At 57.7% G+C, this 139,895-nt stretch overlaps 2 protein-coding genes across 2 annotated transcripts; both read left to right on the top strand.

Annotated features, from left to right (window-relative positions):
* The first annotated feature begins 20,589 nt into the window (after positions 1-20,589).
* SEMA6B (semaphorin 6B) lies at positions 20,590-113,121 on the top strand. Its single transcript, XM_077841934.1, has 17 exons — positions 20,590-21,074; positions 78,606-78,739; positions 79,517-79,646; positions 88,267-88,327; positions 88,834-88,896; positions 92,158-92,259; positions 93,866-93,956; positions 94,889-95,008; positions 95,302-95,390; positions 96,490-96,707; positions 99,302-99,433; positions 100,164-100,313; positions 103,465-103,659; positions 105,168-105,308; positions 106,539-106,616; positions 107,938-107,996; positions 108,319-113,121. Exons 2-17 carry the CDS (start codon positions 78,637-78,639, stop codon positions 109,326-109,328), a joined length of 2,742 nt encoding a protein of 913 aa, XP_077698060.1. The 5' UTR covers positions 20,590-21,074; positions 78,606-78,636; the 3' UTR covers positions 109,329-113,121.
* Positions 113,122-134,371: 21,250 nt separating this feature from the next.
* Positions 134,372-135,481, top strand: LRG1 (leucine rich alpha-2-glycoprotein 1). Its single transcript, XM_077805404.1, has one exon. The coding sequence runs from the start codon at positions 134,372-134,374 to the stop codon at positions 135,479-135,481; it is 1,110 nt and encodes a 369-aa protein (XP_077661530.1).
* The last annotated feature ends 4,414 nt before the right edge of the window (positions 135,482-139,895 follow it).

Below are 139,895 nucleotides of genomic sequence, written 5' to 3'. Positions count from 1 at the left end.
TTAAGCTACATTGGGTTTCTTTGGAAGGACGCACAGGAAAATGCCGGGCAGGCAGGAGAGGAGGGTGGGCTACCATCCAGCAGCCAGGAAGTAGAAGAAATCCGCTGATACACCGCGGGAGAGCAGTAGATCCAGAGGACTTTCTCTGTCCATCCTGACACGTACTCCTTGGTCTATTCATCCCCAGACTACCTGCAGGGACAGCTTTGTCCCGATGACGCCCTAGGGGAGGCAGAGTGGAGTTAACCCAATTAGAATGTGCCCAGGACATGAGGTGTGATGCATGGGATCCTGTCCCGTATCGCCCCCCACCTGGAACAGTTTGGACACCCACAGACCCCTCCTCCCCCCACCCCCCCAAGCTGAAACTCAGGATCTCGGCCCTCCTGTCTGGCAGGAAGTGTGATGGGATCTTTACTGACCCTGAGTCCCCCGTGGGAAAGGCGGTGGCACCGCGCCCCCCCTAGGACCACATGGGGGTTCGGTACTGGCTCAGAGGGCCCCACTTTTCCCTCCCAGGCTCGACCAGGCCCAATGCTGCTTAGCTGGGGAGCTCCTCTAGGGCCGGCCCTGACCCTCAGGCCTCATTGGAGAATGCACGTAATGACTCTGGATTCTCTGTAACTGGAGGTCTTTAAATCCTGTTTTGAGGACGGCAATAACTCAGTCAGAGGTTAGGGGTCTGTTGTGGGGGAAGGGTCTGTGGCCTGCGATGTGCAGGTCAGACTAGTGATCACGATGCTGCGTCTGGCCTTAAAAGTCTAGGAGACTACTAATCGAAGCCTGGGAGTGGGGTCTCGAGCAGAGGGCTGCTAACGGGAGCCACCACGTAGGAGTACACCGCAGTAGGGCAGGGCAGTGACCCAGCGAGGTGTGTCGGGGCAGTCCGCATGGAGGCAGAAGGGGAGGCCGCTTCCCCTATCTGCTGGAATTATCTCTGCCTAGCGCAGCTCTGGCGTCTGCTGCTCCCTGCAGGTCTGTGTCCTGGCTAGGGGCTCACTGCCCTGGGGCTGGCTGGAAGGATGGGGAAAGATGCCCTGAGTGACCCGCTGGAGCAGCGGGCCTGCCTTTGTGCCTTCTCTTTCAGGGAGAGCCTCTCTCTTTTCAGCCCAGGATGGCTGGCAGGTCGCAGGACCGCAGGGACCTTTTCCTAGGGGATCAAGCCAGTTCTTGGGCCTAATCCAGGACCAGATCCCCACTGGTGCTGCAATTCCTATGCAAGTGGGTGGGCAACCCTCCCCCAGCTTCCATGCCGGTTGGAGCTCAGTGGGAGTTGTAGGTGCTGAGCAGGTGCCTAGCACCTCGGGATTCAGCTCTGTAGGTTGCATGTCCCCCATCCGGAGATCTGGTGGTTTCCCAGTGCTGGGAGCTGTAGATGGAGCCGTCCTTAGTGCGCGAGGCTGGCACCCCCAAAGGCCCGACTTAGTTCACTAGCAGGACGGGCGCTGTATAGACACTACGAGTGGGGACCTGCCTGTGTCCTCGGAGCATCGCTCCGTGCAGAATGAACAGCAGCAAGGAGCCGAGGTGGTGAGCCGGGAGGAGTTGGGGCAGGACAGATCCAGCGGGGGCTCCTGCAGGTCAGGCTGGGATGCATTAGCAGAGTGTGTGGGGAGCCCAGGGCTGGATAGCAGGAGCTGCGAGCCAGGATTGGGGCGCACTAGGACAGGACCAAGTAAACGTAGACCATCTCTGACAGGGGTTTGTCCAGCCTGTCCTTAAAAACCTCCAGTGACGGGGATCCCAAAACCTCCCTGTTCCAGAGCTTAACTACCCTGAGAGTTTAAAAATTTGTCCTAACATCTAATCTAGATTTCCCTAAATCGGTGCCATGGTCCATCCAGTCTCGTGCACTGGAGTGCTGCAACTGTGGGTTCTATCCCAGGCTCTGTCACTGACCTGCTGGGTGACCTTGGGCAAGTCACTTCCCCTCTCTTTTCTACCCTAGGTAGATGTAGATTGTAAGCTCCTCGAGGCAGCTGAGGGGCAAACCGCCCCCAGAGAGCAATCTCCTGGCCCATGCTAGCTAGGGGGTGGTGTAAGCCCTGGAGTGGGAGAGTTTATTGCCCTGCCAATCAACAAAAACAGGCATGGCCCACCAGCCCCATTTGCTGGCTGCATTACAGCAGAGGGGAGTCCTGGGCAGGGTCCCTGTGGGAGACTCGGGGGATTGACACAAGCAGGCTCAGGGGATTGACACAAGCAATGGTACTGTAAAGGAGTCCTGTAGTGCTCCCAGGAGCCAATGGGGAGAAGAGCGGGGGGAAGGGAGTGTGCACTGCCGGTGGGAAAGGCAAAGGGATACAAGTCTGAGAACATTACCCACCTCTGAGAGACAGGGCCCCAAGGACCGAATCGCAGGGGCGGGGAGGATGCTGCATGTGTCTGGTGGAGAGACCTCAGTCGTCCTCAGCTCCTACAGGGGGAGAGGAGCAAGCAGAGAGCTTCTTCAGGGACACCGTCTACCAGGCACCTACAGCAGGCCCCTCACCACGGCGCCTGGCCTCCCCGCTGCTGGCCACCAGGACTCTTGTTTTGCATCAGTCCAAACCGTCTCCATTTCGGACATTGGTTTTCCCTGAGCAAGGAGGTCAGGGTGGAGATTGGCTACCAGCAGCTCTCCATGGGCCAAGTTCAGAGCACTGGGCCCCGTGAAATACAGGCCAGGTAGTGCGGGGAAGTCCTAGGTGTGCATCTAGCTCAGGGAGCCAGGGAGCCAGGGCCCCCTCGGGACATGCGCTGCCCCCAACAGGTGAAGCCAAGAACTGCAGACCCCGCTGTGCCAGACTAAACCTGGGTTTCCCTTCTGCCTCTGCCTGGATGGAAGGAGACCAGTAGGAGTTAAGGGAGCTCAGCACCATGCTGGGGACACCTGAAACCCTGCAGGATTGGGCCCGTAGGGGGTTAGCAGTATGATGTACAGTGCCCCACGTCGGGGGGGAGGGAGAAGCGGCTCGGGCCGGTCCCTTAGAGCCTTTGATCAGAGGAGGTGTGTGAGTGGGGAGTAGCCCAGGTAATTAGGGAAGAGAGGTAGTCTGGCTGCTTCTGCAGATCCAGCAACCTCCCCAGTAAGAGGGAGCTGGGGAAGATGAAACCCAAGCGCGGTTCACGAGGCATCACTCCGAAAGGGGGCCTGGCTTTGGCTGAAGGATGTTTTCTCTGTCAGCATCCCTAAACAGAAAAGGCCTCCTGGCCAACAGAGGAAGCCTCCTCTGCCCCAAGTAGCCAGCCAAGAGCCAATGAGGCCAGGACCCCATTGTGCTAGGCACTGTACAAACCCTGAACACAAGGATAGTCCATGCTGCAAATCTGTATCTGCTCTGTACATGTGCTTATTCCCCTCCCCGTTCTCTGGGGCAATCCTCCTTTCTCCAGGGGGAGCCCGCAAGACAAGAAACACCCTCAAGGACCTCATAGCGTCTCCATGTTGCCTGGCAACGTGCCACCAAGCGACAGTATTGGGCCCCCCTGGTGCCCCCCCAGGGTGAGAGGGTGGGGTGTCAGTTTCGGGACAAGTGACAAGGTGATGGCGTGATGACATGCAGTGATGCTGGTTGTGTCACAATGCAACGTGGTGACAATGCAGAGGGATGCAATGGCATATGGCAGCATCCCCCCAGGGCACGATATGGTGCCCTGGCAGTGTCCACTGACACTACCTATAGGACTGGAGGGGACCTGCTGGGTCACTGAGTCCAGGCTCGGCTATCGCAGGCTGGCCCATATTGGAGGGACCATGCTTCCAGTTAATACAGCAGCTTGTTACACAGGAACACCGGTGTCCAATGCTGGGAGACAGGATGGCTTTATCCAGCAGGACAAGGAGTCCAGAGAAAGGCTGGCCTTGTGAGTGAGAGACCCAAGAGATCTCAATCCACGGACTCCCTGTGTGCCATTGGGAAAGCCACGTGGTTGCACCATGCCTCAGTTTCCACACCTACAATGTTGGGGATTGGTCCCGCTTTGAGCAGGGGGTTGGACTAGACGACCTCCTGAGGTCCCTTCCAACCCTGATATTCTATGAAAACAGGGCTAATAATCCTTCCTCCCCGCACCCTTAGCCTTCCTTGGCTATTTAGGTTTGAGGCAGGGAGTGTCTTGCTCTGTGTACGTACAGCACCTAGCACAATGAAGCCCCGATCTCAGCCAGGGCCCTATAGGCACAACTATGGTACAATGAATTAATCTAACGGGGTGCCCTGGCCACCATACCTGGGTCACGGCTGGGTGCATGCTCTGTTCTTCCTCCTGCCGGGCTGGAAGACGGAAGGGATGCTGCTGTGTTTTCCAGCCAGAGTTTTGTTAACAGAGTTGGGCCAAGGCCCTGCTCCCTGGGCTTGCGGAATCCCTGCTCCCGAGCTCGCTGTCCAGATGCTGCTCCGAGTTCCAAATGCAAAGAGAGGGTCAGCCAGCGTGAAGAGATCCTGGCTGGGATCAGATCCTAATTAGCTGCAGCCTCTGCCTCCCAGCTCCCTCGGGAGGGCGCCGGATAATGGAACAACTTGTTTGGAATTATCTTGATTTTTTTCCCCAGTTTTCACTCAGGGGTTTATTTATTTCCCCTTCCCTCCCAGGCCCTCGAGCACCTCGGAGCCCTTTGCGGGAAGGCGCCAGCTCCCAGGAAAATGCATCTCCCCTGCTCACCTGGCCAACAAGCGCCATCTCCATTTCCCAGGGCAAAGCCACCTCCCGTACCAGTGGAGTGGGTGGAGGTATTGCAAGGCTCCAGCCTTGCCCAGCAGGGGGCGCTGCGGGAATGGTGGTGGGGGTGGGCTGGCTGAGCGGGAGCCCCTGACTGCGGGAGCCCTAGCCAATGCCAGCAGGGGGCGCTTGTCAGGGGCAGGGCAGGAGTGCTTGCTGCGGGAGGAGGTCCCCTGGCTACTCCAGTTCTAGCCTTCCCAAGCAGTGTGTGCTGCAGGGAACACTGGCTCTGCGGGGAGCTCTTGGCTACTCAGGTCCTAGCCTGTTGCAGCAGGGGGCACTGTAGGGAGCGGGGCAGGAGCGCTGGATGTGGGGGGCAGCTCCTGGCTACTCCAGTCCTGGCCTCTCCCAGCAGGAGGCGCTATGGGGAGCGGGGCAGGAGCAACTGCTGCAGAAAAGAGATAAAAATGCCTCCCTAGAGGAGCGACCAGCCGATGCTTAATTGGGTGCGCAGGATCCACTGGCAGACATCTGCTCCCAGGGAGGGAGCCATCAGCAGCTACTTAGGAAGGAAGCAATTAGCGGGGCCGGGGGAGCAGGAGGCTTCTCCAGCAGGGTGCACAGCTGGGGCTGAGGCAGGGGGTGGCTGCCCCATGCCCAGGAGGATGGTGAAGGTGTAGGCTTAGCAGGGGGTAAACTGATGGCTCTGCCATGGACCTGGAGGGGCCGCAAGCAAAGGCCAAAGCACTTTGCGGATCCAAATCTTCCCAATTGGATCGGGCCCTAATTCCCAGCTCCTTCTCCTGCCCCCCTGGGCTGGGCCTGCGCCTTCCTGCCTGAACAGAGCAGGACGGGAACGTAGCCCGGGGTGAAGGCTGCCTGTGATCCACCCAGCCTAAGGCGACTGTCCCATCAGGCAGCGGGAACCCAGGCTGGCCGCCCGTGCCGCAGGCTTTGCCCTCTGTGGCTCGGTGAACCCCAGGCACAGAGACGCAAGAAGCTACTTGAGCCTGTGTCCCTGGCCTGGGCTCGGTACTAGGATCCCACAGGGCCTCATAGGGCAGCTAATTGAGTGACAAGGGTGACTGGGGCTCCCACCCTGGCATGGCCTGGGGGGGACAGCCAGGCCCAGCTGGGGCTGCCCTCAGCACTCACAGGGGGCTCTCTCTGGGCAGTGCTGGAGCGGGGTCTGCCAGGCAGCCGGGCTGCATGCCTGGGTCAGGGAGGGCTCCGAAATGGAATCTGGCGTGATCTGTACCTTGGCGAGGAGGCTCCATGGAGCCAGGCAGCACTGGCTGCCCGAGGTGGGGTTTGGCAGGAGACGGGGGGTGTCCCTCTCTGCTCGGGTGGGTGGGCTGGCGGCTGCCAGGTCTGTGCAGGTTTGGGGTGCGCTGGGTGAGTGGGCAGGGCAGAGTTAGTCTAAGAAGAGAGCCGCAGGTCAGGACCGAGGGGCAGCGGCGGAGCTGTGGGGACCCCAGAAATGGAAGGGCAGAGGGGGCTGTGGGTCAGGATCGGCCGCGCTGCATGTGGAATCGATGACAGAGATGAGTTTGCTACTGAACCTCCTGGGTGCTGGGCCATCAACCTCTGTTGCCCAGGGACAGAGCACCTGAGCCCCAGATCAACACCACCAGGCCCCCCGGCAATCCCGTCTTGCGGGGAAGATAATCGGGCTGTGATGCTTCCCAGGGAAGAGATCCCTGGGGCACCGGCTGTGTTCTGAAGGAGGGCCTCGTCGGCAGGGGGCCAGGAGGAATCTCATTCTCTACTCAGACTGATGGAGAGGGTGAAAAAAATACCCATCCACACGGCGATCATTCCTTGAGGCTTCACTCCATGCAGCCACCACCCTGAGGGCTCCTGGCTCTGGATCCTCCAGCATGAGAATCACAGGAGGCTGGAAATCTGAGCTGGGAAAGACCTATAGGATCCTTTCCCCGTCCCCCAGGAGCCACCGCTGGATTGCTGTTATCATGTATGCCATGGTAGCACCAAGAGGCTCAGGTGCCATGGTGCCAGGCGCTGCACAGACACAGTGTGAGTGACGGGCCCTACCCCCAAAGACCTCCACAGTCTAAACGGAAAAGGCAGACACAGGAGGGGAAACTGAGGCACAAAGTGAGGAAGTGACTTGCCCAGGGACATCTAGGCAGTCAGCGGCAGAGCTGGGAACAGAACCCAAGGCTGAGATCCTGGCCCCATTGATGACAGTGGCAAAACTCCCTGTGATTTAAATGGGGCTAGAATTTCACTCCAGGTGCCCCGTGTCCTTGTCCAATCCCCTACCCACTGGGTCATGCTGCCGCCTCATCTGAGACAGGCCCAAGGGGTTAGGGGGCATCTCTACAGCTTTGCTCCTTACCCCCAAATTAGAACTGGAGCTTTGGAACACGCTGGCCAAGCCATGGTCCGGGTCCTGGCTGGTGCAGGAATAGCTAGGGTGAGCAGGGAGGTGTGTGTTCCTAGGGGATAGTGAGCAGTAGGTGAAAAAGAACATGGGTTTTACGTGCTTCTCCATACATGTGGGTGTATGGCCATGGCCTGTGCAGTGGGGCCTGTGTTAGAATACACTCAACATAGGTGATGTGATTGGGACTATGCGTGTGTCACGTCTGTGGGGATGTCCATATGGGCATTGCAGGTAGTAGGTGTGTGAGTTCATACATGCAGGGGTGAATCTATGCTTGTTACACGCTTTGCACACCTACATCCCCATGTAACACTTTATTGTACATGATGTATGGATATGCACACAGGAAGGGTCTTCCCCCAGGTGGCACGGGTGGGGATGTAAGTGTGCAGAGCAGGCCACCCGTGAATGTACATGTGACTTGATGCGTGTAGCGTGTGTGTAGGGACACGGGTACAGTTGCATGCGCATGCAGGACAAGGCCTGCCAATGTGATTGAGAGCTTATGAGCATCGAAAGCTGCTCCGGCTTGGTGACCCAAGAGCCATCCAGGGCCCCCAGGCAATTTCCCCAGGCCCTGCTCCCTCCCTCTCCAATTACTGCATGCAGATTGCCAATCAATGCTATCGATTCCCTTCCTCAAAACTGTATCTCGCTGCTGCCTCCTGTCCCAGCCGGGAGCAGCTGTGCAGGGCCCGCGTGCTGGCCTGAGCCACCCCACCACGCTGGGAGCTGGGGAGAACCTGACCCACTCGTTCTGCCAGGGACCGACTGGGCCAGACTGCCGTCCTGCAGCAATGCCATGGTGCTCCCGGCATCCCCGAGTCCCCTCTCACAGCACTTCCAAACCAGCTTTGCAGACCCAAGGGGCTCAGGATTCAGCTCCCCTCCCGAATTGGGGGGCAGGATTCTCTAATTTGACCCTCTGTGGCTGCAAGGGCACCGTGGCAGCTGTTCTCCCTGCTTCTAGCATCCATGCACCGTGGTCGCTCGTGGGAGCAGCCCCGGTGAGGCCGAGAAGGGCTGCCCCACCCTCTGCTGGGCATAGGTGTGCACTTGAGGGCAAGGGGCATCACAAAGGGTGATGGGGGGGAACCTCCCCTTCCCCCAAGTTTCAAGTGGCCTGTGCAAGTTGGAGGCACAGCCGACAACACAGGGCCGCCCTGCAGAGCTGGGACGCTAGGCTGGGCTTGCCTAAGGAGCAGACGGGCGTTAGGTTCCCAGGTCCCCATGGAAATCCAGTGCGAGTCGGTCCCTATGGAGATCCCAGCCCAGAGGCTGAGCAATACCTGTTACCCACAGAGAGATGCCAACAGAGCCCGTCCCTGGCCTCCACTGGTTTCTGCTAGCAGACCGGTCATCCTGCAAACCTGTTGGCCTCTTGCTCTGCTCCAAAACCTAGAGGCCAGCTGGGAGCAGCAGGTCCCCCCTGGAATCCACCCAAGCGAGGATGGGCAGGCTCTGACCGAGTTCCCCTTGGTGGGTCCCTGGGAGGGGGAAGGCGGGGGGGCATCTCATGCCACATCCCCGCACAGTTGCCTCTTGCAGGCTCCATGTCTTTGCATCCCCTCCCACGGGGGCCTGCGGGTCCCGAGGCTGAGCCAGGCAGAGAGTAGCTGCTGGGGTCCGGGTGGGAGCATGGGGCCAGCTTGTCAGCACCCAGCAGCTGCCACCAATCTCGGTGCTGGGGAGTTGGTCTCATTTACAACACGGGGTGGGGAGGGATCTTTGTTGTTCTCTGTGGGGCTGTTGTGGGCGGGGGATTCTCCACTGTTCTCAATGGGATTTGCTGGGTGTTGAACCCTTCTCTAATGGGGTCCTATATAGCCCAGTCCCGCTTTTCAGCCAGGCCTAGAGATCGGCTGAGCCGAGCAGAGGTGGATTTGGCTTTGGCGTACGTCTGCTGTTTGCACAGCTTGGATTTCATTTCATTGGCCCCGAATGGCCCAGGAGAGTGGAGTGTCTGCAGATCAGGTAATAGATGAAGAGAGTGGGGGTCAGGGACCTCTTGCAGGCTGGTTCAGGGGTTAATTGCTAGAGCCCCAGGAAGGCCAGGGTGGAAGGAACGTGGGGACGGGGCACTGTCTGGGGACAGGCCCCAGGAAATACCAGCAAGTGTCTGAACAGTCCAGCCTGGTGCTGCTCTCCCAGAGATAACTCCCCACCCTGTTTTATTCATGGGACCAATCCCTCCCTGTGAGTCACAGGCTGATCCTTTCCCGATTAGGGCTTGGGAACACTTTTCTTTTCAATCCTAGTGAATGCTCTTCAGTGGCTCTTTATTGGCAACAGGTCACCGGATATTAGACTGCAGATAAGGCCCGACCTTTGAAACGCACAGCACATCTTCACCCTGCGCTGGGGGATGCCCATCCTGCCGTCCCACCCACGGCTGAGGGGCAGAGGGGTGACACGCACGGCTGCTGTGTTATCTCTCACTCGCCAGCACTTATTTGTCTTTAACCCACCTTTCCTGCCTTGCTTTGATCTATTGATTTCCTTTTGCTTTCCATGATCCCTCCCCAGATCACTCTGTACCTGCCTTTCATCCGTGCCTCTGGCGAGAAAGAAATTCATTGGGACTGTAACAAACTATCACTGGCAAAGGGGTTAACTCACCTTTCTTCTAACACTGAGACCAAAAGTTCCCTCCCCACACCTGCTCCTGTCATCAACTCCACGTCCCTGGGTTTGCAGAGTCCAGGTCCCTGGGGCTGGTCAGTTTTGCTCTGTCACCATCTCCTCTCTCTCTCTCTCTCTCTCTCTGCTCCCTGTCTGTCTCCCCTGTAATGGGAAAGCATAGAAATGAGGTAATTTACAAGGTAATTTATGAGTCAATGGGCTCATCTGCTGCCTATAATCCTAGCTGGCAATTGTGTGTAGTTTATTTTCTCAGATGCAAGCTATTTAAAAAAAAAAGAAAAAAGAGGAAAGATGAAGACCAAGCACAGGATCTGAGCACAGCAGGCTGTTGGTGTTAATATTATGGTACCAAGGAGAGGCCCTGTTGTGCCAGGCGCTGCACAGCAAGAGACAGTCCCTGCCTCAAAGCGAATACAGGTTAAATAGACAACACAAGCCCAGGGTGGGAGGGGAGGCGACCGCCCTAAAGTCCCCCCCCAGGTCAGAACTAGGACTAGCTTCTAAGTCTGCTGAATCCCAACCCAGTGCACCATCCTCTAGCCCACCCTGCCTGAGGCTCTGCCAAGGTCTTTGCTTAGTGAATATCTCCTGTTACAGATTTGGTTCCACCTCCTTGGAGCTGTGGCGTGTAATCACTGCCCTTCATTTAAGACAGCTGTAAAAACAATTAAGCTCCTTCATAGCAACCCCCACCGAAAACAAAGGCCTGTGTGAGTCAGCCCAAGAATTAGAACTACGTGGGTAGAGGGCTGGGCTGGGCATTGGGCTGGGTAAAGGGGTTTGTGTAGGGGCTACACACCCAGGAAGAGACTCAGCAGAAGCTCTGGAGGCACGGACAGACCCTGGAGAGAAGCAGACAGAACCAGAGAAGGAAGGTGCAGACGCATCTGATGTGCTGGCTGGAAGAGGCTTTTTGGGTTGTGAGCACAGAAAACCATCTCCCGTTGTTTGGTCCCCCCGTGTTCAGGGAAACAGGACTTTGCACAGGCTTTGTAGGATAAACAGGATTGCATCAAAGGCACCTGACTCCATCCTCGATTTCTCCCAGCTGGAACCACTCACAGGACCCTGGATTTTTGTCTAGCTGCTCAGTTCAAAGGGAGTAACAATCCACATGTGTCCATAACACCATCAAACAGATGGCCCTAGGCTGCCCCGTTCACCCAACCCATCAAGAATCCCAGCGCTCCTTTCCCGAAGGGCTTTGTGAGTGTAAAACGCACCGGTCATACCCTCCTCCCAACCCGTGGTCCTCCTGTCTGCCTGGAGGGTCAGGCACCGGCATTGGCCTCGGGTGCTCTGGGTACAATTCCCGGTTCTGCCACACACCCCCTTGGGTGAACCCTGTGACTCCCAGTTGCCCTTTGCCGCCTCTCTGCTAGAAAAGTGTGGTTTCACTAGAGCCATTTGAAAATCGCTGGCGAGTTACCAGCTGGAGGAAATTGACATGAGCAAAGGGGTTAAAGTGTGTCTTAACCCTGCAGGCCGGGTACCCAATGGGGGGGTACAGCCTAGCAAAGGTGGTACCGGCCACTACCAGGCTCTGACGGGCTCCAATTCCTAATAAGTCACTTCCTGCCTTCGCGCGCCCTTTCCCTATTCTGAGCAGCTAATCAAGCCCATAGCAAAGATACGAGGCTATCTTGCCTCCATCTTTCTAAACCAACAGCTGCCCCTTTAGTGTGGGGAAGTTCACCCCAGAAGGCCAATGCTCCCATGGACTTTGAGGCCTTCTCCATGCCCCGGGCACCCCCATAATAAGAAGAGCAATGATCTGGGCACTCCCAGTTCACCGAGAGGGGATCCCCGGCCCCCACCCGACACCATGCCGGCCCTACTGCTGCTTCATGGGCCTCCGATTGAAATCATCCCTCCATCAATTTCCAGGCCAGCCGAAGGAAACTTAAGCCAGGCCGCTGAGATAGCAGCAGGGCTGAGGCGGGGGGGGTGGGATGGATTCCAGGGTGCCTGATGGATGCAGCTTATTACAGCTTTGAAATATAATTTCCATTTACACCTCTGTTTATGTTTTCCTCATAAATAACGACTGCCTCATAAAGGCAGAGAGGAGCGCGCCCCACTCCCGCGCCAGCTTTAATTGTAAACAGGGCCATCAATCCTCAGGACAGTGCCGACGGAGTTGCTGCCTGGACAAAGCCCTTTGCCCATGCAACAGGAGATACTGACCAGCGTCCTTCTGTGCAAACTCCCCCCAGCCCGGCCCATCAACATCAGTCTTTGAATCCGCTGCTATTTGAGTCTGGGGCTACCCCTGCCCCTAGCGTTCTGCCAATGCTCCTCAATCCCAGCCTGCAGCCCCACTATCCCCGTCCTGGGCTCCCCACGCATACAGCTTTTATTGGTGTTCCTCCATCCTGACCCACAGGTCCCTGGCATATCAATCCAGGGTCTTCCCGCTAGTGCCCCTCCATCCCGACCCATAGCCCTATCTGCTATTTCAGTCCAGGGCTCGCACAACTGCAAATGCCCATCCATCCCAACTCACAGCTCCCCTGCCATTTCAGTTGGGGGCTCCCCCCACCCCAGCTCTGCTGGTGCCCCTCAATTCCAACCTGCAGCTTCCTCCCTTGCACTCCAGCGTTCCACCCATTAGCCCTCACTCCCTCCTCTAAGCATCCCGCCCTTGCCTTACTCAAGCCAGCCAGCGACCAACCAACCTATGCCAAGCACTTGTCCGACAGACACGGCCAAACGTCCCCTGGATTGGAAGCAATGGCTCTTGACTGGAAAGTTTCCCTTTCAGGGCTGCACTCGGTGGCAGGGTAGGAGCTGTGAGTTCCCAGCAGTGGAATTCATGCATCAGGCCTCCAAGCAGAGCTAACACTGAGCGCTCAAGCACCGTAGGGACCAGGCCAGGCCTGCTGAGGAGGAGCTGTCACTTCCCGTGGCTCAGGTTCGGAGGGAGTTGGCGAGTCATTGGAAGAGGCTGGGAGTTCAGACCCGTTTACCCTGCCACCCAGGGAGAATTTTGAGCAAGCCAATTAGTTCCTCTCCCACAATATATATTTCCAAAAGGTCAAATAAAATCCACAGGCCATGAATAAATCTCTCTGTGCAGGCTGTGTACAATAATAGCCCTCTCGATGCTACAGTTTCCAGACTGCCAGCCAAACTCAGACTTGGGCGGATTTATATAACCATCACAATTCCACTTTGCATTTATATAACGCCTTTCGGCCAAGGCTCTCCAGGCAGGAGGCAGCTTGTAACCATCTATCTCACCCACGGCTGGAATGCAGCCACTTCTGGGGCAGAACGCAGACGCTGTTAAATGGCCACACTGCTGCATCTCAGAGGAGTCGTTCAGCCAGGAAATGCAGCCACCTCTGGGCAAGGGTGAAGCTATTGTCTGAAAGCCCCATGACAATTCAGCTTAAGGGTCGCTCACTCAGGGCAGGTCTACGCTACAAACTTGCATCGGCTGCATGCAGCTACGCCTCTGCTGCACTTCTGGTGAAGACGCTCTGAGCCAATGGGAGAGAGCTCTCCCGTCAGCTTCATTACTTCGTGAGGGGTGGTGCCTACCTCCCGCTGACATACGCAGGGGGTTACAGTCAGTATACCTGCATCGCCCAGGAGGATGGATTTCACACCCTTGAGCGATGTAGTTATACCAAAGCAAGTGTGTAGTGTAGACCTGGCCTCAGTATTGAAATGCAGCCACCTCTGGGGTGCAACGTGGCAGCTGTTTAAGAGCCACCAAGCAGTTCTGCAGAGGGCCCACTCACCTACCATTAATGCAGCCACCTCTGGGGTGCAACGTGGCAGCTGTTTAAGAGCCACCAAGCAGTTCTGCAAAGGAACCACTCACCTACCATTAATGCAGGCACCTCTGGGGTGCGAAATGGCAGCTGTCTAACAGCCGCCTAGCTGCAATGTGCTGCAGTTTTAGGATAGGGAGCAAAGAACAGTTCATTCAGTTGAAATAATGGGGAATTTAGGTCAGCGGAATGTAATTAACCGGATTGGAATTGGGCCAGGACGCCGCTCTTAACAACCCTCCCTGTGCGAAAAAGGGCAGTGGGCTCTGTAGCGCCCTCTAGCACCCCACTGTGGTATCAGTTCAGCAATGACTTCAAAGAGAAGAGCTCAGCACATGGACCAACACAGTTCCCTACTGCAGCCGGGTTTTCCTTGGCCATCTCCCATTCAAGCCCTGACCAGGCCTAGCCCTTCAACCACTGGCTGGGCCTTCCCTTGTGCTGACAGATACGCCCACGGTTTCCAAAGAGTTAATTTCTTCAGGCCTGAGAGAGGCAGTGAGGCTGGTCTCTAGCAGGCTGTTGAGACTTGCCCCAGGTGGCAGTGCTGGCCTGTGGCCTGTAGCGGGAGCTGTGTGTGTTCCAACCATCATGCCCCAGCACCTTAATCTGAATTAAGGTGGAGACTCATCCAGGTTCCCTGCTCGGGCAGAGTGTGGCAGGGAGCTGATAGCTTTCTTCCTCCTCGGCTGGAGGCCTCACTCTTCTCCCTTACGTCTGAGGGGAGATGCAGGCGGGGGCCAGGCTTGGGGAGAATAGGAACCAAACGCAGGACTGCAAAGGAAAGCAGCCAGAGCGGGAGGCAGTGGGAAACGCCTGCCTGAATCCCTTCCACAGCCCCGTCCTGCTACCAGCAAGGTCTGGATGGTGTCACCTTCCCAAATGCCTTCCCCGCACATGGGGTCCCCGATGTGAGGATTTGGGGTGGGGAGTGGGGCTGGCCCCTGGTGTGAGACAGCGCTTGCCCTGTTGGGGCCCATACAAGCCACGACCAAAGAGCTGAGCAAACCCAGCAGGGATGGGGCCATTCCAGCTGGTTTCACCCAGCCACTGAAGATGGAGAGGAAATGGCAGAAGGAAGGGGATGAGTGAACACTTCCCGCAGGGCCCTATTTTGAGCCCAGCATGCCTGGAAGCCACAGGGCGGAAATACAGCTTTGTAAAGACTGTGAGGCCCTTCCTAACCGGAGCTGGCTTTGTGCCTTGTCTGGCTGCCTGAGAGGGACCCGGCCAAGCTGTTTGCCTGGAAGGTTGGTAAGAAATGGACCCTAAAAATGGCTTCAGTGTAGCCCACAGTTTCCTTCAGAGCTCCCTGTTTAATGTGAATGCTCTGCATTTCCATCACCCCTTCCAGCCAAGGAGCGTGACGGGCTTTACCAGCATTTGTTAGCCCGGCCTCACAACAGCCCGCCTACCACACGTCTGGCACACCACTGCAATGCAGCCACCTCTGGGCCGGCGTACGACAGCTGTCCACCAGCCACACGGTGATGCTTAAGGACCAGGAAGTGCAGAACGCTCCTAGCCAGCTGTCATTGAGACAGGGATCGGGGGGGAGGCAGGATGGCATCACCTGAGTGGGAATTCAACCCAGCTGGCAGGCCAAATGAGAATCCCCTAGGACTTTTGGGGGCTGGTCCCAGCTATGGTGCTTCCAGCAGCCCAGCGCCCCCTAGCACCACGCTGGGGCATTAGCTTATTACTGACTGAGAGTGAAATCTGCCCCTGGAGCTGGGCCCTCTGCACAGGAGTGGATTTCACCCTCAGACAGATATTGCTCGGTTTCCTGCTGCTCATTTCTGAGAGGTCTCCCAGCATCGCCAGGCAAGGAAAACCCCTTGTTATTGCTAGGACATGGAAGAAGCAAGGAGGTCATCACCTGGGGCAAAGAGACACCAAAGAGAGTGTGCGTGAGCACCCCCTGCTGGGGTGCAGCTTTCCCCTGCCTTGCCTCCTCCCTGCCTGCCGACACCTGGTCGCGCTCAGGGCATAGACAGAGAAGTGAGCAGCCAGGCGCCGTGCCCGTGTTGGTGTCTCGGCTCTTACAGGTACAGGAGAGGGGGGCAGAGGAGAATCAGTGTTAGCCAGGAGGCAGGGTGGGAATATGTCTTATTTTCAGGCAGCAGAGTGGGATTTAAAAGCAGCAGAATGTGCAACAGTATCTATTTATATTGCAGTGATCACTTAGCACTTGAGCTCCTTGCTAGAGACCTGATTTATTCCATCTTCCATTCCAATGGGCTGTGCGTTGTATGAGCTTTACAGTGCTCCGCCCAGTCTCTGTGTCTGGGAAGCTCAGCCCTTAAAGGCACCCCAAGACCACAGCAGTACCACCCACTAAGATCAGGGCCCCATTGTGCACATACACATAGAGAGAGGCAGGCCCTGCCCCAAAGAGCTTGCAGTCTAAATGGACAGGCCAGACAAAGGGGATGAAGAGAAACTGAGGCAGAGCAGGGAAGTGACTTGCCCAAGGTCATCCAGCAGGTAGGTGGCAGAGCTGGGAATAGAACCTAGGTCTCCCAAGTCCCAGCACAGTGCCCTGGCCTGCAGGAGAAGAAAATGAGATGTGCTATAAACTGACAGGACCCTTTCAACATCTCCCTTCGTGGTAGGGGCGGCTGCGCTGATACAAGTGGCTCAAGGTGGCTTGGGGTGGTGGGGGAAATGAAAGGTCATTCTTGAAACAGATAATATAAACATTAATTTTCTGCCCAGTGGTTTTTAGGGGTTTGACACTGGTGGAGTCTGACAGGACTAGATCCGCTGGCCCGAATGCGGGTGATATACGACCCCTCGCGCTAAGCCATGTCGGCATGGGAGGCCTTCCAGAAATACCCTCTCCAAGTCAGTGCTGATCTGATGCCCCAAAGCACTGCCAGGGGGCGCTGTGCTGCCAGAAGTGCCGTTTTCAAAGCCAGCTGTGAAACCCAGGTCTGGCCCACAGATGGCCACTGAGAATTTCAGGGCTCTTTCCATGAGAGTCAGGGTGGGAAGCCCTGGGGATCTGAGCCAGACCCAACCATCCTGCCTCTAAGATTCCTCTGCTGTTCGCCTGTCCTGACCCTGAGCAGCACCCCCGGTAAAACGTGATGTATTTTTCACAGGAGAGAGGGCTGGAATTCATCTAGCGATTTGGCCCTGACGGACAGTCCTTGCAGAGAAATCCCACATCTAAAGATTGGACGGCCACGTGAATAAAGCTTCCCCCCTTATCTTCTACAGGGGTAAGGAGTTCAATCCATTGGCCACCAGTTGGAGACAGATTAGACTACTAGATACTAACAATATCTAGCATTGTTCGAATGCTTTATATGTTCAAAGCCCTGTACAGATATGAACTAATTAATCTACCCAACACCCTTGGGCCTTGGAAGCATTATCATCAGCTATTTGATGAGCTTCTGGACAAGACTTCGTGGGGTATAGTTGTCCTCAAATATATGGGGTCAAATCCCATTGGCTGCATGAACTGGGCCCATTGAGTAGATATTGTTCCACTCTGGTTATTCCATGCCTCCTACAGACTGTGGGGAAGCCCAGAGATCTCCGTGGAATTGGCCGTGACTCACCTACTAGTCACTGGCTGACGTCTGTACAAACTGTTTCTGAATTTGCAAATCAGCAGCGACATTTACATTTGGTCGTATGCTTTCAGCTAGCGTGAGCTCCATAGCCAGGGTCTGCAAGCAGGTGAATAAATAGATGGAATAGATCCAGGACCAAGAGGTAATATTACAGGCAGTGCAGGTAATGCCACCTATAGTTAAGGTTGCCCATCATTTGCCATGATAAGATCCTGTTTTTAGTTGCTTACAGCTTTGCTAAACTTTAACTGGTCAGGCTGAAATTTTCCATGGCCAGTGTCTGTCTTAGGCTGATGGATTGATTGATTTTTGGAACGCTTCAGCTAAAACAGGCCAGCTATTGCTAAGAAGGAGGTCAGGGGGGGAAATACCGTGTTTTCCCATTATTAAAAAAAAATTCTTCCAATTATTTCATGAGATGCTCAAGCACCTCTATGCTTTGGAGCGGGGACGGGAAATTTGGCAGGGAGCTTACCTTTTGCTATCCCCATGAAAATCCACCCAGATCTGGCCCAGTTAGAAGAGTCTCTGTTTGCACATGCTCAGAGAGTTAGAGTCAGGCAGCTAAATGCTCCGAGGAGTCCGTCTACAATGAGTGTGCTCCGTCCCCACCCAGCTCCTCCAGGTGTGCGCCATCCCTGCAGGGTGGCTGACTGTGCTCCATCCTCAGGGTGGCAGGAGCTGAGCCGGACTCTCCCTGCAATGACTTCCAGAGGCTGCCGTGGCATCGCATTCAGGCACGGACCATGGGACGCCGTCTCTCCTGTGCACTCAGTGGCCCAGCCCCACCCTGGCACATGGAACCCAGGCAGTGGTGCAGGGGAGGAGAGGAGGAATCTGCCTGACTCAAAGGCAGAGGGGTGAGGAACCGGGGGCTGGGGGAGAGATGCAGGGCAGGGGGACGGGGCAGAAGCAGGGAACAGGAGCGGAGGGGGACAGAAGACCCAAAGTGGGAATAGGCTCAAGAAGGGGCTAGGGATAGTCATGATAGGAGAAGGGCCTGAACCGAGGAGGGAACATGGGTGGGAACAGAAAGGGGAGGCAGGCAGGTGTCAGGGGAGGAATAGCAGCAGGAGGGGACAGGAGTGGGGGAAGGGGTGGATAGGAGCAGAAGGGGATTTGGAGGAAATGGGACAGAAGGGTCTGTAAGCACCAAAGCACACTCCTCTATAGAACATGGAATGAACCCAGGAATCCTGAGTGTCAACATTCCTCTGCTGTCAGCAAATAGCGGGGAAGCCCACTAGCAAAGTGTGTCTCATCTTTCTCTTCTGCACAGAATCGAGCACTCCAGAGTTAGGAAATACCAGAATTCGGGTTGTCCGTGCAACCTTAATTCAGCCCTCTTGTGCATTTACCAGGCCGTTATGATACAGTCCTTAATTACATGATTGCCAGCGATTTTTCCCACAGGCCCCCTGCCTCAGCCAGTGTATGGGCTGGACCTGCTCTGGGGATGACTCGGGGCTGTCCACCGAAGCTGCCTCTTGGAGCCCTGCATCGTTTTTGCAGAAGTTGGGAGGTGTGCAATGAATGAGGTGGGGGACTGCGGGAAGGGAAAAGGATTCCTGGCTAAGAAGGCAGTGGAATGCCATCCTGGACAACCGGGTTCCATCCCTGCCTCTGCCACAGAGTTCCTGGATGGTGCTGGGCAAGTCACTTAAAACAAACTTTTCACAGCAGCCATTTTCTGGGTACCCAACCTGAGACACCTTGGGTCTGCCTTGCAGAAGTGCTGAGTACTCACAGCTGCCACTGAGGTCAACGGGCACCGTGCTCTGAATAATGAAGAGCTACACAATGTTTTGCAAAAGATCCTACACTTGTCAAACTGGGCCTCCAACCTTCCTTGGCATTTTTGGCTCTTATGGCTCAGTTTCCCATGTGTGAAATGGGGATAATACCGCGACCTCACCACCCCAGGGTGTCACACCAATAAATTCATTCATGTCTGTAACAGACTAAGATCCTCCAATGAGAGCAGCATGGAAAAGTCCACGGGGAAATTTAATAATTCTGTATTCAGTTCAGGGCTTGGCTGCTGGGCAGTGAATAATGCCTGGGGCCATGCACTGAAGCATGAGGATAAAAAGGAATATTGAAGAGAGACCCATTCAGTGAGCACTGTCCATCCTGAGCACTGAACGAGGCAGGGGGCTGGGGGAAAATAGACAGTAGGTGTAAGTAAAGACTGGATCACAATGCATGTGCCCAAGACAGCTGAGTTAAGGATGCAAAAGCTACCTTGATCCTGGCACTTCCTAACATTTGAGTGCTTGATTTTGCAACCTTCACATCCTTTGCATGTGGTTTGCTGTATGAAATAGCCATGTGCATTCAAGAATAAAGACGGGCTGTAAGGGATCGTCTGTTCTGTGTTTGTGCAGTGCCTAGCACAGGGGTTCTCAAACTGGGGGTCGGGACCCCTGAGGGGGTTGCGAGGTTATTACATGGGGAGGTGGCGAGTTGTCAGCCTCCACCCCAAACCTTGCTTTGCCTCTAGCATTAATAATAGTGTTAAATATATAAAAAACGTGTTTTTAATTTATGGGGGGGTCACACTCAGTGGCTTGCTATGTGACAGGGGTCACCAGTACAAAAGTTTGAGAACCTCTGGGGGCCTGGGGCATGACTGGTGCTGCTCGGGGCTGCGGTAATACAAACAATATAATACCTGGATTGCCAGCCTGGGATCAGCTCCCAGCTGTGCCGGGTGAGCAGGGCTGTAGGAAGGCAGTCTGGGGCCGTGGGCATGTGGCATCCCCAGAGCCCTACCTAAAGATCATGGCCTGGCCCCAACTTAGGAGGACAGCAGGTTTGTCTGTCTTGTCTGAGATTTGGGGCAAGAAATGGCTCGTGCTGTGTGTTTGTACAGCGCCTAGCGTCACCTTGGTCAGGACCTCTTGGCGCCACTCCAGTACCAATCATAAATCAAATACTACCGTCTCATAACTAGCTCCAATATAGACACAGTGCCCCGTCTGGCTACCACAAAGACCTAGGAGGAGTACCGAGGGCTGCGATTGTGTCCCCATTGTGCATACAGAGTCGGAGGCGGCCCCTGCCCCGAAGAGCTTACAGTCCAGGGGGTGGGGATGGGCAAAGAAAGAGTGCTCCTGATGCTGCAGATGGGGGAAACTGAGGCACGGAGCGGGGCAGTGGCTTGGCCAAGGTGGGCTGGGCTGGCAAGTGGAGACCTCGCCTCTGTGGCCTCAAACCAACCCACCCCTGGGCTGGCCAGGAACGAGCCTCCCCCTGGCAACCGGCCTTCAAATCCTCCCCCCGCCCGCTCGGAGCCTCTCTGCCCCCCCACCCCCCCCACGCCAAGCGGGTCCCCCTCGCGATCCGGCTCCTGCCGGAAGCGCCGGAATCCAGCCCTGCTCTTGCCGGGAGCCCGGCGGGCTGGGTGCAGGCTGGAGCTGCGGCGGAGGGGAGATGCAGCCTGCAATGTGCGCGCTCCTGATAACGCAGGAGACGGAGCCAGCAGATAGAGCCAGCGCCTGGAGAGAGGGGGGACGAGACCCGCTCTCCGCCCCCCGCTAGCCCTCCCCCCCCAGCAGGCTGACAAAGGCAGCAGGGAGGGGAGGGGTGGGGTGGGGGGGGAGGTAGCAGGAGCCCTCCTCCGTCCAGCGAGCTAGCCCCCCCCCCCCCCCCTCGCAGGAGCCCCTGGCTGCAGCTGTTCCCAGCCCCCCAGCGCTGTTCCCCTGCCGGGGGGGGGGGGGTGCTGGAGAAGAAGCTGCCGGGGTTTGCATGCACACAGCTGGTGGGGAGCTGCATTGCACCGGGGGGGGGATCTGTCAGGGAGGACCCCCCCGTCCCTCCCCGCCTGCCTGGTGTGTGTCTCTGCGCCCTGGCTCCCGAGCTGGGTGCGTGGCCAGGATGCCAGGCGGGTGCGAGGCAGGGACAGGTGTGAGGGGGAGAAGGAGGAGCGCCGCCCCTTAAAGGAAAGAGCCGCTCGGAGTTGCACGCTGCAGACAGCCCCAGCCTGGCTCCCGGGGAGCCGCCGGCACGGTAGGTGAGGGCGCCGGGCGCTGCCGGGGAGCGGGGGGGCATTGCCTCGGCCGGGGGGGGGCTTTTCCCCTGGGAGCCCTGCAAACTTTGCGGCTCTCGGCCGGCGATCGTCCGCTTGTGGGGGGCTGGGGGAGCAGCCCAGGGCAGGGGGCGCGTGGTGGTGGTGCGGGGGGGGGGTGTCGATTTCAGTCGTGGGGGGGGGGGGTTATCCCCTGCCAGGGCAGCAACGTGCCTTTGTGTAGTCGGTGAGCAGCCCCTGCCTTCCCCATCCGAGCCGGGGGGCGGGGGGGGGACACACAGAAGAGCCTGCAGCGAGCTTTTGTTACGGGCTCCAATGCCGAAGGGAACCTTGAAGGGTCACTGGCTCTACCCCCCCTCCCGGGGAGCTGGCATTTCCCAGCAGCTGGTGGGTACCGCCGGGGGGGGGTCTGTTACAAAGGGGGAGGGGCAGGAGCGGCGAGGACCCCCCCCCCAGCTGGAGCTGTTCTACAGGGGGCTGGATGGGGGGCAAGGTGAACGAGGTAGCCGAGTGGCTGCCTGGGTTTGTTTTATCCAGCCACAAGCCCCTTGGTAACCGCCTGGGGGGCGAGGGGGCAGGACGGGACCTGCCCTTCACCTGGGGTGCAGCCCCCACTGTCAGGCAGAACCTGTCTGGGGTGGAGCAGGGCGCAGACCCCGCCTGGGGACCGGGCACAGGGAGCTGAACCGCCCAGAATCCAGCACACGGGTGGGCTGGGGAGGGCTGCCGGGGGCCCTGGCATAGAGACGGGGTGGGGCAGAAAGGGTGACACTGACCCCTCCCCGGGGAGCCGTGCGAGGATCTGAGGTTTGCCACGGCCAGAAAGGTTGGCCCTGTCCTCGGATGAGGGGCGGAGGCTGGGGAACGGAGCCTTCCCCCCCATGTGGGTTCCCTCTGCCTCTGGGTGCTGGGTGGCCTCTGGACCCTGCAGCTGCAGGGAAGGTGTCTGCCGGGCTGTGGGTCCTGGTTTATGACATTTCTGCTTGAGGAATAAGGTTATTGGCAGGAAAGGAGAAAACCGCAGGGCACCAGGGGAGTTTAATACTTTTAAATGCGGGGGCTGGGCCCTGCGATTTCCAGGGGTGGGGGTTCAGCAGTGGGGAGCCTGGCTCGAGAGAGAGCCTTGCTAGACGTCACTCCACTAGGCACTTCATGGTTCCGTGCTGGGCATCAACCACCCTCACCCGGTCCTGTGAAACCCCTGTTCCCCTGACGCTGGTCACGCTAAAGATAGCCCACCTGTGTTCCTGCTCCTATCCGGGGGGCCCATCCTGCAGAGTGCTGGATAAGGGCTCTGAGAGACGAAGGTGCTCAGCGCAGGATCGGGCCCCCTGAGATCCTCCTGGCTGGTTTCCAGTTGGCCTGACGTCTGTGCTAATGTTGAGCCCCTCCTGTTTTCTGCTTTGGGGACAGTCACTGCCAGGGGTGGGGGACAGGGGCAGGGACCTGAGTGCCGCCTGGCATGTGGCTGAGGACAGGGCTTTGCCTGCTAAGCACCTGGGGCAGTATCCCAGCTCCCTGTGCAGAGACTGCCTGCCTCCCCCTTCCCTAAACGCGCACCCAGCCTCCCACATCATGTGGGATCTATAGAGACACAGCCATGGAATCTGGAGCCACCCCGGGCATCGGAGCGGCAGGGCCTATCAGTGCATCCACTCTCCCGTCTGGGGCTCGCACGGAGCACGGCTCTGCCTCGCAGGCTCCCAGGGAGCAGGAGCGGTTGGCTTGGGGATGGGAAAGTGGGGCGGGCCGTCCGGTGCTCCATGCCAGTGCCCTGAGCCCATCGTAGCAGCGGGAAGTGGAATCTGGCCTGGAGCAAGAAGGTGATTGCTCATCTCTGTGCAGGTTTGTTAGCACTTGGGATCTCCGGAGTGCCGTACAGCCCGGAGCGTGCCGAGAGGCAGCATGGCCCAGTGGGTCAGTGCAGCACCCTGAATGGGGAAGTGGGGGGACCTAGGTTCTGTTCCCAGCTCTGTCATTGTTCTCTCTGCATGACTGTGGCCCTGTCATGTCCCTTCTCTGCACCTCAGTCTGCTTGTCTGTAGAATGGGGCTGTTGGTATAATGAGAGCGTCTAGGGGTCTCTGCTGAGATCAGGCCCTTCTTGTGCTAGGTTCTGTACACAGTCCCTGAACCTGTGAGTGTACAGTCTAAATGGACAAGGGAAGGAGGGGAAACTGAGGCATGGGACGACTGCCCAAGGTCACAGAGCCGAGAGCCCAGGTCTCCTGAGCCATCACCCCATGGGCTGTCCACTAGCTCACACTGCCTCACTTTACCTAGCTGCTAATGATACCAAAGCCCCTTGAGATTGCTCCTCCAGAGGCCCTTTTCGTCCAGCAAAGTGTTATTAACGGATGATGAATAACAGTGCTGGGCAAGGACGCTGTCCGGGTGAAAATTCCATCAGAACAAAACTTTTCTGATCTGCGTCACTGGTAAGAGTTCTGCCGAGAGATTGGGAGAGGGCATCATACAAGCAAATACAGGCCTGGCTTTGGTGCTGGCCTGTCCCCCTTTCCAAGGTCTTCACTTAGTTTCACTTTCTGGGCCAGACCCTTCGGCTGCTGGAGATGGAGTGAAACGGGTGCTCTGCTGGCTGTTGAGAGCTCACGCTGTAGCCTGCCCCGTGAATAATAATGAATAATCTTAACCCATTGTCCATTTCACCTCTGGTTCCTGTCCTGTGGCGTTGGGAGTTGCCCATGCTGTAAGGGGAACGCAGGGCTCCAAGACTCAGTCTTCATTGGTACGATCATCGGAATAAATAGTGTTTAATGCTAATAAAATCGGTGCCGTCTAAATCTCTTTCACGCACCCCTCAGCCCCATCATCTAGTATTTTGAACCTAAATGTAGGGCATGGACTACGTAACGCTAGGGGGCAGATTTTCAACTGCGTAGCACCCAGTCGCTGCCATGATGCCGGCACTATCCGTTTAAAGGATAAGCATGGGCCCTTCACCTGCAGCTGGTGCAATTGGGGGTGGAGGGTGGGTCTTGAGAACATTGGTGTGCTTGTTTTTTCTTTTGTGCTTTTAATTTGAAATCGGGCAGGGCTGTGTTTGTGAATGAGGGGCCCAGTCCTGCCAGGTGCAGAGCACTCTCCGGCCCCGTTGAAGTCAGCGAGGGTGCTCAGCAGCTGCCCGCCGGATCGGGCCTTCCTATGGAGCGTGTACTGTGCGGGGGTGTGGTGGGGAGGCAGGCTGCCCCTTTGCTGAGTGATGCAGGGCTGTGTGGATGTAACATGGATGCAGTTGTCCTCCTTTGTGGAGGGACGCTGGCCCACAGCCTGCCCCCGAATTTCGCTCCATTCTGATGGGTGGGATGCCATCCCCCTGGAATAGCCAAACCCAGGGCTCTGCCAGTGGTCAATCGATCAAGGGGTCAGAGCCAGGGGGCTCCCAAGTTGTCTTAGCTGCCGCTCCGGATTCTTTTGCAGCGTGCAGGTGGCGAGTCATGTGCTGGAGGGCGGGAGGGCTGTGCCGTGGGGTAGCAGCACCACGGGGAAGGCTGCCTCATAAGAGAGAAGATGTGGGGGGGGGGAGGAGATTATGGAAAGGAGGAAATAGAGGGGAATATTTCGGGGGGCATCGTGAGGTAGGGGGCAGTATTTATTGGGTTGCTATGGAGAGGGGGAGAACTGGCGGTGTTTATAGGGGTTTGGGGCTGGGAAAAGATGGTGGGGGGGGGAAGGAGGGATGGACTCCCCTGCCCTGCCCTGCCCCTGCAAAGGCAGCACTTTACTGAAGGCAGCTGGGAAACTTTGCCCTGGCTCCGCGCGCCGAGGGTACCAGCTCCCAGCTGAGCAGGTGGTTTCAAGCTTGTATGCTGTGACCACAGGCACCCCAGACCCCGCCTTGGGTGGTGCCGCTGGGCTTTGTACCGTTCTGTGCCCAGGATCTCGCCCGGGTTCGGGGTCAGTGGCTTTTGGGGAGCGGGTCGTTGCAGGGTTCATAGCCTGCTGCGGTTTGGGCCGATCCTTAACGGCAATGTTTGCAGACCGGCTGCACGGGTTGTTTTATCCCTGCAGCTTTGCTGGCCGTTTGGAAAGGTCACCGTGTGTGTGTGTGTGTGTGAGGGGCAGTGGGTGGGGGGTGTCTGTCAGGGGCTGTGTGTGTGTGTGTGTGTGTGTTTTATGGCGCTTTCAGACCCATTTTTCACCCGCTCTGGCCATGAAGAAGCTGGCCGCTTTGCGGGAACCCAGCCTCGAGTGCGCCATTCCCAGCTAGACCCAACCCCGCTGGCTTATGGACGCTGCTTCTGAGCCAGACTAACCGGGGACTAACCGGGCTGAGCAGGCTGCTGACCTGGGTCGCTCTCGAACTCCGTTTCCTACTGTTGGGCAGGAGGATTGAACTCCCCTGCCGGCATCGGCAGCGCCCGGGGGTCACTAGTGATCAACACGTGCCTCCTGCTTCCGCCTTCACCCTGAGGCTGTCAGTCCTTGGGGAAGGGAGGGCTCGAGGAGAGAGCTTGTGACCTTGTCTCTGGGCAGCACAGGGCCCTTTGTTACTGACTGCAACCGGCTGCCATAAGCAAACCTCCAGTGAGACTCTGTCGCCCTCTAGAGGTGGCTTGGACAATCCAGGATCGCCCTGGGGGCCGTGGGAGTTGAGGTCACTGAAAAGGAGCAAGATCTTGCTTGGAGGGGCTGTCCCCTGCAGCTAGCATGGGGAGTATTTTATTAATGAAGTATCGAAGATCTCTGCCCACCTTCCTCTTTGGCCACTTTGTTCCTTCTGTGGCTCTGGCCTTTGTGTGAGTGGTGCGCAGAATGGGGGCCGGAGGGGTGGGGAGGGGCTCTTTAGTATGCGGTGTTGCAAGAGTTGGCAGGCTTCTCGGCCAGACAGGATCTACTTGGAAAGGGAGCTTGGGGATCTGATGCTGAGGCTTTCCTTCCAAGGGGGATGGGGGGGGGGGGGCGGGGCTGGTTTCTCAGAGAAACCCGAGAAACTTCCCAGCGTTCCGCTTGGAGGCTGTTGAATTTTGCTGCACACATCTACCCTCCTGGCACGTGCCCCTCTGGTCTGTCTCTGTTCACCCCCTCTGACTCTGTCACTCTTGCAGCCCCATACCTGCCCCTCGGTCTAATCTAGCATGTGTCTGTCTCCTATATCGATTGCCCGCTCACTCGTGGCTGGCCCTGCATGGATGAGCTGGAGGGGGGAGGCATTCAGCTACTCCAGCGACGATCACCTCTCCTTGGGAGGCAAAGGGGGTGCGTGGAGCCCCTTTGTCCCCAGGGCACCTGCTCAGGAGGTCACTGTAAATCTGGCCACACGGGCTGGGGAGCACAAAGGGGGAAGACCTGCTGATGCTGCCCCCAGCACTCGCTGGCCTGGAGAGGTCCTAGTTTTACCCCACTTTGTTTAGGGGAGTGGGTGGAGAACCCAGGGGAACTTGTTTTTGAAAGGACAACCGGATCGACTGCTCATCGTGCGCCTCCCGAGTGCCCAGGGGAGTGTTGCACAAGCTCTCTGCTTGGTTGCAGGGCCTGATCCTGCAAGCCAGGGCCTCACTGAAGCAACTGGGTCAATTTGGGGAAGGAAGGGCTGCTCCCATGAGCCAGGGGGAAGCTCTCATTTGCTCCAGGTATTTTCAAGGCCTGGCTGTTAAACCGCTTCTTGGAGTTTATTACCCTGGTGCTGCAACTCCTCTGGCTTGGGATCCGGGTGGAAGCTGCCATGGGCCCGGTTGCCTTGCCCGGAGCCCACAGGAGCTGCATCCTAGAAGCTGGAAAGAGGACTGGTCTTTTCTCCTACACCCACGCTGCCTGGAGCCTGGATCCCATGTCAGCCAGGGAGCCGCTTTTAAATACGTTTTTGTTCCGCCCTGCCGTTCAGATAAACAATGGGAAATTAATGAATTCAAACCCCGAGCAAGTAAACCAGCCCGAAGCCTCACACCTCCCGCAGGCAGGCAATTCAGAAGCAAGGCTGAATGACTCCATGCTTGTGTGCCCTGCTGTAATGCAGGGAAGGGGATGTGTGGTGCTTTTCTCTTGGGGCAGGATCTGTGAGTTACTCCTAGCAATGGCCGACAAATTCTTTCCTGGTTGGGGTCGTGGGGAAGGCTGCTCCCACTGCAATCCTGTTTAAGGTGCTGAGGGGTAATTTTATTACTAGTTGTGAATGTTTATCTGATGGGCATGACCAAATTCCCTGATTGTGCAAGGTGCCGTACAGACACAGAAGAGACAATCCCTGCACAATCTAAGGCCCCTGTTCAGGGCAGTGCTTATGCACTCCTGGAATTCCCAGGGGATTGAAATCAATGGGAGAGCATAGATTTTTTCCGGCCAAAAGGGACCATCGTGTGGATCTAGCCCAAGCCGCCTGCGTTCACACCGGCCAGAGAACATCCCCTGGCGATTCCTGCATCAGTCAAAGCCCAGAACTTCGGGCTGAGCTAGAGCTTGTCTTTTGGAAAGCCAAGCAGGGCTGGATCGAAAAGCTGCAAGCGCCGGGGAATCTGCCGCATCCCTAAAGTTATGCTCCTGCTTAAGTGCTGCCCTGAATCGGGGCCTGAAAGGAAACTCTCGAACAATGGGGCCCCGTTGAGGTTAATGGAGCTATGTCCGTTGACGCCAGCCGAGGTGCTGCCCCTCGGAGACTTGTGGGAGCTATAGTTGCAGGGGGGGCGCCAGCTTTGCCCAGACTGCCGAAGAGCGAATAAAGAATTGCTGCCTTAGTGCTAAATTCTCTGATGTTTCTTGGCTTAATGTTATCAGATGGCCTTGCGGTTTGTGTAATTAATGATACCGGTGTATATAAAATTTGATTTAGCAATCGCTGGATACGGATGCCTATATCTAGGCAGGAGATAGGGACAGAACTAGGTCAGTTAGTGCCTCCTCCACGCCAGGGCAGGATCCCCCCCCCTCCCCCCGCAGTGTATCTTCGAGTCTTTTTTTGAGTCTAGTTTAAGAGGCAAGTTTTGAAACCCACCTCTGCTGTTTGCACGGGCACTTTACGCACCCACTTATCTGCACGGACACGACACTGTGCAACCTGATGGAGCAGCTGTTCATCTGGGCTGTGCTCAGGAGATCGGGATCCGGTTCCCAGTTCAGTCGCAGGCCCCCCTGCGTGACGTCAGGCAAGTCCCTGAAGGGAATTCTGTACTCCTGGAAGGCAATGGGAATCTTACCCCTGACTTCCTTTCTCCCACCCTCTGTGTTATCTGTTCAGATTGTAAGCTCTTCAGGGCAGGGGCTGGCTCTTGCTCTGGGCACATGCAGCACCTAGCACAGAGGGGCCCTGAGCTCTGCACACGCTGCTCATAATTGCAACTCTCTGGAGTCTGGCAAGGCAAAAGTAACTCTTCTCCCGGGAGTCTCAGTTTAGTCACACTGCGTCTCCTGCCTCTTCCATAGCATACGGCGTGCATTCGTCAACATAAACACTAGTAAAGAAATGCAGGAATCAAAAAGACTACAGACGCACTGCATGGCTGAGCGAGGATGTTTAACTCGTTCATTTCCTGCCTGGAGAGGCCACCTCCCTGCTCACCCTGCTCCACTGCGTGTGTGCGTTCTGCCGCAGGGACCGATCCCAGCCCTGCCTGCGAATCTTTCCATTGACATAATTATAGTATGTAGTGTCAAGATGGCCCGGCTGAGATCCGGGCCCCAGTGTGCTAGGCTCTGTACACCCACAGCAAGAGCCAGTCCCTGCCCCAAAGTGCACACAGTGTGAGTGGGGGAAACTGAGGCACAGAGCGGGGAAATGACTTGGCCATGGTCACCCAGCAGCTCCATGGCAGAGCCAGGGATAGAATCCAGGTCTCTAGAGGGTTAGCTCTGTGCTCATTCCACTAGCCCATGCTGGTTCTGGTAATGACTTCAGTGGGCTTTGGATCAAGCCCTAACTTTACAGATGCTGCGTGTGCCAGCAGCTCAGCAAATTGTTAATGCAATTTTGATTCTCTTAGTAAAGGGAGGGGGAGAAGTAGAGTGAACTCCCAGCGGGGCTGGATTGAGCTAACAGGATTTCACTGCCTATTTAATTATAACTTTGTAAAATTAAAAAAGCAAAACAAACCCCCCCTTGTCTCCTTCTGCATGTCTCTGCCTGCCCCTGGGAGCCTGGCAGAGCCTTCGCCCGCTGCAGGGAGGTGGATGCTAACGAGGACACCCCCCCCCCATTTCTTGGAGAGCTGGTGGCAGCGGTGGGAGCTGGCAGTGGTTCCCGGTGGAGCGCAGCACCCAGGCTGCATGTCCCAGAAGCCCAAGGAGGCTGGGCAGGCTCCTTATGGGGGGGCAGGAACTTGGTCGCCGTGACGGATCAGGCGTCTCTTAAGCAGTAGACGCAGGTTGCAGCCAGGGTAGAGGTGCGATGCAGCCCTAGTAGTAGAGATGCCCACCGTACTATCCCTCCTCCAGCCGCTCCATCTCCCCGGCACGTCTCAGCCGCTCTCAGCTTTCAGGGTGTTTTCTTGGGCCTGTGAGTGCGAAGTTTTTCCCAACTGCCTCCTTCTCCCACACAGGCTCCACAGACCCGGGTCTGGCGTTTCTCTCCCCAGCGCCGGAGCTAGGATCTCCAGGCTAGTTTAGCCGCTTCTTTGGCAGAACAGCCCGAGTGCAGCTTCAGCTCTGTCCCGCTGGCTGCCTGCAGCCCGAGCAGCTCCTCGAGCCCCGCACGGCTCGGGCCTTGCTCTCAGAGGGCAGACTTGTGCCCAGGTGACCCGGGTCAGGAGGGCATGGGACCCTTCGTGGGTGGGTCACGCTCGCTCTGCAGCCTTGAGCCCTGGGCATAGACGGAGGCAGCCGGGCCGGCATTTTGATGCACCGTGGCTAATCCACGCACTGATGTGGATAATCTCTGGCCCGACGGCCCCACTGGTGACCTCAGCCGGGCCGCAGCATGGACGTTTCCTTGAGTTGCGTCCCAGGCAGGTGCCCAGGATGGGTGACGCCAGGCACAGCTGTGCGATCACGGGGGCGAAGCGGGGCTCCTAGCCGGCAGGGGGGATTGCTCGCCCTGGCAGACCAGGTGCATGGCAATCCGTGGGCTGCTGTTCTGTGGCCCAGCTCCTGAGGAGCTTGGATCTTGTCGGGCTTTGGTGTCTATTTCCCTCCTTCTATTTCCCTCGTTCCTTTGTCCTTTCACTGGGTTTATAACTCCGCTGGAAAATAATTTTTGCCTTTGGGGCGGGGTGGGGAAACTCATTTTGGGTGATGGGACTGAGGACGGGGCTGAATCCAGGCCTCCTTCCCAGGCACCTGGGAACTGAGGAAGGGGATTTACCCAGCACTGCCCAGACACGCTAGCCTGGCAGGAAACTAGAGGTGGTTTCCAAAGAATTCAGATAGGTCCTCGAAACATTGCTCCCTCTCTGCCTCTATTCAGCAGCATTTGCATCTGGGGGTTGGATAGCAGAGCCCCCATCTCCAGGGGACTTAGACTGGGATTTTACAAGGGCGTAAAGGAGTTAAGTGCCCAAATCCCACTGATTTTCCAAAGGGAATTGGGAACCTAGTGCTCGCCTTAGTACGATAAGCAGTGGCCAAACTTGACCCGGCTCAGCTGGCTGCATTTGAATGAGCTCGGCCTCTTTAGTCTGGAAACAGGGACTGAGTGGGACACAATCAGGTGTCATCAGAGCGTGTTACAAAGGCGGGCGGGTCTCATTAACCCCATGTGACAGATGGGGAAACTGAGGCACAGAGCAGCGAAGCCGCATGGCCCAAGGTCACTCAGGAGCAGAGCTGGGGATAGAACCTGGGTCTCTTGACACCCGCTCTCCTGCCCTGACCAGAAGACAATGCTGAAAATGAGGACGGGGTGGGGGTAGGGAAGGGAAATTGTTTTGGAAAGTTCCATTAAAATCTCTGTATCAGGTCTCCGCTTGCCACGACCATTTCCCATCCCTCGCGGCCTCTGGTGCTCTCCCTCCGAGTGCCGCCGAGGACGGAGTGACGTGTCCTCGGCTTATGGGCAGCAGGGGAATCCCACGCTGGGGTTGGAGGGAGGGATCCAAATGCGAGAGAGACCTTTGCCTTTGGGCAGGGAGCACCCTGCACTCAGAAGCGCCCCCTGCTGGCTCCTCTTCAGCATTGCCTAGCTCGCCAGGATGGTGAGGATGAGGTGGACACTGTCAGAGGCCAGGGAGGCAGGACATGCCCTTCAGGGGAGGGGGATTGGCAGTGTCGCCCCAGCGGCCTGGCTGCGTCAGAGGAAGCAGCAAATCCCGCTCCAGTGTCAAGCGGTGGGAACATAACTCTTTTTTTATTATCCGCCCCATTCATCATCTCTCTGCCAAGGGACATTGAGATAAAGTGCCAGTAAATTAGAAAGTGTTAAGAAGGCGATTTGGGAGGCTGTGAGCCTGGGGTGATTAGAAATCCTTCTTCTTGCAAAGCTGGCCCAGGAACAAGGATGTGGCAGGCCAGCCCATGGCCGCCAAGCCACGAAAACACTGCCCCTCCACCCTCAGGAATAGCCACTAGGTCCCCGTGCCCAGCTCCCATGCCACGGCGCTGCCCATGCCTTTGGTAGCTGCTCACAGGCCTGGCACCCTTTGTTTTTGTGGCCAGGAGGGTGTCCGCCCAGCATTGATCATAGGATTGGAAGGGACCTCGAGAGGTCATCTAGTCCCGTCCCCTGCACTCAAGGCAGGACTAAGTATTCTCTAGACCATCCCTGAGAGGTGTTCGATGTCCCATGCTGGTTTCCTTAGGGCGGAGGATGGCGGCGTGAGGCACAATGGGGAATGGGATCCTCTCCAATTCGGGGAGTAGGCGTGGCCTAACAAAGACTACATTTCCCATGATGCACCATAAAGCCTGCACACACGCATGTACCTACACCCCTGGCCTTGAGCCGCTGGCCTGGCAGAGGCCGGTTTCAATCCGTTCCCGGCCGGTAGTTCTCAGGAGCGGTTACTGTCGGGTACCCGGTGCGCTCGCTGGCTGGAGCGACCCGTGGGACAGGAGGCTAGAGGTTCTTGGGGGAGGTGTGTCAGCGACACACCAAAGCCACCTTGGCACTCACAGGCCCCATTGCAATCAGGCCAAGAGTGAGCGGGCAAACTCGCCTCTCTCTGCCGGGGCGGTCCCTGCGGGCCGCGGTTGAGGCTCATTGATGGAGAAGCCGGTTGGTTGTGAATGGGTTTGTCTCTCTTCCTGGTAGATTGGAGTGGGAGGCTGGGAGCTCGGGTCAGTGATGGAAAGGGAGAGCGAGCAGAGCTCTGCCATCTCCCTACCAGGCAGGATTCCTTCCTCCAGGACGTTCTCCGGCACTCCAATGGAGCCTGCGCCTCTCTGGTCCGGGGGCTCAAAGCACAAGGCCGAGCCTTGGGCTGCTAACGCCAGGCCCCCGGCTAGCTCTGCAGCCAATCCTGGAAAGAGCCACCCCGACTCGTGAATTCGGTCCAAGTGGTGTCATCAGATCTGGGCACCACACGCTTTGCTCCACGGGCCAAATTCAGAGCGGAGTCTTGGCAGGTGTAACTGAGTCCCTGAGACCCCCTTCCACGGGCACCCTGCCTCAAGTCCCCTCTGCGCTCAGCCCAGGGAGTCTGTTTGTTGCAAACACCTTTGCCCCAGGAACCCAGCTCTTTTGATTGTTTTTTGGTCTGGGGCCAGATCCCCAGGTGCTGCAAATCAGCCCAGCTCCACCCAGAGGCAAGGGAGATTTATACCCGGCGGGGCTAGGGCCGAAGAAGCAGCAGGTTAATCAGTGTGGTTCAGAAGGGGTGTGCTCCAACCCGGGCAGGCCGGCTGGCCCCCATCCTGCCGCATGGGAGTGCCTGCCGCAGGGCTGCGTAACATCCATCGTGTCATCTTTAAGAGGAATGCTCGGACTTGGAAGGATGAGGTCAGTGCTGCGAATAGACACGTAACCGCCCAGGGCCCTGCCGGTCCCAGCCTGCGAGGGGAGCAGCCCCCGTGTGCCCCGTCGGCACCGAACGACCCTCCCCCCCAGGCAACGGTTACCTTGGGTGTCCTCCCCTGTCAGCATCATCCTCGGGCTCCCCAGATCCCACCCCCATCCCAGAGCACACCCCCTAAATCAACCCCATCCATCCACCTGCATGTGCTTGAACGTCAAAGCCCCCAACACTGTCCACTCCCCCATGTCAAACCAGCCCCCCATCTGCCCTCTCATACGGTCTGCTCCCCACCCAGTCAAACCAGCCCCCTCCATCTGTCCATCCACTTCTCAGTCCCCCAGCACCACTACCAGCCGTCCCTAGACAGTCCCCAGCATTGCCATTCCCGAGTGTGTCAGATACTCAAAGGCCTGCCTTGCCCGGGGGTGTGTTCTCATCTCCAGGTGCTGGGAGCTGCACGTTTAATCCCTGTGCATGGAGATGAGGAGCTATCCCGGAATGCTCTGCTCCCTTGGTTCTCTCCCACCCCTCGCTTCTCGTTTGCTGTAATGGACTCGTTTTTCTGCCCAGTTTGTCCACCCATCTGCCCCCAGAGAGAGAGACACCCTCAAACTGCACACACACGCATCCCCCCCCCACACACACACAGACACAGCCATGCTCCTGCAGGCACACCCAGTACAACACCACAAACACATGGATACCACACACAGTGACGCCACGGCACGCACCACTTACCTGACTCCTGCAAACAATACAGACCCCCAACACACCCAGAGCCACGCTCGCGTACACCACACACCCATGCTGCGGACACCGCCCACACGTGTCTCACGCAGTGGCCGAGGGAATACAGCCAAAATTGGCCCCGAGCAGCCATCTGACTTTAGTAACAAGCTCCCTCTCCCCGGCCCCCGCCCCCAAAGCCCTGCGTTCGCTTTCTAGCCATTGTGGAGCGAGCGTCTTTTATTAGCAGGCAGGTCATCGTTAGCGGGTCACGAGAGGTTTGCACCTGCGTCCCAATTCAAGGCGCCTTGCTCATCCCGTCGGGGGCAGAAAGGCAAGGCCGTGCGACCTGCACGTCGGGTCAGATTGGCAAAGTCACAGCCCCGGAATGAGTGTGTGATGAATTTTGACTGACGAATAAATGCGGGCCCGCAGGGATCGGTTCGCAGGCAGAGCCGGAGGTGAAAGTCATTGAATAAAGCCTTGATTCTGAGTGACCCACCTCTCCCACACGCAGCCGTGTGCAATCCACGCAGCTCCTCGCTATAGCACACCCGGACGCTCCCCACCCCTGTAAATCACAGACGTACAAGCTACCCGGGCTCAAAGCCCCATGGCTAAGCGCGCACCCGGACACCAATCCACAGACACATGCAGGACACAGGTACCTATCCTTGCAAGCCACACAAATACACACTCTACACGCAATGGTGCGTATGCAACACACATATATTTGCGTGCACAACCTCCCAGCAGACCACACCCCCAGAAAGACTCCCGGGTATATGCATCCACACATATCCTGTACACACCCACACACCCCCCGCCCCCACGGATTGCGCACGGTCACACTGCAGACCCACAAAGACCTCTGGGGACGTGCGTACACACAGCTAATGAAGCACACGGGTGCGCACACACTGATCTCATCTCTGCGCTTTCCCAGTCCCTTTGAAATCCTCCTCAAAGGCGCACTGGCTTTGAACCGTTCCTCCCCCCCGCAAGCGTGAATTAATAATATTCTTTTGCCCTCGTTTCTGGGGCCTGGATCAACACACTTGGCCAGCCCTGTGCATCCGCTTCACGACCCCGCCCTCCACAAAGCCAGGCCAAGGTGGGGCGGCGCGGGGAGACCCCCGCTGCGGAGATAAGGAAGAGCATATTGTGGGGCAAGTGGCGAGAGAGGCAAGGCGTTGAAATTTTTTTTTTTACCTGGTAGCTTAGCATCTGTGATCTCTCTTTGCCTCTGAAGTGTTCTCGGGGAATGGTCCATGCAGCTGAAAAGGGGGGGGGGGGAAATCAGTGTGCAAAGGGAGGATGGGGTTTGTGTGTGCGGGGGTGTGGGTGTGAATCTATAACTGATTTGCAACCCCCCAGCCTGCCCCCAGCTGGGTTCCTTTGAGGTCTCTCCAGCCCTGCTGTCCCTGACCCCGTGTACTCAGAGGAGTGGGGAGCTCACAGATGTCCCACCAGTGCCCCCCCCCACTGGACCCCACTTACGATTGGACCCCAGGTAAAAGCAGAAAAAGCAGCTGGGGCAGAGGGAGAACATCCCAGTGGGCCTCTCTCTTGGAACACAATAGCACTTGGTTCCTGGGGCACTAAAGGGTTAATTCACCAGGGGCCCTTGACTGCCCTGGGGACACCCCCCCCACCTTTCACCCTCCCTAACTCCCCTCCACCCCCTCCCAAATTCATGCCCAGCCCTCTCCGCCCAGGGCCTTCATGCCCATCCCCAACCTACAGCTGCTTCAAAGCCAGCAAGGCGAGCATGATAAAGAGAGTTCAAAGGGCTAATTAAAACAGGAATTGCCCCCCACAAAAATTATGATGCACCCAGCAGAAAGGAGTGGTTAGAATCAGAGGGTGGAAGCCAGGACTCCTGGGTTCGATTATCAAACTCTGCCACTGACTCAGTGTGTGGCCTTGGGCAAGTCTCCTCTCCGCTGGGTGCATCTGCTTCCCCTTCTGCAGCAATGCCTGAGCAGGGCTGTGGTTTCTGTTCGCAGGACGCTGTACGGATGTGAAGGGATTAGCAGCTAGAGGGCTGAGCAAATGCCAGTGGATCATTTCTGGGAAAGGATTTCATAGATTGCACGGTGATCGTCTAGTCTGACCTCCTATCATTTAGCCAGTTTTTAATCCATTTAATGTGTGCCCTGTTAATTTTCTATCACTCTATCAACATGTTATGAGGTACCAAATCAAACGCCTGAGAGAAGTCTAAATATGTTATCGCAACACTATTACCTTTATTAACCAAACTAGTAATGTCATCCAAAAAAGATAACAAATTAGTTTGACAGGATCTGTTTTCCGTAAACCCATGTTGATTTGCATTAGTCACATTATCCTCCTTTAATTTGTTGTTAATCAAGTCCTGTATTAGCCACTCCATTATCTTGCCAGGTATCAATGCCAGGCTGAAAGGTTTATAATTACCCCAGTCATTCCTTTTACCCTTTTTAAAAACTGGCCCAACATTAGCTTTCTTCCAGTCTTCTGGAACTTCCCAAGTGCTCCAAGACTTATTGAAAATCAACATTAATGGTCCAGTGACCTCATCGGCCCGCTCTTTTATAACTCTTGGATGCAAGTTGTTTGGATCTGCTGATTTAAAAATATCTGAGTTTAGTGGCTTCTGTTTAACATCCCCTAGAGATACTAGTGGAATGGAAAGAGTGTTATCCTCACCGCATGATGAGACTGTATCGTGTTTTTTCTCCAAATACAGAAGAGCAATATTTATCGAACTCCTCTGCCTCTTTTGCCTTGTTGTTGATAATTCTACCATTTCCATCTTAATTTAGCCTTTCAGAGAGTGTGATTTCCCTGAGTTTTACAGTTATGCATGTATTGGACTGAGATCTCTCTTCCACACCGTGGCTTGATTGGAAATATTGGGATTGGTCAAACAAGGGATTGAGTGATGGGATTGGTTGGATGAGTCACACGGTATTAGTTTTGTTCTCTGATTGGAGGAGTAGGCAAGGGTTTCTGGGAAAACTCCAGCATGTGACTCAGTGGCACGAATACTGATGCAAAGCCGTACAGACAGGGGCTGCAGCGAATCTGCTGTGCAACGTGACCCTTGCCTGGCACTGGAGCGCCTCTCCGAGGGCAAAGCTTTGCACACTGCCCCAGCCACTACAACAGCCCCCTGTTTACTCCCCGCTGGTTGAGTTGCTCCTTTATCTTAGGGGGTCAAGGCTGGTGGCTTTTGGTGTGGAATGTCCCAGGTTTGGTCCCTGATCTCTGTGTGATGGTGGCCATCTCCGTTGCATGGTGTTCCTAATGGGAGGTCATTAATGAAAGCCACAGTTGGGGTCTGTATGAGCAGTTGGGGAATGACTGCCGTCGGTGACAGCTCAAGGCTCCTTCCAGACTGGATTCCCAGCTCCTGGCAGAGAACAACGAACTATTTCTAGGCCTGCAAGGAAACAATTCACTTTCCAGCACAGGAGCAAAGCCGTAGGCGGGAGGCAGCTTCATGCAGTTGGATTCCTAGAACAATATCCCTTTGTTCCCATGTGGCGTTAGCAGCCAGCAACCTGGCCTGTCCCGGAGCTGTCAGGGCCATCTGAGCACGTCCGCCTTCTCGCATCCGGATGGAAGTACCTAGTCGCCTGGGGCGGCAGGTTCAAGGCCCAGCAGGGTCAATATTATCCCCTGGGTCAATACATTGCATTCGAGGCAGTTCCCTGCATAGGTGATTTTCATAGAAGACTTCAAAAGCCAAGCAGGAGATTTTACAGAGCACATTCCAGTTCCTCACTCCAATTTTATTTGTTCCTTTGAAAATCTCCTTGTCCAAGCTTGTACTCTGTGCAGACATGAGGAGGCCCTGGCACGGTTAGGGGGATTGTCCCCAGTTTTTCTGTCCCTTCCTCTCGCTGTTATATGCTGTCTTCCACCCTAGAGGTGGCTGCATTGCAATGATGGGTGACGTGATTTCTGGGTGTCCTCGAACATCCACAGCTGCTTTGAGATCTTCACCATCTGTCACGCAGCCGGGATTAGACCACTTGAGCTCAAGAAGATTCTCCATATAAGGTGTATGACACACAGTGGAGCAGTTCAGATTGCACCCAGCAGAGGGCAGTGTGCTAGATCCTACTGGAGGGTGGTACAGTAGCCAGCGCATTACATTACTGTGGACAGAATTCTGTAAGCACTTCAGGATCCTTAAGATAATATTTATTAACACCAGCTGCTCTCCTGTCTAGCGGGCGCGGCACGGGACTTGCCATGGGTAAGGAGCAAGACTCTGGGGTCCATTGCCTCAGGAGATCATTTGCAGGTTCCCCATTCCCACCTTGGCTCTCGAGATTCCTTCGTCTCAGTGTCGTTCACAGTTATTACAAAGCCGGGCGTCGCGTGCCTCACTGGCTGATGTCCCCGTCTGGGGCTTTGATTTCCCTGCAGCCCCTGTCGTGAGCTCCCCCAGTCAGTAATGGAACGGGATCTGACAGCTCACGGGGCAGACGCCAAGTTCAAAGCCTTTGAAGTGGCGGCTGCGAAATATAGATCTAGATCTGTGGTGTGCCCCGGAATGGAGACCTCGGAGCGTTGGCTCCTGGGGGAGGCTGGCTTGGCCTGGCGGGGCTGCAGCGTGGGAAGGACTAGCGGTGCCTGGCGTCGCGGAGAACTCCTCGTTAATACACCCCAGCTCATCGGAATAACAACAACCATCTCCCGACCTAGTTAACAAGCCTGTCTTACATTGGCACGTACCTTTTCATCAGATAATATCAGTGTTTTGCAAGCGATGCATGCGCGGATGACGCTGCTGGAATGCAACCATCTCAGGTGTGGGGCAGGAACTGCCAGGCCGCCCACAGGGGACAGTGTTTTGGGCAAGCCTGCTGCTCTTGCCATGGGGTCTTTGTTGTTCTGGTAGCTCAGAGAGGAGCTGGGCTGATGAAGTCTGTGGTCACCTGCCAACCTGGCATTAAGCTGTCGCTTTTCCTGGTCTCACTTGCTTCCTGGTCGCCCTAACCCACTAAAGATGGGGCTGAGCTGGGGCAGCCTGGATCCAAACTGCAGCAGCATTTGGTAGCCAAGCGCTCGGCTGATTGTGCCCTGGTGCCAGGTACGTTCCAGTCTCTTGATGCCAGTTTGGGACAAAGCTGGGGAGGGGGATGGGATGGGGGAAGCCCTGGCAGGGCAATTCCAGTCGCTTGGCTTGGTTGGTGAGTTGCTTGGTTATCTGTGTTGTTTTGGGCAGGGCTGGTTTCCAGTCGGTTTAGAGCGATGGCCTTGGGGCTGGGGATGCTGCTGTGTGCCGAATGCTGCCTGCTTCATGCTAGGGACAGGTTTGCACACGCGTGTGCGTACACACACATGCAGTGCTACCCTGTTATTTTCGACACGCTGACTCGAAGCGAGCTAGCACAGGTATGTCCCCTTGAGCTAGTATTTCCGCCTCTGGCTGGCAGTGCAGGCCTGCCCTTGTCTCTCTGGGTCTCGCTTCCCCACCTGTATAATGGGTAGAATAGCCCTGTCCAGCTCCTAAAGGGGAATCCAGTGAAGACTGTGAGGCACCCAGAGGTGCAGCGATGGGGCCATAGATGGACAGTGCCCTGCCGGTGCCAGCATAAAGCCGTTTGTCTCCCTCCTTAACCCCGCGTGCCCTGATCCAGCCGCCTCGCTCGTCCCGCCAGGCAGGAGCTGCGCCGGGGGCTTTGCTGCTGTTTAATATTCTTCCAGCTGCTCGGTCGAGGTGGTGGATCAGGTGACTCGGCGGTCGGGGCCTGGCGCAGGTGACGGGAGGTCCTCTAGAACTCCTCCAGCAAAGCCGACAGCACCTTTTGTCCTCGCTCCCCTCCCATTTGGGTCTCCATCCTTTCACCCAGCCCCGGGCCGTTTTCAAGAGCTCCGGTGGATCCTTCATCTGACTTAACTACGAATAAGTTTTTTGGAAGTGTCGAATTAAAGGGGACTTTTTCCTACCCAGAGCCCAGCAGCCAGGCAGGACATGGTGCAGGGGAGACTAAAGAAGAAATAAAAACATCAGCAAAATAAATGGTAGGCTTCAGAGTAGCAGCCGTGTTAGTCTGTTGTTAAATAAATAAATGTTATTAGGGCTTCAAATAGTGAAAAGGATGAAGAGCAGCATATTGTCTCTGGTTCTGTCTCCCGGCCTGCTTCCCCCCCCCTCCTCCCACCTTTCTCATCCTTGGATTGGTTTCTTAAAGTTTCTGGTTGCTTGTTCGCTCTTGTAGAGTTTCCTGTTAGCTCTGTATTTGTGTAGGCTGGTTTGTTATTGTAGGGTTGCCACAGAGTGCTTGGGGCCGTGGGCACGGTTTTGTTATCATAGGGTCAGTTATCAGCACTGGGGCTGTCAGGCTGGTTTGTTGTTCCCGAGTGCTGGGGCTGGGTCGGCTGGTTTGTTAGTGTAGGGTTCCCTGGGAGCTGGGTTCCAGGGTGGAATTGTTTGGGAGCACAGCGTTGCTTGTTACCTTAGTGCTGCGCTCCACTGTGGGGTCCCTCGTCTCGCTCTGTTGTAGGGTTTCTCCGGGGATGACAGGAAAATAAATTGGAGGCGAGTTCTCATACGGACCCACCTTTCCCCCATCTGTGGCTTTCCCAGCCGCTCGCTCCCACTTGTCTAATGGAAAATGCAGGATCCAGAAGGAAGCGGGGTGGAAATTAAGCAAAGGGAGGGCTAATGCTGCAGGAATTTGAATGGAATTTCTTTCCACGCAGGGATATTTATTAACACATAGGCCAGACTGGCCCGAGGCGGCGAGACACGGAAATGCTTCCACAACGGAGCCGGAAGAGTACTTAAAGGAGAGAAATACTGGGGATGCAGCCCAGCCCTGGGTTCTCTCCCCGGCCTCCAGAGAAGGAGGAGCCTGTCCTGGTGGTCAGAGCAGGGGGGCTGGGAATCGGGACTCCTGGGTCCTCTTCCCAGCCTCAGCAGAGGAGCATAGCCTAGTGGTTAAAGCGGAGTGGCTAGGGAGTCCGGACTCCTGGGTTCCGCTCCCCAGCGGGAGTATGGCCTGGGGATTTGAAGCGGGGGAGAAGCTGGATGGCAGAACTCCTGGAGCAGCTCCCCACTGGGGAGGGGAGTCCTACCCCGTTACCCAGGCCCTTTCCCAGTGCACTCGCCTTCTCTGCAGCAGCCGCCTTGTTCTCCTCCCCTCCTTGGGGACCTTGTTAATTCATTGTTCAGTGGCTAGCTCCTCTCTTCAGAGCCCGGCACTCTGCTCCATGTGCCAGCTCTGGCCTTCGCCAGCCCCTTCCATCTCTTCGCCCACTCTATGGGACAGGGGGAATAAGACCCAGACCGAACCTCGGTGGATCCTCAGAACCAACCCTCCAGGAAGGAGTGGGGAGGGGAAGGGCCAGGTGCCAGGACTGCAGGCTGTGTTACAGACACTCCCCAGGAAGTGAGTCAGAACCATCCTCCTCATTTCAGGGAAAGGTAAACTGAGGCACTGAGGGGTGGAGTGATGTCACCAGGGAGTGGGCGGCTGAGCTGTGAATGACACCAGGAGTTCTAGCTGGGCAGATGTAGGTGTCAGTGCAACGCGGGTGTGCAATGCTCCCACAGCATCCCAGGAGTGTCCTGTCCCCCACGTCTGGGGGCGAGGACTCTGCGGGGTGCATGGCGGCAGGGGATCTGGGCCAGTGCTTTTACAGGGGGGAAATCTAAGGCAGGGAGAAGTGAAGCAACCTGTTCATGCCTGTAGTGAGAGAGCTGGAAATAGAACCCAGGAATCCTGGCTCCCAGTCCCCTGCTCTAACCAGTAGGCCTAGCATATAATCCCTGGGAGAAGTAGACCGCTGAGCCCATCATTACAGGTGTCTCCGTCATTCATGTGAAAGGAAGCCAGGCTGCGTTTATAAGCCATCCGCTCCCCCCGTGTGCCCACCCCTCACCTGCCCGAGCCAGTCGCTCGGGCCCCCTTCCCCCGCTCAGCCCTGTTAATTGTACGCTCGGTTTAAATGACACTTTAATTTCCTTGAAATCATTCCCTGAGCGCTGCAAGGATTTTTTTGTTCCCCCTAATTGCAACTCACCGTGGTTGGATTCTCAATCCCCCCCCACCCCCCTCCCGCCGCAAACCTGCCCAATTTCCCAACAGTGAAAGACGGTAATTAAAATTAATTAGCCACGGAGCCGGCTGCATCCAGCGAGCTGCTAGGCGGGGAGATTGAGCGGCCTCCTGAATTATTTACGGGCCCTGCCATGGAGCCGATTGAGGACCTGTTGCTGCCTGGGCTAGAACCTCAGCCTCGGGCTCATGAATTATAGACCGCCAAGCGTGGCAGCACTGGGGCTGGTGGGCGATGGACGGGCGGGGGGCCCAGGGGGGAGCAGTATATCCTGGGCTTGGGGCAGAGAGAGCGGCGTCCCCTGGAGGGGAGGGTTCTTGCGGTGGGGAAGGGAGGAGAGGTGTTCTGGGGGGAGCAGTGTGCACTGGGCGTGAGCTTTGCAGCCCAGCCCCCTCCTGTCCCTGCCCAGCAGCATGCAGAGGAGTCACTCGGGGCGTCATCGGTGTGATGAGCAGCCAGTCCTCTGGGCGAGGGGCAGCACCTGGGATATGCATCCTTCTGCTGGGTCGATAGCAAGGACCTGGTGCAGTGGGGAGCCCCCCTTTATATCCCCCTCCTCCTCAGGACCAGCTGTGGGCCAGGATCCCCTGCAGCATGGGCTGGTGGGCAGGTGGCGGTGTGGGCAGGGGACTCCACTTCCCACAGTGCTTTGTTCTGTGGGAGGGCCACCATGCGGGCAGGGCCAAGGTGCCGGGGAGCCAAACCCCACCCCCAGTAATGGCCCCGTAAAGACTCACCTGGGAACGGGCTTCTCGTACGGCTGCTTTGTGTTTATCTTCGGTGCAAGTTCATGATGCTTCCTCCATGCAAATTGATCCTTAATATGCAGATTGATGTGTATTTAAATATGCAAATTGGCATGCAGCTCTGGCAGGCCGCCAAGGCCTCCCTCCGCGCCATGCCGCAAGGACTGGGCAGCCCCTGGCATGGAGAGCGAACCTACTGCTTGCCGGCCTCCGGCTTAGTAACCAGGGGCCCTGGCCTGGGGCAGGCCCTGGCTCCTTTCTGCTGCTCTGAGGTCCTAAGGGGGCTAATCCAGCCCTAGGGGAATAACCCTGGGCCACAGGGGTCTCTGGGTAGCAGATTGGCATATCAGGGGGCCCTTCTCTGTTCATGTCCCCTGTGCCCTGGTTGCAAAGTTACTGCAGCGTGTGCGGCTGTTACAGTCTAGTACTCTAGTATTACAGTAGTGGGGGTGAAATGGTGCCGGGGGGGCTCTGTTGGAAAGGGGTGGGGCATCTTGCCCCCCTATTCCAGAGAGCATCCGGGAGCCATTTCAAACCCACTGGGCCCCTATCGAGTAATGCTAGCAACCCCTGACCTGAATCCCAAGGGTCCCCAAGGGTGATGGGTGAGAGGCGCCAGTTGGGGAGGTGGGACTGGGACCCTGGCTTTGCCTGAGTTTGGAGAGGGTGGGGATGTCCACCTACCACTGTAATGCAGCCACCTCTGGGGCAGCGCCTGGCAGAGGAGGGCACAGGGACACTTCACAACTGCCAAGCGCAGAAAGTGAGGAAAAAGGCTATATCCAATAGACACCATGGCAAAGGGTGCCTAGAAGGGAATCACCTGAGATGGACAGGACACCTGGGTTCCCCCCTTCCCCCCATCCCAGCTTCATTCTTGGTGGAGGAAGGCAGGCCACGGGATGTGATTAATGTTTTATACCATGCCTGACAAGTGTGGGGGGGGAGGGACTGCAGAGGGGTGTCCTATAAACAGCAGCGGTAAGTGGATCCTGTAATCGGATGCGTGGGTCCCTGGCTCCTGGGGCTGTCTGGCCTGGGAGCCGGGTCATTCGATCCAGCCGGGAAGTGTCAGAGGAGAACTGGCTACATGCTGTGTTTGCAGGCCCTCTGCCCGAGCCGGCCCCCTTTTGGACACAGCCCATGGTGTTAATGAGCTGCCTGGGCCATGGGCCGCCACGGGTGGGAGGCGGGAGCCCGGCAGGGCGGCTCCGGGGAGTCATGCTTCCCAGCCCCCTGCCCGAGTGGGGCGAAGCTGTTCTCTGAGTCACGGAGCAGCTAATCTAGGCTCCCCCCCCACTGTCTCCCTGCTTTTGGGGGGATGCTCCTCTGAACCACTGAGCAGCGTCACTCCAGGCCTGATCCCAGAGCCCGCTGTGATCCCTTCAGTTTAGGGAAGGGGCATCCCCAGCCTGCCTGGCATCGGGGTACTCTGCATCTGTTAGAACCCCGGCCATCCTGGGGTTCGTAGCCCTCCGTTGTAGGGGGGAGAAAGCAGTAAGGCTTGATGGGAGGGGAGGTTGTATGGCTCACCCTGCCAGCTGGTTGGGGTGACATTCCCACCCTCCCAGCATGAGAGCAGCTGCTTCCTGGCCCTGCCATCTGACCCGTCCCTTGACGGCAGGGCCGAGTCCGGGCGAAACGGAAACCTCTGAGCCCGACCCTCCCTCCCTTTGCTGCCGGGGCCTTGAACCGGGCACCTAGTTCCCGTGACAGAAGCAGCTGGGCCCCAGGCTCCCCTCAGGATTGTTAGCACCTTGTGGGGGGCTGGCAGGATTGCTGTGGTGGGGGAGGCCCCATGGCCGGCTCCCTTGTCTAAGTGGGAGGGGGGGGCTGGTTGTCCTCTCCCCACTGGAAAGCTCCCATGATAGAGTCTCCATGAGGCTCCCTTCATAGGGAATCCCCCAGGTTCTTCCCTGGGGAGATTTACCCCCTTGAGGGAAATTGGGGGCTATTAGACCCAAATCCCTCCACCCCGGCCCCGGCACCATCCCTAAACAAACCCTGATATATTGCCAGGTGGTTATAGTAACATACCACCCATTGCTCATGTGTAGTCCCCTTCATCCAAGGATCTCAAAGCACCGCATGGCCATTATTTAATTAAGCTTCAGTCCGTCATTAGCTCTGTTATGCAAATTGGGAGACCAGGAGGCTAACGGGACTTGACCAAGGTCACAGAATGAAACAGTGGCACAGCCAGGACTAGAACCCAGGTGTCCTGTCTCTCCCCCTCATTCGACCACCCGGCCACTTTCGCAACCCAGAAACGACTTAGCGGGCTACGCACACCCTGAGCTTTGCCTGGCACAGTTGTGGTGACGTTCCTGCATCTTTACATGTGCGATAAATAGTATCGGAGGCTTGCGCTGCGTAGGGCCTGTCACTCTGGAAGATCTCTGCGTGATTTACGGATGGTAGTGTGTAGAAATCCCTTCACCGCTGTGGAAATGCAGCCACGGCTGGGGTGAAATGCAGCAGCTTTTTAACAGAGCACAGCAACGCTGCAGAAGTGACGTTATTGTCAGACACCTAGCTGTACCGTGTCTCTTTCAGCTCCTGTAAGTGTGTACTTTCAGCTATTCATTATGCGAACATTTACTTTTGGTGCTTATAAGGGACTCATTTGCATACATAATTGCTGCCTCTCTGTCGTGATTTGTGCTGATTTCTTTACCAGGTAACTCATGCCAATAAAAAGAACAGGAGGACTTGTGGCCCCTTAGAGACTAACAAATTTATTTGAGCATAAGCTTTTGTGAGCTACAGCTCACTTCATCGGATGCCAACAAGCAAGTTACCCTAATCCTCAAATACAATCCGTATGAAAAGAGAAGTCCTTTAGATATTTAGATAATATGTCAGAGCCCCCGGATATGGTTTTGAATAGTGTGTCTGCCGTCGGATGGCTCCTAACTAACCAGTGTATCTTTGGCGGATGGCTTTGAAGTCTGTTCTTGGTGCGGCTGGAAGATTTCACATGATTACAGAGCACGTTGGGTTTTAAGGAACGAGATGCTCTTCAGGCCCATGCGCCTGCGTGTGTTCTCTCTCCTTTTTCTTTTTTTCATGGTTTTTCTATTTTGAGGCGGAGTGGATAAAAATGTCATCTCCCTAGAATGGATAGAAAATTAGCCAAGGCTTAGTCATCGTCATGCCCGGCTTCTAATCACGGCTGTAGATCAGGAGGGAAATAGACACATCGGCCGGTTCGCCGCCGAGTAGCAACGGTAAGTTACTGCTGGTCGCAACGCGCCTATGGCTAAAAAAGGTTACGGGTGATGAGCCGTTAGAGGCAAAGCCAAGCTTTTAAAAGCCACTCTCGGCTGCAACTTGGCCTGCAGGTCATATCGCCGTCTAAATCTCCGGCTCAGCAATGGAGCTGCTCCCATCTCCCTCCGGATCGTTTACCCTCCTGGGCTGTGGTCCCGTTTCTCCCGAGCCAGTCCCCTGGGGGCATTTTCGCTTCTAAAAGGAGCGAGAGGAGGTTGGCAGCGCACGCGTCTATAATAATATCGAGGGCTTCCTCGCTGCTGCCTGCGTTCCCCCGGCTGCCGTGCAAGCTGCCGCCACGTGGAGATGGAGAACCGGGCAGCAGCCGTCGTGGGCGCGCAGGGTTTTTACACGCGGCTGGCAGTGCCAGGGGGATAGCAGCTGTTTGAAATGGGTGGCGGGCAGGCCATTCTCTGCGAGGGCACTTCGGCCTGGTGTGGATGCTGAAGGGAGGATTTTACTGATGCAAGGGTGATAAGGGGGGGGGGCTTTAGAAGAGGGAGCATCCAAAGATCAGAACAGAACTCAGGAGTCCTGACTCTAACCACTAGACCCCACTCCCTATCCAGAGCTAGGAATAGAACCCAGGCGTCCTGACTCCCAAGCCGCCCCAGCTGTAACCACTAGGCCCTACTCTCCACCCAGAACTGAGAATAGACACCAGGAGTCCTGATTCAGAGCTCTCTGGTCTGTCCACTAGCCCAGGGATCTGGGGTCACTCCCTTAACGTTATATTTTTTTAATCAGGGAGCTCACACCAAGTGTGTGTAGGGGTGGATGTCATTTTCTTCCTGCTCCCTGCTGTCACCTGCCCCCAGGGACTATCTCTGTCTGGAGGCCCCATTAGAGCGAGGCGGCTTTCTCAATCCCCCATTGTTAGACCCTCCCAGGCCAGGGGCCTCTGTGGGACAGGGTCCGTGGTAATCCTATTCCTCAATGGAAGGCAAATTCCTCCGACGTCACCGCGGGAATAAAAATCAAACCCGTTTCTGTGCAATGCTGACAGCTGCCATTAGCGCCGGGTCCGGTTACACGGTGACATCAGCGCTACCTTGCCACCTGCTGTGGTGCGAGGGGCCCGGGCGCATCTCCTGGCTCCCTTTCCAGCTGGAACCGAGTGACAGCTGATCAGCTGGGGCCTCCCCCAGGGGTCTCCCCCCGCCCACCCCCAGGCAGCCCACGCCTGCCTCTCTGGGCATGCAAACAGCTTGGCCTTTTGTGGGAAAGAGCTGCCTCCTATGAGCGCTTGGGAGGGGAATCAGTAGGGGGGGGAGGCCATACTAGGAGGCAGGAGGGCACCTCACCTGATTACTTCGCCCCCTCCTGCTCTAACCAATAGACATGCTACCCCTTGCCCCTGGCCTGGGAATGGGAGCCCGGAGTTCTGATACCCATCCCCCTTGCTCTGACCACTCAGTGAAATCCAGGGCCATGCCACCTCCTGTCACTAACCCACTAGACCACACTCCCCTCCTACCTCCAAAGAATAGAACCCAGGAGTCCTGACTCCAGCTCTCACTCCCCTCCCAAGGCTGGCATTGCAGGGAAGAGTAATAACTTTCCCAATAAAGCCAGCCCACAAGGCGCTCGTGAGCAGCCCGCGGAGCTCAGGTGGGGAGAGCGGTACGCTGCCTTGTTGATTTAAGGAGTCGTGAATCAAATCTCCTGGCTAGCGCTCACTTAGCCCTGATATTAAATCTAAACACATTCCCTGGTCTAGACAGGATCAGCAGCAAGCGGCAGGGCCTTTGGAAGCTGCCAGGGTTGGGCTGATCGCCTGGCCCAGCCGGGAGTTTGAGTGCCCCTGCGTCTGGCGGGGAGAGGAGGGTTCTTATTCAAACAGCAGAGAGGAAGCAGCGTGATCGCCAGGTTCTGGGCTGGGCAGTGCCCTGCCCTTTGCCCAATGTCCAGCTAGCCATGATCTGGGCTGGGCACTGCCCCTGCCCTTTGCCCAGTGTCCAGCTAGCCATGATCTGGGCTGGACACTGCCCCTGCCTTTTGCCCAGTGTCCAGCTAGCCATGATCTGGGCTGGGCACTGCCCCTGCACCTTGCCCAGAGGTGACAGTAGCCTTAGCTGGCACATAACGTTTCAGCCCGCTCTGGAGAAATGATGACTCGGGGCTGGTCTACATGAGAAGATCAGATCGGCCCAGCGACATCGCTCAGGGCTGTGCAAAATCTACCCCCCTGAGTGACATAGTTAAGCCAATTCATGTCCCCGGATAGGCAGCACTGGGTCGACAAAAGAATTCTTCCATCCACCTGGCTCCCGCCTCTTGGGGAGGTGGATAACTACAGCAAGGGGAGACCCCCTCGTGTCGGGGTGGGTAGAGTCTACGCTGGGCCCAACTGGCCGGTTGACAGGGGTAAAGGGGGGGCTAGCTGCTAAAGGAGCCGGCGCATTTGACTCAGACGACAAAGAAATCTCCGTGTGTGAATCAGCCTCTTAATGGAAGCACCTGCCCCCTGGACACAGCGCCCGGGAGGGGGCGTGGCCCGCTTGCATCACATGCTGGCCTGGGTACCTCCTAAAAGCAGGGGCTCCTCAGCTGATAGTCCCCCGTCAATAACCCCTAGCTCCTTTCCCCCGGAGATCTCCAAGCGCTTTACAAAGGCGGGAGAGATCATTATCCCCTATTCGACAAACAGAGAAATTGAGACACAGGGAGAGGAAAAATGACTTGACCAAGGGCAAGCGCCAAGTTAGTGCCAGAGCCAGGAGCAGGCCCAGCTTCTGGATCCCCAGTTTGTCTCCTGTCTGCCGGGCCCGGCTGCTGCAGCACCCTCTGACGCATGCACAGAGCCAGCCGCGCTGATGACATGGTGCTGAACTGGAAGGGGGTGATTTCTTAGGTATCGATTTTCAATAGGTTTTGACAGAGATGGAACATCGCCCAGCCAGGGAGAGGGACTCTGGCTGCCTAATGGCTTAAGGGTGAAGGAGGGACATGGGCAGCTCCCTGTGTGAAAGGCGACAGTTAAAAATACATGAGTCTAGGATGGGTGAGGGGGAGGGAGTCCTCTGATAAATGGCAATAAATAGACCCAATTTTGGAAGTTCAATTTACTCTGGTTTTTATTTCTTCTTCCTAGCAATGGGTGTTACGGGAGGTTTGGAAGCAGGGCCAGATCCTCAGATGATGCAAATTAGCACAGTGCTTGCACTGATTTACACCACGGAGGATCTGGCCCAGAAAGTTTCCAGTAGTGCCTGGGGCCCTAATCCTAGACCCAGATCCATTGTGCTAGGCATTGTATAAATAAGGAAGAATACTTCCTTCTCTGGTAGCAGTTTCTGTGTGAGGCTCTGGTCTCAAAGCACTTTACGGACAGGGATGGACCAAGGCTTCTGGCTCTACCCTGTGGCAAGGAACGGTTGCCATCCCCATTTCACAGATGGGGAAACTGAGGCACGAAGTAGGGTAGTGACTTGGCCAAGGTTGCATGCTGAGTCGGGCCATCTCTGTGCAGCAAAAGCTATACACAGACTAGCCCACCTGACCTAGCTTGAATCCAGCTAGTGAGGGTAACAATAGCGGTGAGAACATGCTGGCCTGGTAGAACGAGCCTGGCCCAGGCCCCGGGTATGTAGTTGGGAGAATTAGCCCTGCACACGGCTGCTGTGCCACTGTTAAGCAGTTGCCGTACTCCACCCCAGAGGTGGCTGCATTCCACTGATGGAGGTGAAGTGATTCCTTCACGTACACTGTTTGAAAGGCATTTTGGGATCCTGGGGGGTGAAAAGTGCATTGCCAGGGAGAGGAGATGTTTGCTCTGAAATTGCTGTCGGGCTGGTAGTATCATGTCTCTGGATCCTGTTGGGATCAAAAGCCAAACAACAGAGGCCAGGGCCGGAGGGAGTTCCCGGGGCCCCAGCCCCAAGCTGGGATCCAAGAAAGGCATGCAGGCGGCGCCGGGGGCTTCGGTCATTTACCCATTTAAACCGGGTGTGCCGGGCAGATGTGGCCTATGGGGCGGCGTGACGGGTCCCTCTGCTCTGGGGCCAGCCCCATGACCTTTCTCCCAGGGCTGTCACTCACCCGCTCTCGCCCGCCCCCATCCCTCCCCACTTCCTCCTCTCCCCATGCCTCCCTGCTAGGGCCCGTAGAGGGGTGTGCAGGGGGGGCTTGCGGTAACGAGGCCGCCAGCTCTCTCTGCCCGTGGCCAGCTAACGGGGAGAACAGGCACGGCTCCCGATCGGAATTCAATGGGCACTCAATAAGGAGCGGGTGAGCCAAGCAGCCCCCATTAAACACCCTGCAGTTAATTAGTGTCACTGGTAAACACCGTGTCAGCTAATTGATACTTGGTGCTGGCCTAGCTAACCTCAGCAAAGCTGGCTTCCCAGCTGCAGGGCTGGGGGCAGATCATGGTGCTGAGCAGGGCTGATGGGAGAGGGGGGTCTCTGTGCCCCCCCGCCCCCCCGAGATTGCCCCTCTGCTGGTGTACGTGCCACAGCGACCTTGGCAGGGTGGAATTGGAGCTGCTGAAATGTGGGTGCCGATGTCCCCCCAGTGGTGGAGATCTTACGGGGGGGGGTGTGAAACGTTTGACCCAAATGGCTACTGCTCTGGGGGGCTTTGGTTGTTGGGCGCCTGACCGGAGACACCTGAAAGGTGCCAGGTGCGGCCCCGCCAACGTCACCCCCAGCTTTGGGGGCCGACTCCGCCCCAGATCTCTTGCTGAGCAGCCAGAAAATGGCAGGAGCCAAAGGGAGCAGCTATCAGGCTTAACAGGGCCAGTTTCTGGAGCACCTGCTTATGTGGCCCATCTCCCTCAAAAGTACCCCAAGCACACTGCTGTACACACGTGCACAGAGAGACACACACACACACACACACAGCTTGAGAAAGAGAGAGACACACACACAGAGCTAGAGAGAGACGCACACCTGCAAACACACAAAGCTGCAGACACACATAGACAGCCTTGCATGCAGTTATCGAGACATCCATGCGCACACACGGCTAAAGACACACACACACAGAGCACACACGGCACATAGTTATATGCACACACAGCTATAGACACACACAAACACACACACCCGGATTTTCAAAGCCACCTAGCGAATTAGCCCGGGAAGTTCCATTATTTCTAGCCAGCTTTGCAAATCGCCTTGGTAACGGCTCCTTTTGTGGTGTCAGTTCACTGGCTCGGTCCAGCACTGGCTCTACCTAAACAGCCAAAGGGCAGGAGGGGGAAACTGAGGCACGCAGCAAGGAAGTCTTTTGCCCAAGGTCCCCCCCGGTCGGTGGCAGAGCTGAGGGTAGAACCCAGGTCTCCACCTGGTGCCCTGTCCACTAGACCATACTGCCCTACAGCACTTACTGTCTTCGCACTGCACCCACGGGTGGGTGCTCATAGAAGTGGTAGAAGGTGTGGTAGAAGACCTAGATGGGCAGAGGCTAGGCCTGCCCTGGAGGGACAGGTGATGTGACTGGAGTTGAGACTCCAGGCTAGATCCTCCCCACTGGATCGCCATGGGAGTCAGTGGGTCTGTATCTGACACCTGGTGCTCTTTCCAATGCAGGCTTTCCCCCATAGATGTTGCCCCTCCAGGGAACACCAACCCTGGCAGAGCCCTATGTCGTTCCTTCCTAGAGAGGCTTGTGGTGGCTGCAGAGACAGCGTGGTCTAGTGGTGAGAGCATTGCTCCCTGCTCTGTCGCTGACTCACTGGCTGACCTCAGATAAGTCATTTCCCCATGCCGTGCCTCAGTTTACCTACCTGCACGATAGGTTTAATGATACTTGCCTGCCTTGCGTGGGGGATCGTGACACTTCTCGGGCCAGTCCCGTGGGGTGCTGTGCACCCCTCATTCCCTTTATCCTTGTGGGATTCAGGCCCTTCACTAGTGGCTGCCTGCCAGGTGCTTTGAGATCCTCGGATGGAGGGGGCTAGAGGAGGTCGGAGCACATCCATTCCCTGCCTGCCTCCCTAGCGCTTGGGGCGACCTGCAGAACGCACCCCCGAGGGCTCCTTGCGTTGGCTTGCCATCCCTGACACGCAGCTGCCATGAACAAACCCGAGCCCTCCCCATCTCTCCACAGTTGCCTTTGGGACCCAGCCGAGCTGGGAATAGGTCCCTCTCCAAATGGGTTCGGCCATTCACAGGCTGTTTTTTCTCAGCTCTTCTCTATTTTTCTCTCTCTCTTTCTCTTCTTCCTTCCCCTCCCCTCTGGCCCCTTTTCACATTCTCTCCTTTCTTTGCCTAGACAATCCGAGGCATTAACGTCTCGCTCGAGGCTCATGTTACCCCTCTCCGTCCTATTCTCCTGCATTAAAGTGGGGCCCTTATTTCCAGCCCAGCCATTGCAAGAGCTTCACAGGACACCCCCAGGGGGGCCGGGGGGGAGCTTTTCCAGGCCCAGACAGCATTACAGCCCCTCCCGCCAGGCTCTGGGCTGTTGTTCTGGTTGAAATTTGCGGTGGCTCCCAGGGACGGACGTGAGACCACATGTCCTCGCTGAACTCCCCACGGTTCCCTCCCCAGAGCACAGCTAGGGGGCGCTAGATGAGACGGCAGTTTAAGGCGGTGTCGCATTAGCAGGGCTCATGCTCCCCGGTGGGTTGCAGGTTCCCATCCCAGCTGAGCCCTGGGTTCTTCTGAGCTAAGTATGTTGAGTTCTGGGCAGCTTGCATGGAGGCCTTTGCAGCCAGGTCTGGTCCGGTCTGACATTGTAGGATTCCCCGGGAGGGTAAAGCTGCCCGTACCACTGGTAAGGTCTTTGCCTTGCAACCTGAGTTATTGTAACGGGTTTGCTCAGCAGGGCAGGGCACCCCATGCTGGCCTGTTATAGGTAAGGTTGCTCAGGAGAGCTTTGCTCTGCACCCTGATTGATGATACAGGCTTATGTTCATTTGTTATGGTAGGGTTGTTCCTAAGGGCTAGCCCCTGCAGGCTGCTCTGTGAATATGGTGGGGTCGCCCTTTGATTTGCAGCATTTTGCTGGTGGAGACAAGCAATGGTGTGGGGTTGTGCTTGCTGGAAGAGAGAAGGAAAAATAAAACTGCACAGACTTCACAACCGGATCAAAAGAAATCGTGTTAGGGCTGGTATGAATCTCCTCGACATCGCTGTTCCCTGTTTAATAAAGGGCTGGGAGAAAATCCCAGGGGTTTGCTGGGCTGGCGGCTCCGGCGGCGGGAGTAGGAGCGATCTAATTAAGCAGAGCCCATGGAGCATTGTGCACATGCAGGGTTGTTGGAGGGGGACATGATTTACCCAGACTGGAGGAAGCTACCGACACAGACGCACACAAAAGGCTTATTTGCAAGGTCACCGGATCGCTGCGGTACAAGAGGGTGGGAAGCATGTGAGTGGATAAAGATCAGGCTTGAACATGGGGGAGGAGGAGGCGGTGGGATGGAGGTTGGCCAGCCATTGGAAGCTGCATTAGGAAGGAGGGAGGTGACGGGCGGTTGGGCTTTAAAACCTGGCTGGGTAATTTTTATGACTGTTAATAACATTTTGTGGCTGTGTGAGCCAAGGCATTGAGAAGGGGAATCAAACCGCATGCTTCAGAGCTCAGGCAGGCCTCTGTGGGGGAGTGGTCAGGAAGGAATCTGCTCTCCAGTCTGCCCCCTCCCCCCCCCCGCAGCATTGCCAGCGGGCTATATGGGGAGGAGGGAAGAGCCTATCTCCCTCGGAAGCATCAGTGGGGGAAAGTGCTGAAGGTGGGATGCTGAACCCATGGGCTGAGCCAGTGTGGAGGCTTCTATGTTCCCAAAGGCAGCGTTGCCTAGCTCTTTAAGAGAAGAGACGAAGGAAGGAAATGAACAGGAAGAGGTAAACTGTGATGAGGGGGATCCCTGGTTTTCCGGTAGAGATCTGGTATATCGAGGGGGCATATGATGGCCCCATATCCTTCCGTCTGTGAAGACGGGCTGCCCAGGGGCTTGATCTTATGCCGGGGGGATCTCAGCCATCCCGGCTGAAAACGCTGGGAGAAGGCCTTGGGGAGCTATCCTGTAGGAGACCGGGGAAGGGCTTGTGAGTTAAATGTAGGCTCTAAGAAGCCTGTTGTGGTTTTGTTTTCTATGTAACCATTTGTTCCCGCTATTGTGACTTTCCCTTCTTGGAATCTCTGGTCGTTGAGAAGAAACGGACTCTTGTTTTCACTCGAAATAGATCTGCGGGCTGGGTGTGAAGTGGAGTGGTGATCCCGGGTCCGCTGGCGTGTCCTGTCCTTTGGGAGCGGTGGGTGTGAGGGCTCGGTGAGCGTCTGGTGGAGCGGGATGGGACGCTCGGAGGGCTCGGGGCCTGGGGTGCGACTGGACAGAGAGAGGCAGGGCTGGGAGGCCGTGCGGGTGTCGCCAGAGGCTGGTGGAGTCAGGGGGGCAGAGCGGGCACAAACAAGACGTCCTCGCGCTAAGGGCTCATGGGAGCGAGGTGCCTCCCGACCCTGTGTACCCCCAGGGAGCCTCCCGGGATGAAGGGGGGCAGCTGGTTCAGCGCCAGCTACCAAGTGTGCACCTTCCTCTTGGCCGGTGTGTTCAATGCACGACCCGCACTTCGTACACGTTGGTGAGCTCTTCTGGCCTGTCACCCGTCCCGTTCCCCCACGTTTGGCTGGCGCCGTGTGTTTGCACGAGCACGCTCGTGCCAATCCTGGGTGCACCCGGGCACTCTGTGCTCTTGTGCATTTGGGGCAGTGCTCTGTGAGGTGCCCCCCATGCCCGTGCGTCCGCATAGCTGGTGCCTTCTGCGTCCCTTCGTGGGTGTGGCCTGCACACCCACTCCTGTGTTTTGCAGGCATGGTGTGAGTCTGTGGTGCACACGTTCCTGCACACGCGCGGCACGGCCCTTTCCGTGTGCAAACTCCCCCCGGCACCTTGCCAGGCTGCCTTAAGCCAGACAGGAAATGAAGACTAGTGGAAGAATGGGGCCAGAGATGGAAGGAAGGATGGGGGAGAAGTGGTGCTGGGAAGGAAGGAGTGTGGAGGGGGGGAGACGAGAAGATTTAAGTGCGCACTAATTCCGAGCAGAAGCTCTCGTTTGGGTAACGAGGAGTCTCAGGCAGCTAGTAAAAGGCTGCAGGTAAATGAAAAGACGGCTGCAGTTTCTCCTGGGGGGCCCATTGAGAGGGGCCAATAATTCAGCACAGGTGGCAAAGGCCGGGAATGGCCACCCTGGGGGAGACACTGAGCCTTTAATTATTGCAATTAAGTTGATACTGGCTTTGTTTAAAAACGGCCCAGGCAAGGAACTAGTCTCCGGGCTAGGGTCCTGGGGGAGCAGCTGGCTCTCCAGCTTGGACATGGCAGAGCTGCGGGGAACAGCCCGGAGCTCCAATTCTTTCCCAGCCGTAGCCACTCCCAGGGTCCATCTGGGAGCCAGGAGGGACCCGCTGAGCAGGGGGCAGCCAGAGAAGCCACCCAGCAGCTAAGCAGTCAGGAGAGAGGGACAGACAGGGACCCCGTAGGGGGTAACAAGCCAGCGACATGGTCACAGAGGTGGGGCTTGGCCATCTAACAGCGAAGGGTCGCCTTGTGGTTATGGCCCTGGGCTAGGAGGCAGGAGTCCTGGGTTCAGTTCCCAGTTCCCTGGGTGACCTTGGTCACATCACTTAGCCTCTGTTCCCCACTACAATGGGGCTTCCTTCCGCTCATTGGTGATCCTTGCTGGGTGTCTGTGCAGCGCCCGAGTTTGAGCAGGGCCTCTTGGTGTGACGGTAAGACAGGTAACGCCACCACTGATTGTGCGGGTGGAAAGATGTAGATGATGCGTGACTGGTTTGAGAACGGCCAGGTTGTCTGTGTGAATGCGTTGCCTATAAATGAGTCTGAGTGTGAGAGAGAGGCTGTGTGTGTGTGTGTGTGTGTGTGTGAGAGAAAGCTCAGCTCACCTGCTGTTGCCGTATCTCTATCCGCTCCGAAAGGTTTGGCGTCTTTCCCAGACTGCTGGGCCCCACTCTGAACTGGTGGAGGGAGCAGCTCCCTCTTGCCCTGGTCCCTGCGGGTGCCCTGCAAATCGTGCGCCAGGTAGTCAGAGACGCCAGGGAAAACGGGAAGGAGGGCAGGGAATGGACGGGCCAACGGGGGGCTGCTCGGCCCCTGCCCACCCCGGGGGGAGGGGGGTTTCGTGCCTGTTGTGGCGGAGGGGCGGCCGAGCCAGATTTGAGCGGCCTTGCGACCTGGCTCACGAGGCCACTCACCCAGCGAGTGCCGTTCTCTCGGGTCGTGGGCAGATCAGCTCCGGCTGAGGCTCGCTTTGCCATCCCCGACAGAGCAGGACCTGCTGCTTGGGATGGGAATTTACTGCTGGGACGTGTCGGGGAGGGAATGTCACTGATGGGTATTTTTCCCCTTCTTTCGGTTTCTTTCCTTCCATCTCTCCCCCTCCGTATTAAAAGGCCAGGGCTCAAAGTGTGTGTTGGCCCAGGGCTCAATGATGGGCTAACCCGGCCCTGTCTGTTCCTCTCCTTTGCTGGGTCATTACACAGACGAGGTGCTGACAAACCGGGTTCCGGTGCTCATGGAAATCCCTGGGGATGGGATCAACTTGGCCGGGTGATGGAGCGGGACATGACTTACACGACAGCCACAGAAACGGATGTGTGCGGGGAGAGTAGACCTCCCGGTGCCCTCCCAAATATACGTGTGCACGTGGAATACACTCACCGTCCACTCCCAAAATACGCACCCGTGTCCGGAGTACACCCACCAAAGTACACCGGATTGCATGCAGTGCCCCTGCCAGATACCCCTGAAATACTTTTGTATGTGGAAGATGTCGATGAAGTGCCCCCGTACACAGACCATCTATGGCAGTTGCATGCCTGCGCACACAAGACGCCCACCAAATGCACAAGTTTGCCTGGGAAGTACCCGCAACACAGCCAGGTGTCCACTAAGCATAGCCACCCAGAGAGTGCACACCCCACGTGTGGGTGCACAAAACACGTGCACAAGCATGCACAAGCGTGCACAGAATATTAAACTGACGCAGTCGATGAGTGTGCATCGAAAACCTGCCAGACATGCTAACTGAGCTCACAAGCGTGCATTGAGCACACCCCCACGTTCCCTGAGTGTGCACATGGTGCTTTGAAGCTGTACCCGCAGAACACACACATGTGCCCCCCCAATGTCGGAGTGTGCACTAACGCACCCCCCCTTGCACACTCACAGAGCATATGTATGTGTAAATGACCCCGAGCACCACAAATCACAGGCCCACACACGCAAAGACAAACCGCAAGGCCGTGTGGGTTGGCTGATCTCAGTTATACTGGTGTAAATCCGGAGTAACTCACAGTACTTGCCGGGTAGCATTAACCAAAGTGCACTCTGGGACTTTCGGTGCGCTGGAGCAGGGTCCACATGGTGCGTTGGTCCATGGCAAGCTAGTGCTCTGTAGATTCATACCCTGCCTTGCCACACGATAATGATCTGTGTAGACAAGCCCTCAGTTAATGACTTCTAGGTTATTCCCGTTTTCAACTAGTGTGAGATCAGAATCCCTGAGTGTAGGGGGAGCCGCTCCCCAAATGGCCTGTTCTCAGCAGCTGGTCAGCTAAGCTTGGGCGGGATCAATGCTGCAGACCCAGGCAAGTCTCTTTCATCCATCTCCTCTTGCCCCTGACGAGGACAGTTAGAGAGTTTCTCCTCCACTCTGCAGATCTAATCAGCCTGGAGGAGGAACTGGCTGCATCATGGCTGATGGGACTCCCTGACAGATCACTGAACAGCAGCGAGGTATCTGTCTGCCATCTCACACCCTTCTAACGAGCTCATTAATTAAAGGCTGATTTCCCTGTCAACAGAACCCCCACCGCCCCACACATGCAGCACCCCCCCACACCACTTCCTCCACCTCTCAGATCCCCCATCCCTCTGATTTAGAAATTAACCAAGCTGCCAGTCTCTGATTCCGCAGGCAGCCGAGTGTGGCGTTCCTGTCGGGCTTTCCAAAAGCGGAGGGGGTGGAGAGTGAAGAGACCGGTGCTTGGGTGACTTTCAAGCCAAGGTGTCTATTCCGAGGCGGCTCTGTCCCCCAGCCCTTCATGCTCATGGCTACGTTCCCTGGCGCCTGGCAATTGCAAGCCCCCAGCTCCGCGCTGGTTCTGTTTATTCACACACCTACCCCGTGTTTACCCTCCCTGGCTCCACGCTGCCCAGCCTCGCTCAGCGGGACACGTGCCAAGCCTGGCTGTCTTCTGGTTACAAGAAAAGGAGTAGTCCTCCTTTTCTTTTTGCGAATACAGACTAACACGGCTGCTGCTCTGAAACCTCTCTTCTGGTTGGATCTCATGTGCTAAGCAGGGTGGCGATGGCGTCTGGCCTTGGGTCTGGAGGCCTCTGAGCAAAACCTCTCCCGCTGGGAATCCGTGCTGATCTCAGCGCTAAGGAGGGTGCCATGCTGCAGGCGGTGGGGTGGATGGCTCAGTAGGGGGCGCTCTGCCCTGTGAGTCGGCTGGCCCTAATGCAGTGGTAGGGGGCGCTGTGCTGCATGGGGCAGGCGGAGTCATTGTGCAATAAGACTCCAGTCCCTAGTGAGGATGTGCCTCATGTCATTCAGTCTCTCTCACACACGCACACGCGCATGTGCAGTTACACATATGCACTCGCACACACAGTCACGCCTTCCCCCGCTCCGGTCTCCGAGCGCCTCTCTAGGCAGAAAGGAGGGATTTGGGGTTAAGGAGACCTGGGTTTGATTCCTAGCTCAGCCACCCATTTGCTGGGTCACCCTGGGCAAGTCACTTAACCTCCTTGTACGTCAGTTCCCATCTGTAACATGGGCCCAGCCATCCTTCCTTTGTCTGCTCAGACTCTGAGCTCTTCTCTCTCCTATGTGTGTGCACGGCAGCTGGCAGTGGGGCCCTGATCTTGGCTAGGGGCTCGTCTGGGGCAAGGGGAGATGCCGTGGGGGTGCCGGTCCGGATCCCGTGGCGGAGGAGACGAGAGGAGGCTCTAAGCAGGGTGGGTGTCTCGCACACACAACTTGCGTTGCTCACGTGCCCGGAGAAAGCTGGCAGCAGGGTGTCTTGAAATCCCTCTGCCCGGGCGCTTTGTGTGGCGTGTCTGCTGGGGGCACCTGAGAGCTGCTCAGTTCCATTTCCACAGGTCACCCGGCAGCCATCAGAGGGGAGCAGAGTTCCCCTGGGGCTGGGCTGGCACCAGTGACCTAGAGGCAAAAAGCTGTCTCACCGTGACCCAGAGCCATCCTGCCCCCTGCACCTATAGAAGTGCCCTGCCTGGGCAGATCAGGCTCTGGGCCTCCAGGGACGGCCAAGCCGTGGTGAGCCAAGAGCAGCTGCCCCAGCTGAGAGAGATCCATATGTGTACCCCCTGGGGAGGGCAGATTTGGACAGGAACCTGGCCCCTCTCTATGCACGCCTCTCCAGGGGCCTCCCTCCATTGCAGGAACCTTCCATTGCAATGTCAATTTCTCACACACACACACTCAGTACAGCCTGCTCACATTCCAGACTAGAGGGTGTGTGTGTGTGTGTGTGTGTAAAGGACAGCACTACCTGTCAGGTACTAAAGGGGGTGGATCAGACGTGAGAGGGAAGAGGGAACTGGAGAAGGAGTGACTCATTGCTAGTGGGTTGTGTTATGTAAGGGGGCAACGGGGGCTGTGTGGAAGGTGTGGGGTGTTTTGCGTGGGATGTGTTATGTGAGGCATGAATTGAGTGTCCATTTGAATTGAGTGTGTGTGTGTGTTACATGAGGCTAAACAAGGCATGCGTGTTGTGTTATGGGAGGCATTAAGTCTTGTGGGGGTGTTTTGAGTTGTTTCGGACGGAGTGTGTTTGTGGTGTGTGAGGCATGGGCGTTGTGTTATGTTTTTCTGGGTTTATTGAGTGGGGCGTGTTTGCATGGCAGGTGGGAGGGTTGTGTATATTGGGTTGGGAAGGTTGAATATATATTGGGCTGGAGTGGGGGTTGTGTATATTGGGCCAGGGTGGGACTCTACGGGGCTGTGTGTATTGGGTTGTGGAGAGGGAGTTGTGTGTATGTTGGGCTGGGGGTGGGGAGGTTGTGTGTAGTCGGGTTGGGTGTTGTGGGGTGAACGTGTTGAGCTGAGGTGGGTAGGGGGTGGGTGTTGCGTTGTGTGTGTTGGCCTGGGGTGGAGGTTGTGTTCCCTAGAAGGCTGTTTGCCCCGGCGAGACCCCTCACTGGGTGCTGATGCACCCCTGGGTGTGTGTGACCCCATCTCCCCAGTGCAGGTGCTCGGCCAGGGGAGGGGCTGGCTGTGCCTGATCCAAGCCCCCTCCCCCTCTGCACAGGGAGAACACAGGATCAGGGCCCTGGGGCCAATGCTCCTTTCATCTCCTCCGCTCCTTTCTTCTCCGGGTGCTTCGAAATCCATCCGCTTCCCTCCCTCCCGAACCGCAGCCGCTAATGAACTGCGCGGCCTGTTTGCCAAGCCGATTTCAAAGGGGTGATGCAGGGAAAGGAATCTGGTAAAGACACGGGGAAGAGATGCCGCCAGCCTTTAGTGCCCAGACCCAGAGCTTTCATGGACCTCCCTGCCCCCTTTGGCTGCTCAAAGGGAGCTGGGCAGTTTTGCAGTTTCCCAGGAGTGTGTGAGACACTGTATGTGTGTGAGGGGAGGGGATCCATGTGCGAATGTGAGCAGGAGTACACATGCTGTGCGCACCTGTGAGCGGGTGTGCGAGTGTGCATGAGAACGTGTGAGTTTGTGCGTGTGAATGTAGGCGTGGGAGTGTGGGGGGGTCGTGTGGGTGTGCGCACATGTGCATAGTTGTAGGTGCGCGTGGGTGTGTACACGTCTGTGACAGTGTGTGCATGTGTGCAAATGTGTGTCTGCGAGAAAGTGCGTGTGCATGAACACGCATGTCAGTGCAGGTATCCATGGGTGAGTGTGTGGGAGAATGTGGGGGTGCAAATGTGTGTGAGTGGGAGTTTATGTGCATGCATGTGAACAGTGAATGTGCGTGTGTGAGTGTGTGTGCAAGTAGGTGTGTGAGCGTGTGTCTGACACCAGCGCTGCTTCAGTAGCTGCTTTAATGAGTCAGATCGGCTTTCAAGCAGGCAGCAGCTTTGCTCCACCTCGCTCTGACCCACCGGCAGGTGCTTTCCCCTGTGGAGACTGTCCCCGAGCTCCTGCCCCTGGCGCTTCAGCAGGGCGTAGCTCCCACTTGCTCTGTTCTTGCGGCTGGTGCTGCCCCGCCTCCCGAAGCATCCCCCATCAGGGAGCCTCTGTGCTCACGCCCCCCGGGCTGGGCAGAGCCAGAATCACAGGTGGGGCAGTGATCCGAGCAGAGGGCCGGGCGCCAGGCGGTCCTGAGTTCTAAACCCTGAAACTCCCCGTTCCGGGCACGAGAGGGGAATTCAGCCGCTCCAGCTCATTCGGATCTTGGCCTCCTGGCTAACAGGCCCCATCAACCGCTCAATGGCAGAGGCTTCTGGGTACCGTACAGAAACAGAGACCGTAGTGGACCACAAGCTAAATATGAGTCAACAGTGTAACATTGTTGCAAAAAAAGTGAACCTCATTCTGCGATGTATTAGCAGGAGTGTTGTCAGCAGGACGCGAGAAGTAATTCTTCCGCTCTGCTCCGCGCTGATTAGGCCTCAGCTGGAGTGTTGTGTCCAGTTCTGGGCGCCACATTTCAGGAAAGATGTGGACAAATTGGAGAAAGTCCAGAGGAGAGCAACAAAAATGATGAAAGGTCTAGAAAACATGAGCTGTGAGGGAAGCTTTGAAAAACTGGGTTTGTTTCGTCTGGAGAAGAGAAGACCGAGAGGGGACATGAGAACAGTTTTCAAGTACATAAAAGGTTGTTACAAGGAGGAGGGAGAAAAATTGTTCTTCTTAACCTCTGAGGAGAGGACAAGAAGCAATGGGCTTAAATTGCAGCAAGGGAGGTTGAGGTTGGACATTAGGAAAAACTTCCTAACAGTCAGGGTGGTTAAGCACTGGAATAAATTGCCTAGGGAGGTTGTGGAATCTCCGTCATTGGGAATTTTTAAGAGCAGGTTAGACAAACACCTGTCAGGGATGGTCTAGATAATACTTAGTCCTGCCATGAGCGCAGGAGACTGGACTAGACGACCTCTCGAGGTCCCTTCCAGTCCTGTGATTCTGTTAAAAGCTGATGGGGCCTGCTAGATACCAGACTGAGAACAGCTACACGCTCCAAGCAGCCACCAGACACGACTGGCATTCATGCCCAAGGTGCGTTTGAACTGGTGAGCCAGAGACAAAAGGCTCCATAGCCCCCAGAAGCAGTGGGAAAAGGCTGAAATTTTCCCAGCTCCAGATGTTGGCTATTTGAGCGTCACGTGGAAACAATCATAAGCTGGCAAGGGCTCAACGGTTTGGCACGGAGTTATTTCTGGGGCAGCTTTTGTATTTCTGCAAATGCCATCGGAGCATCTCGCGTTATTAGAAAGCTCCACGTTTTCACTCCTTTTTTTTATCCTCTTCAGAATAATAACCCCTTGGAAACATGAGTCTGAAATCTCTTTGTATTCCCCAATTCTCAGTTTGTTTCTTCTTCTACTTTGCTGGTTTGTTCGGGTAGGGTTGCTCCTAAATTCTGGGCCCTGCGTCCTGGTTTGTTGGTATAGAATAGCTCAAGGACAGCTGCACTCTGCATCCCGTTGCTTGGACGATCTGTGTTCTGAGTCCTAGTTTACCACTGTCCGGCTGCACAGAGCAGAGGGGCTCTGCGTTGTTATTGCAGAATTGTAATGATGTCCAGGCACCTGTCAGTTAGTTAGTTTTTTTTAATGGAAATTTTTTTTTAAAAAAAGAGCAGCTGAAGCTGTGTCTTCGTGGTGGTGGGGGGGGGGAGAAATTCACATCCTGAATTGCACAGACTTTGCAAAGAGACAGAAGATGAAAACAAGGCAGGTCAGACCTCGTGCCAGGCCATCTCTTTTTAAGTTGTTACTTAAACTTTGAGATGCGGTCGTGATAACAAAGGGGGAAATAATTGGCATGCAAATGAAGCACCATGGTTTTTATGGTGCTGGGAGCTGCGTTGTGAATTCCACTGGGGATTCGTTCACATGTTTTTATGTTTAAAGTCAACCCTGGACGCTTTGGAGAATTAATTCAGTTTCTTTTACAGCCCTGGGTACATCAAAATGGTATGTAAAAATATACCGCACTGTGTCACCCTCCATCTGACGGCTCGTAATTCCCCCTTTGTAAAACATTAAAGAGGATCTGCAATCCGAAACGAAAGCCTAGCAGCCTGAGCATGGCTGGGGGAAGTGAATCTGATGCTCTAGAGTGCTTAGGGATGACTAGTATCTGAGCACCTCATAACGTATTCATCGTGTGACATAGGGCAGTGTTGTTGTCCCCATGTTACACAAGGGAAACTGAGGCACAGTGGGAGCCTATTGACTTGTGGCCAGGCCCCAGTGCCTTTGCTACTTCCACTCTGCAGGGTAGGTGAGTAGGGGGGACAGGTCACAGTTCAACATACCCATTCCCAGAGGAGCATGCCAGCTCTGAATCAATGCAGCCGTAAGGGCTTCAAGTGTGGAGGATGGGCAGGGGTGGCATTTAAAACCCCACAGTGTAGACATACCATGAGTGACTTGCCCAAGGTCACAGAGACAGTCTGGGGCAGAGCAGAGACTTGAACCCAGGTCTCCCTAGTCCGGAGAGCTGCCCTAACCACTGGACCATCTTCCCTTCCCGTGAGTATTACACGAAAAACATCCTGATGCTGAACTGAAGGAGGCTATAGGCTCATGTCCCCAAGGGAAGGGCTGGGAACCCCATTGCACAGGAGAGTAAAAAGAAGGGCTCAAGATTTTCAAAAGTGACTAGTGATTTTGGGTGCCCAGCTTCAGAGCCCATAAAGGGGCCTGATTTTCAGAGGTGCAGATGCTCAGCACTTCCTGAAAACCTCCTCTGAAGTATCTGACGTCAGACGAGCAGCACTGGAAAAGCTGGGCCTAGAGTGATCGACAAAAATGTCTTTTTGAACACGGCACACAGTTGGCCTGTGGAACTCATGGCCACCAGATCCCATTCCAGCCAGGAGCTTAGCAGAATTCTAACATGGGACTGAACATTTATATAGGTGATGAGAACATCCAGAGTTATGAGAGTAAATGAATAAATAAGTGTATTTGAAAGGATATAAACTTTTCTGCTCCAGGACATATGCCAACCTCTAACTAATGGGAGAAGGAGAATTTCCCCTAGATTATCCCATAACTGCCTGCTACAGGGTTCTCACACGTTCCCTGAAACAGGTGCTCCTGCTCATATTGGACACAGGATACAGGAATAGAAGGTCTCTGGGGCTGACCCAGTCTGGCAGTTCCTATAAGCCAGATTGTAGGCAGCAGTCCTGCCCTGGCTAGCTTGGTTGTGTGTGCCTCTGTGATATAATTCCATACGGGGACTGTCCCAAATGATACCCGACTAATCGACGGGGACAAGGGATCGAAATGTTCTATTAATCACAATGATCTCCTAAGTAATATTCATAGTCAGCCCTTCTGTCCCTCCCCTCTCGGGTCATTCCTAGCGCCTGGGGGCGGCAGGGTTGGTAGCCCTGCGTGCTGCTTGTTAGGAGCTGACAGGCTGTTTTCGGGAGGTGAGTGGCCAGGGCTGGCTTTGCTTCACACATCCCAGCTGGGAAGCCCGCCTGTCTTGCGAGGGGGGTGAAATATCGACTCCGTGTTCAGTTGGCTGATTGCCCGGAGTCCTGTATTGGAGACCCCTTTGTGAGAAGAGGCAGCTTTAATTTCTAATTACGCCGGTTCCTTCTCGCTGCCTGTCACGGGCGCCCGTATCCTTAACGTCCCCGCGTGGCAGGGGAGGAGGGCTCGGGGCAGGGCGTTGGACAGTCGGGAAGACAATGAAGGGGGAGGGAAGACAGGGAGGTGGGAGTGAAGGGAAGGGCGGCTGTTAACAGCAGAGGAGGTGCACAGGTGACAGGGTGCAGTACATGGTGGCCTGCATCCAGATCTCGACGTGAGGAAGGATGCTGGCGCTGGGCAGTACCAAAGGTGCCAGAATTAGCTCTTGGGGTGCTGGAGGTTGCAAGGGCTGGGATATGGCAGAGGTCTCGGGACGCACTTGGGTCTCCTGGCTGGAGACTCCCAGGGGCTGAAATATAGCATTTTCCTTTCCTCCCACGGGAGTCATCAGACCTCAGCCCTGGCCCAGGACTCCCCAAGATGGACTTGGCTGAAAGTCATTGATTTCTGTGCTAACAAGTTCTGTTCTACGCTGTGTTCCTGTCGAACAATAAACCTTCTGTTTTACCAGCTGGCTGAGAGCCATGTCTGACTGCGGAGTTGGGGTGCAGGGCCCCCCTGGATTCCCCAGGGGCCCCGCCCGGGCAGACTCGCTGCGGGAAGCACACGGTGTGGAGGCAGCCTGTATCTTAGCAAATGCCTCCTGCTGTGTTAGAGGAACCGCAAAGACAGGGTGGGGGAGCGGGGGGGGGCATCTGTCCACCCCTAAAATCCCTCTGCCCAATGCCCCGTTGCAGTTTGAGCTGCAAGAACTTTCTAGGTGCGTCTCCTCCGCGCCCCACTCCTGCATCCTCTTTCTCCCCCCAGGGAAGGGCTGGGGGTGGTGGTCACAGCATGGTATTTCAGGGGCTGTTGTGCAATTTCACCCTTGATGGCTTCTTCTGCCTAGGACACAGGGGGGAGAAGGCGTTTTGATTTAACCAGAGTCTCAGCTCGCTGGTTACATGAAATTGACTAATCAATTAAATTGTTGCTTACTTGTTAATTACAGCAACTGGACAGCAGCCAAGGGCCCTGGGTTCAGTTCCTTCTGCTTCCCCCGTACCCTGAGTTTGGGGCAGCCCCAGACTTGCCTGGTGAATTTGCTCTTGCTTCCAGAGAGCTACCGCCAGTTGGCTGAATGGCTCCGATGGGACACGGAGGGAGCCTTTCACCCCCAGGAGGTTCGGCTCTTGCAGAGGGGAATGAAGGCGGGGGGAGGGGGAGTTAAGCCGTCTGTTGTAGGCTCCAGTGTATTTCAATTGATTTTCCAACACTCTGTACATCCCGATCTGATTGCATTTCAGACAAGAAACAAGCACAAAGCAGCTTTGGGTTACAATGAGAAAATATCTCTCCCTGGCTTCCTTGCTCCCACTGATCCGAAAGGCAGCAGGATTATTGGATGAGGCAGGAAGGATGATCCAGTGGTTGGCACACTAGCCGAGGATTTAGAGACGCAGCTTCAAATCCCTGCTCTGTCACAAACTTCCCCTGTGACTTTGGTCAAGTCACTTAGCCTCTCTGTGCTTCTGTTCCCCATCTGTAACAAAGGGCTAGGGGTGTTGTAAGGATAAAAGCATTAAAGATTGCGAGGCGCTCAGACACTACTGTAATGGGGCCGGATACATACCTTCGATAAACAAAACCAGGTAGGGCTGTGGGGAATCTTCAGGAGATTCCCAGTGGAGAAGCTCGGCCAACGTTCGTCCAAATGTATCAGGAACTTTTGAGGTTTTCCATTGCACCAGCAAGGGAAGAGTTAATTCATAGACTTTTAGAACGGACGGGGTTTGTCCAACCTGCTCTTAAAAACCACCAGTGCCGGGGATTCCACAAGCTCCCTTGGGAGCCTGGTCCAGAGCTTCACTCCCCTGAGATTTGGAAAGTTTTTCCTAACGTCTCCCTTGCTGCAGATTAAGCCCATTGCTTCTTGTCCTGCCTACATGGAGAACAATTGATCACTGTCCTCTCTAGAACAGCCCTTAACGTATTTGAAGACTGTTATCAGGTCCCTCCTCAGTCTTCTGTTCTCAAGACTAAACACGCCCTGTGTTTTTAACCTTTCCTCTTTAGCACGCACAGTTGTGGAGTACCTGTGTGCGTTGCTGTCTTCCCATTGGCTAAAAAGGCCCTGGAAAAGGTAAAAGATGATAGGCACAATGTTGCAACCAGCAGTGTAACCTGCACCTGTATTTACTCACCTTAAGTGAGAAAAGAGAGCAGCGGCTTTTGGAAGCTGCTTTGATCTTTGCCACCTCGGGACATCTCGTCTAGGTTTAATAAAAGATTTTGTTCAGGAAATCCAAGCTGATGCTTCTTCGATACACACGGCTTGGCTTCTCTGTATCCCTTCCTGCCTCGTTTTCGTGGGGCCGGATTCTCCATAGTGCTCTGTTGTGACGCTCAATTGTGACAGATTTGGGGCTGGGCTCGTTAGGAACTCAAGCCCCCTGGGGCTATGTTGGGAGCTCATCCCATCAGATGCTTAGTTCAGGGGCCACATGACCCAAGCCCTCCCTGTGGAAAGCCATCAGAGGTCTCCACATAAAGGCTAATGGCTCTTGTCCGTCTAAATTGGGTAGCATGAGTTTTGCCTGCAGTGGGCATTAAGCTGCAGCTCAGAACCAGCTGGCAATTAATCTGGAATGCCAGTGAATGCTGGAATGAACTGGGCAGAGGGGAGTGGAAGCCAGCATGGCTTGCCCTGTAATCAACGCAGCCTCTGGGGCAGGGGCAGTTCCAGGGATGGGCCCCTGCTAGGGTGATGGGAAGTGGGGGCTTCATTCTTGCTTCTTTACCTGCTGTGTCTCTCTCTCTCTCTCTCTTCATCCCTCCCTGTATTTTTTTCTCCTTTTTTTAACTCTCCATAAGTATGTTTATTAATCCTCCACATTAGCTCTTAATTTCTGAGCTGCATTAGTTACTAAATGATGCCGTAAGAGTGAGCAATGGAACTGGGTGCTGCTGTGAAAGCGGTGAGCAATTCTAGTGGGTCGGGCAATCAGTGTCAGAAGCAGGTGTTCAGGCAGGGGTGGTGTTTCCTAGGGGCCAGAGGGGTATGTAACGTGTGGGTCCTTGGCTGTGCTTCGAGCATGTTGGGATGCAGGGTTTTGGCTTGGGTCCCTCGACGTTACATCACGCCACGATTGCAAGGGACGGGGTTTTATGGGCACTGTAGGCGGCCGGTGGGGAAAGCTGAGAATGTACAAAACTTGAGGTCGTGTTCCTGTGTGTGTGTGCATATGTGTGTGTGTGTGTGTGTGTTGAGAGGGTGATGTATTTGTAGAGGGTGCAGAGAGTAGTGTGTATAGAGGAGGCGGTATATGTGACTGGCACACGTGTGTGTTTCTGTGTAGAGAGTGGGGGGGGTGTGTATAGAAAGAGTGGATCATGTGTATGGAGTTGTGGGGGAGTGTCTGTGTGCCCAGAGAGTGGTGTGTGTGTGTCTTTATGGGTGGCCAGTGGGACGGATGTATGTTTCCATGCGGTGGGCCGTGTGTGTACATGGAAGGACTGGGGAGTGGGGGGTTAGTGGGGGCAGGTGTAGGGGCGGAGGGGGTGTATAGATTTCACTTTCCCATCACCCCACCCCAGCTGCTTGCCACGGGGCAAACCCACGCCCTGCTTCACCGCCTGGATGCTGTGCTGATGGGACCCTTAGACCCTTCCATTCCCTCTCCCTCCCTCACCCAGTTCATCTCTCCAGCCTCCCATCACCTGCATCCCAGTCCTTCTTCCCCATCGCCTGGGGAAGCAGCAACCCGAACTGCCACGGCCCACGATCACCTCTCCCTCAGGGCCCCAGGAGGCTGCGAAGCCAGTGGCAGAAGGGTCACCGCTGGAGAGCAGGGCCTGTCCTTTGTCACACCTCGCCAGTTTCTCCTCGTAGTCAGAGCACCAGGGCAGCATAGGAGCCTTTTGTCTGTTGGGGAGAGGATCTCGCGGCCCAGGTGCCATCCGCAGCCCAGTGGATGCCCAAGAGCCTCTTCCTCCCCAGCTGCCTCTGTCTTTCTGCCTACCTGCGCTGTGCGTCTTTCCTCTGTCGCCCTGGAGCAAGACCCGAGCGCCTGATGGCCCACGCGAGGCCGTGCCCTGGCAGGACCCTCATCTGTAACATGGCCCCCGCGCCGGGCGGCTCTGGGGAGTTACGCTCAGCCAGGATGCGACCCCAGACGAAGGTGTCCCTGTGGAGTGGTGCATCTGCCTGGTGTTTTTGTGTGTGTATGTGTGTGCCCTTACATACCTATCTGGCCTGTGGTCTGCGGTGTGTGTACGGGAGTGGAGTGTGCAGGGGTTGTGTTTGTGCACTGCGTGTCTCTTGGGTTGGCGTTGTGGCTGTGTGTGGGCAGTGTCAGTGTGTATCTTGGTGGTTGCGGGGGGTATTGTTCTGTCTGTGCAGTGCCTGTCGCTTTAGGTTGGGGGTGAAGAGGGTGTTTCACTATATTGCCTTGGAATGATGCGAGTTATTATTTATTATCCCACTGCGCTCAGCCCTGTACAAACGTGGAACAAAAAGACAGCTCCTGCCCCAGTCTAAGACAAGAGACAACAGGTACAGACAGACAGATGGGCAAACGAGGAAACCAATGATACGATACGGGTCAGCAAGGTGGCCGGATGTCCCAGCCGCCGAACTGCTGTCTAGTTTCGTGCAGGCCTCAGGGCAAAGGAAGGTTTGGTGGCGGGACTGAAAGGATTTTGTGGATGTTTACGGGGAACGCCTGCCCAGTGACAAAGGGGCTTGTCTGGAGATGTAACGCGTGGGCCGATCGGAGGCAGGAGTTGACATCTCGACAGTGAATAAGGGCCAATGGGTCAGTGGGGCCAGGTGGTGAAGAGCCGTGAAGGGGGAAGACAAGCGGCTTGTGTCTGATGCGAAGGGGATGCAAAGAGAGGAGTGACCTGGTCAGAGCCACGATCATCGCAGCCGCATTGTGAAAGGAGCGGAGCGGGGCAAGATCACGTGTGTCGAGGGCAGAGGGCAGGATGGCGCAGCGATCGAGATGCGAGATGATGAGAGGCTGGATGAGCGGTTCGGCTGCGGGGATGGATGAGAGAGGCCGGATCTCAGAGATGGTCCCCGGAGAGAATCTTCCCCAGCCTGGGTGGGAGGCCCTAGAGGGAGGTCTGGATCCAAGATGGCACGCCGGTTATGGGCCTGAGCGACCGGCAGGATGGCGGTGTGGGCCACAGTGACTGAGAAAGGAGTGGGGGGAAGGCTTGTGTGTCGACATAGGAGGGTGCGTTTTGTGCGTTTGGGGTGTCCCGTGTGGTTTGTGCTGCTGTCAGAGCAAGGGGTTGTGTCTCTGCAGTGGGTTGTGTCTGTAGTGTAGTGTTCGTGTGCTGGGGTCTGTGCAGTGGGTTGTCACGGGGCGTTGTGCTGGGCTCTTCGCAGTGGGTTGTGTTGGGGTGTTTTGCTGGGGTCTGGGCAGTGGGTTGTGTCACAGGGGGCATTGTGTTGGGGTCTCGGCAGTGGGTTGTGTTGGGGTGTTTTGCTGGGGTCTGGGCAGTGGGTTGTGTTGGGGTCTGGGCAGTGGGTTGTGTCACGGGGCGTTGTGTTGGGGTCTCGGCAGTGGGTTGTGTCACAGGGCGTTGTGTTGGGGTCTGGGCAGTGGGTTGTGTCACGGGGCGTTGTGTTGGGGTCTGGGCAGTGGGTTGTGTCACGGGGCGTTGTGTTGGGGTCTGGGCAGTGGGTTGTGTCACAGGGCGTTGTGTAGGGGTCTGGGCAGTGGGTTGTGTCACAGGGGGCGTTGTGTTGGGGTCTGGGCGGTGGGTTGTGTCACGGGGCGTTGTGTTGGGGTCTGGGCGGTGGGTTGTGTCACGGGGCGTTGTGTTGGGGTCTGGGCGGTGGGTTGTGTCACGGGGCGTTGTGTTGGGGTCTGGGCGGTGGGTTCTGTCACGGGGCGTTGTGTTGGGGTCTGGGCGGTGGGTTCTGTCACGGGGCGTTGTGTTGGGGTCTGGGCGGTGGGTTGTGTCACAGGGGGCGTTGTGTTGGGGTCTGGGCAGTGGGTTGTGTCACAGGGGGCGTTGTGTTTGGGTCTGGGCAATGGGTTGTGTCACGGGGCGTTGTGTTGGGGTCTCGGCAGTGGGTTGTGTCACGGGGTGTTGTGTTGGGGTCTGGGCAGTGGGTTGTGTCACAGGGGGCGTTGTGTTGGGGTCTGGGCAGTGGGTTGTGTCACGGGGCATTGTGTTGGGGTCTCGGCAGTGGGTTGTGTCACGGGGCGTTGTGTTGGGGTCTGGGCGGTGGGTTGTGTCACGGGGCGTTGTGTTGGGGTCTGGGCGGTGGGTTGTGTCACGGGGCGTTGTGTTGGGGTCTGGGCGGTGGGTTGTGTCACAGGGGGCGTTGTGTTGGGGTCTGGGCAGTGGGTTGTGTCACAGGGGGCGTTGTGTTTGGGTCTGGGCAATGGGTTGTGTCACGGGGCGTTGTGTTGGGGTCTGGGCAGTGGGTTGTGTCACGGGGTGTTGTGTTGGGGTCTGGGCAGTGGGTTGTGTCACAGGGGGCGTTGTGTTGGGGTCTGGGCAGTGGGTTGTGTCACGGGGCATTGTGTTGGGGTCTGGGCGGTGGGATGTGTCACGGGGCGTTGTGTTGGGGTCTGGGCAGTGGGTTGTGTCACGGGGCGTTGTGTTGGGGTCTGGGCAGTGGGTTGTGTCACGGGGCATTGTGTTGGGGTCTGGGCAGTGGGTTGTGTCACGGGGCGTTGTGTTGGGGTCTGGGCGGTGGGTTGTGTCACGGGGCGTTGTGTTGGGGTCTGGGCGGTGGGTTGTGTCACGGGGCGTTGTGTTGGGGTCTGGGCGGTGGGTTGTGTCACAGGGGGCGTTGTGTTGGGGTCTGGGCAGTGGGTTGTGTCACAGGGGGCGTTGTGTTGGGGTCTCGGCAGTGGGTTGTGTCACACGGGGCGTTGTGTTGGGGTCTGGGCAGTGGGTTGTGTCACAGGGGGCGTTGTGTTTGGGTCTGGGCAATGGGTTGTGTCACGGGGCGTTGTGCTGGGGTCTGGGCGGTGGGTTGTGTCACGGGGCGTTGTGTAGGGGTCTGGGCAGTGGGTTGTATCACAGGGGGCGTTGTGTAGGGGTCTTGGCGGTGGGTTGTGTCACAGGGGGCGTTGTGTTGGGGTCTGGGCAGTGGGTTGTGTCACAGGGGGCATTGTGTTGGGGTCTGGGCAGTGGGTTGTGTCACGGGGCATTGTGTTGGGGTCTCGGCAGTGGGTTGTGTCACGGGGCGTTGTGTTGGGGTCTGGGCGGTGGGATGTGTCACGGGGCGTTGTGTTGGGGTCTGGGCGGTGGGTTGTGTCACGGGGCGTTGTGTTGGGGTCTCGGCAGTGGGTTGTGTCACGGGGCGTTGTGTTGGGGTCTGGGCAGTGGGTTGTGTCACGGGGTGTTGTGTTGGGGTCTGGGCAGTGGGTTGTGTCACAGGGGGCATTGTGTTGGGGTCTGGGCAGTGGGTTGTGTCACGGGGCATTGTGTTGGGGTCTCGGCAGTGGGTTGTGTCACGGGGCGTTGTGTTGGGGTCTGGGCGGTGGGATGTGTCACGGGGCGTTGTGTTGGGGTCTGGGCGGTGGGTTGTGTCACGGGGCGTTGTGTTGGGGTCTGGGCAGTGGGTTGTGTCACGGGGCGTTGTGTTGGGGTCTGGGCGGTGGGTTGTGTCACAGGGGGCGTTGTGTTGGGGTCTGGGCAGTGGGTTGTGTCACAGGGGGCGTTGTGTTGGGGTCTCGGCAGTGGGTTGTGTCACACGGGGCGTTGTGTTGGGGTCTGGGCAGTGGGTTGTGTCACAGGGGGCGTTGTGTTTGGGTCTGGGCAATGGGTTGTGTCACGGGGCGTTGTGCTGGGGTCTGGGCAGTGGGTTGTGTCACGGGGTGTTGTGTTGGGGTCTGGGCAGTGGGTTGTGTCACGGGGCGTTGTGTTGGGGTCTGGGCAGTGGGTTGTGTCACGGGGCGTTGTGTTGGGGTCTGGGCAGTGGGTTGTGTCACGGGGCTTTGTGTTGGGGTCTCGGCAGTGGGTTGTGTCACGGGGCGTTGTGTTGTGGTCTGGGCGGTGGGTTGTGTCACGGGGCGTTGTGTTGGGGTCTGGGCGGTGGGTTGTGTCACGGGGCATTGTGTTGGGGTCTCGGCAGTGGGTTGTGTCACGGGGCGTTGTGTTGGGGTCTGGGCAGTGGGTTGTGTCACGGGGCGTTGTGTTGGGGTCTGGGCAGTGGGTTGTGTCACGGGGCGTTGTGTTGGGGTCTCGGCAGTGGGTTGTGTCACGGGGCGTTGTGTTGGGGTCTGGGTGGTGGGTTGTGTCACAGGGGGCGTTGTGTAGGGGTCTTGGCGGTGGGTTGTGTCACAGGGGGCGTTGTGTTGGGGTCTGGGCGGTGGGTTGTGTCACGGGGCGTTGTGTTGGGGTCTGGGCGGTGGGTTGTGTCACGGGGCGTTGTGTTGGGGTCTGGGCGGTGGGTTGTGTCACGGGGCGTTGTGTTGTGGTCTGGGCGGTGGGTTGTGTCACGGGGCGTTGTGTTGTGGTCTGGGCGGTGGGTTGTGTCACGGGGCGTTGTGTTGGGGTCTGGGCGGTGGGTTGTGTCACGGGGCGTTGTGTTGGGGTCTGGGCGGTGGGTTGTGTCACAGGGGGCGTTGTGTTGGGGTCTCGGCAGTGGGTTGTGTCACACGGGGCGTTGTGTTGGGGTCTGGGCAGTGGGTTGTGTCACAGGGGGCGTTGTGTTTGGGTCTAGGCAATGGGTTGTGTCACGGGGCGTTGTGTTGGGGTCTGGGCAGTGGGTTGTGTCACGGGGTGTTGTGTTGGGGTCTGGGCAGTGGGTTGTGTCACAGGGGGCGTTGTGTTGGGGTCTCGGCAGTGGGTTGTGTCACGGGGCGTTGTGTTGGGGTCTGGGCAGTGGGTTGTGTCACGGGGCGTTGTGTAGGCGTCTGGGCAGTGGGTTGTGTCACGGGGCGTTGTGTAGGCGTCTGGGCAGTGGGTTGTGTCACGGGGCGTTGTGTTGGGGTCTCGGCAGTGGGTTGTGTCACGGGGCGTTGTGTTGGGGTCTGGGCAGTGGGTTGTGTCACGGGGCGTTGTGTAGGGGTCTGGGCGGTGGGTTGTGTCACAGGGGGCGTTGTGTAGGGGTCTCGGCGGTGGGTTGTGTCACGGGGCGTTGTGTTGGGGTCTGGACAGTGGGTTGTGTCACGGGGCGTTGTGTTGGGGTCTGGGCAGTGGGTTGTGTCACAGGGGGCGTTGTGTTGGGGTCTGGGCAGTGGGTTGTGTCACAGGGGGCGTTGTGTTGGGGTCTCGGCAGAGGGTTGTATCACAGGGGGCGTTGTGTTGGGGTCTCGGCAGAGGGTTGTGTCACGGGGCGTTGTGTTGTGGTCTGGGCAGTGGGTTGTGTTGGGGTCTCGGCAGTGGGTTGTGTCACGGGGGGGTTGTGTTGGGGTCTGGGCAGTGGGTTGTGTCACGGGGCGTTGTGTTGGGGTCTCGGCAGTGGGTTGTGTCACGGGACGTTGTGTTGGGGTCTGGGCAGTGGGTTGTGTTGGGGTCTTGGCAGTGGGTTGTGTCACAGGGGGCGTTGTGTTGGGGTCTGGGCAGTGGGTTGTGTCACAGGGGGCGTTGTGTTGGGGTCTGGGCAGTGGGTTGTGTCACAGGGGGTGTTGTGTTGGGGTCTGGGCAGTGGGTTGTGTCACGGGGCGTTGTGTTGGGGTCTCGGCAGTGGGTTGTGTCACGGGGTGTTGTGTTGGGGTCTGGGCAGTGGGTTATGTTGGGGTCTGGGCAGTGGGTTGTGTCACACGGGGCGTTGTGTTGGGGTCTGGGCAGTGGGTTGTGTCACGGGGCGTTGTGTTGGGGTCTGGGCAGTGGGTTGTGTCACACGGGGCGTTGTGTTGGGGTCTGGGCAGTGGGTTGTGTCACGGGGCGTTGTGTTGGGGTCTGGGCAGTGGGTTGTGTCACAGGGGGCATTGTGTTGGGGTCTGGGCAGTGGGTTGTGTCACGGGGCGTTGTGTTGGGGTCTCGGCAGTGGGTTGTATCACAGGGGGCGTTGTGTTGGGGTCTGGGCAGTGGGTTGTGTCACGGGGCGTTGTGTTGGGGTCTCGGCAGTGGGTTGTGTCACGGGGTGTTGTGTTGGGGTCTGGGCAGTGGGTTATGTTGGGGTCTGGGCAGTGGGTTGTGTCACGGGGCGTTGTGTTGGGGTCTCGGCAGTGGGTTGTGTCACACGGGGCGTTGTGTTGGGGTCTGGGCAGTGGGTTGTGTCACAGGGGGCGTTGTGTTGGGGTCTCGGCAGTGGGTTGTGTCACGGGGCGTTGTGTTGGGGTCTCGGCAGTGGGTTGTGTCACACGGGGCGTTGTGTTGGGGTCTCGGCAGTGGGTTGTGTCACACGGGGCGTTGTGTTGGGGTCTGGGCAGTGGGTTGTGTCACAGGGGGCGTTGTGTTGGGGTCTGGGCAGTGGGTTGTGTCACGGGGCGTTGTGTTGGGGTCTCGGCAGTGGGTTGTGTCACGGGGTGTTGTGTTGGGGTCTGGGCAGTGGGTTATGTTGGGGTCTGGGCAGTGGGTTGTGTCACACGGGGCGTTGTGTTGGGGTCTGGGCAGTGGGTTGTGTCACGGGGCGTTGTGTTGGGGTCTGGGCAGTGGGTTGTGTCACACGGGGCGTTGTGTTGGGGTCTGGGCAGTGGGTTGTGTCACGGGGCGTTGTGTTGGGGTCTGGGCAGTGGGTTGTGTCACAGGGGGCATTGTGTTGGGGTCTGGGCAGTGAGTTGTGTCACGGGGCGTTGTGTTGGGGTCTCGGCAGTGGGTTGTATCACAGGGGGCGTTGTGTTGGGGTCTGGGCAGTGGGTTGTGTCACGGGGCGTTGTGTTGGGGTCTCGGCAGTGGGTTGTGTCACGGGGTGTTGTGTTGGGGTCTGGGCAGTGGGTTATGTTGGGGTCTGGGCAGTGGGTTGTGTCACGGGGCGTTGTGTTGGGGTCTCGGCAGTGGGTTGTGTCACACGGGGCGTTGTGTTGGGGTCTGGGCAGTGGGTTGTGTCACAGGGGGCGTTGTGTTGGGGTCTCGGCAGTGGGTTGTGTCACGGGGCGTTGTGTTGGGGTCTCGGCAGTGGGTTGTGTCACACGGGGCGTTGTGTTGGGGTCTCGGCAGTGGGTTGTGTCACACGGGGCGTTGTGTTGGGGTCTCGGCAGTGGGTTGTGTCACACGGGGCGTTGTGTTGGGGTCTGGGCAGTGGGTTGTGTCACAGGGGGCGTTGTGTTGGGGTCTGGGCAGTGGGTTGTGTTGGGGTCTCGGCAGTGGGTTGTGTCACGGGGCGTTGTGTTGGGGTCTGGGCAGTGGGTTGTGTCACAGGGGGTGTTGTGTTGGGGTCTGGGCAGTGGGTTGTGTCACAGGGCGTTGTGTAGGGGTCTCGGCAGTGGGTTGTGTCACACGGGGCGTTGTGTTGGGGTCTGGGCAGTGGGTTGTGTCACGGGGCGTTGTGTTGGGGTCTGGGCAGTGGGTTCTGTTTGGGTCTCGGCAGTGGGTTGTGTCACGGGGCGTTGTGTTGGGGTCTCGGCAGTGGGTTGTGTCATGGGGCGTTGTGTTGGGGTCTCGGCAGTGGGTTGTGTCACAGGGGGTGTTGTGTTGGGGTCTGGGCAGTGGGTTGTGTCACACGGGGCGTTGTGTTGGGGTCTGGGCAGTGGGTTGTGTCACGGGGCGTTGTGTTGGGGTCTGGGCAGTGGGTTCTGTTTGGGTCTCGGCAGTGGGTTGTGTCACGGGGCGTTGTGTTGGGGTCTCGGCAGTGGGTTGTGTTGGGGTCTCGGCAGTGGGTTGTGTCATGGGGCGTTGTGTTGGGGTCTCGGCAGTGGGTTGTGTTGGGGGGAAGGGAGGTTGCGTGGCTGTCCCCGTGCGCTGCCCGTCTCTGTCACTCACCTACAAGGACCTAGGGGTGACAGTGGACGAGAAGCTGGATATGAGTCAGCAGTGTGCCCTTGTTGCCAAGAAGGCCAATGGCATTTTGGGATGTGTAAGTAGGGGCATAGCGAGCAGATCGAGGGACGTGATCGTCCCCCTCTATTCGACATTGGTGAGGCCTCATCTGGAGTACTGTGTCCAGTTTTGGGCCCCACACTACAAGAAGGATGTGGATAAATTGGAGAGAGTCCAGCGAAGGGCAACAAAAATGATTAGGGGACTGGAACACATGACTTATGAGGAGAGGCTGAGGGAGCTGGGATTGTTTAGCCTGCAGAAGAGAAGAATGAGGGGGGATTTGCTAGTTGCTTTCAACTACGTGAAAGGGGGTTCTAAAGAGGATGGATCTAGACTGTTCTCAGTGGTAGCAGATGACAGAACGAGGAGTAATGGTCTCAAGTTGCAGTGGGGGAGGTTTAGATTGGATATTAGGAAAAACTTTTTCACTAAGAGGGTGGTGAAACACTGGAATGCGTTACCTAGGGAGGTGGTAGAATCTCCTTCCTTAGAAGTTTTTAAGGTCAGGCTTGACAAAGCCCTGGCTGGGATGATTTAACTGGGAATTGGTCCTGCTTCGAGCAGGGGGTTGGACTAGATGACCTTCAGGGGTCCCTTCCAACCCTGATATTCTATGATTCTATGATTCTATGTTGATTTATGCCACTGAAATGTTTGAGCAAAGTCTAAAATGACCCCTGCTTAGTGCCTGGGTGGGAGAACACTAGGGCCTTGGCAACCCAGCCAGAGCTTCCCCCTGAATCCCCAAACCCAGAGAGACCCTCCCGCGACACTGGGGAGCACAGGGAGGGGGAGGCAGGGGAGGCTTTTCGAGCCACCTGCACGGGGTTCGCGTTCCCTGGTGCTGGCTGACCAGTGGCTCCGGACTCCTTGTGCTCAGTTCTGATCCAGCCCCAGGGGGTGAGGGTCACACTTGTGCACATGGAGGTGCCTGGTGCTCAGGGGAGGAGGCTTCTGCTAGCCAAACCTGGAGGGGCTAGCAGCCTGCGCTGCATGATGAAGGATGCCAGGGAGGAGGCCCCCAGGGCCGTCCGCTCCATGCTGTCTCTGCAAAATCAAATTCTCCTGTTTCCTGTGGTCCTCCTCTGAGCCCATCAATCCTGAGAGAGAGGGATGGGGAGATCGGAGGAGAGGGCTGGGAGCAGAGCAGGGGGTTGGATGACAGAGGAGCAGGGGAGAGAGGGAAGGGGGAAGTGGAGGAGAGGGAAGGAGAGCGAGGGATGGGGGATGGATAGAGGGGGCTGAGCGGGACTTGGAAAGAACAGCGTTTCCCAGCATATATGGGATTCTTTCGTCTGGGAATGACCCACTTTCCTTCACCCTTTAAAGAAACAATCCCCTCCCACCCAGGGCATCCTCCATAGGAAAAAGACAGCAGCTCTTGGCCCCCTGCCCAGTAGCCTCTGCCCCAAGCCCCCTCACCCAGCCCTCGCGGTGCGCCAGGGAGCCTGTGCTCTGGTCTGGGATCAAGGGCCCCGGGAAGAGCAGTGAGTTTCCCAGCCAGGCCTCCAAATGCCCCACCCTCAGTGAGGAGGGTTGGCAGCCAGCCTCAGGCTCCCCCAGGGATGGGACGCTGCTCAGCTGCTGCCAAGAGGGGTGCCTGGCAGTGGGGCTGGTGTTTTGGGAGCACAGGAGTCCGGGATAACAGGGCAGTTCCCAGTCACCACCATTTTGGCACAGAGGGGGAAACTGAGGCATGGAGGGGGTGGGACTTGCCTGGGGTCGCACCATGAGTCAGTGGCAGAACTGGGACTAGAACCCAGGAGTCCTGGCTCCCAAGCCCCCTTGCTCTAACCCCGAGATCACTCCTCTGCCGGAGCTGGGGCTTGAACCCCAGGGTCCCCAGCCCCATGCCGCCTTCCCCTATCCTGGGGACCCAGGCAGGAGCCGAGAGCTCAGTGCAGAAGGGGCCCTCGAACAGTAATGGAGCCGAGTGGGGGTGGGGAGCGTCTGTCTGACTCCCCCTAGCCCCCGCCTCACTGGCCCCCTGGGCAGGGGGAAACCCGAGCCGTGCCCCCACCCCACCCCCTGTGGCGGGCCGTGATGGGGCCAAACAGCTGCTTTCATTAGCGCCTTTGAAACAGAAACGGCCAGACATTCCCTCCCGGTCCCCTTCTCGCCTTTTGGGGGTGGGGAGGGGGTGTACAGAGCCGGTGGGGGCAGAAGGGGGGGTTGGTTTTCTCTGCCTGCCCCCTGCTGGCTGCTGACCACCCCTGCGCCCCCTGCCTCTCACACCCCCGTCTCTCTCCTTGTGCCACCGCAGGTGTGAAGGGTGCCCGTCCCTCCTGGAGACCATGACGCCGCCCCGTGCCCTGCTCATCCTGCTGCTGCTGGGGGGGGCGGCCGAGGCCGCGTTCCCGGAAGAGCCCGGGCCCATTAGCCTGGCCCCCGGAGACTGTAAGTGAGGGACTGTGGAAGCGAGGGGGGCCGGGCAAGGAAGAGTTGGGGGGGGGGCACAGTCTGGTGCCAAGCTGGCCCAGAGGGGCCCTCAGCCAACCCTGTGCACCTTTACAGTGCGGGTTCCTCCCCCCCACCGCCCCTCCGGTTTCATGTTGAACATCGGGTCCCATTTCGGGGCAGATGCAGGGGAGCACAGGGGGCTGCCCGGCAGGACGCTGACAGGACAGGGGGCTGCATCGGAGTGCAGGTGGCAGCCGCTCTGGGACGCAGGGGGAAGCTGCCTTGGAGCTCAGGCAGGATGCGTCCGATTGAGCAGGTGGCCCTGGCGTGGGGCGGCTGCGTTGGTACTGGACGGGTGGGGCACTGGCATGCAAGGGGGCCAGTCCTGCTGAGCAGGGAGGAACTGCGCCAGCTGAGTGGGAGAGGGGCGTCCAACTCGGCATGTGGCATGGCAGATACATTGGCATGCCAGTGGGGGTTGCTTTGCAGGTCATTGGCAGAGCGAGGGGCGGGTGGGAGGCTATTCCAAGCCAAAGATGGGGGTGCCTTCAGGTCGGGATTGGGGGGCATCGGCAGAGCTGGGGGGCAGAGCCTCGCTCCTGACCAGTCAATCAAACCGATTTGATGGGAGAGAACCCCTGGCTCAGCTGGGGCTGCAGAACTCAGCTCACCCCTGATCTGGGCAGGATTGGCGCAGTGGGTCCAGGGGCGGGGAGGGCAGCGCGGGGGTGCTGTTGAAGAGGGGAGCTAGCGGGCGCTGCTGTCCCCTGGCAGATGTGAAGCACTACTCGGTGTTCGTGGGCAGCGGGCTGAGCCGTTTCTCCAGCCTGGATGGCAGCGGGGCGGAGCAACTCCACATCCAGCGCATGTTGAAGGTCAACAGGACTCTGTACGTCGGCGACAGGTAACGCACTCCACTCCGGGCTGGGCACCCCCCTCGGACGGGGGCCCACGCCCCAGAGATCTCTGGCCCTCCCCAAGATACAAAACACAGCGAAGAGAAGAGTTCCAGGGAGCCAGGGCAAGAAATGGGGGAGCAGCACAGGAAGGAGGAGAGGGATCGGAGGTGTGTGTGAAAGGGGATTGGGAGGGTCAGGGGAGCAGTAGAAGATTTGGGTGCAGATGGAATTAGGGGGCTGGGGGGTGAAGTGGGGGCAAGAGGAGATCTCTGTGCTCCCAGCTGTCCTTTCTCCTTCCTCCTCCTCCTTTCCTGCAGGCTGATGTGGTGGAGGGGTAGGGGGAGACCCAGAGGACCAGGAGGTGAGGCCAGGGGGGAGGGCATGGGACAGGTCGGGGGGTGAGTCCCAAACAGGCAGAACCTGGGGAGGTTGCACCCTGCCAGATCGCCATAGCAACCCGCAGCCTACGGGAAGAGAGGGGGAAAGAGGATGCTGGTGAGAGTGGAGGATGGGCTGAGGTCCCCCGGAGATGGGGTCCAGCCCCCCATGTGGTAATGGAGATGGGGGTGCAGTGCTCCATTGACGCTAATGCTCCCCCCGTGAGTCATTAATGGGCCTCTGCTGTCTGGACCTCCAAAAAGGGGTGCCCCGATTGTTGGTTCTGACCTGCTGTCCTCTGTCTTCTCCCTTCACAGAGAGGACCCCAAAACCTGCATCTCGCACACCCCACCATGTGACTCTCCTCCCCTCGCATGGGGGCCCCCATATGAGTCTCACAGCTCTGTGACCCCTTCCCTCACAGGGGGACCCTAATATGTGGCTCACTGTTCTGTGACCCCTCCCTTGTAAAGGCTGAAAGCCAGTTCTGAGTATACAACTTTATCTGTTATGGCTCAATCGTGACTTTGAACTGGGCTTTCCATCTCAGTAGCTGGTCAATGAAACACACAACTATCGTTTGTAAACACAGCGGCGAATCTGCAATTCTGGGCTTTGTGTGTTGGCTAGATGAACACGATTTGTTGGGGAAGAGTCAACATGGTTTTTGTAAAGGGAAATCATACCTCACCAATCTACTAGAATTCTTTGAGGGGGTCAACAAGCATGTGGACAAGAGTGATCCAGTGGATATAGTGTACTTTTGATCTTCAGAAAGCCTTTGACGAGGTCCCTCACCAACGGCTCTTAAGCACAGTAAGCTGTCATGGGATAACAGGGAAAGTCTTCTCATGGATCAGTAACTGGTTTAAAGGCAGGAAACAAAGGGTAGGAATAAATGGTCAGTTTCAGAATGGAGAGAGGTAAATGGTGGTGTCCCCCAGGGGTCTGTCCTGGGCCCTGGGCTGTTCAACATATTCATCAATGATCTGGAAAAAGGGGTAAACAGGGAAGTGGCAAAATTTGCAGTTGATACAAAATTACTCAGGGTAGTTAAGACCAAAGCAGACTGCAAAGAGTTACAAAGGGATCTCACAAAACTGGGTGACTGGGCAACAAAATGGCAGATGAAATTCAATGGTGCTAAATGCAAAGTAATGCAAGTTGGAAAACATAATCTCAACTATACATACAAAATGATGGGGTCTAAATTAGCTGTTACCACTCAAGAGATGTTGGAGTCATTGTGGATGGTTCTCTGAAAATATCCATTCAATGTGCAGCGGCAGTCAACAAAGCAAACAGAATGTTGGGAATCATTAAGAAAGGGAGAGATAATAGGACAGAAAATATCATACTGCCTCTATATAAATCCATGGTACGTGCACACCTTGAATACTATGTGCAGATCTGGTCACCCCATCCCAAAAAAGATATTTTGGAGTTGGAAAAGGTCCAGAGAAGTGCAACAACAATGATTAGGGGGATGGAACAGCTTCCGTATGAGGAGAGATTAGTAAAACTGGGATTCTTCAGCTTGGAAAAGAGGCGGGGGAGGGGGGGGGGATATGATCGAGGTCTATAAAATCATGACTGGCGTGGAGAAAGGACATAAGGAAGTGTTATTTACTCTTTCTCATAACACAAGAACTAGGGGTCACCAAATGAAATGAATAGGCAACAGGTTTAACACGAACAAAAGGAAGTATTTTGTCACCCAATGCATAGTCAGCCTGTTGAACTCTTTACCAGAGGATGTTGTGAAGGCCAAGACTATAACAGGGTTCAAAAAAGAACTAGATAAGTTCCTGGAGGATAGGTCCATCAATGGCTATTAGCCAGGATGGGCAGGGATGGTGTCTCTAACCTCTGTTTGCCAGGAGCTGGGAATGGGCAACTGGGGGTGGATCACATGATGATTCCCCGTTCTGTTCATTCCCTCTGGGGGCACCTGGCATTGGCCACTGTCGGAAGACGGGACACTGGGCTAGATGGACCATTGGTCTGACCCAGTGTGGCTGTTCTTATGGTAGAAACACAGCGTCCCTGCTTCACCTGAGCCACCCTGATGGGAGAGAGCAGAGGACCGTGATTACTGCATTAGTGTTGGTAGCACCCAGACTCCCTGCCACAGGTCTCTGTGTAAAGCAGGGGTCTCAAACACGCGGCCCGAGGGGTTATTTTCTGCAGCCCGCCAAGCTCCCCGCACCCCCAGAGTTATTTCCTGTGGCCCACCAGGCTCCCCTCCCCCGCTCCCCTTCCCCCCCCCCCAGCGTGCTGTGTCCCTGCTCCTCTGCCTACCTGCAGGCGCTTCCCACTGCCAAACAGCTGTTTGGCGGCGCTTTGTGCTTTCCAGGAGGGAGGGGAGGAGCGGGGAGCTGCGTGCTCAGGGGAGCAGTCAGAGAAGAGGTGGGGCAGGGGCGGGGATTTGGGGAAGGGTTGAAATGGGGGCAGGGCGGGGCAGGGGTGGGAAGAGGCGGGGCAGGGGCGGGGCCTCATGGAAGGGGTGAACTGGGACAGGCGGGTGTCAGTGATGCGGCCCTCAGGCCAATGTACTAGTCCTCATGTGGCTCTCGTGGTGATTCGAGTTTGAGATCCCCGGTGTAAAGAGAGGCCATATCCACGGACGGCCATTGACCCACCGCCTTGGTTTCACGACTGGCCTTTGGTAGCCAGGCTCACCCTTCAGCCCCGCGGAGCCATGGCGGCCAGTGCAATTTCAAGCCCATCCCAGTCTGAGCCCTGATCAGGAGGCTGCCTCATACAACTGCGGCTGCAGCCGTCAGCTTGGCCAGCAGTGGGGTGTGGGACTGACTGGGCCCTAGAGGCTGATGTCTCTAGGGCAGAGTTGTGGCATGGTGGCCAGGCAGTTAGTTGAGGGGAATCTTGCCCTGCTGCTGCCCAAACTGCACCCAAGCTGGATAAACAGAGATCTAGTTGCCGGGGCACTCAGTCATTGCAGCAAACACAACCTACGGAGATCTAGAATGCAGCCCGTGGTCCCAGCATGCAATGCTCCGCCTAGACCTGAGTGGGTGGTGTGAGCCCCAGAGTCTACAGGTCCCAGCATGCAGTGCTCCGCCTAGACCTGAGCGGGTGGTGTGAGCCCCAGAGTCTACAGGTCCCAGCATGCAATGCTCCGCCTAGACCTGAGTGGGCAGTGTGAGCCCCAGAGTATACAGGTCCCAGCATGCAATGCTCCGCCTAGACCTGAGTGGGTGGTGTAAGCCCCAGAGTCTACAGGTCCCAGCATGCAGTGCTCCGCCTAGACCTGAGCGGGTGGTGTGAGCCCCAGAGTCTACAGGTCCCAGCATGCAATGCTCCGCCTAGACCTGAGTGGGCAGTGTGAGCCCCAGAGTATACAGGTCCCAGCATGCAGTGCTCCGCCTAGACCTGAGCGGGCGGTGTGAGCCCCAGAGTCTACAGGTCCCAGCATGCAGTGCTCCGCCTAGACCTGAGCGGGTGGTGTGAGCCCCAGAGTCTACAGGTCCCAGCATGCAATGCTCCGCCTAGACCTGAGCGGGAGGTGCGAGCCCCAGAGTCTACAGGTCCCAGCATGCAATGCTCCGCCTAGACCTGAGCGGGAGGTGCGAGCCCCAGAGTCTACAGGTCCCAGCATGCAATGCTCCGCCTAGACCTGAGCGGGCAGTGTGAGCCCCAGAGTCTACAGGTCCCAGCATGCAGTGCTCCGCCTAGACCTGAGCGGGTGGTGTGAGCCCCAGAGTCTACAGGTCCCAGCATGCAGTGCTCCGCCTAGACCTGAGCGGGTGGTGTGAGCCCCAGAGTCTACAGGTCCCAGCATGCAATGCTCCGCCTAGACCTGAGCGGGAGGTGCGAGCCCCAGAGTCTACAGGTCCCAGCATGCAATGCTCCGCCTAGACCTGAGCGGGCAGTGTGAGCCCCAGAGTATACAGGTCCCAGCATGCAGTGCTCCGCCTAGACCTGAGCGGGTGGTGTGAGCCCCAGAGTCTACAGGTCCCAGCATGCAGTGCTCCGCCTAGACCTGAGCGGGTGGTGTGAGCCCCAGAGTCTACAGGTCCCAGCATGCAGTGCTCCGCCTAGACCTGAGTGGGTGGTGTGTGCCCCAGCAATGACAGGTCCCAGCATGCAATGCTCTGCCTAGACCTGAGCGGGAGGTGTGAGCCCCAGAGTCTACAGGTCCCAGCATGCAATGCTCCGCCTAGACGTGAGCAGGAGGTGCGAGCCCCAGAGTCTACAGGTCCCAGCATGCAATGCTCCGCCTAGACCTGAGTGGGTGGTGTGTGCCCCAGCAATGACAGGTCCCAGCATGCAATGCTCCACCTAGACCTCAGCAGGAGGTGTGAGCCCCAGAATCTGCAGGTCCCAGCATGCAATGCTCCGTATAGATCTGAGAGGCTTTTCTGCTCAGATTGAGCAATGCATGCTGGGAACTGTAGTTTCTGTAGGCTGCATCTGTGTTAAAACAGGAGGGCTACATCACGTTCCACTAAAGTAGACAGCCCTGGGCCCTGCCCAGCATATCCCTTGGCTGGGCAACGTTTGGGCCCCCCCTGCCGGCCAGTGCCGAGAAGGGAATGCTTTCCAGGCACTTTGTTGTCTGGGGGCTTTGTGCCGGGCCACCAGCCCAGGAGCATTGGAACACAAATGAATATAAATGCATATTTAACTTGTTCATTCATTAGCCCAAAAGTATCAGTTTTTGCCATCCCAGTTTAATTGAGATGAATAAAAACAGAGCTGGCCACTCGGAGCATAAATTACCCACTCACCGATCGGCTCCATGAATCATAATTTTGCTTCAGCCCTTACACACCGGCAGCTGCACTTAGAGGTGAACTTTTCACATCCAAGGCTGCCACTTAACTGCACCGATTATGGTGGAAACCAGCCCCGTAAATCAGCATAAAAAGCCAGATTGAGAAACAAATTGCCAGCGAGAGCAGCGTGATTTCCCCCAGAGCTGTGTCAGGCGGGGCTGGAGCAACGGAGTTGCCACGCGCTTGGGACACTGTGGATGCACAGCCCAAGAGTCATTCACTTTATCCCGTCACTCCACACCCTTCACGTCCTCACCCTTGTGTCCCACCCTGACACCAAGTGGCAGGACCTACTTCCCCCCACTTAGGGTGGGGAGCCCCGGTGGGCCAGCCTGTGCTCCACCCTGGTCCCGCGGCCCGCTGCGGCTATTAGTTGGTGGCTCCTTCGCAGAGCTGTGAGCACGGGTGCGTACCTGGCACGGTTCCCCACCTCCCCCGAAACCTGCCCCTTCTGCTGCAAGAGGGAGACCCTGGCGGGCATTTACATCAAGGGCGCCAGTTGCAGGCCTTCTTCTGGCTCCTCCACAGCCTCCTTCTCTTCCGGTTCTAGCTGCACTTTTCCTCCTAATTTATGCACACCCCGTCCGTGGCCCCACGAAGTCACAAGACCTCCTCGTCAGCCTCCTCCGGGCGCTGGTCAAGGTGGCCGTCCACCGTACCAGGAGGAGGAAGTTGGATTGGGGGGAGGGGAGGGATCTTTCCTCAAGTCACGTCTCCGAGCGGCGTTCCTCTGGGCCATGTCCCCTGGCTCCCTGGCCACCTTCGAGGAGCAGAGGGCGCTGACCGGTGTCCCCCTCTGCATCCGTGCGTCTGTCCCTCTCACTTTCACTCCCGACCCTTTTCATTTCATGTCCCCTGGAATGATTTGATTACTGGGTCTGGTGGCTCCCTCACTTAGGCCGTGGGGGCAGGACTTTTAGATGTGGGCGGGCGTCTGCCCATCCCCAGGGATTCCACAGGTGCTATAATAGCCCCCACCCACCCCACCATCTCTCAGTGGCAGGTCACAAGTAGCCAGCCAGTGACTGTAGTCTCTCGACAGATGTAGGTGGCCCACAGTGTGCGCTAAGCTGCCTTAATGGGGCGGGGCCAGTCCCACGTTGCACAGAGCAGGGAGCGATTGCGTCGTGTGGGCAACCTTTGTACAATATTTGTGGCAAATATATAACAGTGGTTGCAACAGTGATCTGTACGGTTACAGATCCTGCCAATAACGCCACAGTGCAGTTGTGCCGTGCAGGGAGTTAGGGGCACAATGGCTGGCGGCGTCGGGGGGACAGGAGCCTCCATCCAGGGCTGTGGTAGCAGCAGGGGCATCCTGTCTCTCGGGGGGGGGGCTGGAGTTAGTAGCACCCCAGGGCTCTCAGCCAGCACAGAGCAGCGTGTCCTCCCAGCCCCCGCACCCCCATCTTCCGCGCCCGCCCCTTCCCCCCGTCGCATGCACCCTTGCAGCAGCCGGCTCGGCAGCATTAAGTGGCCGGGCCCTGATTTGTCACCCAGACCCCATCTCCGAGGAGGCCCCAAACGGGTGTGCGTGACTTGCCCCCTGTTCTCTCCATAGGCTCCTTGTCTGGCACTGGGGGGCGGGAGGCAGGATGAGCAGGGGGTGATGCAGCTTCCTCGGAGAGGGAATTTTCAGCCGCCGGCTCCACATCCCTGATGGGGCTGAGCAGAGTGACCTCGGGGCATCTCCTCCCCACGGCACGCAGGGCCTCTGCCTCTAATGAGGACCTGGCTCTGCTCCTTTGCCAGAGCCCCGGGAGGCAGCAATTAGGGGGAGGTTTCCCAGAGGTTCATTAATGCACCATCACTTGTAATTGATGCAGGAGCCAGGCAGGTGGGGGAAGAGGGGGGGCACTGTGAACCAGCTGTGGGGGGGGATCAGGAGGAGTGGAAGGGGCATGGGGACCGGCTGGGTGCTGGAAGGGGCCGGCATGCAGGACTGGGAGAGGGGCCAAAGGGCAGGAAAGGGGGCAGGGACCAGTGGCGGGGTGGGGGCATTTGGGAAGTGTATAGTAGCCGGTGGTGGAAAGGGGGAGAGAGCTGGAGGGAAAGGTCCCAGGAAGGCATCTCTTTAAAATAGCCGTCAGCTGCGATCCTTAGCTCCACGAGGGAGGCTTGGGACCCAGGGCTCCCCATCTCCCCACCCCACTGGGACCCCTCCTCCCTTCCCTGGTGAAGACCCCTGGTCCCCATGGGGATCCCCCCTCTTGTCCCTGGAGAGGAGCCCAGTGCAGAGCAAGCTGCGGGGGAGAGGGCAGGGGGGGGAATTGTCACGGTGACGGATGGGCCGTAGTGTCTCCCTCCTCAACGGCAGGCGCGTGTCGGTCAGAACACGCTGGCGGGTGGGGGGGCAGGGGAGCCTCCTGAGGCCGGCTCTCTGCCAGCACAGAAGAAGCAGCAGCCATGTCCCTCCGCCCTGCTCTGCGAACCTTCCTCTCACCTAGCCTTGGGTCCCCCCTGCCTCTCCTTGCCCTCTGCACGGACAGCGCCGGCTATGGGGACGTGGCATTGATCAGGCGTGGCGCACGGCGCCCTCCCACCCTGCCTCAGCCCTGGGCTAGTGCCCCGCTGTGCTGCTGACCACCTGGAGCCTGCATGGGCTACATGGCTGGCCCGCTCTGGCAGCTGTGGGCATCCCTTCCTGCTGCCCTGGCATGAGTCTGGGACACAGTACCTGCGGGGGCTGGCGGAACTGGTCCTGCGCTCCCCCAGACCCCGCTGCCCCTTTCCCATCACAGAGACCACGTGCCCGACAGTCGCTCCAGGACGGAGTGGCCAGTGGAGTGCTTGGGAGAAGCTTCCCATGTCAGACGGGGAAAATGCCCTCAACTCGCCAGGGAACCAGCCTGCCCCACCCACCAGGCCTGGCTCTTACACTCATGCATGGGTGTGGGTGTGTGTCAGGGGGTGGGGGAGGAAGGGGTGGTGTGTGGGGAGCATTTTTGTTTGGGGAGTTGGAGTTGTTTAGGAATGTGTGTGTGTGTGTGAGTGAGTCTGTGTGTTAGGACAATCCTAGAGATTGTCATGTGTTTGTGTTTGAGAGGTGTGTTATGAGTGGGTGACTGCTGGTGACCGGTTTGCTGCTTGTGTGTTATGAGTGTGTAGGTTTGTAGGGAGGGGTTGGGAATGAATTGGGGTGCATACAGGGGCGGTTTCATGGGGGGGTGATTCAGGGATGTGTGTTGTGAGTGGGTAGGTTCGTAGGGAGGGGTTGGGAATGAATTGGGGTGTATACAGGGGTGTTTCTTGGGGGAGTGATTCAGGGATGTGTGTTGTGAGTGGGTAGGTCCATGGGGAGGCGTTGAAGATGTTTTTGGGGATGTGTGATGGGGAGCCGGCAGTGTGGGTTGTGGAGTGTTTTGTGTAGGTTGTGTAGAGCTGTATATAACATTCACCCCCATGGCCTAGCACTCTCTCAGGCGCCTGTCCCCCTTCTCCCCCCCAGAGATAACCTGTACCGGGTGAGCCTGGAGCCTGCCACAGCCAGCGAGATGCGCTACCAGCAGGTAAGTGCCAGCCCTTGGCGGCGCTGCAGGTCTCCCCCAGGGGCTGCTAACCCCCAGGGCCGGCTCCCCATGCCTCCGCCGGGGACCAGCCTCACTTATTCATGGGTTCAGAACAAAGCCGCTGCCTTCAAGTGGGAGCCTGAGTGCAGGATCTCTCCAGGCAGCTCCAGGAGCAGGTCACACAGTCCTGGGGGCTCCTAGCAATTAGAAGCCCTGGGCAGGTGTCCGAGGTACAAATGTCAGCCCCAGCCCCTCAGGCCACCACTGGCACGCAGGGGGCAGCATGCCTGGGCCGGTCTCTTCCCTCTGTGCATAGAGATGCTCATGCAGCTCCCAGCAATGCACCAAATGCAGGGAGCTGAGACCCAGCCAACTCATCTCATGATGGCTGCGGTGGGATGGGGCTAACTCGGTGCAGGGGGAGCAGCTGCAGCTACAGCTGCAGGACATCTGGGCCTTTCACTCACCTGAGTCTGACTTGAGTTCCTTGTTGGTTTTATCCCCAGAAATTGACTTGGGGGTCGAACCCACACGACATCAGCATCTGCCGGATGAAGGGGAAGCACGAGGTAAGGGTGCAGCCTGCCCTGCTGCCTGGCCTGCAGGGGCGGGGGCTGGGGGGAAGTGGTGTTTCCCCGGCACATTACCCCAGCTCTCTGTGCCCCCCACTCCTCTCAGGCTAGGACTCCCAAGGTGCTTGCCATTACTCAAAATAGTAGCACCATGCTATGCACACTGGTGCCAGGATTCACGCTCCCAGCTTGGGCGTGCACCAGGATCCACACCCCAGCTCACTAATGCCAGTACACCCACTCCCACAACTGTCCACTGAGCACACTGGCCTTGTTTGGTGCCTTAGCTCTCTGGCCAGCTCCTCCCATTGCCTTCCCGCTCGCTGTGGGGTGGTCAGCGTGGGCCCCACCGTGAGCTGTGTGTGTGTGTCATATTCTCTGCCTTTTAATGCCCTGCAAACATTTGTGTCAAATGTGATTTATTAGATGCTAGTATAATTGGCTTTGTAATTAATTATTTCTGGTCTGTTGATCAGAACAGACACATCTCATAATCGGTAAGAAATCCAATTTCCAGATTCCATTAATGCCTCTTCAGGCTGAAAAAGGCAGAGCACCGGGCTCCCCAGGGAGTGCAGACCGGGTGCCCCGCTGGATCAGAACCCGGGACAGCAGGAGCTCTGGCTCACAATTACAGCCAGGAAGTAGAATAAATCAGCCTTAGCTGAATGGGGCGCTGTCTCATTAAACATCTGAGGGCCAGACTCTGAGCTTCCTTACACCAGTCTGAATCGGGAGTGGATCTCTTCACACACAAAGAATTACTCCAGATCGACATCAGTGTAAGGGACGGGAGAATCTGACCCACAATCTTCCTAAAACATGGGAGGTCGACGGTTTCAGACGTGGGGGTCTGAGAGTGGGATTTTCAAGAGTACCGAATGGAATTTGGCACCCAGTTCCCACAGAATTCCCGTGGCACTTGAGTTCCCAGTTCCCTTAGCCTGCAGCCGCAAATCCGTACCTAGACACCCCCGTACAAGTGGCCTCAGTTTCCGTGGTATGGAATACCTGCAGCATCCATGCAGTGGAAGTTGTGGCTGATCAGCACGCGCTATCTCCCGTCCCCCATCCCCAACCCCCAGTTCCCATTCTTCTTTCCCACTCCTCTCCCTACAGTGTGTCCTCTTTCAACCCCCCCCCCTTCCCAGTCTCTGTATTACCCTTCAGTCATGCGTCCCTCCCCAACGCAATCCAACGGGTGCCTGTGAGAATCCAGCGCTGTTATTTACATGGTAATCTCAGGGTCCCTGTCCTGTTTGAAAATCCAACCTCAAGCGCCTAACCGTAGGCACCCAGGTGTGGACGTTTAGCCCGTCTTGGGGGAGGCGTTTGCAAAAGGCATAAATGGGAGCTAAGCACCCAACTCCCCTAGACTTTCAGTGCGGGAAGGGCACCTAACCTTCCCTTTCTACCTTTGATAAGCGCCCTCCTTGTCTTATCCATGTGACAAATAACACCCCAGCTCCAAACACAGAGAGGGTTTGAACAACCAAGTGGGCTCCTGGGAAGAAGGAAAACAGGCTCGTCAGTTTCAGGGCTCTTCCTAGTCAGTTTCATTTTCAGCTGCCCAGCCCTGGTTACAAGGCAGCTGGGATTGGGGCTCCCAGGCTGCTGGGGAAATTTTACTTCTTTATTTTTTTAACGGTTGCTGCTTTTTTTTGGTTAATAAACCATTTCTGTGATCTGAGGGTTTCTAATTTTTTGAGCCTGACTTGGGGCACTAGTGAGGATTTAAAGGACTGTTGCCCTCCCCAGCCCCCACCCCAGCCCCAAACTGGGCTCAGTTTTTGTTCCTTGCACATTTGGGAACCCTCATCCACAGTAACCTCGAACCCCTGGCAGGTTCCTGAGCCTTGCACGGGCACACACCCGGCCCCCCCACCTCTCCCGCACCTCCGAGCTTTGCAAAAGCATTTCCAGCCGTTTCCATCCACCCCTGCCCTTGCTCACGTCTTGTCTTTCTGCCCAGGCAGCTTTGCAGGGTTTCGGCCTCTCTTTGTTTCCCAATCAAAGCGCATGAATGTGTGTTTCCATGGTTTCCTAGCAGGCCTGGAAAAAAGGAGCTTTAAGGTGCTTGGTTGGATTCTTTTTTTTTTTTTTTCCTCCCCTGCACACTTTTGAAGGCCTCATTCCTGGAGCTTTGGTTCACAAGGGCCAACCGTGGGGTGTGCAGGTGGCCATCAGCCCCTAAACGTGCAGCCTTTCTGTTTGTGTCCACCCTGCCGTCTGGAGCGGCACCTGGAGCCGGCTGGAGGAGCCCATCTGTATCCAGCCACTGACACCTCTGTGCAAGGTTAAAAGCCACTGTCAGGTTACAAATCCTGCATTCAAAATCATTCCCTCACCTGGGCAGCCAATGGCGTCGAAGATGATTAAGGCTGGATGAATTTTTAACACCTCTTTGTTGCCTCTGTCCATGCATATTGTCCCCTTTTGGCATTTCCCTCCGACTGGACAATGAAACTAAACGAAGCCTTTAACTAGTGGGATGCCTGGGTTCCCAGGTACTAGCCCAGTCATGCTGCAGTGTTCCCAGTGCAAACCCTCCAGGGCGTTTTAAATAGAAACAGAAAACTGTTCTAACCTAGATTTAAAAACAAAAGCAACGGGGAAACATTTCTAGCTAGATGACTAGATAGATAGAGGAGTTTGCTTAGAGATGGGTGGATTTTACAGAGGAGAGGGATAGATGGGGATGCAAGTGAAGGGAGGGACAGATAAAGAGATGGATAGACAGAGGAGCATGGATAGCTAGCTAGGTAGGAATGCATGGGGGTAGATGTAGGGGGAGGCATGGGGTGGATAGATGGGTGGATGGATAGATCAGATGGGTGGCTGGGTAGATAGGATGGATGGATACAGGGGGGTGCACAGTGACTTAGAGAGATGTACTTCTTTACCTGAGCCATAAGTGGGGCGAGGCTCCCTGACCATGTCCTTTGAAGGTTGTGCTTTCCCTGATGTACTGAGATGGCCGCATGGTGCGGTCCTCGTCCCCTGGCACGGTGCTGGGCCCAGGGTGGCCGAACCAGCCCACAGTTTGGCCATCTGGGTGCATCAGGCCAAATGTTGCTCCCCGATACCAGGCCCCTGCCCCACAACCATGAGTTCTAAGAGCAGGGATGGGCCCGTCGTCCCAGGCTGGCCCAGAGCAACGTTTCCCAACTCCGTCCTGGACAACGTAATCCCAGCGCAGTGAGCGGGGCTGCTCGAGCAGCCCCTGCCGCTGGCTCTGACCCCCCCTCTCCTCTCCAGGCCGAGTGCCGGAACTTCGTCAAGGTGTTGCTGGTGCGGAACGAGAGCACGCTCTTCGTCTGCGGGACCAACGCCTTCAACCCCGTCTGCGCCAACTACAGCGTGAGTCCCCCCCGCCCCACCCCGCCGGGGACAGAGAACGTGGCCTTCGGGGTCTGCCAATGGGCTGGGGCGCGTGTGTGTGTGTGGGTAGGGGGCGGGGGGGGGGGACCTCTCTGTGCGCAGCATCTGCCCGTGTCTGGCGCTCGCACAGGTACGTGGGGTGTGTCCCCCGTGTGGAGCGAGCGTGCGTGTGGGGCACGTGCCCACGTGTTTAGCATGGAGTGGAGCCTCTGTACCGTACGTATACGTGTTCCGGTGGGTGGCATGTGCCCTGCATGTGTGATGTGTATGTACTACGTGCCTGTGTGTAGCAGGTAGTCAATCGTATGGACATGTAACATGTATGTATAGTATGTTCCCCTGTGTGGGGTCTCACATGTGTAGCGTGGACCCCTGTGTAGCGTTTGTGGGTCTCTGTGTCATTTGATCGCTGACCGGGCGGGTGTCTTCCCCTGACCCCCCTGCCCTGCCTGGGGACTCTCCCCTCTGGGCACGCGGCGCCCTGTTCCCCCGAGGCCTGCTTTCCTTACGCTCCTCACAGCGCCGGGAGCAAGGCAGCTGGCAGTGGGGCCGGGCAAAGTGCAGGGCGTGAGCACACAGTTCACCCCCCTCGCCCTGGGGAGCAAGGGGCAGCCCCAAGGGCCCATGTTGCGTGGGGCATGGTTCTGGGATGGAGCAGAGCTGGCGGGAGGGTGTCAGTGGGGCAGCACAAGGCAGCAGGGGCAGCCAGGGGCACAGTGCACTGGGGACATTCCCCCCTCAGGCCCGGATCCCTGCATCCCCCACTGGGGCTCTCCCTGCTCCCTGTGCTGAACCCCGGTTGCCTCCGAGCCGTTGCCAAGCGGACCCCAGGGGACAGACACAGCGCAGAGCTGATCAATGCCAGCTCTGCAAAGGTCCCAGCCCAGTGCGAAGGAGGCCAGGTTACCAAGAGCCTGGGAGGGAGCGGTGAAGCAGGGAGCAAGGCAAAGAGCCGCAGTGTATCCAATATTGAAGGGAAGAGATGACATTGACCCACACTGCTGTCATCCCCTGGCACAGCGGAGCCAGGGGCCAGGGAGCAGCATGTTCCAGGGAGAAGCCAAGGAGGTGTCCGTGGTGGGAATCCTAAACGGGGTGGCACCTAAACTAAAGAGTGGCCCCAGCTCAGACGTGGATCTGACGGCACCGGGGTGATGGGGCAGGAGCCTGGGGAACCTCCTGAATCCAAGAGGGGATGGGGGTGCAGGCTGTGTGAGAGGCAGCCTGGCACAGCCCGGGACTCAGGAGAGATGGGTTCTACTGCCGTCTCCGGGGTGTGACCTTGGACAAGTCATTTTGCCTCGCTGTGCCTCAGTTTCCCCTCCCTTGCCCATTTAGACTGTAAGGTCTTTGAGGTGGGATCGTGTGTGTGCCCAGCACCCAGCATGGTGGCACTCCCCTGGCAGCCAGTAGGAGTCGCAACACTCGGCACCCCGACAGGCTAGTCATTTAATGAGGTGCCTGGTTGTGGATTTAGGGGCCTTGCTTTAGTCCGTCCCTGAGTTTGCTGTTCGTGGGTGAGTGCGGGGAGACTGGGAGCTGTCAGGCCCCGGCGCGAACTTACCACCTCTCTCTCTCTCCTTAGATGGACACCCTGGAGCCCATTGGAGACAGCATCAGTGGCATGGCCCGGTGCCCCTACGACCCCAAACATGCCAATGTCGCCCTCTTCACGGGTCAGTACTACCCGGCCTGCTCCCTGCTCTCGGGAGGGTGGGGGAGGGCGTCTCTGCTTGGACTCAGAGTGATGAGCTCCCTGCTGGGAGCCCGCCTGGCTTGGGGGGCCAAATCCGGGGGGTCACTGGCTTTTTTATTCTTTTCCTTCCTTCTTTCTTTTGTTCATTTTTTCTTTTGCTTTAGCTGTCTTCCTTCTGTCACTTTGTCCGTCTACTCCAATAAATACCCATTTATCTGTCTGTCTGTCTGTCTTGCAGTGGTGTTGTAGCCGTGTTGGTCCCAGGATATGAGAGAGACAAGGTGGGTGAGGTCATATCTTTTCTTGGACCAACGTCTGTTCGCGAAAGAGACGAGCTTTTGCGCTACACAGAGCTCGTCTTAGCTTGCTGCAGCTCGGAAGCGTCTCTTGCACCAACAGAAGTTGGTCCAATAAAAGATATCACGTCACCCACCTTTTCTCTCTCATTCTCTATCTATCTATCTATCTATCTATCTATCTATCTATCTATCTATCTATCTATCTATCCCCATATACTCCCTCTATCTATCTATCTATTTATCTATCCCCATATAACCCCTCTATCTATCTATCTATCTACATACACACCCCAATATCTATCTATCACTCCAGTATCTATCCCCATCCACCCCATCCATCTATCTATCCCCATACACACCCCAATATCTATCACCCCAATGTCTATCTATCTACATACACACCGCAATATCTATCACTCCATTATCTATCTATCTATCCCCATACACACCCCAATATCTATCTATCTACATACACACCCCAATATCTATCTATCACTCCAATATCTATCTATCTATCTATCTATCTATCTATTTATCTATCCCCATACACACACCCCAACATCTATCACCGCAATATCTATCTATCTATTCATTTCCTCTCTCTCCTTGGCAGGTGGGATGCTGTTCACGGCCACGGTGACGGATTTCCTGGCAATCGACACAGTGATCTACCGGAGCCTGGGGGACAGCCCCACTCTGCGCACTGTCAAGCATGACTCCAAGTGGTTCAAAGGTGGTTTCCCGTCCCCACAGAGGCCATTCCCAGTGGGGTGCGGGGAAAGGGAGAACATTCTCTGCTGGGGACCAAGCTGGATCTGATGTGGGGGTTCCGTTACCTGCTGCCTTAGAAAGTTTCTCAGTTTGGAGGCTCCTGGGGCAGCTCCCCCATGCCACTCCCACCAGGCCCTGTCTCAAGGCGAGGGTGCCCCCGTAGGGAACACGCGCTGCTGACTCTCATCAGGTTCCCCCCCTCCCCGCTTCTGTAGCTAGGCCCTGACCCCGTTGTGTTCGCCCTTCTCCCACCAGAGCCCTACTTTGTCCACGCGGTGGAGTGGAAGAGCCACGTCTATTTCTTCTTCCGGGAGATCGCCATGGAGTTCAACTACCTGGAAAAGGTGAGGCACCCTTCCCGGGCTGCAGCCAGCGCTCTCCAGGGGCAGGGTCGCCCAGCCGGCGTCTGCTCTGCTCCTTCACTTCCCTAGGTGAAGTCTTGGGGACAAGCTAGGGTGGAGAACGGAGATCACAGGCCTTGGGAGCACATGGAGGACCAATGGTTCTGTGGGCAGTGGATGCTCCTGACCCGTCGATACTGATTTACAGGGCAAAGTACTGGGAGAATTGCCTTAGCTTCAAAGCAGCGCACGAAGGCTGCAGCTGGGCTCAGGATTCTATTGTGCAAGGCGCTGCACAGACACAGGAGACAGACCCTGCCCCAGCTGAGATCAGGGCCCTGCTGTGCAAGGCGCTGCACAGACACGGGGAGACAGACCCTGCCCCAGCTGAGATCAGGGCCCCATCGTGCAAGGCGCTGCACAGACACAGGAGGAGACAGACCCTGCCCCAGCTGAGATCAGGGCCCCCACCGTGCAAGGCGCTGCACAGATACAGGGGGAAGACAGTTCCTGCCCCAAAGCACATACTGTGTAAGCGGGCGAGCCAGACAAAGGGTGGCAGGGAGGGAGAGGCACAGAGAGGGGAAGTGACTTGCCCGCGGTCACCCAGCTGGTCAGTGGCGCAGCAGGGAATGGGTCCCAAGTCTCCTAAGTCCCAGTCCCGTGCCCTGCTCCGCCCTGCTGTCTCTCCAACGGGGACCGAGCGTGGGTCTGTGGAGGCAGTTTCTGGGCAGAGGTGGAGGAGAGGCGGCAGCCTGGGAAGGTGGGGCGTTCGCACTGACTGGCCTGGGACCTGGGGATGGGCCGGACAGAAGATCCACCCACAGAAGCGTCTTCAGGCCAGGCTGTAACTGGGGTGGGGCACAGAGGCCGCTGCATGGGAGATAACCACAGTGTGTGCCTCGCTACACCCTCCCAAAGCTCAATCCCTCTCTTCCCCCTCCACGATCCTGCAGTGAAAGGGCTACTGACTAGCCAGGGGGGCGGGGGGCACAGCAGCTCCGGTGTGGGCAAGCGGGGTTGGAAGACGGCTCATTGGCTGGGCTGGGAGGGCGGCAGGGGCGGGTGCCTCCTCCCTGTGACACCCTCGTCCCCGCGGCAGGTGGTGGTGTCCCGGGTGGCCCGGGTGTGTAAGAACGACATGGGCGGGTCCCAGCGCGTGCTGGAGAAGCAGTGGACGTCCTTCCTCAAGGCCCGGCTGAACTGCTCCGTGCCGGGGGACTCGCACTTCTACTTCAACGTCATCCAGTCGGTGACGGACATCCTGTACCTGGACGGGCGGCCCGTGGTGCTGGCGGTCTTCTCCACGCCCTCCAACAGGTCAGTCCTCTGCAGCCAAGGGGCAGGGAGGGGCCCCCGGCACCGTGTCCAGCTGGGGGGGTCTCTCCCCACTGCTCATTTCGCCCCCAGCTGATGTTCGCGCCCCCTTCCCAAAGGAGCAGGCATGTGCCCCGGCCAGCTTGGGGACCTGATCCTGCAGACTGCCTCGCAAAGCTCCCACAGGCTAGTGGATCTCAGCGTTGGGCCGATGGCTCCCACGGGACGTCTGCAGAGAACCCCGACGTGCTGACCGAATCGGGCACGGATCAGTCCGTCCCCCCCTTCTGAAATTCCACTTGCAGTCTCTGCACACGCACACACGTGCACACCCTCGCACGTGGGCCTGGGGGCCCGCACACGTGCACTTGTGCACACATCCTGCATGAGCCCTGAGGGCCAGATCCAGGTAGCTGAAGTCAGTGGGAGTCTCTGCATTCGTTCCGCTCGGCTTTGGATCAGGGCTGCACAGACACCCGCACTGTTGTCCCCCCCAGCCCTGCAGATTTTCCACGCAGCCTCGCTGAGAGGCCGCTGCGCCTCAGGGAAAACACATGCACGCCCGGCTTTGGGCCTGATCCGGAGCTCAGAGACTCCCATTGCCTTGCCCTGGCCCTGGATCAGGCCCCTCGTGAGCTGCTCCTGGCACTTAGGCTCAGACTGTCCCTCCCATCCACCAGCCGTGCAACGGGCTTCGCCTGATTTAGGGGGTCATCGTGCATATTTCACACCCGGGGGGCTCAACTCCCGGCTCAGTCCCAGGTCCCGCCACCACTCCACCCCTTCCCCCGAGGCCCCCCCCCGCCTCTTCCTGACCCCGCTCCACCCCCACCTTGCCTCTTCCTGCCCAATTCCACCCTCTCCCCTCAGCACACTGCATCCTCGCTCCCCCCCGCCCCGAGCCTCCTGCCTGCCGTGAAACCGCTGATTGCGGCGGGCAGGAGGGAGGGGGCGGCACTGTTCGGCAGGGCCCGCCAGCGTGCGGGAGGCACTGGCGGGAGGGGAACGGGGGGCAGCTGATAGAGGGGCTGCCGGTGGGTGCTACCTCCTCTGGATAGAAATCCTATCCGCTCCCTAGCCAAGCCCACTGGGGTCCTCCTGCCGCGTGGCACCATGGGAACCCACGGGGACGTCAGTTTCACCCGCGAGGGTCCATTCCATGGCTGGGATTATGTGCAAACCTGCGGGGGGTGGCGGGGGAGAAAAATCCAGACGTGCCCCTTCTCCGGGGAGGCCAGGGCATCTCCCGTCACAGGCCCAGGAACATCCCTGACTGCTGCGGGCGATTGGTATGCGCTGCCTGTTGAGCCCAGGGCTAGGGGGTGAGGGCTGATTGTGCAGTGGGGGGTCCCGGCTCTTCGGGTCTGGCGGTAGCTTTGGTAACAAGTCTGCCATGGCGAGAGCCGCCCAGGGTGGGCAGTGGGTAGAGAATGGGTTTTTTTCTCTGTCTTTTGGCTGCTCTGAAGGCCTCCCTCCCCTGTCTGAGCCACGCAGTCTATCCCTTCCCCGCCCCCCACCCCGAGCCTTGGCAGTAGCCACCAAGAGGGGCAGGCAGCTCGGCCCCCTCCGGGATGGCAGCAGAGCTGTGTGTGTTAGTACCCTGAGCCATGCCAGCTGCAGAGACCTCCCCATCTCCTGCCGCCACATTGGTTAACGTGCCAGGCACGGACGGGGCAGGCCAGGGGTCCCCCGAGGTGTGAGGATGCTGCGGTGTGGGTCTGACACAGCTTTGTGTGACTGGAAGCCAAGTAGCTGCTTTCAGATTGCTGTGCGGAGAACCTGGCCCGGGCTGGATCTGGATCCCAGACAGAACCCAGCCCAGGCTCCAGACTGGATCCCAGATGGAACCTGGCCCAGACTGGATCCCAAACAGAACCCAGCCCAGGCTCCAGACTGGATCCCACGGAACCTGGCCCAGACTGGATCCCAAACAGAACCCAGCCCAGACTGGATCCCAAACAGAACCCAGCCCAGGCTCCAGACTGAATCCCAGACGGAACCTGGCCCAGACTGGATCCCAAACAGAACCCAGCCCAGGCTCCAGACTGGATCCCAAACGGAACCCAGCCCAGACTGGATCCCAAACAGAACCCAGCCCAGGCTTCAGACAGGATTCCAAACAAATCTACATCAAGACAAATCCCATCCATAGCTCAACCGAAACTAGATCCCAAACAGAACCTGGCTCAGATCCGTAAGCAGATCTCACGCAAAACCAGACTCAGAAGCCAAACCAAATCTGAACGGAATCAAGCCCAGACACCAAACTAGATCCCAAACAGAACCCAACCCCAAATGGATCCCAAACAGAGCTGGGCCTAGACACCAAACCAGATCCCAAGCAGTACTAGATCCCAAACAGAACCCGACAAAGGATCAGCGCAGAGTCAAAGCAGAATTCAGCCCCAGCCCCAGACAAGAACCGTTGGGACACCCAAAAATATTCACCCAAGTCCTTAGCGAGCTGCTCAGCCCAGGCCCATAATGTCCTCTGTGACCTTTGCAGGGGGGTCCCGTGCTGTGCAGGAGGAGTGTGGGAGTGGGTGCTGGGAGGCTGGGCCGGCGACATGGCTCTCATGGCCCTTGTGTCTCTGCAGCATCCCTGGCTCAGCGGTCTGCGCCTTCGACATGGCACAGGTGGCATCTGTCTTTGAGGGGCGCTTCCGGGAGCAGAAATCCCCCGAGTCCATCTGGACTCCCGTGCCAGAAGAGATGGTGCCGAAGCCGCGGTGAGTGGATGGCACGCACCCTGGGCAACGGCCCGTGTGTATCGCCAGGACCCCGCAGCGGGCTGGCTGCCGGGGCAGAGCACCCAGGCTTTGTGTGGGCAGACCAGGAGCGCTGGCCCAGCAGAGAGCGGGAATGTGGAGCGATGCCCATGCAGAGAGCATGGCCAATTATCAACCCTCTCCCACCCTGTGTCCTGGGGGTCCCTCTCCTCCCCTGCGTCCTGGGGGTCCTTCCACTTGCCCACCTTGGTCCTTGTGTCCTGGGTTGTCCCTCCCCTTCCCCATCCTCTGTCCTGGAGTGTCCTTCCCCCACCCTGGTCCCCATGTCCTGGGGTGTCCATCCTCTCCCTGACCCTGGGTCCTGAGATGTCACCCCTCCCCGCCCAGGTCCTGGGTTCCCACCCCATCCCCCACCATGGGCCCTGAGTCTTAGAGTGTCCCCCTCACTGCCCCCACCTCCAGTTCTAACTCAAGAGTCACCTGTGGCCCATGCAGTCAGATGGAGGGTTCGGGACCAGCCCCTGCATGGAGGTTAGGGGGGCGACAGAGGGAACGATCCATTCATGATCCGTTGGTCGCCCCCCTGCCCCGGCTTCCTGCTCCCCCGGGCCACTCCTAGCAGCTGCACCCTCCGGGAGGGACACACAGGGGTGGGAGGGGTCAAGGTTTGCGGGCGAGAGGAAGTGGGGGATATGTGCCGCTCAGCCCTTGCCTCCCCCTCTGCCCCCAGGCCCGGGTGCTGCGCAGCCCCCGGGATGCGCTATAACTCCTCCAGCTCCTTCCCGGACGAGATCCTCAACTTCGTGAAGACGCATCCCCTGATGGACGAGTCGGTGCCTTCCCTGGGCCACGCCCCGTGGATCATTCGCAGCATGACTCGGTGAGAAACCCGCCCGCTCAGCCGTGCTTCCCCCTCCCTGGCACCCGGGGGGCCCAGGCCACACACACACCCCACCCCGCAGGAACAGGGGGGAAGCCAAGGAGCAACACACGCCTCGAGCCGCTGGCTCCCTGGAGGCCTGGCCTGGGTGCTCCCAGCCAGGAGCAAAGAGCCAATAGGTGTGGCCGGACGGGTGTTTAGGGAGGGTGCAGTGAGTGTTAGGCAGGACTGGATTCCCCCTTCGTTCCCCTGTCTCAGCTGCCTGGAGCAGATTTAGGTTGGTCCTGGGGCCGGTTGTGTTCAACATCTTCATTAATGATCTGGAGGATGGGATGGATTGCACCCTCAGCAAGTTCGCGGATGCCACTAAGCTGCAGGGAGAGGTAGATACGCTGGAGGGGAGGGATAGGGTCCAGAGTGACCTAGACAAATTGGAGGATTGGGCCAAAAGAAATCTGATGAGGTTCTACAAGGACAAGTGCAGAGTCCTGCTCTTCGGACAGAAGAATCCCATGAACTGCTACAGGCTGGGGACCGACTGGCTAAGAGGCAGTTCTGCAGAAGAGGACCTGGGGGTTACAGTGGACGAGAAGCTGGTTATGAGTTTGCAGTGTGCCCTTGTTGCCAAGAAGGCCAGTGGCATACTGGGCTGCATTAGTAGGAGCATTGCCAGCAGATCGAGGGACGTGATCGTCCCCCTCTATTCGACATTGGTGAGGCCTCGTCTGGAGTACTGTGTCCAGTTTTGGGCCCCCCACTACAGAAGGGATGTGGACAAATTGGAGAGTCCAGCGGAGGGCAACGAAAATGATCAGGGGGCTGGGGCACATGACTTACGAGGAGAGGCTGAGGGAACTGGGGTTATTTAGTCAGCGGAAGAGAAGAGCGAGGGGGGATTTGATAGCAGCCTTCAGCTACCTGACGGGGGGTTCCAAAGAGGATGGAGCTCGGCTGTTCTCAGTGGTGGTGGGTGGCAGAACAAGGAGCAATGGTCTCAAGTTGCAGTGGGGGAGGTCTAGGTCGGCTATTAGGAAACAGTCTGTCACTAGGAGGGCGGTGAAGCCCTGGAATGGGTTCCCTAGGGAGGTGGTGGAATCTCCTTCCTTAGAGGTTTTTAAGGCCCGGCTTGACAAAGCCCTGGCTGGGATGATTTAATTGGGGATTGGTCCTGCTTTGAGCAGCGGGTTGGACTAGATACCTCCTGAGGTCCCTTCCAACCCTGATCTTCTATGATTTTCCTTAGAAGGAGATAAACGATACGAAGGGTGTGTGCACAGGTGTGTGTGCACGTGTGCACTTGCGAGTGTGTACGTGTGTGCATGTGTGTGAATGCATGCAGCTGGGTGTGCATGTGCACACGGGCCCTTCTGAGGGGGGGGTGCGTGTGCGTGTGGGCACTTTTGAGCGTGGACGTGTGTGCATACATGTGGACTTGTGCGTGTGCCCACACTTGCGTGTGCGCGTGTGCGCTTGTGAGTATATGTCTACAGCTGTGTGTGGGCGTGCGCGCTTGTGGGCACGTGTGCAGTTGTGAGTGTGGGGGCATGTACGCTTGTACGCACATGGGTGTACGCATGCACTTGTGAGTCCATGCATGCTCTTGCGAATGTGTGTACCGGTGTGTAAATGTGCCTTTGTGCGGGGGTGGGTGTTACATGTGCACTTGTGGGGGTGTGCGCCACATGTGCCTGTGCGAGGACTGAGGGCACCAAGCGGCTTGATAAATCTTCTCAACTTTGCTGCCGAGATTGCCTCATTCTAATTAAATCTGCCTTAATTGCTGTTTTATGTGGAATTAATCAAGCATCACTCCCTGGCTCTCAAGCCAGAAGCTCCCATCCAGAGGCTCTGGGGGCTCCTGTTGATGGGCAGATGCATCACTCGCTGGGATTCGAGGCGTTGAGAGGGGAAAGGCGGCGGGGTGGGGTGGGGAGCGTGCACCGCACGTGGGGGGGGTGCATATGCGGGAAGCTGGGAGGACGGGGACAGGGACCAGTGCACCTGCCAGGGGGGCATGCGGTCGCCAGCCGGGCCCTGATGGCGCGCTGGCGGGAGGGAGCAGGAGGGGGTGGGGAGCGCAGTGCTTCCCAATCCTCACCCCATGGTACCAGCACTGAAAATGCAAAACAGCCAGAGTTCATTGGTGCTGATAATTACAGCTGTAATGAGACAACAGAAAACTTATTCTAATTGACCCTTTTGGGGGGGTGTGGGGGTGGGTAGGGACAAGGAGCTCTTGTTTAGCTGCAGCTTTCTGTAAAGGTTGCGATACCCACCAAAATCTCTTCCTCTCCTCTGCCTGGCCTTGGCTCGGCCTCTGGGGGGCCTTTCTCGGGGGTCTGTCTGTCTATGGGTTCATGGGTCTGTCTGTCTGGAGCTGTGTGGGTGTATGTTGCATAGCAAGGAAACCACTGAAGTGGTGCAGGGGTGTCTGTGCCCACACGTGATGTGCAAGTGTGTGAACATGTGGAAGCAGGGATGTCCCTGTGTGGAGAGGGATTGTGTCCAGAATGCAAGTAGAATCTGTGCATTTCTGCTCTGGATGTATGGTACATGGGCTTCTGGAGTCTGTATGGATGCCGGGGGGGGGTGTGTAGGTTTGTGGGGGTGTGTACATGTGTGTATACCTTCTTGGACTGTTGTTTCTTCAGGTTCAGTTTGGGATCTGGGTGGGTTCTGATGGGGATCTGGGTGGGTTCTGATGGGGATCTGGGTTGGGTTCTGCTTAGGATCTGGATGAAGTTCAGTTTGGGATGTGGGTGGGTTCTGATGGGGATGTGGGTGGGTTCTGGTTGGGATGTGGGTTGGGTTCTGGTTGGGATCTGGATCAAGTTCAGTTTGGGATCTGGGTTGGGTTCTCATGGGGATCTGGGTGGATTCTGGTTGCGATGTGGGTTGGGTTTGGGTGGGGACGTAGATTTCCCATACACACTAGCAGGAGGGCCGTAAGTGGTAACTCTGCAGTTCTTTTCTAGCTACAGAGAGTCCGATCCACGCTAGGTGTGTTAACCCCGGGACACTATCCCATCTCCCCTTCCTCCTGCCTCACTCCCCCACATCTGATGGCATCACCTCTTCTCTGGGGCTTCTCCTGAACCTCAGCCATCATGAACAATAACGAGCGACCCCACTTCCACCCCACACTCTGCAGGTATCAGCTCCGTAAAATTGTGGTGGACACTGCGGCGGGGCCCTGGGGCAATTGCACCGTGGTCTTCCTGGGCTCCAACACTGGCACCATCCTCAAGTTCCTGATCAAGCCCAACATCAGTGCCAGCCGCTCAGCCATCAGCGCCGGGAGCCAGAGCCTGCTCCTGGAGGAGTTCGAGACCTACCACCCCGGCAGGTAGGCGGCTAGCGCTTTCGGAACAGTGGCACCCAGGGGCTGGGAATGAAGTTAAACAGGATGGAGGGGGTTTGGGGAACATGCAGTGGGCTTTGGGGACACAGAAATGTCAGTCAGAGAACAGGAAATGCCATGGGGGCGGGCATGGTGTAAGCACCTGGACGGATGGATCCGAGTCTCTGTGATACTAAGGTGAGTCCCTACGGCTTTCTCACAGCAGCAGGGAGTGTTGTTTGTGCCCACTTGGGGAAACTCTCCCCAACTATCCAGAGTTACACTCCCCAGCTTCTACTCTTGTGGCACGGGAGTGCCCAGTCCCTTGCGTCTGGACACCCGCAGCGCACCCCAGGGTACTGGGTTCATCGTGGTTCTGCCCTCTCCTTAGCATGAGGCATGTGGACGTGTCTGTAGCAAACCCAAAGTGAAGTGTATTTCACAGAGCTTGAGACAGAGACTCAAAGAGCAGCAAGTACAAGGATTTGGAAACGTAAGGTTACAGGTACAACCCAGTCTAGAGCCTATACTTATTAACAAGCTGCTTTCCTGTCTAACAAGGTATTTCTCACCCAAATGGTGAGTCCGTGCAGCACTTGTCCAGTCCAGAAAGCTGGGATCCACCTGGAGCTAGCGTGTCTCCTCCATAATGGATAAAATCTTGGGCCCTCTCTTCTCCTGCAGTTACAGACTCTTGTCTCTTGGCCCAGGGGGGTCACCTATTTTCTTGGGGTACTTGGGTCTTTGTAAATCCTCAGGCCTGCAGCTTAAACGGCAAACTCAGGGCGGCTGATTCAGTCCGCCACTTCGCCACTGGGGACGAGCTTCACTTCAAAGCCAATCTCCTCTGTGTTACGTCTCTCTCCAACGACTTCCTTTCCAAACATCTCGCCCTGACCATGACAATCAGCTAGTTCTTAGCTTGCGGCAGAGACCCTGCATGACCCCCCCACCCTCCCATGGCGAACAAGTGAGACGATGGTGCGACGCGGGTACTAGACCTGCCTGGGCAGGTCTCTGTCACGGTCTCCCATGTAATTCTCAGGCCCTGGTGCAGAAGTTGGCTTCCGTGAGGGGGCGTCAGATTCACAGTGGCTCCCACACGCACTCTGAGTTCACGTTCCGTGTCCGCACAGGCCTGCCCCTGCCCCTCCACGTCCACCCAACGCAGGGTGCGATCAGTCCCCAGGTGTCAGGCCTCCCTGACAGTGACGCAGAGTGAATCCCGCCCCATGGTCCATCGAGGGACCTCCCCATCTCCTGCAGCACAAAAGGACCTCGGGTTCCTTGCCTGACTTGGCACCTTCTCAGAGGTGTGGGGAGGAGCGTGGGGCTTTGGTTCTGTTCTCTGTCTGTTGGGAAGGATGCCAAAGGTCCCTCCGCCCCATGCCCTTCTGGGGACCAGTCCCAGTTGCACGCTGGCCACCCCGCACAGTGGCAGTCCAGGGTCAGGGCGGGCAGGCTCTCCTCTGGGACATTGGGCGGACTGAGATTTCCCCTGGGTCTGTCTGCAGGTGCGGCCGAGACAACGAGGACGAAAGGAAGCTCTTGGGCATGGAGCTGGACAAAGCCACGGGGTCCTTGCTGCTGGCCTTCCCCCCGTGCGTGGTGAGGGTGCCCACTGCCCGATGCCAGCAGCACTCGGGCTGCATGAAGTGAGTTTCTCGTCCTCAGCTCGGGGGTTGTGAGTGGGCGGGGTTTGGGGTTGTGGGCGGGGTTTGGGGTCCGTAGAGCACCCTTCCCCCGCAACACACAACCCTCTCCCTGGTTTTGCATTGAAACCCCTGTCTCTCGTCCCCACTGTCCCATGACTGTGGTTCTGGGGGGTGAGGGGCGAGTTCCTCTTGTAGGAGCCAAGCTGCCCCGCAAGTAATGCCATCCATCACACGTGGTGGGGCCCGAGGGCCGGTGCCCACGTCCTCGCCTGCGACATTCCCCAGCCTCATTATCAGAGCCCGAGACACAATTATTCAGAACGTCTTGGCTTAATACCTGGCCCCTTCGGGAAGCTCCTGGCAAATTAAAGCTCTGGCTTCTGGGAAGGGACTGAGCTGAGGGCAGCATGTGATTTTTCCAGGACAACCACCGCTTTGTCCATCAGCTCCTGGGCTCGAGGGGGTCTCCAGGGGCATTCTGGGCCCCTTCCCTGCCGTCAGCTCCAGCTCGGCCACAGGCCAGCTGCCCACCTGAGCAGACGTGCCCTCCGTCCCCTGGAGCTGAGAGTCGACCGAGAGCTGAATGAAGCAGGGGACCTTATGTTAAAAATAGCACGTGACCATGAAAACTGGGACCCTAATGCAGACGCACTAGGGCACTGGATTGAGGTAACGCGGGCATTAATGCGGCCGCTTCCTGCCTTGGGCGTGCTGGACAGTGTAACCCTCATGTTCTTGTAATGGAGCTTCTCGGAGGTCATTATTTGTATGTGGCCCCATTGTGACAGGCGCTGTGCATAGAGCGAGAGACGGTCCCTGCTCACAGACAACACAAAAGATGGGAAGGGAAACAGAGGAAGTGACTTGCCCCGGGCTCCCCCAGTAGCAGAGCTGGGATGAGAACCCAGGCGTCCTGAGGCCCTGCCCAGCTCCCCACCCACCAGCCCACGCTGCCTGCATACATGCCAGCCTGTGTTCCTTCGTTATTTAATAGTCAACACGGCTTCTTTGCCGCCCCGGATGCAGCATTCTCACGAGTCGCATCCAGGTTCTCAAAGACCCCATGAGCCAATTTCTTTGCCACGTGACCTTGCTGGCTCCAAGGGGCCTACACCAGGGATAGATTTGGCCCAGTAAACTGTCCCACCCTGACTATGGACTAGGCGCCCGCGATCCACCGTGCCAGGACGTGGACTTCTCTAACCAGCCCCCTTGCCTGCCGGGTTTCAGGAACTGCCTCGGGAGCCGGGACCCTTACTGCGGCTGGACCCCCGAGGGCTCCTGCATCTTCCTGGAAACCAACACCAGGTAATACTGGCCAGCGAGGACCCCTCCAGGGCTGGGGGTGGGGAGCCGTCTGGATGGGAGTTGGCTGCTGCAGGTGGTGCTGGGTTAACGGCCCTAAAGACCGGAGACCTGGGGCAACCCAGGCTGTGGGATGAGCCTCCGCCTCGCTGCCCTGCTACTCTGCCTCCACCCTGATCTGGTGGGGCCACCTCCCTGCGCCTTTGACCTCTCTGCTGAGCCAGCCAGCCTGGGGTACCACTGATTGCGCAGGTGGGGTTTATGCTGCGACCCTCCTAACAGCTGGGCTGAGAACCAGCAAACTCATCTCACACCCAAGCCCCGTCAGACGATAACGGCATGTGGTCCCCACCAGGCGGGGCAGGAATTCGGCGCCCAGGTGAGAGGTTTTGCCCAGACTTCTGCTGCCAAAAGAATCCTGGGATCTTCTTCCTCATGCAGCATCTCAGCCCTCGCCCTGCCGGAGACCCCGTGTCCCTGCCCCATGCTAGGCGTCTGGGGATAAAGGAGAGATGCTCAGAGGCCAGCAGCTCCTCGGGGTGTACTGGGGAGTAGCTCCCTCCTGGGGTGCTCCACGGACATAGGGCTGGACCAAGCCCCAGATTACGGAGAGGGGAGGGATTTGCCAGTGGGGCCTATTGAGACCCAGAACACAGATGGGGGACCATCCACCAAGCATCTCCCTTCCCCTGGGAGCCCTTTGCTCCCATCCGACCGTCTGCTGCTGCATTCCCCGGCCCAGCCCGTGCTGAGCACCCCCACCCCAAGGGTCGTGTCATTTCCATGTGGCGTCACTGGGGGAGGTTAGGGGGGTGGAGGATGGAATTCCCTCCCCTGCAGGAATCGGGCCAGGGCTGGCATCTGGCCTTGGCGCAGGAATGCCCCGGGGTCTGTAATGACCAGACTCGGTTCCACGTGTCAGCTGCCATGGGGCCCCCAGCAGCCCAGCCCGGGGCCCCCAGCACCCCCTGGCACGACCCTGGGGTCTGCACTGACTTCAGGGGTGAAGTGTCCCCTATTCAGCCAGCCTCCCTCCTATTCCCAGCCCCCGCCCCCAGCACTGTGCCCTGTATTGGCTGAGATGGGAGCGTGCCCGCCCCTTAGCGCTCCGGGTTTGCTGTCTCCCACCCGAGTGCGGCCCTAGCCAGGCCCCGTTTGGTTCCCGGGGCAGGAAGCACATGGCCAGCAATGAGCTGGCAGCTGACCCCTCATCATGGCATCCCGCCCCCGGGCAGCAGTCATGCTCAGGTCCCAGGGAGCGCGGCAGCCTTGGCCCATTTCCTCCCTCTGACTGATCCCTTCCTTCCTTGTGGCCGTCCCGCAGGGCTGTGTTCGAACAGGACATCGCCGGAGGCAGCATCTCGCACCTCGGGGAGTGTGAGGGTAAGGGCTCGCTGGCGCGGGGGGCCGGGGTTGAGGGGAGCTGCCGTGGGGAAGCCTGCATGGCTGGCCTCCCAGCTGGCATCGGTGCGGGACTGCCGGGGGGGAACTCACGGGGTAGGACAAGCAACTGGCCTGGGCAGGGCACTGCTGTGGGGAAGCTCACATTGCCAGATCCCAGCTGGCACTGTGGTCCTGGTGTGGCCCTTTGGACTCTCTGATTGCTGGAAGCACAGGGCAAGCGCACAGTGCCAACGTGCCAGGCAGCCTGGTCCTGGCCTGTGCCCCGGACCCCATGCGCTCACCCGCTCCTCCCTCCCCCTAGGGCTGGTGACCGAGAGCTTCGTGGAGGAGCCAGACGGGCTGGTCTCCGTGAATCTGCTGGTGATCTCCTCCGTGGCTGCCTTCGTCATCGGGGCGGTGATCTCCGGCTTCAGCGTGTGCTGGTTCATCGGGCACCGGGACCGCAAGGAGCTGGCGCGCCGCAAGGACAAGGAGACCATCCTGTCGCACAGCGAGTCGGTGGTGAGCGTCAGCCGGCTGGGCGAGCGCCGCACCCGCGGGGGCCAGCCCGAGAACCTCCTGGCCCCGCTGATGCAGAACGGCTGGCCCAAGGGGCTCATCAAGGTCAGCCAGCACGACCTGGACTCGGGGGTGCTGCCCACCCCCGAGCAGACCCCCCTGCAGCAGAAGCGCTGTCCCGGCAACCTCAAGAACTGCAGCTGGGAGCAGAGCCACAATCTCATCAACGCCTCCATCCGCGAGCCGCCCTGCGCGGGCTCCTCCGTCATCCTCCTGCACTCCAGCCGCGCCCAGGTGCCCCACCACCTCCGGGCCGGGCGCGTCATCCCCATCTGCCACTCCAGGCTCATGGACCAAGAGCTGGAGGACGAGGCGAGCGACTCCTCCACGGACATGCACTACCTGCCGGTGAGCGGGGGCCGGGAGCACGGCGAGGGGCCGAGGGCCCAGCAGCAGCCGCCCCCCTCCCACCGGCCCGGCTTGGGCAGGAGCTCGTGCGGCGAGTTCCCCGTCACGCCGCACGACAGCCCGGACCGGCGCCGGGTGGTGTCGGCGCCGAGCGGGCAGGCCGGGGACTACGCCGACGGCAGCCACTGGAACCCCGACAAGCTGAACTTCAACAGCAACAACGCGGCCAGCAAGGCGGCCGCCCACCTCAAGAGGAACCACACGTTCAACAGCGCAGAGAACCCAGGGGTGTACAGCCGGCACGCCGGGCCCCCGCGGGCCCCCACGCTAGGCAGCCAGCACACCCTCACGGACCTCAGCCACCTCCTCAAGTACAGCATCGAGCGGACTCCCTCCGTCAAATAGGAGCCGGCCGGGGAGAGGGTGTGGTTTGGTTTTATAGCCTCCTCTTGGGGGCGGGGTTTCAGTGGAGGGGGCGGAGCATAGGGAGCCTCGCTCCCATCCAGGGAGACACGCCTCAGACCCAGGTGTCTCCAGCAAATGACTGTAGGGGGCGCCAGAGAGGAGCCGGTTGTGGGGCCGGGGCGGGGTCTCCGCGTTTGCTCTGGCAGCTGGTGCTTCCTCACTGGACTCTTCTCCCCTTACCTGCCCACTCGCTCCTTCTTTTCGGTGGGACCTAGGCAGGATTGGGGCCCCTCCAAGGAGGATTTCATCATCACCCTAGATATAACAAAGCAGCCATGAGGGGATGGAAGGCAGCTGGCTGGAAAAGGCCCCAGTGAACCTGGGGTTCCCCCCACCCCACCTGGCTCGTCACTTCCTCGTTTTTGTACTGTAAATGGTGGGGGTGTGAGATCTTTTAATGAGTGGGTGACTTGCTCCTTGACACCCCTGGCGCAGAGCGGCCTCCCCAGGATCTCAGAGCTCTCCGCTCTCCTTTTGGGAGGGGCCAAAGCCAGAGTTCCCCTCTGGTCCCCCCCGTCTGACACTGCCAGGTCCCTGCCAGTGCCCAAAGTCCCCCTCTGCCTCTTGCTGGGAGGGCACAGGGCCTGGGTTTCCCTTCTGGCCTCACCTGGCAAGGGCTGGGCCCATTCCTACGCTTGCGGTGGGCAGCGCCCCTTCCGCCCCATGCTGGCAGGGATGGCACTGGGTGCGGCGCCCCCCCTGCCCTGCACTGGCAGGGAGCAAGACCCCCTCTGTCTGTCCCAGGACAGGGCTTCTGTTGCGTGGTCCGGAAGGTCTGCGACCTCCAGTGAATCAGGCCTGTTGGCTTCCCGGCCAGCCCAGCTAGGCCTGGGATCTGGTGTGGTGCCCGTGGGCGCTCCGCTGGTGGACCGGCAGAGAGAGGGGGCCGGGGGTGGGGTGGGGGGGATGTTCCCTTTCCGCCTGGCTGGGGCCAATCTGTCCTGGCTCCCCGATGGCCTGTCCAGCTACCGCGCTGCAGAGAGATCAGCACTTTACCCGTCACCCCGGGAAGCCCTGCCGGGCTCACGCCAGCGGGTGGCATTGGGCTGACGCTGCAGCAGGGTTACCGCTGCGCTCCCCGGAACCGCCCATCCTCCTTCCCTACGGCATTTCCTGATACTGCCCCCCAGCCGCCTCCCGGCCCTCCCCTGGGCTGTTCTCCCCACGGCCCGTTTCGTGCACTCCCGAGTGCAGGGCGGGCACTGGTCCCTGGCAGGGCGGGGGGCACAGCTCACTCGGCCGGGGCAGGCGGGGCACGCGCTGCCGGGCAAGGCCAAGCAGCCCGCACGAGGCCCCTCTGAACTGTCTGACGAAACGGTTCCCGGCTGCCTCCCCCGCGGCTCCATCGCCCCCGTGCCTTGATGCAGTCGGTCACACGCCGCCCGATTCCGGCAGGAGCCCTTCGCGCGGGGGGGCAGAGGATTGGCACAAACGTAGCCTTAGGGATGGTGGAGTCCCCCAGGCTGGGGGGGGAGCTGGGGGGGCGTATGTCTCTGGAACAATAGGAAGCACAATTTTTCTGTCGTTGTTTTAAACCCGTTCAGGGGCTGGTTTTCTACCGACCACCAGGCGGGAAGGGGCCCCGGGGGTGTGGCTTGCTCTGGCTTCCACAGGATTCCACCAGGACTTCCAGGATGGGATCTTGGCCTGTTTGCATTTTTATTTTATTGTGGGGGGAGGGAGGAGGTGGCCTTTCTTTTTCTTTCCTTTCCTCTGTCACAAATTGCACAATCCCTCCAGCGCGGAGGTGTCTCTCGGGCCAGGGGTCAGGAGTGTCTCTGGCTGGGGCAGGGCAGCGGGTGGGGTGTTGCCCCTGCTGGTCCCCTCCCAGGGCCTACCTCTGCCCACCTGCGGCCAGGCAGGGAAGGGGCTCTCCGGGAAGTCTGGCTCCTGCCCCCCCCCCACTCCCCCAAAGCACAGATTGGAGCCTAGCTGCTGGCACGATCCCGGAGGCGGTGCGGAGCTTGCGAGCCCGGAGAGCGGGCCATAACACCGGCATGCGTCGGCGTGTCTGTATGCATGCCTGGCGCTGCCCCCCGCGGGCACGCAGCCAGCCTCTCGGGGCCTGAGCTGCGGCTTGCGGGGCGCCTCCCGCTCTCATCTTCCCCAAGGTCTTGGTGGGAGGCTCAGAGCTGGGGGTGTGGGACCAGCTCTCGTCTACACTCGCTCCTGGTGGCGGCTAAGCCGGTGCAGCTCCCCAGGCAGGTGGGGACCGGTGAAGATTGCGGGGCATGGGGCTGGTTCAGATGGTCGCCCCAATGCTCAGCTGCTTCTCCCAGCCTCTCTGGGGGTGCAAAGTCCATGGGGAGAGTGGGGGGAGGATTCACTTGCTCCCCAAGTACGCTGCACCCCACTCAGACCACAGAGCTGACAGGGATGGCTTCCCCTGCTGCATTTCGGCACGTACAGCCACAAGCACAAAAGCCACTGAAACGAGGTCCCCAGCCCCCTTGGGGCCGCAGGGTATGGGCTAGGGGCGGGAGCCGGGTTCTTGACCTCTCCGAGCCTGTTAGCTGGAGCATTGGGTCCAGGGTCAGATCCTGCTGCTGGGGGCGGCCTTGCTGGTCCCCAATGAAGAGGCTTTGCCTGGGGGCTGGACCCTCTGCCCACCCCAGTGAAGGGGAAGGACTGGCAGTGTGGGGCCAGGACAAGGAAAGACACCTGAAGGAGGTGGTGACCGCCTTGGTGCTGGATGGGAAGTTGGGAGAGGCAGCAAAAGGTGCTCGCGGGGCTGGGGAAGGTAATGTGGGAGCAGCTGCCCCCCTCCCTAGAGCTGGCCTGCAGCCTGCCCCCCTACCCACACACACTTGGCCTTCTCCACCAGGGATGGCAAAGCACAGCTCTCGCCTGGCACCATCTTGGGGCTGGAGCGCCAGGCGAATGGGAGCTGCTGGGGGCTGGGCACTTTGTGCGAATTTAGCCACTTCCTTTAGGTGCCTGAATGGGAGCTGAGCTCTTGTGACAATCAAGCCAAAGGGGCCTGCAGCCCCATGGGTGTGGTGTGTACCACGCACCGGCTGCAGCCCCGTGGGTGCGGCGTGTACCACGCACCAGCTGCAGCCCCGTGGGTGCGGCGTGTACCACGCACCGGCTGCAGCCCCGTGGGTGCGGCGTGTACCATGCCCGGGCTGCAGCCCCATGGGTGTGGCGTGTACCACGCCCGGGCTGCCAGCCCGGTTAGCCTGCATCTGGACGGATCCTGCCCACACGCTGCCCAGGCCAGCTTAAAAAGGCAGCCAAAGCTCTGGGAAGATGGAGACTGCTCAGCAGGGCTTCTGCCCTGGCCCGCTGCGGATCCTGGGCCCCGCCAGCCAGGCTCCTGCTTTCCCAAGGGAGGCTGGGGGGCTGGATCCCCGCCCTGGGGAGTTTGACGAGGGAGCAGAACCAGGCCTGGGGGAAGAGGGGAGGGGACTGGACCGTGGCGACGTGGAGGGTGGCAAGACAGCTGTGATGGGCTCCGCGGAGAGGGGCGGGCGTCTCTTACTGCCCCCAGGGGAAGCCGGGCCGCCTGCTACCCACCACTGTAAATAAGGTGTGCGAGGCATGCAGCCCTCAAGGAGACACCCCACTGCCAAGCGAGTGGTCAGTACGATGCAAGTTCTCTTGTGACCTGTACCCCCCTGTGACCTTTCTCCTTTGAACCCACACAGCCCATGCATGCTACAGCAGTAAACTCTTCTCTGTATAACTCTGGAGTTCCCCCTGCCAATAAAGTTCTGTTCACAAGACTGGACCCCTCTGCCCCGCACCCGCGCCCACTTTCTTTTCTCGCTTTCGTTGGCCCCGGGGGTTCCCCAAGGGTGGGAGGAGTGGAATCCACAAAGAACCAGGTTGTGGCTTATCCAGTTCTGGGATTAATCCAGTGGGAAATGCCCCTGGTACCTCGTCCTTGCCATCTGTGCCAGCTTGACTTTGCCATGGCCAGTGGGGCTGAGATCTGCCGTGACTTAAAGGGAGTTTGCAGCGGAGCACCTGAGAGCAGCAACTAAAGCACTGAATGCAGGGCCAGGGAAAGATCCCCCCGCACCCCCGATGTGATGCCCCATCCATACGGACGATCCCGCCCACAGGGCAGAGCAAGTGCCAGCTTTCCCCTACCCCCTTCACTGAGGGCAGCGTGTTTCCTTCAGGCCTCAGCTACTCCAGGCGCAGCCAGCCGTGCTGGTGGACAATCTCCCGACCAGCTGGCCTCGGGGCAGCTGGCTTGGTCCATGGAAGCCCCTGAACGGCATCAATATTGGATGGTTGTTTGCTCGCTATTAGCCCGGAGGGGGTGCGAGCCAGCAACCTGGAGGTGACGCGCCCCATCCAGCCCTGTGCACTTAGCACTGGCTTCAGATAGGTGCCCAGTTGCTGCGGGCATGGGAAGGATGTGGATTTCAGTCCTGCCTCTGCCACATACCAGCTGCGGGTCCTTGGCCAAGTCACTTCTGCCCAGAACTCCAAAGGAAGTTAGGCAGCGTAAGCCCTTTGGGGATCTGGGCCATCCCGGCCCTGAGCCTGTGAAAGAGGGATAGAGACTCTCACAAGGGCTTGGCAATGGCTGGCCGGCAAGCGTCTGGGTCGGAGCTGAGTGGTAGGAATGACCATAGTCCTCTCCTCTCAGGGCAGAATGGCCTCGGTCGTACCAGCTGAGCTAGCTTGAAAACTATGGCCTGGAGCCTGCAACCCTTGCTGGCTGCAGTGTTCCCAGCCCCATGGCATTCAGCGGGGTCTGTGGGCGTCCGCTCACCAGCTGCCTGAGCACTGCACAGCCTAGACACAAAGACTCCTGCTTCACTGAGCTCAGTGGGAGTTGGGTGCCTAACTCCCTTAAGTATCGGGGGTAGCTATGTTAATCTGTGTCCACAAAAACAACGAGGAGTCCGGTGGCACCTTAAAGACTAACAGATTTATTTGGGCATAAGCTTTCATGGGTAAAAAACCCACTTCTTCCCATGCAACATCAGAAGAAGTGGGGCTTTTTACCCGTGAAAGCTTATGCCCAAATAAATCTGTTGGTCTTTAAGATGCCACCTAACTCCCTTAGGCTGCACGGACAATCTCAGCCCAGCTCATGGTGCCGTGTGAACGGAGCTGGCTCCTTTGAGGCCCTGTGTGCTCCTGCCTGATGCTGTTGGTAAGCAGGGCAGGAGACGAGCGCAGCAGGTAAAGCCAAAGGCTAAGGAGCCGAGTCTCCAAGCACCAAATGCTGCCAAGTAATGCCAGTTGGGTCAGGCCCCGCGGGACCGTTACGAGCCTCCCATCTGATCCCCTGCAGAGCACAGGCCAGAGCACCTTCCCTAGTGAGCCCTGCAGTCAGCCCGTAGCTTGGGGTTGAGCTCGCACGTTTGGCTGGTTGTTTCGAATGTTGTTGTGGTGGCAGCCGGGCAGTTTTGACGAAGAGTGAGCCCGTTTTAGAAGCACAGGGAGGCGCTCTGGCCGTGCGGTCACTTGTTCGGTGCCGCTAGGAGGCAGCGAGGGCTAGTGGATAGAGCACCAGGCTAGGAGCCTTGTCACCGGTGCCGGGCTCTGCCATTGACCTGCTGTCCCTGGCCCTTCCTCGCGCTGTGTGTTTGCTTCTCACCCTCAGGCTCTCTTGGCTGGTGAGACTGCGAGCTCTTCGGAGTAGGAACCAGCTCTCGCTATGGTCTGTACAGTGCCTAGCACAGCAGGGGCTTGAGCTCATCTGGGGCCCCTCAGAGCTCCTGTCATACGACACATAGCAAACACTAGCCTCCAGTACGTGGCTAGTGGACAGCACACCCGAGGTGTGTACATAATGGCTGGTGAATACACACCCTAGCTGGCCCTTCTTGCTTACTATGGGCCTCATGCTGCATTTGCTAAGGCATGACTGTCACAGAGTCCCCGGGCGATGCTCTGGAACTGCTCCCCACGAAGCCAGTCAGGACTCTGGGGAAGTCTCCTTTCTGTGAGCAGCCTGTCTGCAGGACACCCAGCTCACACAGCTTCCACCTTCCTGGGTCTGACCTCGGACCATTCAGCCTCCTCTGCCCCTCCGTGCGCTTCCCCCGCTCAGGCGGGGCTCCTGGGGAAGCCAGAGGGTCCTGCACCCCAACTCCGCAGTCAGACGGGACTCTCAGCAGCCAGTAAAACAGAGGTTTATTAGACGACAGGAACATGGTCTAACACAGAGCTTGTAGGTGCAGAGAACAGGACCCCTCAGCTGGATCCATTTTGGGGGGCAGTGAACCAGACAACCACGTCTGCCCTTCACTCCATGTCTCCAGCCAGCCCCAAACTGAAATTCCCTCCAGCCCCTCCTCCTCTGGGCTTTGTCCCTTTCCCGGGCCAGGAGGTCACCTGATTCCTTTGTTCTCCAACCCTTTAGCTCTCACCTTGCAGGGGGGAAGGGCTCAGGCCATCTGTTGCCAGGAAACAGGGTGTCGGCCATTCTCTGTGTCCAGACCCCTGCACACACCTGCCCTCTAGGGCTCTGCAATGATCATACACCCTTATCTCACCCCCTAGATACTTAAGAACTGCATAGGGGAAACTGAGGCACCGCCGCACTATTCAGAGGAAACATTAAGGACAGTCCCGCTTCATCACAATGACATGAAACAAATGCATTGTCCGTCGCTTTCTCATCATCTGTGCCCCCCGGCCTTGCTTTCCTTGCCTCTGAAATGCAGCCACCTCTGCGGTGGAGCGCACCAGCCCTGGCGCAGCTCCCAGCAGTGCCGCAGCCCAGGAGGCAAGGTGGCATGTGCAGGCCTGGCAGCATTTGCGGTTGATTTTTTCTAATTGCAACAGATAATATTGACGTTTCTTTTTAAGCAGGTTTTTATCCATTTAAATGGTCACAGCTGTGCAAAATTATGAGTTTTAAGCATTTTTTTTTTCCGTCACTTTAAACGTCCACAGTTGTGGGAAATCAGGGGCGAGGGAGTTGGACAATAATTGTTTTAGGGCCGGTAGATATTCAGATCCAGAAAGTTAAAGCTACCTAAATAGCAGCCCCTCTGGCCAGCATTACAACATGGTTCATACATATAAAGGTGGGACCCCAGTAAGGTGTCAAACTCCATTTTCCCAGCTCTCCATTTCAATTATCATCCAGGGCGCTGTCGGTGCGTGAGTGTCCTGTGAAATCCATGTTTACTGCCATTTACCAATAAAAACCCAGCCTTCCAAGCCGAGGTAGGAGAGATCAAACTGGACCAGCAGGCAAGCTGTAATTAGCGACACTGGAGTTTGTCCAAGACATTGCGGTTAACATGCCTTCTTTTACAAGAGGTGCTGGAGGGTCTTTAATGACCACAGGCGTTCAGGACCTTGGGTTTGCAGGACTCATCCCTGAGACAACACTTCCAGCGGCAGAGTGCCTCCTGGCCTCATTAGCTCAGTGCTACCACAGAGAGTACAACGCTACTTACCAGATTCCCACCACCGTCTCCTGCAGCATGCTCCGAGGTCTGCCTGCTAAATGCTGGCCAGGCCTGACCCTACTTAGTATGGGAAGGACTGATGAGCACAGAGCCAGAGGGGTTATGACTCATTTGAAGGTAAGCAGGGTAGTCCCTGAATGAAGCCTAAGCTTAGACAAAAAGGCTGTGTGTGTGTGTCTGTGGGTGTGGGTGGGTACGAATGCCTCTGTGTGTGTGTGTCCGTGTGCATACGTGTGTGTGTCCACATGTGTTTACGCGGGTGCATGCATATGTGTGACGTGCATGTGTGTTTGTGTTTGGGTGCGTGCATACCTGTGTGTGAATGCACGTGCGTTTGTGTGGCTACGTACAGATCCCCGGGGCTCAGTCCAACGCTGGCTGGATCTGTACTGGCAGCCGCAAACGGGTCTGTAGCCTACCCCGTAAGGGTGACCCTGGGGCAGGAGGCCTAGGAACCAGTCCCACACAATAAGGCTCAGCGTGGCAGACGGTACTTGTGGCCCACAGGGGGTCATTTCACCTCCACAGAACAAGCCTGTACCTGACCGGTGCCAACATAACCCACAAGCCGCATTAGCTTCCACCTTCCGACCACATCTTTCCCCCCCCGCAGACCTGCCTTCTGAACAAACGCGTAAAACGCACGGAGCCGGGGAAGCGATTTGCCTGCGTGAGAGGCTTCTGTGAAGTGTTTGAGTCAATCTGGCAGCCAGGGTGAGCCTGAAAACAGAGCTGGCGGGGAAACATATGCCCCCCCTTCAGCCTGCATGCCTGGCCAGTCCAGCCACATGCAAATGGAGACCTGGGCTTGTAGGGATGTGACCACAGCCCCAGCCTTTCCGGCATCGCCAGCACGGCCCTGGGGGCAGATGTCAGCTTTGCCACTGGCTGGCTCCATGATCAAACGCCTTCTCTAGGCTGACGCCCTGATCGGCCATGCGAGGCAGCCTTACAAAGAGCCTCACGTGCCAGAGGCCTCCTGCCACGCGTGGGGATCAGCAGGGAAAAGACAAAACTGGGGCTTTTTCAGCAAAGCCATCAAGCCCACCTTGGTATTGTAGAGCCAATGGGTCTGATCTGGCTCCCATTGCTCCAGCTGGGAGCCAGGAGTAACTCAGGGCAGGCTAAGGATGGACTCTAGGGTGAAAGGGGTGTAAATGAGATCAGAATCAGGCCCAATTAAAGGGAACGTGGTCTAGATCACTCTCCCCCAGACCCCATAAGATCTATATTAGCCTCCTCCTTCAAGCTCACCTGCCTATCTTGGGTACTTATATGGAGCCCATCATTGAACCATCTGGGTAGCTCAGTCTGTATTGACCCTCACAAAGGTAAGTGACTCACCCAAGGTCACACAGGGAGCCTGTGGCAGAGGGAATTGAACAGAGGTGCTAGTGGCACGTTCGCTCTCTGCCAGTCTATTTTACAGGAGCAAACTCTAGGCACAATTAAAAGGCCCCAGAGCCAAGTCAATTGGCAGTATTGCCTAGTGGAGACAGCACTAGCCTAGTACTCAGAAGACCTGGGTTCTAGTCCTGGCTCTGTTGCTGGCCTGTGGGTGACCGTGAGCAAGTCATTTTGCTGCTTAGTGCCTCAGTTTCCCCATCTGTAAAATGGGTATAATGCCCCTGACTTCCTTTGTGAAGTGCTTTGAGATCCATTAGTGGAAAAGTAGGCACTCTGGATTAGGCCTTAAATGCAGACAGGGGACAAAGCCCCAGATGCAGCACAATGCATACAGTAGCTAGAAATTCTTTCTTGCCCATGGCTGCAGAGCAGAACTAGGGCATTTCTCTCTACTAATCAATATCATCAAAGCGACGCTGAGCTGCTAGACTCATCTTATAAGCGCTACATGCTCCTTCCACCACAAAGCAGGAGGAGATGAAAGGCGGAAATTCATGAAAAACACACTGCGCTTGCATGCGACGTAGCTCCCCGTCTTAAATAACACTGACACTAGGACCCGAACAGTCCCAGGGAGAAATGGAGAATGTTCAAACGTGCCACCCGAGCCCTAAAAACGGCAACCAGAACACAGCCTCTGGGAAGAGCAGATTGAACCCAGGGAGGGGCTAGATTGCGATAGATCCCTGCACCGTCACTTTGCTCCGGCAAATTGGCTTGCTGACATGAATTAGGCAAGGCAGAAGCCAGCCCAGAGGCAGCGAAGGCAAGCTGGGAAGTCAGCCTGGGAGATGTAAGATCCACCAGAAACCCAGTAAGGAATGATTTGTCAAACCAAGGGCTCTCCCATGCCAAAGCTGGAAAGACAGAGGCAGCACGGGTCTGGGAGATGTGCAAGTGGAGGCGGAATTAGCTTCCTGAGACGGGGCAGCCAGCCAACGGATTAGAAGTGAACACTCATACCACACGGGCATAGCCTCGAAAGCAGGGCAAGCACAAAGGCCTCGCCTGCAAACAGACGTGATTGAGCTTTGGTAGCCCCCTGTCATGCCAGTAAAGTTTATTGAATGTAATTGACATGAAATTGACCATGATACGGCAAACCTGCATATGCTCACCTTGCTACGCTTGGCTGTATTGGGGGCGGGGGATGTGTGTACATGCATGCACATGTGCATTCACATCCATTCACAGAATTAAACTGAACCACAATACATTTATAGGTGATAGAAGGGAATACAAATACAAATCATAGATAACCTGTGGAACTCCATGCCACAAGAGCGCACTAAGGCCAAGAGATTATTATGATACAATCAAGGATTAGGTATTTCTGGGCAATGAGAGCATCCACAGTCATAGCAGGGAAAATTAAAAAGGCGTATTAAGGGATATAAACCCCCATGCTTCAGGGTAAAACCCAACCCCTCACTGATAGGGGTCAGGAAGGAACTTCCCTGGTGGGTAGGTTACTCTGTAATTATTCCTTGTGGGGACTCTGAGGCACCTCACACCCAGAGACTCAATTCACTGGTGGTCCAACAACTCCTGCGATCCTAGTGATCAGTTTACCTTTTCAGGGCTACCTTCCCAAGGAAAATGGCTCGGAACTTAGACTAAACTTTCCAAGCTTGGAGATTTAAAACTAGGCCTTTGGCTCCATAGTTGGGTACTTTCACAGGCACACTTAGGTGCTTAAAGCTGGATGAAAGGGCCTGACTCCAGGCTCATTTGAAAGCCATTGGCCTTTGTGAATGCCAGCGAAAGCTGAGCTTCCTTTGCATTTCTAATTCCCTTGAGCGATGTGAGGGCCATGCAGATGTGTGGGGCAGTCTGCTTGGGGGAGCCTGCCGTGCACAGTGGGCTGCCTTTGTTCTGACCGGCGGTGGGTTGTGTTTGTTTTAGTGGGTGCTTGCTGGTGAAGGTAGGTCAGGGCAGCACCAGGAGAGTAGGTGGGCGCGAGTGTGTCTGGACTAGTGTCTTTGCTGATGGCTGCACGTCCCTGTGACATCGCACATAAGGGCACGCACAGGGAAGGTCATACGCATGTTGGGAAGGGAGACAGCAGGAGACCGGGGAGGGGGGAGTGGGGGAGGCAGAAAAACCCTTCCCACAACAGTGAAGGCGACAGGATTACTTGTAACCATTTCCCATGGCCAGACAATGCCGGGCGGGAGACGAAAAGAGATTAGGGTGAACGGTGGCCAGCAGCGTACTCTAGAGACAAATGTAATCAGCTCTTCATTTTTGTACTTGCCATGCTGGCAATGAGCGCTACCGAAAAGCGATAGCTAGACAGACAGATAGGAAAGAGATCTGAGAGCGAGCCGAAAGGAGCGAGCGAGAGACACTGGATACACTGAACGCATCCGATGAAGTGAGCTGTAGCTCACGAAAGCTTATGCTCAAATAAATTGGCTAGTCTCTAAGGTGCCACAAGTCCTCCTGTTCTTTTTGCGGCTACAGACTAACACGGCGGCTCCTCTGAAACTGGATACAGAGAACGCGAACCAGCTAGCAAGAGCGGGAGACGATAGATGGAGGGCAAGCGCAGGAGCGAGCGCGAGCCTATCAGATTGCATTTGCATTAGAAAAGCGTCTCGAGTTTTTTAGGCAACAAATTAGCGGGTTGCAGACGGAACGAGGCACAAGGAGAAAGATACAGCCCCCCTCGCGCACACGCACATGCTCCTTTAACGGGGAGCGGGCGGGAGGACACTAAATGACCCAGTAGGGCAGCTTTGAGCTTCCACTAACAGATGGTGAGAAATAATACAACCTAATATATGCATCGCGGCAGGCTGGGGCTTAATAAAAACCTTCTCGGAATCTGCCTGCTCCCCGCCTCTTGCTCGCGTAATGAATTCCTTCAGTGTCCAATTTGCAGCCGCCGCCTGCCACGACTCATTAGAAAACAGAGACGCTGGCCCGGGTTTTAGTGGCTGCAACAGCAGCAGCCCCGGAAGCAGCCGGCTTCACCTGCAGAACCCAGGCGGGAGCGGGAAGGCGCTCGGCCCGCCCCTGGCTCGGCTGGCCCGATGCTCCACTGGGCACGGGGGTAGCGGTTGCCACACCACTGACCCTGGCCCTGCCTGCTGATCGTTTCCAGGGAGAGGGACGCGTCTGGGTGCTGGCAAACAGGCCGCGGCCCCCTCCTGGGAAAGAGGCGTCGAGGGCGCCAGCAAGCCGGGGCAAGGCTTGACGTGAGTGAAATGTGCGTGCAGCCTAGAAACATGCACCGCAGGCTCCGAAGCCGGGGGGGTGCTAAGGACGGATCCTCTGGGCTTCTTTTAACCAGGGCTCTGGGAGTCAGGCACACTGCCTCAGTACTGGGGCTCGTGTAGGAGCTGCATGAATCCACCCGAAAGGCGCCTGGAGCCCCAGGCTCCAGCCAGGCCTGCGGCAGCAGCCGCCTGACAATAAATTTTGGGTGAGCCTGAGCCAGCTTCCCAGCGGGCCTGGGCCTGGTATTTCGTGGTCCTGTTCCCAGGGCCTGTAAGTTCTTCCTCCGGGTCTGTTACCCCTGAGGGAGCCGCTGCCCATGCCAGTGCATCTCAGAGCCCCCCCCCGCCTCCCCTGCCAGCCTGCCACCTTGCCCCCTCCAATGAGGCCTGTCAGTGACCCTTACGGTCCTGGAGCCAGCCCCCAGCACACGCACACAGAATCAGAGCCTCCAGGCTGCCCAGTGGCTCTGTCGCCACCTCCAGGCAGCGGTGACCTGGAGCCGGTTGTTTAGGAACCGGTTGTCCCTCGCCGAGGCGGAGCAGAGGGGACCTAGCGCGAGGAGGGCCGCCCGCACTGCAGCAGATAACCGGGGGGCGGGGGGGGGTGTGCGCAGGGGACCCGCTCCCCGCCCCAGCTCACCTCCGGTTGTCCCTCGCGGAGGCGGAGCAGAGGGGAGCTGCCCCAGCTTCCCGCGTGAACAGCTGATTCGCGGGAAGCCGGGGGGCGGAGAAGCAGAGCGGGGCGGCGCCTTCAGGGGAGGAGGTGGAGGCGGAGCGAAGGTGAGCTGGGGCGGGGCGGGGAGCTGCCGGTGGGTGCTCTGCACCCACCAAATTTTCCCCATGGTGCTCCAGCCCTGGCGCACCCACGGAGTCGGTTGCTCTCCTCCTAGCTTCGTTCCCCCGCCCCTAGGAGCCAGAGGGACCTGCTGGATGCTTCCAGGGAGCTGCCCCAGGTAAGCCCTGCCGGGACTCCCCACCTCGCCCCCCAGAAGGTCCCTCTGGCTCTTAGGGGTGGGGCGCGGTGGGCACCCAGTACGGTGGCCCATGAGACCCTCCTGCCCAGTTCCAGGGGCAGTCAGGGGACAGGGGAGGGGGGTGAAGGGGGCGGGGGGGCGTCAAGGAATGCCAGGGGTTGGATGGGGCAGGAGTCCCGGGGGGCAGGGGTGGGCCATGACCCCCTCGTGGGGTGAGGAGGGAACCAGTTGTTAAGATTTTGGCAGCTCATCACTGCCTCCAGGCCGCAAGCAACCCAGCCTTGGGCTCCTCTCCACCTCGGACAGAAGCAGTGGACAGGGCCAGGGCCTGCAGGGAAAGCCCTGCCGAAGCCACTTCTGGCACCCAGGGAAAGGGACGTGGGAGTCTGAGCTACGGGGAAGGTGCTGGGACTGGGCCTGGCTTTCCTGCTCCCCACAAGGGGGCGCTGTTACACTCGGCCACGCCAGGCGACGTCCGTGGACGTTGCACCGGATCGGGCCCTGCGCTGCCCCAGAATCGCTGCCCTTGGGCGGCAGCCGGGCCAGCCACTGACCCAGCCGGCACCTGGCAGCCCAGACCAGGTCCCTCGTCTAACCCTCCGCTCCCCAGAACTGCCCGCCGATCTCCCCCAGCAGCCACACAGCGCGGCCGTACGTCTCGGCTGCGGCTTTCCCAGGTCCCCCGGGAGCCCCGCCTGGCACTGGCAGCCGCTCAGAGCCTGCGATGCTGCGTGCACAGGGCGCCCGCGTAATGACCTGTTTCCAAGCAGCTGGAATAGTCCCAGCTGCTTGTTGTGAGTGCATTAGCCAAGGCTTCCAGGAAGAACTTGACGTCTGCATTGTTCCAGCTCACCCCAGCCACTTGCGTGTAACGGACTCCATTGAAGCAGCCGGTTCCACGGGGCTAGTGTTTATAGCGTGCCCGGCTTGTCTGCGCTTGGGGGCGCGGGTGCTGCTCCGGGAAAGGGGCCCTGGGAGCTGCTGACGGCCCTGCTGAGGGGCCCGCGGGGGGGTGGCCCAGCAGCCCAGCTCGTGTAGCCGAGCCCTGGGCAAAGGGGCCAGGCTTGAGGCCTTCCACCAGCTGCTGGGGGCAGGGGGGTGAATGCACAGGGCCACAGGGCAGGGTTTCGCACACGGTCGATAGGACAGTGACAGAGCAGAAGGTTGGTCCGGTGGCCAAGGCTCTTGACTGGAGATGTCGGTTCAATTCCCACCTCTGTCTCGCTCACTGATGCTCACTCAGTGATTTACCCAGTAATACAGCTTCCTATTCCTCCACCCCGGTGGCTGCTCAGAGGGCAAGCCCTTCGGGGCAGGGGCCATCTCGCTATGGGTCTGTGCGGCTCCTGGCTCTGACCTCGGCTGCAGGCTCCAGCTGCAATAACAATAAGCAAGACTGGGCTGCACCCCTCAGGCTTCTCCCAGCAGTGGGGAGCAATGGGGCTAACCCGCAGGCACTGACTTTCCAATGTGCTGGGGGGTACTCGACCCCCAGCTCTCTCCCAGGCCCCACGCCCGCCACCCCTGCCCCCAGTGCCCCACCCCTGCCCCACTTCTTCCCACCCCCGCCTCTTTCCACCCCGTTCTGCCCCCCCGCCGCCCCTAAGCACGCCATGTCCTCACTCCTCCCCAGAGCCTCCTGCACATCGCGAAACAGCTGACTGCAGTAGGTGGGAGGCGCTGGGAGGAGGGGGAGGAGCTGATAGGGGGGCTGCCGGTGGGTGCTCGTTTTTTCCCCGGGGGTGCTCCAGCCCCGGAGCACCCACGGCGTCGGCGCCCATGGTCTAACCCCTATGGAACAGCTCAGGCTGGAGGCAGAACACGCTACCTGGGGATCGGATCCTGCTTCTCTGTAATGGCCTGAGGGTCCTTGTTCCCCCTGTCAGGATCTGGGCCTGACCCCCAAGCACCCTCTGGGCCTGCTCTCCGCGCATGTAGCCAACCACTTCCCAGCCAGGCGCTGCCTTGGTCCCCTCCAGGAGCCCCGCCACCTCCTCATGCACCTCCCAGGTTGCCCGGCCCCCGGCTGGATGGCCCCGCCTTGCAGGACGAGCCAGCCAGCCACTCTCGGGCTTCCCCCGCCACCTTCCGGGCAAACAGACGCTCCAGGTGATGTCACCCTCTTAGCCAGCGCCCGGGCTGCCAGCCCCGTCCCAGCGCCAGGGTTGAGCCCAGCCCCTCGGGGCACCGAGACAGGCACCGTTCAAGGAAGTGCTGAGTTGACACAGCAGCGAACCCCGGCCGGGGCCTGAGCCTCCCCCGTGGCCCTGCAGCAGAGCAAAGCCCCCGCGCCCCTCTCCCGGCCCCGCCGTGCCCACAGCCCTCCCTCCATGCCACTGCAACAGCGGTAACTCTCCCTGCATCGCTGCGGTGGGGATAATGCCAGCCACGTCCTTGGGATTCTTTAGGCACCTGGGATATAAATCACCCAGAGTAACACCCTAAAGGGAAGCAGCAGCTCGGGGGACGTGTGAGCAGAGCAGGGCCGGGCACACACAACGTGCACGCAGACCCCATGGCGAACCGCACAATCGCACGCCCAGGCACTCGCTAGCCCGCACAGACACGCTAGCGCACAATCGCACGCCCAGGCACTCGCTAGCCCGCACAGACACGCTAGCGTACAATCGCACGCCCAGGCACTCGCTAGCCCGCACAGACACGCTAGCGCACAATCGCACGCCCAGGCACTCGCTAGCCCGCACAGACACGCTAGCGCACAATCGCACGCCCAGGCACTCGCTAACCCGCACAGACACGCTAGCGTACAATCGCACGCCCAGGCACTCGCTAGCCCGCACAGACACGCTAGCGCACAATCGCACGCCCAGGCACTCGCTAGCCCGCACAGACACGCTAGCGCACAATCGCACGCCCAGGCACTCGCTAGCCCGCACAGACACGCTAGCGTACAATCGCACGCCCAGGCACTCGCTAGCCCGCACAGACACGCTAGCGCACAATCGCACGCCCAGGCACTCGCTAGCCCGCACAGACACGCTAGCGCACAATCGCACGCCCAGGCACTCGCTAGCCCGCACAGACACGCTAGCGTACAATCGCACGCCCAGGCACTCGCTAGCCCGCACAGACACGCTAGCGTACAATCGCACGCCCAGGCACTCGCTAGCCCGCACAGACACGCTAGCGCACAATCGCACGCCCAGGCACTCGCTAGCCCGCACAGACACGCTAGCGTACAATCGCACGCCCAGGCACTCGCTAGCCCGCACAGACACGCTAGCGTACAATCGCACGCCCAGGCACTCGCTAGCCCGCACAGACACGCTAGCGCACAATCGCACGCCCAGGCACTCGCTAGCCCGCACAGACACGCTAGCGTACAATCGCACGCCCAGGCACTCGCTAGCCCGCACAGACACGCTAGCGCACAATCGCACGCCCAGGCACTCGCTAGCCCGCACAGACACGCTAGCGCACAATCGCACGCCCAGGCACTCGCTAGCCCGCACAGACACGCTAGCGCACAATCGCACGCCCAGGCACTCGCTAGCCCGCACAGACACGCTAGCGTACAATCGCACGCCCAGGCACTCGCTAGCCCGCACAGACACGCTAGCGTACAATCGCACGCAGACACACTCGCCAACACGCTCCCAACTGCTACCGGGCAGACCGGCTCACTCAGATCCTTGCTCACATGCACACGCACGTGCAGACACACCAACATGCACACTCGGGTGCACAGGCACACGCGTCGACACACCCAGTGGTGCACGCTCACACTCATCAGGGTGCTGACAGACACCCACCCACGTGCCCAGACTTACACTAACAGTCGCGAACACACTCAGATACAGCCCTGCACAAGAATGCACACTTGCTTATACGTGTGCTCACCACTCACACGCATATGTGGCCAGCCATAGGCAGAGATACACCAATACACCCTCATCGCCAGACACCCGGACACGCCTGCTCGCACTCGCACACCCACTGCGTGCAAACAAAGCCAGCCAGCGGGGGCCGGCATGTCCTTTGAATCTGCTTCCTCCTTGGTTTTGCACTAATGGAATTCATGCCGGGCTCGACTTTTTGAACGTGTGCTAATTGCAGTTCTCCAACCAGTCCGTGACTCCCGGGCGCGTAGGCAGAGGATGGGTGCAAGGAGCTGGGGCAGAGGAGGCATTCGAAGGGGATGCACTGGCTAGGAGATGGCTGTTGCTCCGCGGGAAGCCAGCCACGGCATGGACACGAAGCCAAGATGACTCTGACCTAGGGAATCTGAAGCGTGGGATGGTCGAACAGCCCCAGCTGCCGCTCATCCAGAGGCCAGGGGCCTGGCTGGACTCCAGTCGCCTCTCCCGGGGTCTCCGGGGTGGCCAAGTGCTTTGAGCCGTTTGCTGCTTCCGGAGCCTCTGAGCAGCTGCAGAAGCTGGGAATTGCCAAGGTGGCTCTGCACCCTCTCAGCCGAGCACGGGAGCAGAGTGGGTTTGTGTGGGGGGGTGGGGAGGTGGGGTGAGAAAACCTGGATTTGTGCTGGAAATGGCCCAACTTGATTATCATACACATTGTAAGGAGAGTGATCACTTTAGATAAGCTATTACCAGCAGGAGAGTGGGGTGGGGGGAGGTATTTTTTCATGCTTTGGGTGTATAAAAGATCTACACTTTCCACAGTATGCATCCGATGAAGTGAGCTGTAGCTCACGAAAGCTTATGCTCAAATAAATTGGTTAGTCTCTAAGGTGCCACAAGTCCTCCTGTTCTTTCTGCGAATACAGACTAACACGGCTGTTACTCTGAAACCTGGACAACGCTGGGGATCCGGCCCAGACTGGCCGAGCCCCTCTGCCTAGTTCTCCAGCCTCCCCTCTGGAGCAGGCTGGCGTCTCCTGCCCACACCGCCTGCCTCTCACCCCTTCTAGCCAGCACGAAGGGCACCCCTTTGCCAGGGGGGTCCCAGGAGGGGAGAGTCTCCAGGAGCTTGGCTAACAGACATTTCGGGCCTCTGGAGTTCAGTATGAGAGAGATCAGGGCACCCACCACTCAAACAGCTGCGGCTCTGGGGCTTTGTCTGGGCTGGAGGTGCTCAGAGGGCTCTCACGCAGACAGACTGAGAGCACGCTGGGGGAGGCGAGGGGGGGGAGCACAGGAAGGTGTGGGCCTGGGATCTTGTTGGGGGGGCTGGGAGAGGAGATGGTGGAGACTGGACAATAAGGGAGGTTGGAGGATGGGAAGGGGAGCTGGAGAGAGTTAGGGGGTTGGGAAGGGAGGTGTCAGGGGTTGGGGGATAGGTGGGAGGTTGGGAAGGGCGGTGTCGGTGGTTGAGGGATAGGTGGGGGGGTTGGGGGGTTGGGAGGGGAGGTGTCAGGGAATAGGAGGGGGTTGGGGGTAGGTGGGGGGTTGGGAGGGGACGTGGCAGAGGTTGGGAGGGTCTGTGGGGGGTGGAGGGGAGGTGTCGGGGATTGGGAGCAGAGGGGAGGCAGGGGATTGGGACCCGAGCCCTGGGGAGGGGCAGGCGGTGGGGGCGGAGGGTGGTTGCCTGGATGACACACACCGGAAGGTGCTACACAGATGCCAAGTATCTTGTGCTGTTGCTAATCAAGCCCCCTGCGGCCCAGCCAGGGCCTCCACCCCCAGGCAGAGCTGGGGGGCTCTCAGGGCCGAGACCTGACTCTATTCATGGCTTCGCTCCCCATGGCGTGAGATTGACTGCGTAGCTGAGCCGGGCCCCACTGAGCAGGGAGTATGGATGGCTCACTTAGTCGGGGAGGTGATTTTAGCCCTGCTGTAAATCCACAGGCCAATTGCTCCCCAGGAGGTAATAAAAGGGAAAACAATATCGGTAACACGATGAAAAACTTCACAGAGGAGCCGCGCGGCACAGACATTTGGGGGAGGGGGATGGACCTGGGAGAGCCGCTCGCCTTGCTGGGGCTGCCTTGCCTACCAATGCTGCCTTTGGCCAGGGCTCACTAATGCCGTCAGCATGTGATGCCCCCTTTGCCAGCCTCCCACGCCCCCTTAGTGCCGCTCACACTCCAGTGATGCTGGAAACGGGCACAAATCAGCTCAGCACCCTGATTTCGGAGGACCGAGGACCTCCAGGGATACGGGCAGTGGGGTCCACTGGGTCAGAGCCCAGGACTGGGAATCAGGACTCCTGAGTTCTCTTCCCAGCTGTGCCGCCGACCCGCTGGGCAAGTGTGGGTGTGTCTCAGCCAGGCCTGGTTTCCAGGGGCATCCACAACCCTCACTGAAGTCAGTGGGAGCGAGGGGCGCTCAGGGCGGCTGAAGATCAGGCCCACGCTGCCCCATGCCTCAGTTTCCCCCTCTGTGGCATGGAGATATTGATACACACTCGAGAGGGGCAGAACTGGTTCATTCCTCTCCCTCCTCCCCGGTCTGTCCTGGCCCAAGCTTTGCCTGAGGGTGCCTGTGGAAGAGCTGCAGCAGGGCACCAGCAGGCAGGAGGAGACTGGCAAAGCGAGCAAAGCGAGCGGGGTCCCCGCTGGGCAATCAGAAGGAGGCGAGGGGAAGACCCACTGGCATTGGCCCTTCCCTAGATGGTCTCCTTTAAGGAGACCATTGCTGTGGCATCCAGCCACCTGTACCCGCCACGGGTCCAAAGCCCATCTTGGGCCGGTTGGGACCACGGGCTCCAGCCAGCTGCCAGCGCTTTGGTGGTGGCCTGGAAAAAATGAGTTTACTGGGTCTCAGCCTACTGCCCACTAGAGAGGCCCCTCCCCCCCCCGGTCACAAAGGGCTGGCACTCACGGGCACAGATGGCGATGGCGGTGGAGGCTGGACGGCCCCTCTCGCTCCGAGCCGGGCTGGGCAGAGCCTGGCTTCCCAGACATTTCCTGCCCGCGGCTAGCGCTGGGAGGCTCAGCAACCCACTGCACATGGGAAGAGGCCCATGCACCCCACAGGATGGGCTCTCTGGCTCAAGCCCATTCCCCAGCGACCACAGGCCAACCCCCATGTAAGCCCCTTCGGAGACCCCCCGAACTCTCTCTGGCTCCAGGGGGTTTGGCCTAGAGCAAAGACCGGCAGCCCTCCCTGCTTGCCAGCCATGGTTCCCGCTGCGGGCTGCCCCTTTCCAGCACAATGCAAGCAGCGGCCAGACCCTGCCGTCCAAGGCCAGAAGGGAAGTGGCTGGCGGGGCACTGCCCATATAGCTCTGTGGCTAGAGGGGGTCACCCGCAATACCTTCCCGCCTGCCACGCAGGATGGGTGTGACGCCTTCGCGGCCCCTGTCCTGCCCACTGAGGAGTCGGATCCATCTGTCCACGTCAGCACAGGGCTCTGGGAGAGCCGTGAATTATTGATATTCTGCGGAAAAGGACCTAGGGGTGACAGTGGACAAGAAGCTGGATAGGAGCCAGCAGGGTGCCCTTGTTGCCAAGAAGGCCAATGGCATTTTGGGATGTATACGTAGGGGCATAGCGAGCAGATCGAGGGACGTGATCGTCCCCCTCTATTCGACATTGGTGAGGCCTCATCTGGAGTACTGTGTCCAGTTTTGGGCCCCACACTACAAGAAGGATGTGGATAAATTGGAGAGAGTCCAGCGAAGGGCAACAAAAATGATTAGGGGTCTGGAACACATGAGTTATGAGGAGAGGCTGAGGAAACTGGGATTGTTTAGTCTGCGGAAGAGAAGAATGAGGGGGGATTTGATAGCTGCTTTCAACTACCTGAGAGGTGGTTCCAGAGAGGATGGTTCTAGACTATTCTCAGTGGTGGAAGAGGACAGGACAAGGAGTAATAGTCTCAAGTTGCAGTGGGGGAGGTTTAGGTTGGATATTAGGAAAAACATTTTCACTAGGAGGGTGGTGAAACACTGGAATGCGTTGCCTAGGGAGGTGGTGGAATCTCCTTCCTTAGAAGTTTTTAAGGTCAGGCTTGACAAAGCCCTGGCTGGGATGATTTAATTGGGGATGGGTCCTGCTTTAGAGCAGGGGGTTGGACTAGATGACCTCCTGAGGTCCCTTCCAACCCTGATATTCTATGATTAGGTAGTGATCAATGGCTCCATGTCTAGTTGGCAGCCGGTGTCAAGTGGAGTGCCCCAGGGGTCGGTCCTGGGGCCGGTTTTGTTCAATATCTTCATAAATGATCTGGAGGATGGTGTGGATTGCACTCTCAGCAAATTTGCGGATGATACTAAACTGGGAGGAGTGGTAGATACGCTGGAGGGGAGGGATAGGATACAGAAGGACCTAGACAAATTGGAGGATTGGGCCAAAAGAAATCTGATGAGGTTCAATAAGGATAAGTGCAGGGTCCTGCACTTAGGACGGAAGAATCCAATGCACCGCTACAGACTAGGGACCGAATGGCTAGGCAGCAGTTCTGCGGAAAAGGACCTAGGGGTGACAGTGGACGAGAAGCTGGATATGAGTCAGCAGTGTGCCCTTGTTGCCAAGAAGGCCAATGGCATTTTGGGATGTATAAGTAGGGGCATAGCGAGCAGATCGAGGGACGTGATCGTCCCCCTCTATTCGACATTGGTGAGGCCTCATCTGGAGTACTGTGTCCAGTTTTGGGCCCCACACTACAAGAAGGATGTGGATAAATTGGAGAGAGTCCAGCGAAGGGCAACAAAAATGATTAGGGGACTGGAACACATGACTTATGAGGAGAGGCTGAGGGAGCTGGGATTGTTTAGGCTGCAGAAGAGAAGAATGAGGGGGGATTTGATAGCTGCTTTCAACTACCTGAAAGGGGGTTCCAAAGAGGATGGCTCTAGACTGTTCTCAATGGTAGCAGATGACAGAACGAGGAGTAATGGTCTCAAGTTGCAGTGGGGGAGGTTTAGATTGGATATTAGGAAAAACTTTTTCACTAAGAGGGTGGTGAAACACTGGAATGTGTTGCCTAGGGAGGTGGTGGAATCTCCTTCCTTGGAAGTTTTTAAGGTCAGGCTTGACAAAGCCCTGGCTGGGATGATTTAACTGGGAATTGGTCCTGCTTCGAGCAGGGGGTTGGACTAGATGACCTTCAGGGGTCCCTTCCAACCCTGATATTCTATGATTCTATGATTCTATGATTCGATATGAACAAGGAACAGGACGGATTGTTTTTCAACTTGCATTTTCCCCGCACCCTTGGCGGGGCAGGGGGGGACTAAGGGAGGGGTCCCTTTAGCCGCCCTGCCTGCGAGCCATATGGGAAGAGTTCTGGAACGCAGACTCCCAGTGGGGCCCGGAGAACAGAAGCAGCCGGGTGAGGAATTCTGGTTCTTCATATTTATTGTAGCTGGGAGAGACCTGGGATTTAACAGAGCAGCAAGGCTGCCACCGGCTGGTCACGGCAAAGGTGGCACCTGCCAGAAAGTCGCTGGGCAGGATGTTTGTCTCTTTCTGCCACCTGTGGCCCGGTTGGAAGTGGCCCAGGTTTGGGGCGTGGGAGTGACTGGCCCGGGAATCCCATTAGGGGAGGGACTAGCTGAGAAATGATCCCCTGGAGAGAGGGAAAGGGAGGAAACTAGGCAGCAAAGAGCGAGAGAGAAATGGGCCCAGCTGACTCGACCTCAGAGCAGAGAAGAACTCCATGGCCAAGAACATATTTGACGCTGGCTCTCGGACGGGACGGGGAGCTCGGACGGGTACAGAGCAGCCCATGCACTGAGCTCTGGACTGTGCTCTGTCCCAGGGACAGAGTTCGCTCACCCCATGGGTCTCCCCACAAGAGCGGACTTAGCCCTCCCACCCCCGCCCGCAAACACTGGCCGATCCCAACCGGCGGCCCCCTGCTTGGAACCTCACTGGCTCACAGTGCCGCGATCACAGCAAGAAGGGCCCTTCCCCTGTCCTTGGACCCACCTGCCTTCGGGGACTTTAGGGGGGATATTCTTGATGCCCAGTTTCCCATTTTGTGGGTGCAAACAGCACCCACATGTCTGCTCCCCCCAAATAAATTGCAGGCATCAGACCTGACTCTTTGCACCAGCAGCCACACAGCGGGTTAATCGTGCCAGTCTGTGCCCACAGTTCAGATTCTGGGGCTGCCGCCTGGCAAACATGGCCAGTAGCTACAATGCGGGGTCGGGGTGGGGTGGGGGGAGGGACTGGGAGAACAGACGTTCGTTGCCCTTTGCTCAATGATTTAACTGCCCGATCCCCAGAGCTGGAGGACAAGGGGTCCAGAGCTGTGTTTGCAGACGAATTGTACATGGGGATACGGGCGAGCAAACAATCATGCAAACCCCAGAAAAACATCCTCCCCCTCTCCCCCCCAGGTTCCAACCTGAGCAAATCCAGACCCAGAGCCAGGCGCGGAGCTGAGCTGGCTAAATAAACCACAGGGAAATCAACCACAAAAGCCCTTTCAATCCGCACAGCTGCTGTCATTGTCCTGGCAATTGCATCAATCAGAGATAAACATATTCAAAAATCCCTGCCATGGTAAACACTGGGGAGGGCATTGGAGGGGGGGAGGGGGGGGCCTCGGGAATGTGTTTGTCAAGTTGCACTTTGCTCACTGGTTTAAGTGTGCCATTGCCAGGTGGGGGGAAGAGCGCCTGGCGATACAGGGTCCTCTCCATCGCTGCCCTACCACCAGGGCAGTCATTTGCCCCAGGGCACAGTGGGCATGACATGCTGCCCACTCAGGATGGTCATGCCCAGCCCCTGCTGTGCCCTGCGGTTGGTGACTCCAGGGCCCTGCGAAATTGGGCCCAGGGAACCAGAGCAAGGGGCAGCACAAACCCCGGCCCCTCTGGGGAGCCCTTACCCATCAGGGGAACAAAATTAGGTGGGGGGGGGGAGGGAGGGCTAAAAGCGATCATAGGTGTTGGGCCAAATCCTCAGCAGGTGTAAATTGGCCCCAGCGGGTGTAAATTGGCCCAGCGCCATCGAATTCAGTGATGCCATTGTCCAGCAGCTCAGGAGCGGGCCCGTCGCTCCTGCGGGTTTCACAAAGAGGTGATTTCTCAACCAGGCAGAGCGAGGGGGCAGTTCCCAGAAGGAGACCCATGGCCGCCCTGCTCCCGCCCCCTTCCCTGCTCTCCCAGCCCCAGGGCTGATGGGCTGGCTAACGGGACTGCTATAAAGAGCCAGCCCCTGGCACACACAGGACAGTGTTTCCCGGCGGCGAGGAGCGGCCAGAGACAAGGCTCAGCGAGGCAGAATCGCAATCAGGGAAAGGTAGATACGGGCTCGGGGCTTTTCCCAGACCTGGCCCCGGGATAGTGCGAAGTATATAGCTATTGATTCCGGCTGGGAGAGTTTTAACTGCAGAGCAATCCAGCTACGCAGCAAGCTGAGGGGGGGGAGGGCCCTGGCGGAGGGAGTCGGGGCACACCCCAGCCAGGATAATATTCAGGAGGCCCCGATTCCCAGCAAGGATCAATGTTAGGTTAGGGTTAGGGGGACGATCTGGTCCCCCGTGTAAGGTTAGAACCAGTTGCCCTCTGCCCCCAGGGGCCATTCTGGAATAGGCCAAGCAAAGAGGTGCCCTGGTCATGCCCCCTTTTCCCATGTAATGTCCCCAGGTTCTGGGGCTGGGAAAGGGTGGCCTAGAGCCTGTGTGTCCCCCAGGGGTTCCCTTACTCTAAGGGAAACCCCAGGTGGCCAACCAAGGGAGCTTCGCAGCTGCTTTGCCGTGCCGGAGCAGGGCCCAAATCTGGCCCCATGAGGGATCTGCCAGCAAGGATCTCCCTTCTCCCCTCCAGCAGAGCGTCCTCCCGGCTAGGGGAGGAGGGGAACCTCAGCAGTGGGCCTTGGGCAGAGATTAAAAAGGTGAGACTCTGAATATGGTTGGGAGCCCAGGGCTGGAACAGCAGGGGGCAGAGGGTGGGGATGGAGGGGCATCGGCAGGATTGTGGGAGGGGTGGTGGGTAGGGGAGGATCCTAGGGCAGTGGGGCACGATTGAGGAGCCCTGTGCGGGCAGAGGGAGTAGGGAGTTTGCTCAGCACCTGCCTGACTCTAGCCTCCCAGCTCAGCCTCTCCGCTTCCCAGGTCCCTTTACCGCCGACTAGCTGTGATGGCCCAGTGTGTGTTTTTCCTTGCAGGATGGGCCGTTTGGGGATCGCCCTGTTGGCTGCACTCATGTCCTCCCTTCCCTGCTGGCTGGGCGCCCCCTGCCCACCCGTGCCCACCTCCAGCAACATCACACAATTTGTCTGCACCAACCCATCCCTCAGCAGCTTCCCAACCGGCTTCCCCGAGGAGACGCTGATGATCTCTGTGGAGTTCACCAACCTCTCCAGCATCGGCCCAGACGCCCTGCAGAAGCTCCCCAACCTCCGAGAGCTGCATCTCTCCAACAATCAGCTGAGGAGCCTCCCCGGCAGCCTCTTCCGGGATCTGCCAGCGCTGCGGGTCTTGGATCTCACCAACAACCTCCTGAAAGGCCTGCCCCCAGAGATCGTGGACTCCCATAGCCCTCTGCAGCACCTGGTTCTGAATGGGAACAGGCTGGGGGCCTTGGAGCCAGCGTGGTTCCAGACGCTGCGGGAGCTGGAGTGGTTAGATGTGTCCAATAACCGGCTGCAGGCTCTGCCTCCAAATTGCTTCCAGAATCTGAGCAGCCTGAAAAGCCTTGACCTGTCCCATAACCACCTGGGCAGGCTGGCCCCGGAGCTGCTGGCCGGCCTGCCCAGCCTGGAGAGGTTAAACCTGGAAGGCAACCAGCTCCACTCCATTGTCGAGCACACCTTCGACCTGGTGCCACACCTTCAGTACCTCTTCCTCCAGCACAACAACCTGAGCTCGCTGCCCGCACAGCTCTTCGGCAAGCTGGGCCAGCTGGCCCTCCTGGATCTCTCCAACAACACCCTGACCTCGCTGGCCCCCTGCTTCTCAGAGCAGAACCTGACGCTGGAGCTGGATCTGTCCGGGAACCCGTGGGCGTGTGACTGCACCATGTTCGCCTTCATGCGGTGGGCGGTGGGCCGCTCGGTCAGCCTGTACACTCTCCAGCACACCCTCTGCGGGACCCCCGAGAACCTCAAGGGCCGGACGGTGGCAGCCGCGGCCAAGGATGCGCTCGTTGCTTCCTGCTCGGCTGCACCCACAGAGCGCCTGAGCCCCTGCAGCCTCCCTCGGGGCCACGCTTCCCCAGCGGAGCAAGGCTGGCCCAGGTGGCAGCACCCAGCTCCAAGTGGGCAGCCCGCCAGCTAGACGTGTTGAAAGCTGTGGGCACTCCCAGCTTCAACTCCCCCCCCCGCCACCAGCCACTGGGCCCCCATGGCATGATGATGATGATGATGATGATGATGTTGGTGCCTTCCTTACCAGGGAATCCCAGCAGGGCCCCCCACCTTTCCCATAGGACTGGCCTTTCCAGATCAGGCCTTTCCCCATTTGCCGCAGCCAGCTCACCCCCCAGGTCACTGATCAAAGACCTGCCCAGCTGCAGCAAGAAGGACCATGGCCGCAGGAGGAGAACACCCCCCCCCCACACCCACACACACTCCTCCGTGCCCTCCTCCCTGACCCCTTCAGCCCCTCATCCTTACAATGCCTCAGAGACAGGGGCTACCATGCGCCTCCCCCCAGCCAGCTCTCTCACGCAGCCACACGCTCGGGTGGGATGGTCTCCACTCAGCACCCAACAGATTCCCTCTTCCCCCGCCAGGAAACCCCTCCCCAGCAAAAAGCCCAGACATCTCTTAGGATACTGTCGTCCACCTGGAATTTGTCCTTATTCAGGCACCAGTTTCCGAGCTTGGCACCCAAATCCCACGCCCAGCTCTGCAATCTGGCACTGAGTATCCTTGGAGGCACCCAGGAGCCTAAATTGTGGGGGTTGGGGGGGCTCTGGAAAGTTGGTTTTATAGGAAACAGCATGGGCTGGAGTTTAGCTCTGCAAGGGGTTGGCTTGGATCAGGGTCCCTGTCCTTGGGTAAGGTCCCCACCCCATCCCAAACATCCCACCGTTCTGCAATCAGCAACACATACACATAGCTTCCTTCTGAGCTGGCTATGGCCAGGGTTTCCCTTTCCTACCCTTCCCCTTGGCCGGCCTCTTCAGAAAGAGATCCTTTCCGCCAGGAGCAATCTAATAGGACTGACCTGATCTGGCTATCAAGAGGAGTCAGCTCACCTCAGCCACATGCCTTTGATGCATCTCCTTGTAGAAGCAAAGGCAAGCAGTTGCAGGCTGGATAGATGCTCCCCCTACAAGGTCCAAGAACATGGGTCCCCCATCCCAGGCCTCTGTTATCCCCTAAAAGGTCTTAGGACCGGGCATCCCATCCTGGTCCCAAAGATCAGAGAAGTTTGGCATTGAAAGGAAAGCATAGCTCTCTAGAGAGAGAAATGTAAGCCATGACTAAATCCAGCTTCTCTGGTCAATGTCACCCCGTCCCTGTGAATGTTCTGGCCCTCATGATATGTTGATTGCAGCCGTTGTGTTTTTTTAATTGGAAACAAAACACTGAATGTAACACGTTAACGTCTCGCTGGCAAATTTATGGCGGAACTAGGGTCCTAAGGAAGGTTTAAATTAAACTGAATTGTTTAAAGCTGCTGCACAATTTGTCCTGATTTATCACGCCAATAAAAACCGGGAGTGAGTGGTGCCTCTGGACCCCAGAGTGGGTGGCTGGGCTTTTGTTCTATAAAGAGAGGTTGCTGGTTGTTGCCGTAACTTGAAAATAATCAAGGTGAACACGATGGACACTAAGAGGTCCCTGATTCGATGGGGGAAGGGAGAGGAGGCCAAGGGCTGATGCGGGTGAAGTTCAACTAGTGGCCTTGGAAAGCCCTCCAAAAGTCTGGATCCTTCTCAGAACTTTAACTGTCTCCAAACTCAGGCTGGGAGCCTCCTAGAAGCCGGTTTGTTCTTCAGATGATCCTGAGATGCAACTTCAGCACCTGCATCTGGACCCCCAGCTTCCCCAGAGTTCAGGGGTCTTGACTCAAGGGGATCAGTTCAGCCCTTTCCAAAGAGATGGACCCAGTGGCCAAGGTCAGCTCCAGATCTCCACTTACTTGCCAAAAGGGAGTCAGAACTCCTGGGTTCTGTTCCTGGTTCTCTGCCCCAGCCTCCAGGGCCGGTGGCTGGCTTGCTGTAAGATGAGGGGTGATAATGTCTGTGCATGTGTATAAACACTCAGAAATCTACAGCTGCATAATGCCAAGTCGATATCTCTTCTTATTGCCACGAGTGACAGGCTTTGGGGCAGGTTTCCTCCCACGATCCCACAGTGCGTGGCCCCCTTTCCAAACTAGAGATCAGTAATAGGTGCTGTGGGGGCAGAGAAAAAGGGGGAGCAAATGAGAGTGAAAAGCGTTTGCCGTTGGCCCAGTCCCACCTACAGTTCACAGTGCAGCATCCGTGCAGGGGCCACCGGCTGTGCAGCAGCCAGCCCGCGAGGGGCTTCCAAGCCGGTGGCACGTCACAGAACAACAGGGCAGCACATTCCAATGGGCCCGTAGCTGGGCACCTGTGCCACTGGGGAGTGGGGGGAGGGTAGAGATCGTGGGGCCTGATTCTCTCTCACTTACACCACTTGTACACCCCAGTGACTCCACCGGCTTCAGGGAGGTTGCAAAAGGCAAATCAGGGCCAGTGGCTGGACCAAGCTCCACCCCTGCTTGAGCTCGTCCATGGAAAGAGATGCTGGTGCCGGGCACCCTAGCATCATAGGGAAGCTAATGGGAGTTGAGGGCATTCAGTCCCTCGTAGGATCAGGCCCCAGACGCACTAGTGCTGTTATTATTACTGGCAAACCAGCCCTTTCCCTAACCCAGCCGGCCAGTGAAACACACGTTCACGGAGTCCCCAGCAATGCCCCCGAGCCCAGAAATGTCCACACCATTTCCACTGCACGTAAGAGAAACTGAAGTCCCAGCACCAGGCAGCCACCCCCGGCTAGCCCCAGGTGCTGGTTTACTCTGTCCCTGGGCCGTCAGTGCATCCGGGTGACACGCCTGCAGAGTCTGGCAGGGGCTAGCGCACAGGGAGCTGGCCTTCTGTTGTTCTTTCCACCTCCACCTGGCTTCTGTTGGGAACAGAGCGGTAATCAGCCAGAGCGGCCGCAGGAGCCTCTCAGAACAGGAGCGGGTGTCTGGGGCTACAGCGAGACGGCCCAAAGCACACAGGAGCAGACCCTCCTAGCTCCATTGAAGGGGATGCCCCAGGGGGCCTGACCCAAAGCCCACTGAAATCAGTGGAAAGACTCGGGTTGATTCAGTGGGTCTTGGATCAGGCCTCTCATCAGGCCATACACAGTCTCCTAGAGCAGTGACTGCCCCGTCTCTGCCCCGGGAGCAGCATGTCCCCGCTAGAGCGTGGCCCTGCTCGGACCTTAGGCCCCGCGTCAAAGCTGTCCCAGGTCAGTTACACCCACAAGCCCGTCAGCACAATGAGGAATGAGGCGTGGACGGGGGACCTCTTAGATCATCCACCTGTGGGGCAGGAGGGCAGGACTGACCCCGCTTTTCCGAGCTTTGGGCCAGTCCAGTTTTCAGTGGCTCAAGTAGGGGGGCTTCTATCGCCAGCACAGAGCTCCCTGCTGCAGGGGGTGCTGGGACACCAGCAGAGCTCCAAACTGTCCTGCGGTGGGTCCAACTCCTCCTTCGTCTCCTCTGCGATACAGCTGTCCCATCTCCTGCCCCCCTCCCCCGCTGGTATCGGCCCTAGGCACCCTCCCTGCTGCATCTGGGAAGCTCATTTCAGGGCCTTGTAGTGGAAGTCATTGATCGAGGGCCCACCAGTGTCAGCAGCAGCACCATGGGGCCTTGGGACGCAGGCTTAATGTCTAGATGTCAAATATGCCTTGGATATCTGTTGGTTATAAGTTACTTCTCCGCTCCTTTTAATCAGCAGACTGTCCCCTCTCCAGGCAACTAATCACCCCCATGCATATTCCAAACTGTTAGCTTCCTCTGACAGCTACAGACAATGGGATCTATACGCCCATCTCAGCATGGGAGACGTCTTGTCTGGAGAGCAGAACGAAGCTGAAGTTGACGTGGGCGAAAGGAAAACTTCAACCCTTGCCCAAGGAGTCTTTCCCAGCTAAAAGAAATGGAGTACTTGTGGCACCTTAGAGACTAACCAATTTATTAGAGCATGAGCTTTCGTGAGCTACAGCTCACTTCATCAGATGCATACTGTGGAAACTGCAGCAGACTTTATCAGCTAAGACTCCATAACTGATCTGTGGACAAAACTCCCATCACTCCTGGTCTAGCTAAAGAGAACTGCTACCAGGTGACAGACAAGAAAAACTAACTGCCTGTTTTCCTATGCAAAATGGCCATTGTGTCCCTGGAAAGTACATTAAGTTTCACAAAGGAAGTGGAGGTATTATAAATCACATAAGCTGTTTAAGGAATAATTTACTGCAGGACCCAGAAAAATCAAAGGCTCCAGAGACCAAACTTCCTGATACGCCAGAAGAACCCAAAGCCACCAGCTTTCCCCCCGACTGTGAAGCTGTACATGCCTCTGAAATCCAAGGGAGAGTCTTTCCATATGTGAATATCCTTCCAAGTAAGGTCTCTTGTATTGTAAGCCCTAAAGAATGAAATGCTTAGATGCAATCAAAGAAGGGGCAAACTATGCCGAGCGAATTTAGAGGAA

Source organism: Eretmochelys imbricata, chromosome 25, assembly GCF_965152235.1.
Source record: "Eretmochelys imbricata isolate rEreImb1 chromosome 25, rEreImb1.hap1, whole genome shotgun sequence".
Classification (NCBI taxonomy): Eukaryota; Metazoa; Chordata; order Testudines; family Cheloniidae; genus Eretmochelys; species Eretmochelys imbricata.
This window is presented reverse-complemented; position numbering and strand designations above follow the sequence as displayed.

Coding starts and splice junctions, on each gene's coding strand:
- SEMA6B (XM_077841934.1), top strand. CDS start 78,637: ATGACGCCGCCCCGTGCCCTGCTCATCCTGCTGCTGCTGGGGGGGGCG. Junction 88,328..88,833: donor GCGAGATGCGCTACCAGCAG/GTAAGTGCCAGC, acceptor TTTTATCCCCAG/AAATTGACTTGGGGGTCGAA. Junction 100,314..103,464: donor ATCATTCGCAGCATGACTCG/GTGAGAAACCCG, acceptor CACACTCTGCAG/GTATCAGCTCCGTAAAATTG.
- LRG1 (XM_077805404.1), top strand. CDS start 134,372: ATGGGCCGTTTGGGGATCGCCCTGTTGGCTGCACTCATGTCCTCCCTT.